Raw genomic sequence first — 144,179 nt, forward strand, 5'->3', positions numbered from 1 at the left:
TTTTGTAGGTAAGTAAATAAATAAATAAGAAGCCTGTAGAGAAATCAGCTTCTTAGTGCCATTTTTTTTTAGAAGAGGTAAATCCACTTCTTCCACACTGACACTACCCAGACTGATTTTAGGCAGACCACAAGAGACTGAAACTGTGGATATGTTTGTTATATCTGTGTTTTTTTTCTTTTATGTGAGAAACAGAATACTAAATCACTCATATAAAAAGTGCAAGTGTTGTCATATATGAACGTTGTGTGTTTTTACATGTGGTGTATAGACATGCTCTAATTATTAACAGCACAATAAATTAGTTGAATATATGCTTCAAAAATATTTTGATATCTTATTATGCATTAGATATGTATTAGTGTCAGACAGTGAGAATAATTTAAACTGCTTTTGATTTAATCAGATTTTAACATAACTCCATTTTAGGTGTTACAGGGTGTCATTGAGCAAGAAATAACCTCACTTAACCTCCTAAGTTATCAGCCCTTCTGTCAGAGAAAAAACTACAATAGAATCTGGCATGAGTCTACAATCCATCAACCATCAGAGAAGAGACTGCCAAGCTCTAGTGCCTCCTAGCAAGTTACTGACAGTTTTAGCTCCAGTACAGCCTGTACTCATAGGGGAAAAAATAAACATCCACAAAATCCCAGTTTCTTCATGGCTTCCTGAAAGCATGAGAGCTTCACATGTTATGTGACATAACCTTGCCTTAAACAAGTGCTTGATTTATAGTTCAGTACTTTATTGCCTCATTTTTTACTGGCATATTGAAATGCAGCTTTACGTTATATACACTATATTTCCATATTTATTTAAGTATTCACTCACCCGTCCGAATCGTTGAATTCAGGTATTCCAATCACTTTCATGGCCATATGTGTATAAAACCAAGGACCTAGGCCTGCAGACTGCTTCTACAAACGTTTTGAAAGAACGGGTTGCCAATTTTCTACAGAATCAATCACTACAGACCTCCAAACTTCATGTGGCCTTCAAATTAGCTCAAGAACAGCGTAGAGAGTTTCATGGAATGGGTTTCCATGGCCGAGCAGCTGCATCCAAGCCTTACATCACCAAGCGCAATGCAAAGCGTGGAATGCAGTGGTGTAAAGCGCTGCCACTGGACTCTAGAGCAGTGGAGACGTGTTTTCTGGAGTGACCGATCACGCTTCTCCGTCTAGAAATCCGATGGACGACTCTGGGTTTGGTGGTTGTCAGGAGAACGGTACTTGTCTGACTGCATTGTGGCCCCTTCCTGTTCCAACATGGCTGCACACCAGTGCACAAAGCAAGCTCCATAAAGACATGGATGAGCCAGTTTGGTGTGGAAGAACTTGACTGGCCTGCACAGAGTCCTGACCTCAACCCGATAGAATACCTTTGGGATGAAGTAGAGTGGAGACTGTGAGCCAGGCCTTCTCGTCCAACATCAGTATCTGTCTTCACAAATGTGCTTCTGAAAGAACGGTCAACAATTCCCATAAACACTCTTAACCCTTGTGGAAAGCCTTCCCAAAAGAGTTGAAGCTGTTATAGCTGCAAAGGGTGAGCCGACATCATATTAAACCCTATGGATGGGATGTCACTCAAGTTCTTATGTGTGTGAAGGCAGACGAGCGAATACTTTTGGCAATATAGTGTTTTTTCTCTTGAAATGATTTAATCTGTTTAATCATGCAAATATTTTGAAAAAGTATCCTGAAATACCTACCTTACATTTAAGTATGCATTCATTCACATGCCAAAGGTGCATCTTTTTGTAAGATTACTTAATTTCATGCTAATTGATAGTATAAAATGTCCATATTGAAAGATAAAGAAAATGCTGCTGTATGTATTTGACCATGTTATAGGAGGACACAAGGACATTTCAAATCAAATCAAATCATGTTTATTGTCACAGGACATTACACAGGCATGAAGGTGAGTGAAAATTTTAGGTGCATAGCCCCCCTTAAATACAATTTAATTTATAACGTATTGTAGACGGAACGCAAAAGGCGGAACTTGGAAATGTGGAAGTGCAGCACCCGGACAGTCTGTGACGTGCACATACTAAAAACACAATTGAATGAGTGAGAAATCCGACCAGCATCCTCTGCATTAATATTAGTAGCAAATTTGTTGCATTTAACACAATCTATTGTTAAAACAGTGTTAGAACGATCAGCAGAGCAGAGCTGCAAATGAGGATTATTATATTTTTATCAGGACAGTAAAAGAGCTGTATGTTGTCGACCCCTGAGGTCGAAACCAAAACCGAAGTTATGAAATCACTGAAGAAAACATGTAGGATAGCTGTAATGTGCTGCATGGACACCCAGTGCCACAGAGTCATATTTCACTGTAACTGTACATTTTATCGCAAATGAGTGGCAGCCTATGTGTGCTCCAAACAAGAGCAGTGAATGAGAGCCTTCCAGTTCACTTACCACATCCATTTGATTTATTAATAAAAGATATTGGAAGTAAATTCATTATGGATCTTTACAAATACTTTGCTTAAAAACTACCAAGTCCCCAAACAGTGAGAAAAAAGAAATCCTGTACAGAAAAAAAAGAAGCATCAAGATGCGTCGATAATCATTTTAAAGTCGCATCAAAGCCCTCGGAATTGTAATTGAATCGTATTGTGTCGTGAGGTGCCTAGAGATTGCCACCTCTAATATATGTACACATTAGACTGCTCGGAAAGGCCCCAGCTCCCCTCGCAACTCAGAAGGATAAGTGGCTTAGAAGAGTGAGTGAGTGTGTGTGTGTGTGTGTGTGTGTGTGTGTGTGTGTGTGTGTGTGTGTGTGTGTGTGTACACATTAGACTGTAAATATACACACATGAATATACACTAGTATTGCACTATTTCCAGTGTACAGTTTTGTACAGTGTTATTAAATAAAACTATGAGATGTACAGGTATACACATTTTCGTATGTGCAATTAGTGAGTTTGAAGTAGATGATTAAACGAGATGCAGGGTACAAAGGGGATAGAATATTGATATAGAAATCTTCTAGATTATACTAGATATGGATATGTAGAGGGACAAGGCCTCGAAAGCACCTAATTTCCCACTTACAGCAAGACACTGGTATTTTAATTAAGACAAGATATTTTAATTAAGTTTTTCACATGCACTCCGTGACAGAGATGACTTTAATAAAGGGTTATTTATTGATATAGGTATATAAACACAGAACAATGGATTACAATGGTATATATGCACTAAATGTTGAATTACTAGTTATGAAAAGAAACCAGAAATATTGAATATACCAAACAAAAGTGCTGAAATTAGCTGATTTTCCAAATGATGTGGCTTTTGAGTAGTGAGCAAAAGAACCCTATCAATGGCGTAGAGCTGGCCTAAATGCATGGCAGGTGATCACACTCACCCACTGCACAGCTTCTTCAGCCTGCTGCCATCAGGGAGAAGACTGTGGAGTCTCCGCGGCCAGGACCAGCAGACTGGGGGACAGCTTCATCTACCAGGCTGTCAGGATGCTCAACTCTCACCCTCTTCTGCCCCCCAACACAAAGGTTTGGACCAAAACACAGGTTCCTGACCCCCCACTCCCCAGTACTTAAGTCTGACATTCTCAGGGTCTGTTACTCACTCATCACTGTAACTGCTCTAAGCTCAGTCTAACTGCAGTACTGTACTTTAGTTTATATTTGTGCTATTTATACCCACAGACCTTAATCTGCATGTGCCTTATGTCACTTTAGCATTCATTTCAGGACCTCCTCTTATATTTCGATACTTTTTTATTATTCTATTTTTCGACAATGAATGTTTATTTTTGCAATTAGTGTTTAGTCTTTAGTGTCTATTTAAATTCACACTGTTTACAGTCTATTTAATGTTATTGTTACACCATGGGGTCTGAGAGTAACGCAATTTCAGTACACTGTATGTCTTGTACATATTGTAGTATTGACAATAAAGCTGATTTGACCTGAAATCCCAAGTGGAAACTGAAGGAATTATTCACTTTGGGCCAGGAAAATTACATATCCTACATATACAGATCCAGTCTGCCCCTGTAAAGAAAACCTGGTTTTAGCCTGGACCAAGCTGATTTAATACATGAAAATACCTGGCAACATAGCACATTATGCAGTAAAGCACATGTTGCCGGCCTCAGGACTAGGGGAACCTGGGCCGTGCACAATATGGTATCATAACAGCGAATGGCTGAATGATGGCAGGATGTGGTCTCTCTCTCTCTAAAATGACAAGGAAAACCAACACAGAAGTGAATGTGTCGTCAGCCCGTGGTGCAAGTTTTATTCTTGACCTTTTTTTTCAAGTTAGAAATGACTTGTGCATGTTCAGTGCTATTAAATACACAAAACCATTTGTAACTCCAGAAAATGCATTTCCACGTTACATTCACATCTGAAGTCTAGCCTGTCTTAAGTCTGAGAACCTCTGTATTGAAATTAAGACTGTAATACAATTATCTTCACTTCTTTGTCTCAAATAAACATCAACAGAAAACAGAGCGCTTTTAGTAATAAAGCTGATATTGCGTTTCTAAGGCTGAGCTGTTTTTCTAACTAAGAACAAATATTTGGAACACACATCACAACAGCTTAGTACAAAGAACCTCATTGTTTTTATGGGTGACGCCATTTCAGAACAAGCCATTAACAGATAGCTAAGTAAACATGACTAAAAAAAGGACTAAAAAACTACTTTCTAAGCAATATCTCTTATGTTGTGAGTATATGCTTTGGATTTTCAAAAGAGCACAGAATTACAGAAAATACAGATGAAAAACAGAGTTCGTTTCTGCTACTTAACAGGCTAGAACCACTCTTTTGCTGGCACTCGCATTTCTCCCGCTACCGCATTCGCTCAATAAAACTCCACAAAGGCGCCCCCTTATGTGAACTTACTTAATAGAAACCACCCATGCAATCTCCTCTTTGGCCAATAATAAAATACAAAGGCATAGCCTGTGAAACCAATCAAAATCCACAAGTGTGAGCAATGTAACCCAGTGCTCAACAAACAATTGATAACATCATTTAAGAGTGTGGGTGAAAATAATTGACATTATGACTGATGGTTTTCACTAGGGCTGGGTAATATTACAATATAAAGTTAGTCCAGATTAACTGTTATTAACCAGTTTCTGATAGTACACACACAAACACACACACACCTTCTAAGCCACTTATCCTTCTGGGTCACGGGGAGAGCTGGAGCCTATCCCAGCAGTCACTGGGTGGAAGGCAGGATACACCCTGGACAAGTCTAGTGTAATTACACGTAAATTAATTTTGTTTTCAAAAAAGAATAATTTTCCATTATGATCTTTCAAAGGCCAAACAGTTTTTGAGTGGATTGTTCATGATGACATCATTAACATTGTCTCTGTCTGCTCTATTGACACTGTTAGTCCAAAGTTAGACAAACCAAGATATCTAAATTGAGAATTGATAAACTGAGTTCTTTGACTATTTATTCCGTGTGTAATGTCTTTTAATTTTTCTGTGGTTTATTGTTAATGACACATAATCACAGAGCAGTACATACGTCACATCTTACTCATCATTCATCTACTGACCTTCTGTATATTTTTTATTCTATGCTACTTTTATTGTCTTTGTCCACATTAATTTAACTTTTGATCTGTATGCTAAACTGCATTAATGATAAGTCTCTTCACTTACCTGCATGTCCTGAACACAGATACACACCGCACATGCACATAAGCTATAACACAGCACACAACTCATTATTAACTTCTCTCAGATGAGAACAAAGGAGTGTGTTTCATAACTGCGCCAGTCTGGTTTGATTCATTGCAAATACTGTTTTTGTATCAGTGCAGATTCATTTAAGAGACTCATTTGTAGTTCTTTCCTTTGTCTTATTCACAAACAAAATGTACAGATATGAAATATAAGAACTCCATCACAGTCACCATACAAAAAGCAGAAACTATACTGTCAATAGCTTTGTGGAGTGTATGAAGCAATTTCTGCTGATATTTTATACTGTGTAGCAGAATGCATAGTTGTAGAAATAGAAATGAAACTGGCTCCATTTATCTTTAGTGGCTCCTATTTATTATCTAATTATCTAATACTCATCTCTGTAAGCTTAGTTCACTGTGGTCGTTTTGGTTTCTATTGATAGAAATTAGCCAAATAATTGATTTTGACATTGCATGGCACATTATTGGAATTATTAGTTAATGTTTCTCAGGTGCAGCACAGTTCCACTGTAATACACAAAACAGTACATGTAAATGGAATTTCATAAGTGACCCACTCTTGTTAAGAATAAATTCCAATTATGAAATATGTATTTAATCAGTAGGACTGCCTAACCACTAGTTAAAAGAATGCACTAAACAAAAAAAAAAGAGAGAAACACAGCAGCAGTTATAATTCCTTATGTCATAGTCTGAAAAGGTGAGTTTCACTTGCCACCCACATACAGGTTCATGACTGATGGAATGCAGAGAGAGGGTGGAGTTGGAGAGGAAACACCTTTCTCTTTGTTTCAGGAAGCAACAACTAGAGAGAGAACTGAGAGAAAGCCAGTGATCACGCTACTCTGCTGCCTTTACAGTGTTTTATATATTGATCAGACTCCGCATTAAGAGGTAAGTGTTTCATATACATTTGTTCAGTAATCATTTACAGATTATTTCACTCTGAGGAACTTTGGGCATTTCCAAACTTCCATTCTTCATTTTCATAACTTAATAACTATCATAGTAGCTTCACAGTAAGTCGCTTTGGATAAAAGCGTCTGCTCAATGTAATGTAATGTAATGGAATAGTAGTTACTGAGTAATTCTTACTAGTTGCTGGAAAATAAACTTTAATATTAATAAATAAATAATATGCTGACAGAGCTAGAGTTCCTGTAACCAGAGAGTTTGGACTTTCCCCATAACCTCTATATTTCCTTCTACATTTTATGGGACAGCAGTTCCTGTGGACAGTGTGTAAGGACTGATTCAGAAAATAACCTCAGTCTAGGCTTCTATTAGCATTGCTAAACATGGAGGCATGTTTGTGAGGCATTTAACTCAAAGTAACTCAAAATTTGGCAGTGTTTATTCACTGGGGGAGAAGTTACCAAACAGTTTCATATTCAAGTGGCTGATATAGATTCTGATAAGAGTAAGTTTCAGTCAGTCCATCACAATCTTCCCCTCTTTCTATGTCTGAAGTACAGACACTCTCTATGAATTCAAATTAAAATGCTGAATGAAACTGACAAATACCACAAGAATGAATTTAACCAAATCTCATTTGTCACAGTTATAAGCAATTTAGTTGTTCAATTTAGTATCCAGTGTAGCTTCCACTCATCTCATTTTCCTAAAGTTCCTGATAAACCAAATGGGATATTTTCCACTCTTAATAGTGAATTATGGTGCGCGTTAACTTCTGCACACTGTTTTTTCGACATCATCTCTATCTGTCACATCTATAGCATATGGTCTGCAACCACGGACAGTAATTTCCCTGTACTGAGTATCTCTCCTTTGGCTTCTATTATAAGTGTTTTGAGGTAAAATGTTTTGTATTCTTTTCTAAGTACAGGGAAATTATTATCTGTAGTAATCAACATATGCCACCACTGGGGTGCTTAGAGATTAGGTTGGTAAGGTCCTTTAATGATACAGAAACACATCAAAGGTCAGCTATTTCTTTCTCCTATACAGGTTTTTTTTTTTCTTTCAAAATCAGGAAGCTCAAATCTGAAAATGAAGTATGTAATGCTGTCCTCTTCCCTTACACATGCAGGTTGCTCCTGACTGTGACCTTTGACCATGGTGAAGCACCGTATTGACTGTCAAGTTTCCTTGGTTGTTCTGTTTGCTATAGTAGTCTGTCTAGACCATGCAGGTGAGTTTTTCTTTCATTGTCTGTCAAACATTCTGTGATCAACTTTCCAGACTGTTGGACATGTCATTAGATGAAGTTACTTTAAAAATTTAAGTGCATTATGCTTATATTAAATATGCATCCTAATGAGCAGCATTGGCCACCCACACAACAGTAGTCTGGACTACTTGAGTTTTTATTGTGTTGTGAGAGTCAGATTAATTTGCATTAAAATAACATTGTTCTAGGCTTGTATAATGATTCCTAGTTGGTTATGCATGAAATGCTAGTTCCCATTGTAATACGTTGTGTGCTTGGGTGTGTTAGATATTATATAATAGGAATGTAACATGACTCACTAACATGTTGTGCAGCGTGTCTTCACTGTAAACAGAATTTCTTTCAAGGACCTTATAATCAAACTGATATAGTATAAGCAAACTGATATGTAGCATGTTCTGTCTGTTTACCACACATTTAACTGTGGCCTTGTCAAAACTGATTCACATGATTTACACAGTTTTTACTCTCTATCTCAACTGAAATCTGCGAAACTAGATCATTTGGATTATAGATTATAGTTTTTGAATGCAATAGTAAATCTTAACTCTGTAGCTCCTTCTTCCTCTGAAATTTCAGTGGCCCTACAAGTGACATCCACAGGGCCACAGACTATCAAGAAAGCCCAGGGAGAGAACGTAATACTGGGGTGTACATACAGTGAGAGCCCTTCTGATGTTGGACAGTTGGATGTGGAGTGGTCCATTGTCAGTCCAGACATGACCCAAAAAGACAATCTGGTGAGAAGCAATATGCTGTTGCATGCAGCTATAAATTAAGAGATTGCACTGTTCTGATGACTAGAATGCAATTTGAAGAACATGATTCTGTAGGATGTACCTCTCATCCATTCCTCCGCAGAACCCAATTCAAAGTGCAGCCTTAATTTGTACTTTTTAATTAGCAGAGTGAGTACTTAGGTTAGATGGATTATAAGGTTATAAGATGGAGCATTTGTCACAACTGATGAGATGGTAGTACAGACACCAAAACAGTAGAACAGAACTGCAAAACACTGCATGCATTCTCAATTTTTTGAATGTATTTTATCTAATCAAGTGTTTCTGTGGAGTTTTTTGTTGTTAGTCATTCTTAAAACTGACAGATTTTGACATTTTTAAGCAGTACTACTGACTGACACTACTGAAAAGCACAATTTCATTTACATAAAAATATAACTATATTTAGCATGCTTTTCACTTCAGCTGAGGAATAGAAACTGGGTTGTAGACACTGAGACTGTATGTAGAAAAATGGTATTTGTAATTGTGCAGCTGTACACACAAATACATTTTAATGGTAGTTGTTTTTTAAAAAAGTAAAACTATGATAAATCAACATGCTATGCATTGGTATATGAGGTGTTCTTTGTTCAGTACTCTGAGTACTTTTCTACTGAAGTCCCAAAATGAAATTTCCTTGACTTCTGATTCATTTGCAGTGCTTATATGGTTAATTGTATTGACATCTGTGTGAACTTGGATTTCAAGACTTTTCTAATTCTTATTGACAGTAAAATTATTTACACAGTCCATTCTGCCAACAACACATTGTGTGTCTGTACAAACATTCAATATATTAGTGTTAGGAAAACATGTTGCATATTTCTGCATCCCAAAACAAACAAGGCATAATATAAAATAAAAATTGAATCTGATGTGAGAATTTTTTTTTTCCAATATCACACTGCCTCAATTGTAATACATATTTTTCTAAGTAACTGTAAAAAATTGTGATCAACTTCTGTCAGAAAACTGAAATATGACACCCTGGTGACTGAGTTAAGGCATTCCAAGAATTTATTCAAGAATGCGCAGCCCTGTCATCTATGCTGGGTGGATAAACCTGTTTTTCAAATAAGACTTGTTCTTGCTTTGTGTTATGGTCTCTGAACAGAATCTGTCATTGTCTACCTGTCAGATCTTAGCCTACTCCGGTGGACAAGAGTATCAGCTAGCGAGCCCAGATCTGAAGAGTCGGCTGAAGTTTGTTGGTGACCCCAGCCGAGGAGATGCCACCATCTCCATCACCTCACTGCGTGTGTCTGAAACAGCAACTTACCAGTGTAAAGTGAAGAAGCCGCCCGGCATCGACTCGAGAAAGATCACCTTAGTTGTGCTTGGTAAAGATTGAGACATGGATCTTTCTCATGTTTAGCTCGATGCACTTTAAACTGGTTTCTGTCTTACAGGTTTCCCCTCTCATAATTCAGCGTCCTCCCTCTTGTAACATGTTCATTCACATGTACCAATACATACAGCACATATAGAACACTGAACTCATACACCTGCATGTTTTGTTTTACGCCCACACAAATACACAACCACACCCATCTGTCCAGATCTGTCTTGCTGAGTTATTGCAACATGCATAAGTAAAAAATGTACTGAGCAAAAGTATGCAATTCTGGTGCAGAAAGGCCAACAGTTTGGTGGCTTTCCCTGCTCTAACTCACCCACAAAGCCGGGGTGTAATCAGGGACTTGAGCATTGACTGCTCCATAGGGATGGTGATGGGAAAAGAAACTTGCATTAACTTGCAAATGACCATGTAAATCAAAACCTCTTAGCAACAGCTTGAATACACTGGTGGAAAAGCCTTTGTTAGTCTTTGCTCACTAAAATAACATCTTCAAAAAAAATGTAATATCAGCAAAATTAACATATGAAACGTTTCTCTGAATTTATTGACAGAATACTGTTGTTATCTAGAGTAAACTAAATTCTAAGTCAACACCCCATAAAAAAAGTAAAGGGAGTCAACTTAATCCTCATGCTTTAGCAACTATAAACTAATCTTTTTTTGCAACAGCAGAACAACACGCTTTGGCAGCAGGAAGCAAATGAAATTCACACGTGCGCAGAACAGAAAAGCTTTTTTTCTGGTTGCCTTAGCCCTCCCTGCCTTATTAATGTGTAACTGGAACCATGTGTGTTAGAGCAGGGACATCACCAAACTGTGTTGAAAAAGATCAATAAGAGAAATATCTCAATTCTGTCAGAAGTTTTCCAAACTCTTGCTCTGTGTTTCAGTGCGTCCCTCTGTGCCTAAATGCTGGGTGGAGAATGGTGAGGAGATAGGAAGTACTGTATCACTGCACTGCAAATCTTCTGAGGGTTCCATTCCTCTAACCTACAAGTGGACAAGAGAGACTGGGAGTATGCCAGCCACAGCAACTCAGAGTAAGGCACCCCTATGCCAGAAATTGCAAAGAAAATCACACACTCTCAAATAAAGATGCCAATAACAAGTTCTATGGAGCAATGCCTTATAAGAACCACTTTTGATTCCCCAAAGAAACTGTCAAGACCTATTAAAGGTCTGTCCTAGAAACATACGTCCATGCCAAAAAGGACAGGCAAAGCTTTACTTTTAATAGTAATGTGAACAGTGTTGTATCACACAGGGCCTCCCTCCCTGTTTTATTTATTTTTTTATTTCTTAGCAGAAAACACCAATATGAGACCAGGTACTGGACCAGTATCAATAGAAAATACTGAATTATACATATTAGAGTGAAAAAAGAAGGAATCTGATAAAATCCTACCCTGAAATAGCAGAAATCACACTGTGTGATGTCATGTTGTATGTGGTGTATTTTTTCCTGTGAGGTAGTAGAGTGTTTTGAGAAGTTTGAGCATGAGAGCCTACATTCTCATGCATTGTAAGTGAAGTGCTTTTATTAAAAATAAAAAGTTAAAGGTCAAAAGATTTCAAATGTTAAAGCCCAGTAGTTTGAAAAAATAAAAATATTTGATTGGTATTGATATCTGCTGATATACGTTTCAAAATCAATGTCAGTATCAGAAAATAGAAAGTGATATCCTGCTATTTCTAATTAATATGTTAAATTCAGGTATTTTGTTTTATTTTTTATTTAAATATTTTAACATACTCTTCTTTTACTGAGCAAGAATTTGATGTTTTACTTCAACTTGACTTTTTTTTCTTCTTCAAACTGAATTCAACTGCACGTACAGTATTCAACATTATTGAGCACTAACAAGATAATAATATGTCTCCATATCTTTGCAAAGCTGTCAAGTTTAGCAGTTTGCAGGATTCTAACAGATGATAATGTGGAAAAAAATATAATGCTACTTTTTAAGTTGAACATTTTAAAATGAACCATTTTCCTACTTTTGCTTCTGTAGTAAAGAATATTTTAGCTTGATCATAATTTTACAGCACTTTTTCCACCACAGTCTGACTGGTTGATGTGTTTAAAGACCCACAGACAGGACAGCTGTTGATCAGTAACCACTCACAGAGCTACACGGGCAGCTACATCTGTGAGGTCAACAATGAAGTAGGCAAGGAGCAGTGTAAATACACTCTGAAAGCATACAACCGTAAGTCTGGGAGGGGCAAGAGGGTGTGACTATGTCTGATAACTTGGGTGTGCGTGTGTGTGTGTGTGTGTGTGTGTGTGTGTGTGTGTGTGTGTGTGTGTGTGTGTGTGTGTGTGTGTGTTGGAGGGGGGAGGGGAGTTGTAAACTATTCCCAAACATTAACGTTGTTATGGAAAACTATGAATTTCTGAAGTTTGTAAACTGTGAATATAAGGGTTACCATTTCTAGACACCTAAGAAAATGAATGACAAACATAACCCTCAATAACATTTTTAATATCATATTTATACTTTCCATCCTAGCAACCAATAAGGCAGGAATAATTGCAGGAGCTGTGATTGGTGCACTGTTCCTGTTGCTCCTTTTGCTGTTGCTGATCTGGCTCCTAATTTGCTGTTGCCAGAAGCGTCGCTATCAAAGGGAAACTGCCAATGAGATTAAGTAAGACTTATTTTACTTTCTCCACATGGCCATTAAGGAAAATGGTGCTGCTGTTTTAGATCATGATCTACTTTTTAGATCACGATCTAACACACACCACCAATCTTCTCAATTATGATCTATTTTCCTAGAGAGATCAGATCCTGCTTTCTTTCTACTGGTAGTCTCAGGCATCATAAGTTCTGCTGTGATGTCTAGATCATTTACATCATAACTGCAATACACAATGTTCCAAGTGGAAGGTGTATACTTTCAGTGTTGGGCAACAACATCTGCCAAACTGGCTTGTCCACTGTTGCACACCCTATGTTTTTCCAGTAATTGCGGCCCTGCCTCAAACCTACATATATCTTGTAAGCTGTGATGAAGAACCAAAGTTAACTTCCAATGTTCTTTGTTATTCTTGGTCAGGATGTCAGTGGCATTGCCAAAAATCTAACTCTGGAAGAGAAACCAAATGATAAAATCTTCTGTGGCATGGATAAAATGTATTCACTACAAAATGCTTTTGGCATTTTGACTGGATGTCTATGAAGAGAGAATTCAGTAAATCCCTCATCATCACAACTCTGTTCTTATTTTCCAGAATGGAGGATATTTCAGACATACTTTCTTTGGTCCAGTTGATAGAGCTTAGTGGATTCCTAAAATCGACGGGTTTCCCAAGCCTGCATAAATCCTTGACTAGATTTGTTCTATGAAGTGGACACCTGAGTGTCTGTCTTTCGGCAGATAAGCAAAAGCCTTTCACTTTATTTTTTATATGTGGCAATGCAAAACGTGGCCTCTTATTTTTGAAGATTTATGACATGCGGAATTAAGTAGCAATGACCTTTTTGTGCTTGAGTAGTTACAAAACTTCCCACCAGGCATAATTTCAGTCCGCCTGTTTAGGCTCATTCGAAGGCCACTGAAATGGACAACCTGGTCAAATACCACTGCCATTTATTTGTTTATTTATTTGTATTAATTATAAAAATCAGATAAAGCTCTCTGTCTGCTGATACTTCATGGAGAGCTACTGTCATTGGACTGGGGCAGAATGGATTGGGACATGCTTAGTCATTACATACTAGGTCAAATATAATAACTAATGATGTATGACAAATGTAATCATCACCTCTCAGTGGAACAAACACTTTGATTTGTTTACTTCTGACTGCATCCAAAAAAAACAAGAGTAAAACTTCTTAAATTAGCAATGAATCATTAGAAATTTCTTGTTCACAGAGAGGATGCTGCAGCTCCAGAGAGCCGTCCTGCTAGCAGACACTCAAGCTACCGCTCCATGACGAGCTACCACACACATCACGGGATAATCTACAACTCAGTGAGGAACAATCAGCCCAACAGGACTCAGTCAGGCCGCAGCAACACCTACACTCACCATAGCCAAGTGCCCCCGCAAGTCAGCTTACCTGCCAGTGACTACAAACCCCCACTCAGATATGACAGTAGATATGGATACCCTGTGTAAGCTTGGCATGGAGTTTTGATGCTGAATGTGGATGGGTTCTTGGACAGAATACCACTACAATATTATGGGCTGGTTTGGTCCTAGGCCAAAATAAGCCCCCTAAGGGCAGAATGACACTTGTTCTTGGCTCAATGGGTGATATTTATGATAAAGCTATTTCGTGTTTGAGTGTGTGAAATGTGCCAACACGGACAGTGAGACAGATTTATGAAATTTAGTAATCTTTGTTCAAATGTATAACTATTTATATATTTTTATAGGGGGTGTGATTATTTTATTTATGATGGATACATGCATCTGTTATTCACATTATCCTTTCCAAAAATTATATCTAAAATAATTATCCTCACTTTACCTTAAAGTAAATACTTTAACTTGAAGACAGCATATGATACAGCAGTTTAAATATATCCTTGCTATATCGTATTTGGGCTAGTATTTTTTTTTAATGATGTCCAGTTTTTGCTTTTTTTTGTTTGTTTAAACAAAACTCACAGAATGCATTAAATAAGTTGGAAATATCTAAGCTGGAAACTTCCCTACTCCAAATACACACCAAATAAATCTAATTTACAAGCGTGTTATAATCTAACTGTGCAATACTGACCCTCAGCTGCAGTGACAGTTGAATGTATAAAGAAAGTCAAAATGTGCAAAGCCCACTTGGCCACTGTATTTAGACCTAAGTGGTTGTTCTTCTGTCACCTCAGTATTATAGATGTCTAGCACTGGAATGCAAGTAGAAACATTTTAGCAAAACATCTTTCACCACTGTCTGAATGGCCTTGAGTTCTGAAACGTAGCCTTTCCCACCAAAGCAAACTAGCAGATACTGTGAATAGAGCTGTATTTATACAAGTGATATTCATGTTGCAATATGGATCATGCTTTCAGAACACTGACCTTGTGAAGATATACTGCAGTTAACATTAATGAACTGTACTTTATTAAGGAAATTGTGTGTGTGTGTGTGGGTGTGTGTGTGTGTGTGTGTGTGTGATCACAGACAAAAAAATTAAAACACACCTTTTTAGAAGAACCGATCTAAATGCATATGAATTCAGGTTTACTTGCTCAAAGCTCTTTTTTTTTCATTTTCAAGCTGTGTGTCAGGTGAAAATGTTGCACAATGTACAGAGATGAAAGTTGTGTGGTTGCATGCGTTACTGTAGCACTGAAGTTTGTTCATTAGTGAGAAGTCTAAAACTGTATCTGTGCTAGTTGCCCCTGGTTGTCCTGACTGTAGCCCTTCTTTCTTTGTGGAGATTCATTCCTTTGTAGGTAATTGTTTTATAGACTTCAACTATGTATGATACTAAAAGACAGTGTACTGTATGTTTACTTTGTAGTTTAATGAGCTGTATTGGAATTATGTGCCTACATAAAACTATTCATTTTTATTCACAGTCTCTTATTCTCTTGCACTCACTGCTAATATTTGATGAACTTGTGCAATTTGTCTGAAAGACTATTTCCTCTATGTGATCCGTGGTAAAGGTGCATGACACTACAATATAATCCATGACACTAATGGTATTCTTGTTTTCCACAGAAGAGTGAAACAGAGAGCAGTGATGATGGTTAATGGAAACTGATGATTCTGACGAACTATTTGAGTAGTCAAACTAGAATTTTATAAATGTTATGAAAGAGGAAATTAAAAGGAAAAGTGATATCTACTGTGGATACTATTTCAATAGCATTAATAACAAATTTAAATATAATGTAAGTTTTAAATTGTCTAACTTTTTCAGGTTATAGGAATATTTTCATGTTGGTCAGTGGCTTTTCAGTCAAATTAGCCTATTTAGTCTATTAAGATAGGAAGGATGCAGGATAAGCAAAACAGTGGCACCACCTCATATTTGACTTGCATTTATTTTGGGTGTATTCAAAGGGCACAATCAGGGCAGCATGTGTCTTAAATCTGTATGCTTACACAAGCCCCAGTTTTTTAATGCTAAATGATTACTAATGCTTTTAGAAACATAAACTATATATAATAATAAGAATAATAATTCTTTATTTTTATATAGCGCTTTATCAAGGACCCAAAGACGCTTACAATTCAAAGTACATAAATAAAATAAATAAAACACACTAACACAGACAACAAGAGCACAATACTACAAACAAAAAGACAAGGCAGTATATGGGAGGTCATATGAAAGAGCATAACAGATTGAGGGTAGGTTATGAGTGTGGTGGGGCAGAGCAGTTATATAAGAAATGCTGGATAATGACAGGGTCAGACATTGAAGGCATGAGGGAGGTTATAAGCAAGTGTGAAAAGATAAGATTTCAGGTTAGACTTTAATATGGAGAGTGAATTGGATTGTCTGACCAGTAGTGGAAGAGAGTTCCAGAGTCTAGGGGCAGATCTGGAGAAGGCTCGGTCACCAAAGCCTTGGAGGTTAGATGGAGGGACGGTAAGTAGTCCAGCTGAAGATGACCTGAGAGAGCGGGGGGTTTTTAGGGAAGAAGATCAGACAAGTAAGAAGGGGTAAGACTTAAGAGCTTTATAGGTGAGGAAAAGAATATTGAACTGTATGCAATATTTCACAGGAAGCCAATGGAGACGTTGGAGAACAGGTGTAATGTCATGATGTGCACGAGTGTGGGTGAGGAGACGGGTGGCAGAGTTCTGACCCATTTGAAGTTTGTGAGTGGAGGAAGAGCTGATTCCCGCTAGAAGAGAGTTACAATAGTCAAGACGGCTGGAAATGAACGCATGGATGAGGATTTCTGCAGCTGACAGAGAGGGATGATCTGATTTTGGCAATATTGCGCAGGTGGAAAAATGAAATTTTGACAATGGAGTTAATATGAGCAGTGAACGAGAGAGTTGAATCAAGGATGACACCCAGATTTCGGATCAGTGGGGAAGGAGAGATAACTACATCATCGATGCAAAGTGTGAGAGGTGGAGTTTTCGTGAGGGTGGATTTGGATCCAATGAGAATGAGTTCTGTTTGCTACTATTTAACATAAAGTTATGTTTCATCCAACTCTTGATTTCAGATAAGCAGGTTTCAAAGTGAGAGAGGGGTGGTTTATGAAATGATTTGGTGTTGAGGTAAATCTGGGTGTCGTCTGCATAACAGTGAAAATCAAGATTGTATCGACGTAGTATGTGACCAAGGGGAAGGATATATACAATGAAAAGGCGAGGTCCAAGGACAGATCTTTGTGGGACCCCTTACGAGACAGCAGAGGTAGAGGAAGTATGACCGGAGAGGTTGATAAACTGCTGCCTATTGGTCAGGTAGGATGTAAACCAGTCCAGGGCAGTACCGTCAATGCCTAGTTCATGCAGCCTTGACAGGAGATTGGAATGACTCACTGTGTCAAAGGCAGCACTTAAGTCAAGCAGTAACAAGATGTTTAAAGCACCAGCATTAGCAGACATAAGGAGATCATTAGTGACCTTAATTAGAGCTGTTTCAGTACTGTGGAATGGACGGAAACCAGACTGGAAAGGTTCAAAGAGATTATTAGATATTAGGTGTTCTTGCAGATGACTGGCAACAGTTTGTTCAAGAACTTTGGACAGAAAGGAAAGGTTAGAGATAGGACGGTAATTATTTAGGTCAGACGGGTCAAGGCCTGGTTTTTTAAGGATGGGTGTTACTGCGGCAATCTTATAGATTGAAGGAACCTTGCCTAGGAGCAATGATTGATTAATAATGATGGTAAGGTGAGGGACCAGGACAGATAGACTGGCTTTAGTTAAGGTTGTAAGAAGTGGATCAAGAGAGCAGGATGTGTTCTTGGACGTAGTTATGACGTTAGCAATGAAGGAAGAGTCGACAATGTTAAAGGCAGAATGAGAGGAAGAGAATGGTTTATAGCCAGAGTAGAGAAGAGTAGAAGGAGAAGATCGAAAAGGGATATCAGCAGTAGCGATTGCCAGGGAGCTATTAATGTTTGCAATTTTAGATTCAAAGAAATGTAAGAATGTGTTGCAAAGTTCAGAAGAAGCAGCTACAATGCCATTTGGGGGTTTAAAAAGCTTGGTGACTGTAGAGAAGAGATGACAGGTGTTTGTGCTGTGTTGATTGTTAATGAGGCTAGAAAGATAAGTTGACTTAGTAGTACATAAGTCATCTCTGTAAGTAGATGTGTTTATAAGCCTCACCATGAACAGTGAGCTTCGACTTCTTATAAAGTCGCTCCAGACGGCGACCAACCTGCTTCATAGTATGGAGCTCACCAGTATACCAAGGAGCAGGAGTGGAAAAAGACACAGTTTTGGTCTTCAGAGGAGCTAGTGCATTTAGAGACTCAGAGAGAGCCTCATTTAACAAGATCGCATGAGCTTCAGGAGAAGAAGGAGCAGAGTCAACAGGAAAGGCAGAAGAAATGGACTGGATAAGACGGAGAGGATCGACAGACTGAGTTTTACGGAAGGAAATACTCTTTTGAGTGGATTGACAGGGCACAGCCAGAGGAGCAGTAAACAGAATCAGCTTGTGATCAGAGAGCGGGAACAGCAGAGGATGTGGATTAATAACAGACAAGGAGGAAGAACAGACTAAGTCGAGGGTGTGACCTTTGTCATGGGTGGGAAAATTTACATGCTGCACAACATGGAAGCAGTCAAGAACTGCAGGAAATTCCTACAGTCATGAGAGTTTACATGGCTATTGAAATCACCAACTAGCAGCAGGCGGGGAGAAATTGAACAGGCCAGTGTGAGTAACTCAGATAATTCGGAAAGAAATGAAACATTCGGTTTTGTGGTACGGTAAAGTAACCGTGCAATAACAGAGCCAGGTAATTTAAGAGCAATATATTCAAAAGAAGTGGGAGATGTAAAGTAAACTTCTGTGATGTTGACTTTAGTATTGAAAATCACAACTAGACCACCTCCTCTTCCAGAAGAACGAGGTTTGCAGATATATTTGAAATTAGGTGGGGTCGCCTGATTAAGAGCATAGAAATCACTGCTTGTTTCCAGGTTTTAGTTAGGAAAAAGTGTGTCAATACAGTTGTCCAGTATAAGCTCCTGCAGCACTGATGATTTGTTGGACAGGGAGCGAACGTTCAGCAACCCGAAAGTGGTACCAGGAGAAGTGGGAGGGAGACAGCGCAAGTTATGCAGGTTAGCGCTTCGACGCACAGAGAGTACCACTGGGGGAGATGTGGACCAGAATGAGGGTATAGTGCCATCAGAGTGGTGGATAGTTCTGTTGTGGTGTTGTCCTGAGCCACGGTGGACATAACGGCGACGGCGTAGTATTCCAGCTCTACTGGCAGAAATAGCAGTGGCTTTAGGGAGGTGGTAGAAATTGTTCAATTTGCACAGTTCATTAGCCGTATAGGATAAGAGCTGAGGACAGTAAGGAGGCGCTGAGCAGTACGGACTGTGCACATGGCCAGGAAAAACTGGGGCACTTAATAGCAACGTCAAAGCAAGCAATGAAAGCATCATAGAATAGGAGAGTACATATAATCAGCAATAGTGGAAGCAGCCACACACTCACTCAGTTGTCGTATAGTGCAGGATCACAGCGGTTAAGTAGCCACATTCAATCGGTATTCCGAGCAGAACTTTCAGTTGGCGGGAAGGCAGAGCAGAGTACAGCCGCGGCGGTGCAGCCACAACAAAGAGCGGCTAGATAGTCACACAGGAGACACGGGGAGAAGTGGCAGTCACACGTAGAGTCTATATAAGTCTATATATGTCATTCATTATATATATATATATATATATATATATATATATATATATATATATATATATATATATATATATATATATATATATATATATATATATATGAGAATGAGAGAGAGAGAGAGAGAGAGAGAGAGAGAGAGAGAGAGAGAGAGAGAGAGAGAGATTTTCACTTAGCAAATAAAGTGAACATGTCCACAGAAAACACAGTTTTCAACAGTTTTTCTGCTAATTGTAGGGCGCAGTTTCAATTTATTTGCTGAATGTAACAAACTGAAGAGGAAAAAAAAACAAAATGTAAATGTGCTATAAAATATTACATTTGAATAGGCCAGACTTAATGCTTCATTTTCCCTTTCAATATGCTAATTAACAAATTTAACAAATAAACAGTACTTGTGCATTAAGTGCAAAAGTGTGCTATCTGTAGAGGATGTGTTGATGTATTTTTGTACCTTATATTTATTTATATATTTACACACAGATGAACATACAATTTGCAGGGTTTGTAAGAGGACAGACAAAGGGCTAGAGTTTTAACAGATTAAACTAATGGCTGATTATAAAACCCCAATTCCAATGAAGTTAGGACATTGTGTAAAACAAATAAAAACAGAATATGATGATTTGCAAATCCTTTTCAACCTATATTCAATCGAATACACTACAAAGACAAGATATTTAATGTTCAAACGGATAAACTTTATTATAACCCTAACCCTATTGTAACTTTATTTGTGATTGGAAGGTCACCGGTTCGATCCCCAGAGCTGACAGCACATGACTGAGGTGTCCTTGAGCAAGACACCTAACCCCCAACTGTTCCCTGGGTGCTGCGGATTGGGCTGCCCACCGCTCCGGACAAGTGCGCTCACTGCCCCCTAGTGTGTGTGTGTGTGTGTGTGCTCACTAGTGAGTATGTGGTGTTCCACTTCACAGATGGGTTAAATGCGGAGGTGAAATTTCCCCATTGTGGGACTAATAAGGGTCACTTAATCTTATTCACTCAATTTGAATTTGATGCCTGCAACACATTCCAAAGAAGTTGGGACAGTTGGCATGTTTACCACTGTGTTATCATCTTTTCTTTTAACAACACTCAATAAGCGTTTGGGAACTGAGGACACTAATTGTTGAAGCTTTGTAGGTGGAATTCTTTCCCATTCTTGCTTCATGTACAACTTGAGTTGCTCACCAGTCCGGGGTCTCCATTGTTGTATTTTGCGCTTCAAAATGCGCCACACATTTTCAATGGGAGACAGGTCTGGACTGCAGGCAGGCCAGTCTAGTACCCGCACTCTTTTACTACGAAGCCATGCTGTTGTAACACGTGTAGAATGTGGCTTGGCATTGTCTTGCTAAAATAAGCAGGGACATCCCTGAAAAAGACGTTGGTTGGATGGCAGCATATGTTGCTACAAAACCTGTATGTACTTTTCAGCATTAATGGTGCCTTCACAGATGTGCAAGTTACCCATGCCATGGGCACTAACACCCCCCCACACCATCAGAGATGCTGGCTTTTGAACTTTGCACTGATAAAAATCCAGACAGTCCTTTTCCTCTTTGGCCCGGAGGACACGACGTCCATGATTTCCAAAAACAATTTTAAATGTGGACTCGTCAGACCACAGGACAATTTTCCACTCTGCGTCAGTCCATCTCAGATGAGCACCGGCCCAGGGAAGCCGGCGGCGTTTCTGGGTGTTGTTGATATTTGGCTTTCGCTTTGCATGGCAGAGTTTTAAATTGCACTTGTAGATGGAGCGACGAACTGTGTTCACTGACAATGGTTTTCTGAAGTGTTCCTGAGCCCTTTTGGTAATATCCATTACAGAATGATGTGGGTTTTTAATGCAGTGCCGTCTGAGGGATCGAAGGTCATAGGCATTCAATGTTGATTTCCTTGCTGCTTACTTGCAGAGATTTCTCCAGATTCTCTGAATCTTTTGATGATATTATGGACTGTAGATGATGAAATCCATAAATTCCTTGCAATAGCACGTTGAGAACCGTTCTTAAACTGTTGGACTATTTGCTCACGCAGTTGTTCACAAAGTGGTGAACCTCGCCCCATCCTTGCTTGTGAACGACTGAGCCTTTCAGGGATGCTCCCTTTATACCCAGTCATGACACTCACCTGTTTCCAATTAATCTGTTCACCTTTGGAATGTTCTAAACAGGTGTTTTTTGGGCATTCCTCAACTTTCCCAGTCTTTTGTTGCCCCTGTCCCAACTTCTTTGGAACGTGTTGCAGGCATCAAATTCAAAAAGGTCAGATCGGGAGACCTTGGGGGCCATTCAACTGGCTCATGACGACCAATCCACTTTCCAGGAAACTGTTCATCTAGGAATGCTCGGACCAGACACCCATAATGTGGTGGTGCACCATCTTGCTGGAAAAACTCAGGGAACGTGCCAGCTTCCAAGGTGGATTGGTTGTTGTGGGCCAGTTGAATGGCCCCCAAGGTCTCCCAATCTGACCCCCTTAGACTTTCATCTTTGGGGTCATCTGAAGGCAATTGTCTATGCTGTGAAGATACGAGATGTGCAGCAACTGAAACTACGGATACTGGAAGCCTGTGCTAGCATTTCTTCTGCAGTGTTGCTATCAGTGTGTGAAGAGTGGGAGAAGAGGGTTGCATTGACAATCCAACACAATGGGCAGCACTTTGAACACATTTTATAAGTGGTCAGAAACTTGTAAATAACTCATGAAAGAATAAAGTTACGTTACAACCAACCATTGTTTTTCTTGTGATTTCCCAATAAGTTTGATGTGTCACATGACCCTCTTCCCAAATGGCCACCATGGTCACCACAAATCTTGAAACATTTCCCCCTGCCATATACTAATGTGCCACAAACAGGAAGTTCATATCACCAACCATTCCCATTTTATTTGGGTGTATCCATATAAATGGCCCACCCTGTAGATGTTTGTAACAGACCAATATGGTTGTAAGGTTTGTAATTTGTTAGGCCTACAGTTTGTATGGTTAGACTTAGAGCTGATGGTAGGTTTAACCCAGGGTTTATAATACACTGGATCTAGGCATTTGTACATTTTGCTATTAGTTAAACCAAGAGGTTCTAATAGGTTAGACCTACTATTTGTAGGTCTATTATTATTATTATTATTATTATTATTATTATTATTATTATTATTATTATTATTATTATTATTATTATTATTGTGTTTGCATTAGGCTGAACCAAAGCTTTGTAGAGTTTGCAATTGGTTACACTGAGGGTGTGAAACTAGTTAGACCCAAATATATAATAGGTTAGACACAGGGGTTATAAGGAATGTAATTGATTGGACCTAACGTTTGTAATAGTTTTGACCTAGTGATTTTCATACATTAGACCTAGTGTTTGTAGGATTTGGTTAGGTTAGACCTTTTCCTATGTTAAATTTAGGGTTTGAAGGGTTTTGAAACTGAGACCTAAGGTTTCTAATACATTAGATGTAAAGTTTGTTCTTAGTTTGAACCCTACTAATATAATCTTATTATCTTAGCTCAATCTTAGCATTAAACCAACCTGGTCACCCCTCCTTCACAAACTGCCTCACAGACCCGAAACCAGTGCTTGCAACAAAATTATTAACAGGTCCTATAGTTTGAAACTGATAAATGATGATATAATGATAAAATGAACAATCAGAAAATATTTGATTTCACAACCCAATCAAGATATTGTAGTTCTGACTGAATCCTGGTTAAAACAATGTGTCTGAGTAACCCTACCAAGTTATAATCTATACAGCGTTGATAGGAAAGCAATAGGGTGTTGGAGTGGCTTATTTACATTAAATCATGTTATTTAAGTAAAAACTCTTCATTCATTTTCCAAAGAAAAAATGTTTGTGTTATCATGCCCTAAACATGCGTGCATGATGCAATAACAGTTTTGTGATAGCTGGGATCTGTAGACCTCTCTTCGTGCTCTCTCATACTGTAGATGATTCAGCTGAACTTTTAAATCCATACATCAGCTCAGACATGCTGATCTTAGGTGATTTTAACCTGAAGTGGGTAACTAATGCATCTAATCACTTTAAGTGTGTGGAAGCGTAAAACTAATTACAGAACCAAAATAACCAAACTTACAGGTTTCGTTAGCACCAGAGTCGCTGTGAATTCACTGTTTTAAACCCTTTGGTTGCTATGTGAAGGCAAAAGCAGAGAGCTGATAGCAAGTTTTACAGTCATCTGCCTGTGTGTGCTGTATTTCTGGGTAGTCGAATGTTAGAGGTGGTTTCTCTCACTCTGGCTAGTGATGGCAGGATGTGTTGAGTGTTCTGGTGTGAGAATCAGGTCACTATTTTTAACCCATTGTTTATAGTATGAAGGCTAAAAGGAGATATAATATAATGCTGCTTTCTAGTCCTCCTTAGACGTTCCTACTTACAACTTCAGGGTTTGTAAGTATGATTTGATTTGTGTTCCAATGGTTTTGGTTGAAATTAAGTGGAAATAATATTTTTAGTTCACTTTTACTTTTATACTATTAAAGAGAGCCATTGTATACACACTATATTGCCAAAAGTATTCAGTCACCCATCCAAATCATTGAACTCGGGTGTTCCAATCACTTCCATGGCCCCAGGTGTACAAAACCAAGCCCCTAGTCCTGCAGACTGCTTCTGAAAACATTAGTGAAAGAATGGGTCACTCTCAGGAGCTCAGTGAATTCCAGCGTGGTACCATGATCAGATGCCACCTGTGCAACAAGTCCAGTCGTGAAATGTCCTCACTACTAAATATTCCATAGTCAACTGTCAGTGGGATTATAACAAAGTGGAAGGGATTGGGAACGAGAGCAGCTCAGCCATGAAGTGGTTGGCCACGTGAATGACAGAGCGGTCAGCGGATGCTGAGGTGCATTGTGCACAGAGGTTGCCAACTTTCTGCAGAGTCAATCACTACAGACCTCCAAACTTCATGTAGCCTTCAGATCAGCTGAAGAACAGCGTAGAGAGCTTCATGGAATTGGTTTCATGGCCGAGCACCTGCATCCAAGCCTTACATCACCAAGCGCAATGCAAAGCGTGGAATGCAGTGGTGTAAAGTGCTGCCACTGGACTCTAGAGCAGTGGAGATGTGTTCTCTGGAGTGACCAATCACGCTTCTCCATCTGGAAATCAGATGGATGAGTCTGGGTTTGGTGGTTGCCAGGAGAACGGTACTTGTCTGACTGGATTGTCTAAAGTTTGGTGGAGAGGGGATTATGGTGTGGGGTTGTGTTTCAGGACTTGGGCTCGACCCCTTAGTTCCAGTGAAAGGAACTCTTAATACTTTAGCACCAAGAGATTGTGGACAATTTCATGCTCACAACTTTGTGGGAACAGTTTCAAACTTCTGTGAAATCAAACTGTCCACTTAGGAAGCAACACTGATTGACAATCAATTTCACATGCTGTTATGCAAATGGAATAGACAACAGGTGGAAACAATTAGAACTAGGGCATGAAACTGGTTAGGCCCAAGAATTGTGTTAGGTGTAGAGTCTGCATTAGGCTAGACCTAGGGTTTGCAATAGGTTAGACCCAAGGTATGTTAGAGGTTCGACCTAGGTTTTGTGTGGTTTGTAATAGTTTAGACCTAGAGTTTGTATCAAGTGAGACCAAGGGCATGAAGGACCTTGTTTTAGGTTACACTTTGGCTTGCAGAAATTTCAGTTGCTTAGACTTGGGGTTTATGATAGATCAAACCTTGGGCTTTTTTATGAAAAGCCTAGGCTTTGTAATACATTAGACCTATGATTTTGTCAGAGTGGACTTGGTTCGTAGGTTTTTGTAGTAGGTTGCAATTAAGGTTTCTAATAGGTTAACCCCAGGATTTCTAATAGGTTATACTTATGTTTAACTATTGCTCCACAAAACTCCACAAGACCTATGGTTTAAAGTATGGTTGACCTTGGGTTTGTAGAGTTTGAAATAGGTTAGAACTAAGGTTTGTAGGATTGTAATGGTTTTTGTCATAGTTTAGACCTAGGATTTGTAGGGCTTGTGATAGATTAGATGCATAGGTTTTAAAAAGCTTAGATAGAGTAGGCTTAGTGCCTGTAGTACATATGTTGGGGTTTTACAAAACAGAGTTTAGAATTATAAACTCCACCTCTATCAGCAAACTCTCAGGAAAACAAATTACAAACCATAGGTTTAAGCTACAACAAACCCTATAAAGCCTTCTACTAGGTCTAACCTCTCACAAAGCATTAGTCCAACCAAGGCGTGTGCAAACGTAACCTACAACCACACTGGCCCTTTGTGGATTTCATTCCAACAGTGCAGGAGCACATGTGATCAGTTGCTGAAGATGAGGACCAAATGATTAAACAAGTGGAACCCATTTCAATTGGCATTAAAATCTGCAGCCACACCTGTCATTTGCAGATAAGATTGGACACCCTTGGTCTAACCTATCACAAGCTCTACAATCAAGATGTCCCCTGTTACAAACCCCAAGTCTATATATCAATCTGAAGTATTACACACCCTTCAAACCCAAAGTCTAACACTAATTCTGGCCTATTACAAACTCTGTCAAACCTATTGCTAACCCTAAATTTAACCTACTGCAATCCCTACAAGCCGTAGATCTAGCCTATTAGAAATCTTAGGTCTAAATTGTTACAAAGCTTACTACAAAACTATTACAAAGCCAGTTAAAAACTTAATTATAAACTAAGATATTACTGACCTATTACAAAGACTGCAAACCCTTGTTCTAACTAGTAAATACCCAATATCTGAACTGTTTCTAAAAGTAGGTCTATCTTACTGCAAACACTAGGTGTAACCTATTAGATATACTTTGACTAATGCTTTACAAATCTTACAAACCTTAGGTGTAACTTGTTACCAACCTGTGAGCCATTTACAAAACCCTAATTCCATTATCACAATCCATAGGTTGAACACTTAATATAATTAAGCAAGTTGTGGTAGTGTTCAAAACTAAGGCAATGTGCTATTATACTTACATGAGTTTTTAAAAAAATAATAATAATACAAAACCCCAATTCTCTCTCTGTATCACCTGTAAATGCCTTAGATCTGTTGAAAAAAAGCCCCTAGAAAAGGCATGAACTTTCTCTACCACAACATCTGAGGGTGGTTAAGTGGTGGTTATCATGCAAATATGCCACATGACCATAGTATATGAAAATTTACTTCCAGTGCTAGACAGCCTTGGTATAAATTTAAGGACCAGTTCTGATGCTAATTAAATATCTATGTCTACAGACTTCACAAGCAGATTAGCAGAATATCACTGGTAATCTTGGACTGCCGCATGTTCCTTTGCATTAGAACCAAGTAGTAATTTTCCATTGCTTATTTTTTTCTCAGACATTAAAGAGGAGCTGGATGTAGCAAAAATTAAACACAACAAACCAAGGTAATGTAAATTTTTTTCATCTTATTTCTTGTAGAGATAGATACTCAATAAATATACTCATGAAAATGTCTAATAAAAGCAAATTATTTATGTAATAGATACATACAACACAGTCATCAATCATGCTGAGTCCTGGGCAGGAGATGGGGATCTGGATTATGACTGGCTTTCTAGCCATCCTTACTGTCTTTTTCAATGTCTATATCTTACTGGTGAATCAGCGGAACTGGAGAAAGAACCATTTACATCTTTGTCCAGGTGACACCATAATGACTGGAATATCTCTGGCTAGCATTGGCCATCAAGTCCTCTCCTACTTCTGGATGACCATGGTTGAGATAGATATAAACTGTGTATATGACATGGTGGAATCCATTCTGCTAGTGTTAGTTTTTTCTCTGAAGTTCTCAGTTATGTGGACCACCGCTTTCCTAACTTTCTTCTACAGCACCAAACTTGTAATTGAGCCCATCCATTGCTACACACACATCCAGGAGGTTATCCTCAAGCATGTTCTCACTGTAGTGATTGTTATTTTTCTTTGTGGTTTCACTAACTGTCTGCCACTACTGAAGGTCCTGACATACCAGAACAGCAGTGCAGGAAGCATCAACTGTGGCTCAATCATACCAGAAGGGGTTACTGGTCTAAGCTACATTATCTATCTTGCGGTGATTGCAGATATTGTTCCAGGTATACTGATGATCAAATGCAGTATCTCCATTTCATACCATCTGGCCATCCATCTTCGTCACATGAAGGAAAGTACTAATGGTGCTCACGCTCCTAAGCTGGGCACTCAGATGCGGGTTATCAGGATGAACCTCACCCTAGTGGTAGTGTTTCTTTGCTTTCTGCTCATGGACCTTTACACCCAATCCAAAGTAGTGTTGCAAAGTGAGAACAGCATTGGTTTGACAATTCTTTTCTCCGCACTTTATACCACAGCCAGTGGATTTGTGCTTATCTATGGAAAGAAGAGCTTCTGGAAAGAATTTCTTCAGTGGTATAACTCCTTCTTAGATGAGTACTCTTGTTTAAACTGTATGAAAATACCAGAGTGTAAGAACAAAAAGCACAGTGTTCCCAAGCACTAAGTTTTGTTCTATATTAGCTGTCAAAGGACCTATTGTTAGTGTGAGGCTGTAGCGTGATACTGAATGCATAACAATGTATAAGATACAAGTCAAATCTGAATTCTTTAGCAAGATCAAGAACAGTATACAATCTTTCCTGATGCAACTTCATTGTATAACTTTCAGCTGTGACCAAAACAAACAGAACATTAAACTATTCCTAATTCCTAAGGATATTCTTAATAAGAAAGTCTGAGCCTTCAGTTCTTCAGTTCAGCCTACTTCAGTTCTCTACCAACTGAAGACCCAGGCTATTTTATATATTCGTTCATTCAGACCACATTCCATTTAGTGTTCTGTAATTTATTCAAAGCTATAACATCTGAAAGATTTCTTTCAGGAGAAAAAATATCACCAAGGTTTCAGACTGATAAGAAATTATCTATAAATCCTGTAGCAGCTAATGAAAAGTCTCCTGACTACTTCAGGTATGTTTATGTACACCGTTTAATATATTCAGTCTGCTCAGTTAATTTTCATACTGTCCATGTACACGATGTACAAAAGGGTTTTTTTTTTTTTTTAAATAGTCTACATTTATTCAACTCAAACTACACTGTAATACGCTACATGTACATTCTCTGTTATGCTTGTCTCCCTGCATTTTGAGGGAAAAATCTTTGCCTTAATAAACTAAAAATAAAAAACGGGTTGACTTGATTTTATGCACATCTAGGCAGAAATCGTATTTACATCTACAACCACTACATCTTTTTAATAAAAGATGTAGTGGTTGTTGATCAATAACATTGTTCTTGCCATATTACCCTCCTCTAGGTTGAAGATCTCCAGACTTCAATTTGCACTCTTAGCATGCACTTCCAATCTCCAAAAGAGCAAAAAGTAAAGAGCTTAACACAAAGATCTTTAAAAGTTACTATTATGGCAATAAATCAGTTGATAAAGAGTATATTAGATACATTCCCTGCATATGCGCATTAGAAACAACATATTCACGATCAGACATTCACACAAATCAAGATCTTTAATTTTGTTTGGTTTGTATTAGGGTACCATTTCAAGTAATATCACAACTCAGACTACATCATTTACAACCAGGTTTAAATTATCTCTCAGTGAAAAACTATTTACACAAACAACTGTTTAAAAGGCTTTCTTTGTTTCATGTAGAATTATACTGAATCTGTCCACATAATCATATATTCCATTAGAAAAATAAGTACAAAAATTTTTGTGCAGACAAATACATATGCAGAAGCACATGCACAAATCACTATATTTGGTATGTCACTGTAGATTTCATTTGCATTTCAAGATAACATATCTATGTCTATACATAATTAAGTTTTGTTGTTTTAGTATACCCCTACTGCTCAAAAGGTACACGTCCAAATGTACCAATGTTTTGAAAGTTTTATATAACAACTCTAGAAATCAGACCCATAAGAGGGAGCACAGGGTTGACATGAAAATGGTGCATTACATATATTTCTATCCAGTGCATTGCTCAATAACAGGATAAACAGACTGTTGTAAGAAGGGTCAGAATGTTTTAGTGTTTAATGGCCAATATCACTGTACACAACATTTGCTTCAGATTCAGAGTGAACTGTAAAACTGCTGACTAAATTATTTAAATTGGTAGAATAGAACACTTTCCCCTCACTGCATTTTATTACATTCTCTTTCATTACACTGCTTCTACAAGGATACCGCCCTCAAATTTTTGTCATGATATACTATGAATGACAGACTTCAGTTCAGTCAATATTTTCAGCATGCAGTACCCCAAAGATTAAAAATGGACCTGTCAGTAAGAACACTTAAATGCTACAATTTATGCCTAAAAGTATCCAGAGACTTCCTCTATTCTAGTTCTAGTCTATATTTGTTGAATTGTGCATACACAGCACTGTTTACAGTAAAGGACTACAGCACAGGGGTATCCAGTCTTATCTGCAAAGGGCCAGAGTGCCTGCAGGTTTTCACTTCAAACAAGCTAAAACACACCTGACTCTACTTGTTTAATCAGGGGAAAAGACTGGACACCACTGCTTAAGTGGTTTGGTTACCTAACTACTCATACCTGCTCATTTCTTAGATGTCCTAAATTGCTTTACAATTCCAAAAAGGGTTGTATTTGACAAAATTCTTATAATTAAGATTTAAGTCACTTCAAAACATGGTTTTCACATTTTCTTTTTTTTTTATCCTGTAGAGTTTAAATATTTATACATTATTGAATGACTAATTTGAAAGATTTTTCATGAGGTATTTATTTTTGGTACAAAAAAAAAAAAAAAAAAAAAGCCACAAACTAAGGATAATCTAAAAGTCTATTCACAAGTAATTCAGAATTGGTGGAGCACTTGGCAATTACTTTTGACATTAATGTCCTTTCATTGGCTGTACCATTAGTGCATCACTTCTATTTATTTGCTGATGATGGAAAGAAAATAGATAAAATGTGCCATAACCTATAACCACCCCCCCTTTGTACTGTTTAAACTGTCATAGAACAGGAGTATTGGTCTAACTTTGTGCCTCACATCCACATTTAGAATCAGCTAAACTGATTTGTACACTGACAAGACACAGGACAATGGAAAGAACAACCAGGAAAAAGAATTCTTAACTCAGTCACCATTCATCATCATTCTGACATCATTCTGACAAATTAAATTAAGATAAAATACCCACATAGCATTTGTAAGCAGGAGAGAAAATATCATTCAAAACCATTAACAGCAGGCTAGAGTCCCATTATTGTATATACACTCACATGCAAGCATACGCATGATCGCAGGGATGCAGGCACACGCAAAAGACAAATCTTCTCCTGAAACCTCATTCTTGAAGGAAGTCTTTTCACTGAGGATGGAAGTCTTGAGGAGGGAACATGGACTTGCGAGTTTTGGGAGGGGGAGGTGGCGGCTTGCCGTCCACTTTCATTGGCAACACAGGTGTGAACTACAGATTAAAAACGTAAAAGAGTAAAAAAAAAAAAAAAAAAAGTAAGAGTAACAATCTAAAATTGTGCTTTTATTTTGTTTTCAGTGTTAATATGAAACAAACAGGTCAAATTATTAACGTACATTTTTTTTGGTTTGTTTTTGTAGGCTTTATAGAAAAATCTGCTTGCAGTTCAGATGTAAGCAGCCATTAGTAGTAGTTTTTTTTATTTAGAATGAACGGGGCTTTTATAATTTTGTATTTTTCCATTTGCTTAAAGGAGAGGTTAGATTTCTGTTAACACATCAAAAACCAGCACCACATCCAATCAAAGGCAGTCTACTGTAATAATAATAATTTGTTTCTCACATGGTTGTGGTATCCAATAGCTTTACTGAACATCACCTTTTATGTCAATATTGTACAGCGCTAGCTAACAGCATTAAAAAAAAAAACACAAAACTAGTGCCGTTAATAATCTTTCCTGTTAACACATTGATTAAGACTTTGGCCACCTCCTTCACACGCTGTGCCAAACAGGCTTTAAAATGTCCTCTTACCTCATATGAACTGTAGTCACTTCCGTTCAGGTGCTTTTTAGGGGGCATGGGTGGAGGTGTATTTGGGGTCTCAGCAATGTTGATGCTAGTGTCACTTAGGAGCGATGAATAACCTAAAAAAAAAAAAAAAAAAAAAAGCAAGTTCTGAAGCTTTTATATAACATACCATGAATAGTGTGTATAGGAAAGGGTGGTTCCACTCACTAGAGCTTCGAGGTGTGTGTGGAGAGGCTGGCAGGGGGCTAAGAGGGTTGTTTAAGCTGAGACTGCTTGTATCTCCATGAAACAGTGACAGTGCAAGCTTCCGATCCCCAAGGGTGAGACTTTTAGGCCTTTGTTGCTTTTCTGGAGGGGTCTGTATACACACAGACACACACAGAAAAAAGCACTGGTACAACTTTTCTATAGTCCTTTCCCCCTTTAGGCATTTGACCACCTGCTGCAAACCCCTTCTTGCTTCTTTTACATACACAAATACACACAGCCATGACGCATATGCAAGACATTAATCAAGTCTCCTTCAAATGATCAAACATGTTTACGATGCAATGACAATTCACATCAAATATACTAAATAATATTGAGTAAATAACGGGCCTAATTGACCAACAGTTCTTAAGAAGAAATTCTCAAGAGTGAGAAAATGCAGGTCTGATCATTTTTGAACATTTATTTCTTGAGAAATCTCTGACACCGATAATTAATAACAAAAAAAAAAAAAAAGAAGCCATTTGTCATGCTCTGCATGTCATCTCACACTCTCATAACTCATGCATATACGCCAGAATATAATAAAACGGTTACAATCCAAGCAACTCAACGATTGCACTACAGTATTTGCAAATACAGAATACACCATAAATAACATTGCTCGTAATGGTTTTTGTATTCTTGATTAAAAATTGGCATTATTAATCCAAGCAACTCAATGATTGCACTACTCTATTTACAAATAATATATAACAATTTATATTTAATAATGCATATCTTTAATAATAATTTATATAAAATAATATGCAAAAATGATTCATAACAAAAATATTAAGGAATACATTATAAATCCTTTATGAAATAAATTGTGTTAGGTAAGCAGCAAATACCTCATTTGTGTCAGCCACCCTTTCCAAAAGGACTTGAGACTTGCTCACGCTCCATTCTTTCCTGTTCTTTTTGCTGATTCGGTTATCCTCCTCAGAGCGTGACAAATATGACATTCTCTTATCACTTAAAAGTGACAGCACAGAACTGTGGAATGAAACAGAAAGAAAGACAGGGTGGAGGACTAATGTATCATCAGGATTTATTATTATTATTTATCATGTTACTGCTCTTTTGGCTCTTACTGTCTGGCAGGTCCTTCAAACAGAAGTGAAGATAAGTTAATAGCCTGTGTTCTTAGTCAGGTATCTGCCTTCATCCAGCTCCTCCTATCCATAGCGCTAAGGGTAGGGTGAACCTTTTACTCAATTATCAGCTTCCACAAGTGGTAACAATTAGAGTGGTGCTATTTTTGTGAAAGCAACACTACAACACAAGTTAAATAGCTGCATTTCTAACTCCCATAAATATTTTTGCACCCTCTCTCTATTCAGCCCCTACCTCCTTTCCAATCTCTTCTCTTACTGTACAGGGCGTAATGTCTTACTTAAAAACATAAAAACTGACATCAAATCAATCTTGAAACAAACAGAAATGGAGAAAACCAACAATGAAGCAATGAAACTAATAACTACTAATTGTGCCACAAGCAACCCAGCTCCTACTATACTTCTCCAAACTACCTCCACTGACCTTGCTCTGCTTCTGACTTGAGTGATTTACTCATCATTAATCTCTGGTCAGGTTTACTCCATTTTCAAGTCTGACTGCTTCTCAGGAAGCCTTCACTAGATCACGCAAACATTATGAACTATGAACAAATTACACTCATTTCATTGTCCTTGACTCTGGAACAGCCTGTCCTGGCCCAACTAGGGGTGGGCAATAGGGCAAAAATCTTATCATATGCATGAAATGAGATTTAATGAGTTAAAACAGACAAAATAGAACCTTTAGTGTCACATATAAAAATACTACAATAATAATATTAAACAACTTTTTTTATTCAATTTTACTCAACTGCACTGCACTAAATCAAACAGGCCTAATTATGCCAAAGAGGCCTAATTCATTGTTCTTTTAGATACTGCTATCCACAATATGCTCAGGAATTTGTATTGTAATATAATTTTTCACAATAACAATAAAATACCTTTACATTGCTCACCTCTATGCACAGGAATTTTTCAATTTTGAGTAGAATAAACGTCTTAAACTGCATGTCTTCAGTCCTCCTTAAACTGTCCCCTGACCCTAAACTACAATTGCTGTGAATTCTCAACACTTTTGGACATGGGCATCTTCAGGATCTTCAGGATTAATCCTTCCAGGTAGCTAGAATGGCTCTATCTGCCCTGATAGCCTCACTACTAAAATTCTACAGGTGTCAGTTCTTGGTCCACTTCTGTTTACCTTGTATATTACATCACTGGGATCATGATCAGCTCAAACGGCTGCTCTCATCACACCTGCACTGCCGACTGTGCCTTTCTCTTCCCAGTCCTTGCAGTCCATATATGGAAACTAAGCTTCAAGGAAGTCCATCTTAAATTAATTCTGTGATCTCATGAAAAACACCACATTTACATATATCCTCCCATTTAGTCTACAGCATTGTAGTCCCACCCATTTGTGCTGAAGAATGCAGTGTTTTAGCTTGGACTGCTTTTTCAATGAAGCACAATTCAGGGCAGCCAGAACTGAAGCACAGCTGACAAAAACAAACTTTTTAATTTTAAGGGATAAAGAAAGGTTGGAAAATGGTCATGTGAAAATTAATGATGACATAAAACCCAAAATAGGGTATGGATAGAAGGATATGTAGAATATGGGCCCTATAACCTCACTTGTTGCTGAAATGTTCAAAATTGAAACTGCACTTTACACCAACTATTCCTGCCTTCCTCCCAGAGGAGGAATTATTACAGTGCATTATTGTAAAATTTTATCCTTGTGGAGGAAGGCAGGAAGAGTTGGTGAGAAGCACAGGGTTTCAGAAGCATACTTTTGGGAAGCAGGTCTGGAAGGGTTTCCATCAGAAGAGCCACTGGAGAGGCCTGAAGTTGCACTGGAATGTGTGGAGATGGTTGACATGCGTCTCAGTGTAGAGGACATTATGTAAGGCATCACTACTGATCCCACACGACTTTTCTTCTTTTTTGTCAGGGAGCATGGCTGGAGACAGAAACAAAAAGGCAAGCAAGTGTATGTGGGAGGTAAACAAAGGGATACGTCTGAATTCTACTTCTTTTCTTATGGATGCAACCTACATTCAAAATTATGCATTTATGTCTTTATATGTATCACATGGAAACGTGTTGTTTTACATAATTACCCATATCTGTCCACTTAAGTATTAGCTAAGACAAAGCAAGTCAAAGTAACATTGACATGTCATTCAGCACAACACTGAAAGTCAGATAAAACTATTTCTAACTTAATAAAATGACATAAAACCAATGAGGAGCTAATAAAGCGGATTTCCTTAAGGCTGTAAGAGAGACTGAAAGCTACACTGACCAGAGTGATAACTCCATACTGTCTTTCCACTTTCTCTCTCAGCTCCTGGAAGCACAGGACCAGACGATTGTGAAGAGGCTTCAGCTGTTCTGTTGATTTCTCCCCATGGATCCGTATGCCCTCATCCAACAGTGGGATCTGAGTATAAGAACTTCCATCTTAGTATTTTACATTTGACATGCCAACATACCTACAGCACTGATAATTGCAGTGCTGGAATGAAATGTGACCTATGCATTTATGTAAAATGTGAGGATGTTTATTTTGTAAGTCCAAAGTGCCACCTGTAGAGCAATGAGGTGCTTGAGGACTTCGATGCGTTCTAGATCATCTGGGTGCTGCTGCATGTAAGCCTCAGTGAAGAACGCCTGCGTGTCAACAAAAATTGCAATCAGTATATATTCAGTAAGGACTAATACAGAGGACTAAAGACTGGTGATCTATGAGCAAAACAATGATCACAAAGAAAGCTATTAATATGTAAAGAATGATTGACTGGGTTCAAGAAGTAAAACATGGGTTATATACACACTACATGGACAACTATATTTGCCAGTCTGTTGGATGAGTCTGGGTTTGGTAAATCCCAGGAGAATGTTACCTGCCTGAGTGCATTGAACCAACTGTAAAGTTTGGTGGAGGAGGCACACACACACACACACACACACACACACACACACACACACACATACATACATACATACATATATATATATATATATATATATATATATATATATATATATATAAATAATTTTTTTTTTTTTTTTTTTTTTTTTTTTTTTTTTTTTTTAAAAAAGGGGCCTTTTTGGCCTATGCCCCTTAGGTTTAGCAAAGGAAAATGTTTGACTGACCCAGAAAATAAGGTCTACAAAGGCATGGTTGGGTGAGTTTGGTGTGGAAGAACTTGACTGGCCCACAACTCAATCAAACACCTTTGGGATGAACTAGAACAGAGACTGCAAGCCAGGCTCTCTCGTCCAACATCAGTGTCTGACCTCACACACGCTCTTCTGAATGAATATTCAAAAATAATTCCACAAAACCTTGTAGAAAGTTTCCCAGAACAGTGAAAGCTGTAAGAGGTGCAAAGGAGGGGACAAATGTCATATAAAGACCTATGGATTTAGAGTGGGATGTCATAAAAGCTCCTGTAGGTGTACAGTTGCCCCAATATTATTGTCCTTACAGCGTAGCTCGATCACCACATTTCATTTTGACACAAAAAAGAAACATTTTTAATCTTTTCTAAGAAACAAAGTCAGGAATTTAAAATCAGAAGACCAAGACCGACCTTTTCGTAGTTTGCAAAGCCACCCATGACTGCAGGGTCCACTATGCCATTGAGCATCATGGACAGAGGATGGACAGCAAGAGAGCGGTCACATGCCTGATGCTGCACAAGATTACTCAGCTTCTCATTAGCCAGCTCCATGGTTTCTATTGCATTCGCTAATGGGCTGATCTCATCCTGATAACAGCAATGGAATAACAGTCTTTTTACATCAATTCCACCAAGGTAAGGTACCAACAATACATGTAAATGGTGTTACTTTTTTTCGTATTCTAATGACGTAACAATTACTTTACAGTTACAAGAAAAAGACTACAGTTGAATTACAGGTACATTATAGAAATAAGGTTATTACAAGCAGGATTAAAACTATATACACAGACATCAACTTCTCCTTTTGTAGAAATGTGCTGTTTTGCAGGATAACAGTCACATCAATTTTGCTGATTTGTAGAGATTATCATTTTGGGAAGTTTGGTGATTTAATTGGCAGAATTAAGACCTGCAGTGTTTATCTCACAATATTTAATTCAGACTTGGTATGCTCTTTTATTCTCATTTGTTGCTAAATGAAATTCTCCAGTTGGACTAACGGTAAATCAAACTTTTGCTAATGCGTAAAAGTGAGCTCATATTACCATTAACTAAGAAGAATAACATGGAACAGAACAACATGTATGTAATTTTTCTGGCCCAATGTGAATAAGATCCCTGGGAAAATTCAGTTTCCTATTTATTTTCCTGTGGGCATCACTGCTCTATGTGCCATGTTGCCAGTTGCCATTTATGTATTAAATCATTTTGGGAGACTAAAATCAGATTTTCCTTACAGTAAGAGACAATTTCCCTATCTGTGATATGTAATTCCTCTGGATCGAAGTGAATACAGCCTTTTATATCCACCTGGAATTTAAGCTTTCAGTTTACTTTGTTTTATGTACTAAATCAGCTTGGACCACACTAAAAACAGATTTTCCTTACAGTGGGAGACTGCTTCTCTTTCAGGGCTATGTAACTTCATTAGCCCACTGTGATTAAAGCCTTCAATACCCATCTGGATTTTCAGTTTGCTATTCATTTACAATGCAATTAAGTTTTAATCATTTACTCCCTTGTAAGCCTTGTTTGTCACAGGCCAAGCATATGAGAGAAAGAGAAAGGCAGCAGTCAGTAAAGTTTCCACTTATGAATCACATTCTTTGACTCACCGCAGATGTAGATTTCACTTCAAACCACTTGAGGATTCCTGGGAAGTGGTACTGTGTGATGAATGTGGTCCTTTCAATCCACATGGTCTGTGAGACAAGTAAAAAGAAAAAGTATACTCAAACAAAGCGATTACTAGTTGAGCCACTTCCAACTCTACTAGGGCTGGATCCGAGCATTTAACTATTCATGTATTTGCTCATTGGGCAGGTATTCAGTTTTTAATTTTGGGATTCAGATATGAATGTAGGCCATCAATAAAGACAATTGACAAATTACTGTAATGTTCAGGACTGCTAGGAGAACCTGAGGTTACAGTCCATAACACAGCTTTATGTTTCACTAACAGATAAAAAACACAGCCCCTCTGCTCTACTCTGTAAAACCAACAGCTCCACGTCTATTCAGACTCAAAAGGTCTTCGAATAAATAAACCTAAAACAGCCTAACAAACATTTCTTCTTGCAAAAAAGAACTGAACTACTTAAAATGCAGTGTGGCAGTGCTACGACACATTGTTAGAACATTCATGTACTTTATACTTTTTTTATTCATGTGCTATTACCCTGTAGAATGCTGCTAAGAGAAACTGTGCGTAAAGCAGCTAGCCTGGGGATACGGATTTTACAACCGATGAAGCCGCTGATGCGCTTTCAACATGTGTTAAATCTTAACACCTATCAATGCCGACTACAATAGCAGCAAATAACATTGAGCACTCCAAGTTATCTGATCAGTGCTACACAGATTAAAAAACATCTCTTGCTTGTAAACTCATGAAATCAGGAATGGTAACCACATGACATCCTAAAACCTTCTAAAGGATTTACATGGCTGACTGCCTTTAGTTGACACAGACAATGATTCTTGCAGTGTCTGTGGCAGTGTTTCCCAACCCTGGTCTTGGACGCACCCGCTCTGCAAGTTTTGCCTGCTGTAACACACCCACTTCAACTCGGTAAGGGGTTGTTAATGAGCTAATTATTTGAAACAGATGTGCTGAGAGCAGGTAAAATATTAAAGTTTAGGAAATAGTGAAACACAAACATAAGGTTTATTATCTCACAGCAAACTCGTTGCCTGGATCTTTCTCGCCTTTCCTGAATGGTCTTGAGTATTGGAATTGGTCCACCTCATTTGTTCTGTAGTAACTGGGAGGAACAACAAGGAAAGAGAGAGATGTAAACATAGTAGATCAAATTTTCAATTCATAATTTTATCATAAATATACTGTTATCATGACATTTGTTATGTAGCATCTCATACTTAAGAATTTGTTCTGGAACACCTTTATCCTTGAACTGCAGAGGCAAACCGAGAACAGGCTTGACAGTAAAGCACTGAATATCTAAGATGCTTATGTAAAGGGTTTAACATTTAATATGCACATTGAAGCATTTCATTAAATTTGACAGACAGCTTCCACACAATATGTATTGATGGTAAAACTGTGTAACAGTATAACAAGCAGCTCATAATATGAAAAGCATTCAGTGATGTTTGAGGATACACTGGCCAGGTGAGCTGCAGATGGTGTCAGCAGGGCGTGCTGTGCTGGTCATTCTGACTGCACTGGGGAACTGAGAAAGCAGCTTCAGACTAAAGTCCTCCAGCCATTCATACTCTTTACCACGGTAGATGAACACTTTGTTCTATAATGAACCAGAACAGGTTGTCAGTCGTACCAGGAAACTGTAAGTTAGACACAAGTTAGCAAACAATATGCCCATGTCCTCTCAGATCACAGAGCAAAAACGATTAAACTAATGTTCTTAATATGTTGTCAAGTTACATAAAAATCCACCTAACAAGATAATGCTTAATTAGCATCAACCGGCTCATAACTCTCATTAACTACTAGTTACCCTTTGGCACATTTATTTAACAGAAATAAATTAACAAGTAAAATACTAATAGTAAATAGTAATAAAGTAATTTAATATTATTTCCCCCCACAAATACATTAAACTGTATATATATATATATATATATATATATATATATATATATATATATATATATATATATATATATATATATATATATATATATATATATATATATATGTATATGTATATGTATATATAGTTTGTTTTCTTAAGGGATGCTGTTACTTCATAGTTTTGTACATACACTCACTGACCACTTTATTAGGTACACCTTGCTAATAACAGGTTGGACCCCCTTTTGCCTTCAGAACCTCCTTAATTCTTCGTGGCACACTTTCAACAAGGTGTTGGAAACGTTCCTCAGAGATTTTGGTTGGTTATTTGAGTTCCTGTTGTCTTTCTATCATCTGGAACCAGTCTGCCCATTTTCCTCTGACCTCTCACATCAACAAGGCATTTTCGTCCACACAACTGACCGCTCACTGGATATTTCCTCTTTTTCGGGCCGTTCTCTGTAAACCCTAGAGATGGTTGTGCGTGAAAATCCCAGTAGATCAGCAGTTTCTGAAATACTCAGACCAGCCCGTCTGGCACCAACAACCACGCCACGTTCAAAGTCACTTAAATCTCCTTTCTTCCTCATTCTGATGCTCGGTCTGCACTTCAGCAAGTTGTCTTGACCACCTCTACATGCCTAAATGCATGGAGTTGTGGCCGTGTGATTGGCTGATTAGCTATTGTGTTAACAAGCAACTGAACAGGTGTACCTAATAAAGTGACCAGTGAGTGTATATTCACATGCTTATTTATCAAACTCTCACTTTCATGGAGTTTTTCATGTTTTTTATGACTTTTTAGCCCAAATGCACAGGGGCTAAAAAAAGACTTAATTCCAAGCTCTGACCTTCCCTCTTTGAGATGGGGTAAATGCAGCATTAGTTTCCATAACCTGTTGTTTTTCTGTGTTCTGGCCCTTTTAGTGCACAGCCTTGTTCATGATAGTCGTTTAGCTATACTGAAGCTATTATCTGCCTGCATCCTACTGCCTCTGCCTCGCCTGATACAGAAAGGCACAGAGACAGAGAGAAAGTGAAAAGGAAACAGCAAGAGGAAGAGAGGACAGAATAACAAAGAGTGAGAGTCCTAACATTGTCTGAGTTCTTAGCTGACAGTCACTCAAAGTGAATGACTGACGTGATGTGTAAGACAGAAATAGAGCAGGACAGAGAAAAAGAGAACATGCAAGGTAACAAATACCTAATAAAGTGGCCGGTGAGTATATTCCACACTAACATTTTGTATTGTGAGTATACTATTCTCTTTGCATGCTTGTGATAGTACAATGAACGAATCATATGCATATACATCCAGGAACACACAAATACATTGTTTCATTATTTCAAAAAACACCACAAAAATTAGAGGAACGAACTTCTGTTCTGAAACATTCAAAACAGTGTTCAACAGGGTCCTTTCCAACAAGGTAGCCCACCTTTATATTTGTTCTCATTACAAGCATTAGAAGTGATGGTGTTATTTTCTGTTAAATAGAGTGTACACAAAGTGCTATCACCCAAAGTTCCCAGACTAGAGACCTTGGTCTTATGAACTCTCATGTTCAGCCATGCCCACAGGTTTTCAGTGGGATTTGGAACAGGGAAACCAAGCTGGAGAACACTGGAGTAGATCACCATCTATCGAATTGGATTCTGGAAAACCTCACCAACCACCCACAGTAGGTGAGGGCACAGGACTGTGTGTCTGACATGGTGGTCAGCAGCACAGGGGCCCCTACAGGGAACAATCCGAGTACCGTTCCTTTTGACTCTGCAGACTTCATGTGCAGCCCACCAAACTGCTATCTACAGTTTCTTACAGTAAAGTTCTCTGACGACTCCGCAATCATCAGACTCATTACAGATCAGGACCACAGAGAGTACAGAGAACTGACCCAGGACATTATGGTGTCTGAAACACCTCCTGATCAATGCGGGGATTAAAATGATATTTTTTTAGCCTGAACTTGTTCCACTTACCCTGAGAAAAGATGGGAAGCCCTGGCCATAGTAGCCCACTGCAAAGTATTCAGGCTGAGGTCTCATAGCATGCATGATGTTCTCATAAAACTGTGCTTGTTGTTTCTGTGAACAAATTTAGGCACATAAGAGTCACAATATTACAACACTGTCCTTTTGGTTTTGTGGAAACAAATTCCGTTGCTGCAAAAATATTACAATATAATGAGAACTATTGACTAATGGCAGGAAAAACTTGAACACTGAAAATTAGGTGACCGGCCACTTTTGTCAACTCAAAATTCAGACTGTCCCTCCCTAGTCTAACTGGGGTGTTTTTGGGAATTATGGAGTTCTTGGACATAGCTGCTACTGTGCTACTGCTGTTCTCACTTGGCATTTTCCATGCTTATTTCCTGAGTACTTCCTGAATAATTCCATCTTGTAGATGGAGTTAGAGCTTACTGCTACCAAAATTATGAGTGCATAACTTCCACTTTTCCTTAACGAGATATGCTGTTTTAATACTTCTCATGCCCGATGTTCATGTGTTCTCATGTCGAAGCTATTCTGGCACCCATGTAAGATGTTTAGGTAGAAAAATGTTAATGAACATAAAAATGACTATCATCACCTATTGAAAAACATAGACAGCATAATACACATTACCAGACAAAAAAAAAAAAAAAAAAAAAAAAACCATATCTGACCGTGTAACAGTCTTTTTGCTCACTTTCGATAAACCACAACACAAGCTGGCGAGAAAGATGATGTAAAATACTTTATTTACTAAAACAAAGTCCACTGGTTTATTTGAGATATTTGGCATGAGAGCATAATTTAGATGCACAATACATTTATAATGGGTGATGTCAAACGGCTGCACTGGAGGTAAATGCCGTTGTTTTAGCCAGAATAAGTGGCTCAAAATAGGAAAATGAAACATACAATGCCATACTGTACAGCTTTCAGGTGTGATTTTCAGTTGAGGGACAATGAAGATAATACTATTAAAAGTTCCTCATTTTCCTGTGATGTTCTTCTAACTATTACATTGTTTTTGTGATTTTTTTTTTTTTTTTTTTACAATAAACTGGCAGAGAAACAAAAAAGCTGCTCTCATCTGTTGAGTCTTTTCTGCCTTGGGTTTACCTGTTCTGTAGTCTTTTGGATCCCCTGGTAGTTAGCACCATGAGCTACAGATCAGGCAAAGTCAAGGAACGCAGACAGGAAAGGAAGTTTTATTCAGTCAAGTTGAATTCAAGTTTAAATTCATTTGTGGCACCAATGGCAAGCAGACAGCAGTTGCCAGTCCACGTTTAGGTGCTTTCTTGAAGTGAACAATTAAATGTAATGTGCAGATGTCTTGACTGACCATCAACTTCAAAAATCAGTCCTTTTTTTCCCCTAAAGTTCTGCCCAAATGTAGAAAGCGAATGTGAAACGGATTCATTAAAAAGTGACATTTGCCCCTCAAGTACGCAGCTAATCAGAAAAACAAAGGAGAATGTTTGTAATCAGAGTCAGGAATATTTGATTCATGCTAATCTTGTGTATTAAACCTAATATTCCACTATGGATGATATAGAAATGACCCTTTAGATGAGTCATCAGTGTTGCATGTCTGTGTAACTTAAAGGCTAGCGTTAACAAAAAAGTTAAGTGGCTTTTCCAATGTGTAGCATCTCTCACCAGGAGCTGACCGAGCTCCAAAAAGTCAAACATCTGGTTCTCATGCATCTTGGCAAGCTGTTTGCTCATCTCAATGGCCTTTTCCCACATCTGTACATAAATAAAGAAACAAATAAATGAGTTCATGTACATTAAGCGAGAATATTTATTGGCTTGTAGAGTCATCTGTTCCATCAATAACCCCAACTAGCCCAGTATGACTGTCAAAAATAATCAGAAATCAGAATTTTCCCCTTATTTGTCAAATATTCAAATATATTCTAAATATATTATTTAACAAAAAAAAAGGAAATAAGAGGCATGCAGAACTGCAGTAAACATCAGATTTCTAAGTCAATGTAATGTCTCCTAAATCCCATTCACGTTTAAGCCACTGCTGCTCAATCTGTGGGTCACAACTGGAACATACTTCAAGCTGCAGCAGAGATAGATTTAAACATTTTCTACATTCAAATGTACATTTTTGTTAATGGATTCAATGCGTATTCAAATGTCTTCACACTTTGACACCCCTACAGCTTAGCTCGCCTACGGAGTTTAAACAAGGAAAACGGCTGAAAGAGTTATCTGAGAAGCAACAACATTAGTGCTTTGTTAGGTACACAGTGAAGTATCGTGTGCTTTAATCTCACTTTGCCCTTGTCTAGGTAGCATATAATCTCCTGGAATAGCCATTCTTTCAGCTCTTGCTGGGTACATGCAGGAGCCCCCTCATGCGGGATCAGGTGGGGTGCACAGGGCTTATCTGACCACTGAAAAAGTTAAGACAGAGATATATTAAAATTAGTTTTGTGCTTCACAATTACTAGCTCATGAATTTACATATATTGTGCCTGACTATGCCAATGTTGGGCATATTTAAACAACCCCTACAGGCTGACCACAGAGCAGGGATTACTTGGATGATAGATTGTTCCCAGCACTGCAGTGACACTGATGTGGCGGTGTGCTAGTGTGTGTTGTGCTCATACATGTTCGCATCAGAAACAGCAGTAAGGCTGGAGTTTTTAAAAACACTGTGTCTGCTTACTGTGCATTCTATCAGAAACACCTCATATATGTGTCAGAGATGATAGCTCATCTTTTTCCTGCACAGTTTGTGTTGGTCATCCTCTAGTATTTCATCAGTGGACACAGGATGCTGCCCACAGAATGCTGGATATTTTGTTGATGGACTATTGTCAGTCTAGAAGCAAGGTTTTAAAAATTCCAGCAGCACTGCTCCGTCTGATCCACTCATGCCAGCAGAAAAAACACTAATATGTCGCCACCACGTCTGTGTCACTGCAGTGCTGAGATGTGTGCTGCAGCAAAAAGCCCACATTAAAAGCACATATATATAAAAAAAAGTTTTGAAAAGTATCATGTTGGAAACATGACGACACAGACCATTATCCCAATACAAGATACATAACACAAATAAGAGCTAGAGGTTTTATATGGGAGGCAAATCCTGCCAAAATGAAAACAATAAAATGTAAATGCAAACCTCTTTATGCCATTTCTTTTTCCAAACATCTGCGCAAATATCCTGCCAAAATTGAAAATGAAATGCCTTCGTTTACAATTTCATTTTTCACATGAGCACGAGCCGTTTGTGACAAAAATTTGTCATTTCATTTTAGTCATCATCATGGTTTTTCATGACCAAATCTAAAACGAAAACTAACAGACAAAAGAAAACTTCACTTTGGCTTTGGCTTTTCTCAATGAAACACAGAATACGTGTCAAAACAAAAATCAAAATGCAAAGTTTACTTATTTCCTTTTCATGGCGATCGGCTGCAAATCTGACAAAATTGTTTTCATTTTTACTTCCTTTTTGGCAGGATTTGCCTCCCATAGTTTTATGGGTTCAGTCTATTGAGCTTTAGATGATAATAGCCATCTTACTACATATTTTAATTCTTTTTTATTAACAATTCAGTTTACTCACAAAATAAGATGATAGCAACAGCACAATGAACGAAAGGAAAGGCAAACCTCTAGCAGCTCAGCATGTAGCAACAGCGTGTAAGCAGCTTCAGTGTAGTTCTCACGGTCTAAGTGCAGGTCACGTAGTTTATACAAGTACCTGAGGAGAGGAGGCAGAGCATAAAAATATCAAGCGTGGTACTACCACCTCCTTATTACTATTCTATTTCCATTTGCACATACCGAATATAGATGTCTTCTCTTTTTTTCTCCTTGTAGAAGTTCTGGAAGCAGAGTTAAAATATGTTGTTAACATCCTGATTACGTCACTACTGGGCCTCAAAGGCAGTGTGGATAAAGAAATTTAAGTGATGGTCTTACCAGCACATTGACTGTGCAGCTCATACGCAGTTCAGGGCTCTCATCATGGGTGATAGTGCGGTATGCCAGCAGATTCTCCAGCAAAGAGCTTAACAGCACAGCCAGCTCTTCACCAGAATGAGACAGGTATCGATGACGCCTGCAGTGCTCCAATAGCCTGCACATACAAAAACATTGAAAATGCTGATTACAGTCAATGAGAGACAAGTCTGCCTAATTCACAGCATGGAAGTTGTGTTCTTAGTACCATATTGCTGTAATAATAATAATAATAATAAGTGATGATGGTTGGTAATATTTGAGTGCTTATTTGAGAACTGCATAAAAGAAAGGCCAGAGAAAGCAGTGGGGTTTGTTTATTTATTAGAGTCCTTGAAAGCCCAAGCCGCTTAACATACAGACTCCGTTCAAACTGCGTTTTGAAGGTCTTGGCGCTGTGACTTGTGCTCTGTATTTTTGGAGTCGGTCGGATTGGCAGTTTTTAACAAATTTAAGCTTAAAAATTAAAAACCTCCCATAAGAATCAATGACGGAATGTTCAGAACTTCAGATTCAAAACTTCAGGCCACTCAGTCTCACAGACACAGCTGATCACACAGGGAATCTGCTTTAAAATCCTTAAACTTTCACCTAGCAACTCCATTTCAGTTTTAAATGGTAGAGAAACTTTCCCTTTCGGAAACCTCAAAATATCTAATTATTTTATCAATTAGCTTTAGAGTTATGAGCATTTGTTTGGCACTAGGCACAGAAAACTGCCCCATTCACTCCCATGTAAATTTCTCAAAATCTGCTTATTTCAAGATTTTCTCTGTGTTTAACTCGTCATAACTCACACATTTTCTTCTCAATACATACAACATTACACCTAAATAATCCTCAAGGGGTCTCATCTCACACCATCTATCCAGTTAAGCGATAGAGTAAACATGTCCGAGTTATGACCGTTTGTTCAGAGGGTGCAAATCAACTCAAACAAGGCTTCTCCACTAAGAGCTGCGTAAAAACAGTGACAGTTCATTTGAATGCCCCCCCCTTCGCCCCTCAAACGCTTACATCTCTCCCTCTCTCTCTCACACACACACACACACACACACACACACACACACACACACACACACACTTCAGGAAATGCACATCTAGTTTACTTATTTGACTACATTAAAAATATATTTTTTGTTTTGTCATCACAACCTTTTATCTTGTCAAATACAGAGAGGGGAAACAAGGGGAATTCAGATATTTTTATTTTTACTATTTAATATACATCCACTGCTTATGTGCTTTAATTAAATAATTCCAATTTACATGTTTTTTTACTTTGTATTTAAATAAACAACAAACAAAAAAATGTATGTTTAAAAAGACATGATTAAAATGAAATTGACAGGGAAAAAGCATTCCAACACTGCATTAAAATACACCTACACGCAAAAGGTGAAAAAAGCAAAAATAGTGTGTCAAATTACACACAGTGATAAAAAGGGATGGGTATTGTTGGGATTTTATTGATACAGATTATATATATATATATATATATATATATATATATAGCTTGACATGAAAAGAAGTGATAAGCTGATTTAGGCTATCAAAATATCCTATCCTTTAAATAGTGGAAACATATTCTGATCAGGACATTTAGATATCAAACTATCAGACCTGTATTTGTAACATAAGACTGAAAATTAGCTTTCTATCTGCCAGCTTGTTCAAATTTTCTGGTTCCACCTTAAATGGTGCAGCAGTTATTATGGTGGAACAGGAAAATTGTAATAAGAGGACAGGAAGCTGACTTCAGCTTCAGAACTTTAATACTGGTATAAATTTTGATAAGGTAATTTAAGCGATTAAAATATCCTACCTAGAATTTGTGCCAGGAGGCTGCACTTCAGGACGTAGGTGCAACAGCCACTTTGCTAAAGTAAACATGCTGCAATGATTCAGATTGTTGTATCTGTGCTTGTTCCTTGAGGTTTCTGGTGTTTCCCTGTTTACACACAGCTATCACTTTACATATTATGGTGTAACCACACTGTAGCATAAGTAGTTCAGCTGGAATAGTTTCGTTTTTGCCGTCTTTACCAGGACTTTAAGGTTGAAGAGCCTGGATACAGATGGGGTGTTGGAGTTTTGGGGGAAGGAAAAAAGCTAGTGAGTGCTTTGTTTTTAGCTTTTGTTACTATTCAATTTGAACTGGAAACCTGATTGAATTACGGATGTGCGAAAATGTTAGTTAACTAACCCAATCTGGACTATGCATGCACAGGAACATGGTAAAACAAGACCAGGAAAGGCATATTTTGCTGCATAATCAAATAAAAATCAAATGCTTTTGTCACACAGAGAAAAGTGCTCCTCCCAAGTACCCACCATTTGACAACGCATACTATGTAAAGAGTAAAATTAACTTTATGTAAATGGATAGCAGTAACGCTTGTGTAGGAGCTTCTGTATTTCAGTACTGACCAGTCAAAAAACTGGGACCAATTTAGTGCTGGTTCTTGATAATGATTCTGTTAACATGTTTCATTTAATAATGATTAAAAAAAATAAATAAATAAAACTTACGTTTTCTCTAATAAAATTTTGTACTGCTCGTCACCACGACCTCCTTCAACCTCCTGGTCCAGCTTAGTGATTAATTCATGCTCAAACTGCAACAAAAAACACCACACACAAACATTCAGGCACTTTTCATATTTTGCTATTTTGCACGACACACACTCACCAAGCACTATGAAGAACACCTGTACACCTGAATGAAATGAAACACTCATTCATCTAATTAGCTAATAATGTGGCACAGTTGGAAATATGCAGTCTGGCCTGATGAATCTCAGAGGCAGACAGGTGGTAGGCTCGGAATTTGGAGTCAACAGCATGAATTGATTAATGCAAACTGTGTAGCATCAACAGTTCAGGATGGTGGTGTAATGGTGTGGGGAAGGTTTCCTTGGCATGCTTTGGATCTGTAAATACCAAATCAATGCTTGAATGCCACAACCTGTTTGAGTATTGTTGCTGATCATCTGCAGCCTTTTATTTCCAGAATTCACCTCCAAATGGGTGTCATCATGAATGTTACAATGAGTTCAGTTTTCTTCAGTGGCCTTTGCAGTTACCAGACCTGAATCCAACAGAACATCTTTGATGTATCGTGTAAATGGGAGATTCATAGAATGAAAGTGCACCAGAAAAATCTGCAGGAATTACATGATGCCATCTAGTTACTATGAACCACAATCCCAATGAAAGTTTCCAACATTTTATGGAATCAGCCTACATTTCTTGTGGTATGGTTTTGAGAGCAAAGGGAGGCCCTATTCAGAATAGTATGGTGCTCCTAATAAAGTGCTTGGTGAGCAGGTGTTTCACTGCACAGATGGGTTTAAATGCAGAGGTCTAATTTCACAGTGTGACAAATGGTTGTGAATTCTTAATTCTAATATACTGTAATTATGCATTAGTCATTTTAAGTGGAATTAGTCTCATGTTAATTTTTTTCTTTTTATAAACAGTAAAATGCTGTTGTCTGTACATGCCTGAAGCTGGATGGATGGGACATTGGCATCTTTAATGAGCGCTTAATTTTACTTTGCAGTTGCTGTCAGGACATTTTTGCATGACAGTATTAAAAAGGTGGAGACTTGTTTTTTTTTCCCCCCAAGTTACTGAATAAAGCTTTTGTCCCTGAGCCCACTGCTCACGCCTAATTAAAACTGCTTACTAAAATGAAAGAAGCATTGTGCTTGCTCTCCGCTTCCTTTTCAAAAGGGATGCATCAATACCAGTTTTCAGTGAGAGTTCATCATTTTTAGAAACTCCGCCTCTACAGACAGCTGCCTACAGCCACTTTCAAATAAAGATAAATTATTCAAACCAACACGATGTGTGCTGAGGACTGAGCAAACTGGATGAAAAACTGAGCAGTGCCACAAACTCTGTGCACTGAAGCTAAAAGCCAGGTGGTGATGTACAAGGTAGGATAACATGGTCTCTTCCACAGCCTGTTTTACAACAAAATTATCACATTAACATTTGTACCTGGCTATTCTATTCAGCCAAACAGAGTAAAGTCGGCACAGAGGGACCTTGTCTTCACCTGTTTTTGATTAAGATTAATTAAGATTAAGATTAATTAAGATTAAGATTAAGTGACCCTTATTAGTCCCACAAGCGTGAAGTGAATCACCACATACACACTAGTGGGCAGTGTGCACACTTGCCCGGAGCGGTGGGCAGCCCAATCCACAGCACCCGGGGAGCAGTTGCAGGTTAGGTGTCTTGCTCAAGGACACCTCAGTCATGTGCTGTCGGCTCTGGGGATCGAACCGGCGACCTTCCGGTCACGAGGCTGGAACCCAAACCTCCAGGCCACGACTGCCCCCTTTGGGATGCATTTGGGACTGGTTGTGTTTGTGTTTAAAATGTGCTAAAATGACAGTGTATTCCAGGCAAGAAAACATTGGAATGTTTCAAATGACCGACAGGTTTGTGTACACTTATCACGGAGTCAGTAACACTTCTGTGTGAGGCTCCTTCACCGTGTTTGTTTATTAATACAGAAGGATACACTCAGCTTACTTAAAAAGCTGGTGACGGAATATTGGTACTGGTGCATTTTTATGAGTACAAGTACATGATCGTGGTATCGGTATCGATGCATCTCAAGTTTTTAATCATGAATTTTTCCTCAGTGCATGCAAAGAATACCCATCCCAGCTGCAGTGCTGCTGTGACTGCCACACTGTAATGAACAGAAAGTAGCTTTACCATTACCTAGACATTTAAAAATTGCTGGGCCTCAAAGTGGCTGTCCTTCTACTTTCTGACTGTTTGCTTAAGGACATGGAATAAGTGTCAAAATTAAGAATTCTCTTCTCGATTATTAAACCAACAGGCTCTCATAATTTCAAAATTTTTATATCAAAATTCTAGACATCACACATAAATTAAAAATATTACGGAAAAAAAAATGGACAGAAAAAATAAGCATTATGCAGCCACAAGTGCTCTTAATTTTATTATCTCTTTGTCAAATGGACCTGATACAAACCTAATACAGCAAGCATCAATAGTTTGTTTAAATTTAGACCAGTGATTACAGCCCTCAAAAGACTCACCTTTTGGAAGGTGTGGTTGGGACTGAAGTGGTGTTCACACTGCATCATGTCAAAGAAGATGGGAATGGCGGCTTTCCTTAGATCTGGTTCTGGAACTAGTGTGACCTTCAAAATCGGGCCCACCATGGCAGGGATGAACTTCATCTTGTGAGGACCTACAGTCACAGAACCGCAGGGTTCAAAATTTTCACAAATAATGCAAGTGGGATCATAATCCCACCTGATAAATTGACAGAATTACTGTAGGCTGATGGCACACTTCATTACTCATATTATTAAAACTATTGTAACACCTGCAGAGAAGGCAATGTGCAAATCTAAACCCTATATTTTATTAAGAACAGTGCAAAGGACAACATATCAAATTTTTGATATCAAATCACAATTTTTTTTTTTTGCAAAAACATATGCCCATTTTGAATTTGATTCATGCAACATTTTTACCAGCCTTTTGTGACGCCTGTCCCAATTTTCTTTTTAAGTTATGTATATAAACCCACACAACTACTCACAACTAAGGGTAACTGGCAACAGAACAGAAGATTATTATTATTATTTTTATTATATATATATATATATATATATATATATATATATATATATATATATATATATATATATATATATATATATATATATATATATAAATAAAATATTATATATATAAAATACATATATATGTATTTTAGTATAAATTAGAATGGTCTTACACACACACACACACACACACACACACACACACACACACGTGTGTATATATATATATATATATATATATATATATATATATATATATATATATATATATATATATATATATATATATATATATATATATATATATATACACACACACACACACACACACACACATATACACACACATATACATATATATATATATATATATATATATATATATAGTATATATGTGTGTGTGTGTGTGTGTGTGTGTGTGTGTGTGTGTGTGTGTGTGGTCAATTAAATATGCTGAGCTTTAAAAGCCAAGAATTTAAGTCTTACCATTTTGTCTCAGGAAACATTACATTCAGTATTGGCGCGTTTCCTACTGTTTCACAGCACCCACTGACATCTCCAATTGCCAACATCCTTGTACAGCAGGCTCATTGACAAGACTAATTGCTATCTGCATGCATTTTCCATTTATCAGTCTCATGAGCATTTTCTCAAAATGGCATTTAGTCAGCTTGATTAATCAGCTGACAAATTTATCAGTCGACCCCTCCCTCAGTAAACCTTGTTTAGTACTTTGTCATCTCTCTAATTAGAGCAAACATAAGAAATGCTCCTACCAAGATTGTACCACGTGTCTCGTAGCTTAAAGCCAATGGTCTTCCTCATGTCCCCATACCTGCAAATTAAAGTTTTAGAAATACATTTGTGAATTAGTACACAAGAGTATAGAGTATACAACCCAAACAGAACAAGGCAATGGATGATAAAAAAAAAGGAAAGATTATTTACTAACATTAACATTAAGATTATTTACTAACATTAAAGATTAGTTACTAACATTTATCTCCTTAGCATTCAACATTCAAATTTAAGCTTTATATAATAAAGTGGCAGTTGTGCTGTAGCTTTGAAAACTGTGGAATGAACTCACTTGTTGAGAATTTTATTGCGTTTCTCAGGAGAGAAGGTCTCCAGTTGCAGTGATTTGTGGGTAATGAATGCAACAGTGAGGTGAAAGTAATTGTTCCAAAGCTATGCAGCAATAAGAGAAGAGGAAGAAGTTCTCTTTACACGGCTGAAAGGTTACACGAGAGAATGTTTAGCAACGGCCAATAAAAACAAATACAAAATATACATTTACTACAGTAATCCTTCCAACTTTGTTAAGAGTATATACACACACAGGCACACACTGCCTGCAGTGGTGTAATATTTAGCAATGACAAATAAAATTACATACAAAAAGTACACACTGTAATCCTCCCAACTCTCAACTAACAGGTACAGTCATATGAAAAATTAGGACACCCTATAAAACCTCGGTCTTAACATATTTAAAAATTTATACATTTGATCTTCATTTTAACAATATTAAAATGCGTACTTTACGTATTTATTTTTGTTGGCAATGGCATTACACCACTCCACACCTCGCCAACGCTTGCCATTGTGCACTATGATCTTAGGCCTATGTGCAGCTGCTAGGCCATGGAAACACATTTCATTAAGCTCCTGACACAGTTCTGTGTTGAAGTTGCTTGTAGAGACAATTTGGAACTCTTTAGTGGTCTACTAATCTGTGACTGAGCTATGCTGTTAATAGAGCTGTGTGTCAGGAGCTTAATGAATGAATGCACAATGCCAAGCGTTGACTGGAGCGGTGTAAAGCACCAGTTTGGGGAAGGTCCTTTCCTGGTCCAGTGTGAGTGTGCCCTAGTACTCAAAACAAGGTCCAAAAAGACAGGGTTTGATGAGTTTGGTGTGAGGGAACTCCAGGGATCTGCAAAGAGCCCTGATTTTAACCTCGTTGAACACCTTTGGGATGAACCAGCGCGTCGATTATGAGCCAGCCCTTTTGTGCAACATCAACGGCTGACCTCATAAATACTCTTGCTAAAGTTGCTGGAATTTTTACACACTGAACAGTCAAATATCCAGTGCCAGTGATAAAAGTGGCCACTGACAAAATTATAGAGGCTGAAAGACAAGCTACGCAGCAATAGATGAACAATTTTCTCTGACTTTACACTTACAAGGTGGACCAACATGGTAGGTGTGTCTAATAAAGTGGACAGTAAGTGAAGTGCGTTTTAAAAACTCCAGCAGCACTGCTACGTCTGATTCACTCACACCACTGCAACTCGCACTAACCCGTCACTGCCATGTCAGTATCACTGCAGTGCTGAGAATGGTCCACAACCCAAATAATACCTGCTCTGTGCTGGTCCTGTGGGGGGTCCTGATCATTGAGGAGCAGGGGAAAAGGGGGCTAAGAAAATATACAAAGAAATCACAGACTATAGTCTGCAATTGTAGGACAAAGTGCACCTACGTGGTGAGTGGGCCTGGTAAAATGGACAAGAGTGTAGACATAAGTAGGTGCACTCAATAAAGTGACTAGTTAGTGTTTATATAATAAGCAAATACATAAATGAATAAATAAGCGCACACACAATGATTCTCTAAACTACTATAAATGCAAAAGCACTGAAGCAGGTGCAAAAGGTTAAGAGGGTTGTATTGTAGTCCAACAAAATGCTTGTGATTCAACAACACTGGCGTAGTACTGAGGAGTCAGCACTCTCCTGCTAGCATGTTTAATTGCTTTATGACACTACATAAGCAGCACTTCACACTTTCAGACACGCTGGGGTCATATGACATGAGAGAACAGACGTCCGGGCGAAACTATTAGCCAATTGGAAGATGAAAAGATTTTTTTTTAAAAATGTCCCGAGACTAACCTGCAAATGGAAATAAGCAGGGTCCAGGAAGTACTGGTTGAGAACATCAGAGTACAAGTTTATGGCCCGCAGAAACACTTGCATTTGTAGGAGGTTCATGGTCATCCAATCAGAGGGGAATACATTTCCCATCATGTCCTTAAACATGATGAATGTCTCCATAAGGAAGTCCTGGTAAGGAGAAACATGAGCTCTACTGTAAGACAACATGCAGATGTATATACAGACAAATCAGGTGGTTAAATGTTTTGGCTAAAAAGATCATTTTATTTTTCAACTATTAGCCATTTCAGCATTTTGGTAAACACATTTCCTGTCATTTCAAGGCACTTAACAACCATAAGCCAAGCACAAAATTTGTTACAATAACAAGATAAAACTAATTAAAACAAATAGAAAGTCAGAGCAAGCAAAAACTATAATTATAAAAGAAACACTACAAATGAAGCCTGTGATGATGCAACTGGATGTGTGTACATTTTTATTTTTAATATCTTTAGTTATACTGTACCTTTCACATAAACATGTTAAGAAGTCCAGTCATTAGGACATTAATCACAAGGTGCTGTAAATGCATGATTTTCTTTCTAACACAAAGTCTAAGTTTTGGCATGGTTCAGAAATGGCTAAATGAGAAATTACAGAGAAAAAAATGAAAATTAAACGAAGTGTGAAAAGTAATCCTAATCTTAGGGGTTACAGATAAATAATGGGATTGAGTTTTTAATTTTTAATATGGCTTCAAATTATTATGTCTTCCATTAATGTAGGTCATCAAGGCTCTGACTAACCTGTAGAAATACTGTAATATGACTGAAGGGTGAAGTGCACAATCATTCTGCCCAGATACAAAATTGCAGGGGGGGGGGGGTCTGCAACGTCACTACACTAACTACACAGTTACCGAAGCTGTTTTAATGACGTTTTATCAAACAACTGGAGCAACATAGTATGAAACACAAATTCATGCGTGATCAAGCAGGAACATGCAAGGCGCTTCCATGTGTTAGCAGGTTGTTTTGGTTATAAACGCAGATTTACAACTTGATAAATAAATAAACAAACATCTGTGGCTCAACTTTGAGTTTTCTGCAAAAATATATTTTGCATAAACATTTTCTAACAAAACTATAAGCAACTTCCCAACAGGTTCTATTAACTGTGTTTAAGTGTGTCTCAAGGGAAGTCACACTTTATGTGCATATAAATGAACAGATTCAAGGTATAAGAATTAATAAAGTCAAAATAAGCCTAAAAAAAAAAAATTATGCTTCCTAAAGCCATCCTGTACTTTTAGATACAGGGTGAAAATTCACTAATTTGAAGGGATGTCTGGGTGCTTTAGGACATAAATAGAAAGCAGCCTGCATGTGATGAATCTTAATTTTTGGACTATAAATAATCAAAATAAAAGTAAAGTAAAAGAAGCTATTAAGAACAGTAAAATACATTTTTGCAAAAGCCAGAAATAGGAACAGGAACAAGAATATATTTTTCAAGAACTAAATAGACTCACTATTCGACCCACGCTTTTGGCCTTTCAAGATTCATTTGAAAAGGATTCGAGTCATTTAAGAACATACATGACCAATAAAAAGCTAAGGACTTCTTGAAGTGCCTTTGACTTTAACAAAAGGAGACCTGGACTTACAATGATGTCCTGCCTGGTTTTAAAGGTGCTTATGTAGAGGGCATAGTGTGCATCTTCCATCTGATTCAAGACAGCAATCATGCAAGCCAGGTAATGTCCCTATGCCCAGAGCAAAACAGGGAGAATGCATCAAGTTTGTTATATATTACAACACCCTGTAAAAAGTCATTGCTACAGCATTAACACATTTTTAACAGTTTTTCTTAATAGTTTAAACAAAATCGCAATCAAAGTTTTACTTGACTGATTCCGAGAAACACACAATTAGAGGAGAGTCTCTGCTCATGCCGATGACTGTGCGGTTGACCCTCCGCAAGAGACGCTCCATAATTAATTGTACATGACCCCCCATGGGACCCTGGGGAAATTAGTGGAGACAACACAGGGAAAAAGGATGAACAAACAAACGAATGAATGAGATTGGACTGACACCAGAAACAGCTAAATTTGTGCAGACAGTACTTTACAGTTTCAGGTGAGGTAACCTGAATGACTTGAAATTGTCTCTTAATTGCACAAAACTGCTCATGGACTGCATGGCTGAACAAAACTGGCATGTATTTCTTGCTTGCACGTAACAATATTGGAGCCGTAGTGGTCAATGACAGTCCACGTCAACATGTAAAGGCCTATGACCATGAAAAGTGAATTTTTTTTCTGCTGAGAGACAAACCATGTCTTTGCGGTCTAGCATGTCCAGTACAGTACTCAGAAGTTGCACACAGGCCTCATGGTCAGGCTTATTGGAGCGATCATCCAGCTGGCCACTAAGCTGGTCTGCGAGCAGGGGCAACAGCACATTACGGCAGTCTGGAAAAAGAGAAACGCTATTCACCTGATGCGCTTTTTACATTTTTAAAAAATTCTTCCTATTAATTTTGCTAAATTCACCAATATCAGCATAGCTCAATGTGAACTAACTTAGCCGCCCCCCCCCCCCGCCACTCTCTCCTCCCAAGACATAACCAGGTGTCTTCAGTTTAGAAGTACATTATAAAGCACTGATAATAAGAATAGATATAACTTAAAATTAATATTTAAAAAAATGATAAAATACATAAATAAAAACAAAAAAAACTAACAAAAACATTCAACAAATATAATAATAATAATAATAATAATAATAATAATAATAAATTTATAGGAAAGAGATGTTATTTTCAGATATTTTCAAATTAAAAATACAAATGAACAAACAAACAAAACAAATAACCTACACCTAGAATGGAAGCCATTCATATAAAATCACTCATACAAGTCACCCCTGGGGACCCAAGCCAGTCCAGTCTTAACCCTCAGACCATAAACCTGGTTCCAGGTCAGTATCTAGTGTTATGAAGTACAGCATAAAATCATTTATCACATTGTAAAACAGGTTGTGTCTCCCTAATCAGAGGTCTGTAAACCCTGAATGTATGTTATAAAAGGTAACAGAGTATCAAAAACATTTTTTAATCCCTTATGGTGAACAATTTCAGACCAATCAAGCAAGAATCCCAAATCAGGATTAGATTGCTTGCTTACTATTAAAGTTTGAGGAAAAAAAAAAAATGCATCTGATTTGGATCACAGATATTCTGAGGTATAACAAAGCTGACAAAAACCATCCGTCTTCATGGCTAAATAAAACTAGTATCTGTGAGAGTGTAGAAGAGTGTAATAAATCCAGTGTAACAAATAATTTGGTTAGGCACCCCTGCTAAAGATGCTTCAACATTTCAATAACAATGTTATTTCTTCACAAACGTTTTCACTTTTATTTCACAAGTGAACACATGTTTATTAAGTAGTGACATGGGTGTCTATTTTGTCAGACAGTCCAGAACCACCTGCAGCGTTTGTTCCTACGCCTGTAAGTCGGCTTTTAGACTACAACCTTAATTTAGCAAAACTTGGCTCTGAGCACAGACACTTCACACTTGATGCTGCCAATTAGCTGCCTAATGTCATCCGTTTGCTCAGGTGCATTGCTGGCAACACAGTCCTTGCTACTTTTAGCCAGCTTGCTTTTTGTGTTCACCCTTGGCATGTTTATTCTCCCACTTTGCAATCATTGTTTCCAGAGTGTGGTACTATTTATCATGTGGGACCACAGCACCAAGAAATCAAAGAAAAAAAGCAAATGAAGCAAAACTTTTCCACAGAGCAGAGGCTTCCAGCGTTATCACACTGCCATCTTCCAAACTTTTTGCTATGCTTCTACCAGTAATATAAATGCCCAGTAAATTCCACATACAGTTTAAGGGAGTTTCTCACCTGGCAATTTGAAAAGGTCACTCTCCACAATCTTCACCATACAGCCCAGTTTTTGTCTCACCAGCTGAGAGTCTGGAATGCTCTCAATAAACTTAGCCAGCAGAACACTTCCACAGCAAGAGAGAAATTTGTAGATAAACAGTATTTTCAATACTTTTTTAGATGTACCATTAATGCATGCTAAAATGAATAAATATCAATTTTACTTATCAGTGTGTTCATTAATCATTTCCAAACCTCTCCTCATGAAAGACCAGTATTATGACAATTTATTAAGACTATACAATAGCTGGGAGCGTCCAAGATAAATGTGGTTTCAGATAGCTCAAAAGGTATCATCTGTTTGTGTGACAACAGAAAAACCTGATAACTGTTTACTGTATTATTTGCACACTTATTACCAAAATAAATTGAAATAAGGTGCTTAAGTGTCTAGGATGTTTTGCATACTACATACACAGACACACACAGGGCTGGGAGGTAATGGAATACAAATTCAGACCTTACTTACTTACTTGCGCACACATATATATATATATATATATATATATATATATATATATATATATATATATATATATATATATATATACACACACACACACATACATATTATATATATATATATATATATATATATATATATATATATATATATATATATATATATTTTCCCCCCACACACACATACGGGGATATTTACCCATTAAGAAAGACATTTTAGAATCAGCACACAACACGCAGCAAACATGCTTGTCAGACAAATTCTAAAAAGGACCTCAAATAATGGCCTCTTAACACTGTAGATCCTGCTAAAGCCTGGGGAGACCGATAAATCAATGAATCAGTTATTAATCTCAGTGTTACCGAGCACTTTTAAAGGAATGAGCAAACTAATAATCCTCAGTAGTCAACATGTTCGCAAGTGATAAGTTTAACAATGGTATTGTACTATACCACTCTTAAGGAGATAGTGGGACTGAAGCAAGCGGTGAGAGACGATTTTTTATAAGGAATTTTTATGAAACATTACCAAAACAGTTGCATGAAGAAAACTGGCAACCAATAACAGCAAGAAAACATTTAGGACAGTGTTTTGAGTTTTCAGCCATCACTAGTGTTTCAAAGTATTTTGCCCAACACACACACACACACACACACACACACACACACACACACACACACACACACACCCCCCAAAAGCACTCATATTTGGCAGACTGCTGTGACTGTTTACCTGAGCTCCACTGGATCAAAAACATATTGGATGTCATTGATGATGGTGGGAAGGTATTTTAAAATTGCTCCCTGGGGAAGAAAAAAAAAAAAAAAAAAAAAGAGACGAAGAGTGAAATATACCAGCTTTAGATCACTCTAGGTTGATGAAAAAGATACAGATGAAAGACATGTATAGTTTTTTTCTTTTGATTATGAAACTCTTGCACCTTTCAAAAATGCAAATTTTCATAGTTACAATAAGTGGTTTCTGTGACTTAGTTATCTACATAGTCCAAATAAATTCTGTTTTCAAAATAATATTATAATCCCTTATATTCAAAACATTTTATGGACTTGATACATTCAAAAATGAAAAAAAGCTCCCCACTCACCTTTATCTTCACAGCTTCATCCAGAGGCCTGTCCATCAGAGTGTTGATGGACAGGAAAAGTGCCCGAATGGAGTCGAAAAACTCATCCCCATCCTTACTGTTCCCATAAAATCTAAGAGACATGAGACGCAGCAAAAATTCATCATCTGTCAGTCTTATCAATATACTGGTAGTTCCTCTCCAGCAAGATGTCCTCTATACACAAACACATCAGCGTATATGAAAGACTTCATAACTGTGTTCCTGCAGTTCATTATATTTCATAGTAATGAATAATGTAGTGTCCTACAGCAAGGAATATTCAGGATGAAAGCAACCTTCCTTGAAGCACTGATACAGTCCCTTGCATTGGTTTATAACATACAATGTGTATACACACACACACACACACACACACACACACACACACACACACACACACACACACACACACACACACACACAACAATATTTCTCAAACCATCTTGACTAATTAGCAAAACAACAAATTAAAAGAACAAAAGCCTGTTGTGTATTCCTGGGCTGTGTAACCTACCTGAGATAAAGGATGCGAGACTGTACAATGAAGCGGAAAAGGTACTTGAAGGCTTTTAGGGCAGCATAGAGCCTCTCTATGTGAGCTGGATCCTCTGTGTGACCAACATAATAATTCAACACCTTCGTCAATTTCCTGCAAGTATAAAAAGATCAAGGTGAAATTGTGATGGTGTGTATACATGACAGATGCTTGCTTGTGAGACAGAAAAAATACTAAAAAAAGAATAAAAAAAAAAAATAAATTCTTACATGTAAGCTAGTGTGGCACTGAAGTGCTGGTTTATGTAAGTCTCGAGAACTGGGTTGAAGTGCTGAAATTTTATGTCCCCAATCAGTGAGATTATAAACACCTGGCCAAAGAAGATGAAACGAGAATTAATTTGTTGCAGTTATTGAGAGTGCATACAGTACAATACATACAGCAGTACAAGAAAAGGATACCAGCTGCTGTCAGTCATTCTGTGGATTTAGAATATATAATATACACTTATAAAATATGGATGTAGAATATAGAGGTTATACATGTAGTTAATCATGTAATGCTGATTATAGTTGCTGCACTAAGTTAAAAAAAAAAAAAAAAAAAAAAAAAAAAAAAAAAAAAAAAAAAAAAAAAAAAAACAAACCACCATCAAGTCAAAACCAAAAATGAACAACCTTAGTTGAAGTGACATAATAATGCCAATGCCCATGGTTCTGGAAAGAGATGCCCAACAAGCTCGTATAGATGTGATGGCCAGGTGTCCACATAAATTTGGGCAAACAGTATATTTAGTACAATATATTTGTAGTATGATCATTTAAATATTGGCATGGTTTATGAAACCTAGACAAATGCACTATTTTGCCAAAAGTATTCGCTCATCTGCCTTAACACGCATACGAACTTGAGTGACATCCCATTCTTAATCCATAGGGTTTTATATGATGTCGGCCCACCCTTTGCAGCTATAACAGCTTCAACTCTTCTGGAAAGGCTTTCCACAAGGATTAGGAGTATGTTTATGGCCTGGCTTGCAGTCTCCACTCCATTTCACCCTAAAAGTGTTCTATCGGGTTGAGGTCAGGGCTAGTCAAATTCTTCCACACCAAACTGGCTCATCCATATCTTTATGGACCTGCTTTGTGCACTGGTGCGCAGTCATGTTGGAACAGGAAGGGGCTGTCCCCAAACTGTTCCCACAAAGTTGGGAGCATGAAATTGTCCAAAATCTCTTGGTGCTGAAGCTTTAAGAGTTCCTTTCACTGGAACGAAGGGGCCGAGCCCAACTCCTGAAAAACAACCCCACACCATAATCCCCCCTCCACCGAACTTTACACCTCAGCACAATGCAGTCAGACAAGAACCGTTCTCCTGGCAACTGCCAAACCCAGACTCATTCATAGGATTGCCAGACGGAGAAGCGCGATTGGTCACTCCAGAGAACACGTCTCCACTGCTCTAGAGTCCAGTAGCGGCGCTTTACACCACTGCATTCCATGCTTTGCATTGCGCTTGGTGACATAAGGCTTGGATGCAGCTGCTCGGCCATGGAAACCCATTCCATGAAGCTCTCTACGCTGTTCTTGAGCTGATCTGAAAGCCACATGAAGTTTGGAGGTCTGTAGTGATTGACTCTGCAGAAAGTCTGTGACCTCTGCACACTATGCCCCTCAGCATCCGCTGACCCCACTCCGTCATTTGCGTGGCCGACCACTTTGTGGCTGAGCTGCTGTCGTTCCCAATCGCTTCCACTTTGTTTTAATCCCACTGACAATTGACTGTGGAATATTTAGTAGTGAGGAAATTTCATGACTGGACTTGTTGTACAGGTGGCGTCCGATCACGGTACCACGCTGGAACTCACTGAGCTCCTGAGAGCGACCAATTCTTTCACTAATGTCTGTAGAAGCAGTCTGCAGGCCTAGGGGCTCGGCTTTATACACCTGTGTCCATGGAAGTGATTGGAACACCTGAATTCAATGATTTGGATGGTGAGTGAATACTTTTGGCAATATAGTGCATTTGAAAGTAAAATAAATGTAAAACAGTGTACTACCAGTGTTTTACCTTTATATTTAATTTGTTTTAGATAAATATGAAAGAGGGGTTATCTGATAAAGGAATAACTCATTCCACTTTGGGTATATTCACAGATATCTTACAATTCTAAACAGAATGTAAGCAGTAAGAATTAAAATGTTACATTTTTGCTTGGTCCATCCTGGGGCCATTTCCACATATCCTAGGATTTTACCATTTAGCAGTCATTCAGTATCTCAAGACAATGTCTTTCATATCTTAAAAGTTAATTATTCTGAATAAGAGCTTTGCTATTTTGAAAGTGAAACATTTGAACCTCCATATCTCAAAACTGTATTGAACACAAATAAAACCTTGTCGGTCTAAGCCAATGGTGTGCTAGTTCCAATACTCATAAGTCTCTACTCTTACTGACACTAATCGCCCTTGCATGATGCCATATATGCAGAACACACTGCAATGTAGTCATCACAACATTCTGATGTATTCCATAAGAAGTTATATTTATTCTGCCATAGGCCAAGCCCAGAGAGCCAGGTGTTCTGGGCGAGGGTGAAAGATTTCCACTTGCACCTGCGAGAACAGGTGTCTGCACAATGGAAGGAGCCATGGCTGAGTGATGGGGAGAAGAGGGGCCATCCTACGGGCCCCTAGCATCCGGTCTGTAGAATTCATCCAAATTAACTTCTCTTAACTAGACTGAGCTCAGTAACTAAGGATTTTGCAACAAAAACTATGTGCTGCTACCATAGTATTAGTAAATTAACAGATGAGGAGAAAATAATTAAACAAACAAACAAACAAAAATCACAGACTCTCGCATGGCCAACCCATAGAAAACACTCTGGTTATGCACCTCAACATTTTATTTCTGTTTAAAATTAAATTAGTGCTTCAATCCACTTCTTATTCTCATTGCTTGTGGGGACATTAAACTGCAACTATATTGTAGTTTTCATTGTGTTTGAGCATCATGATATGCTACAATAACATGTTGATATCACTTCTGCAGTAGTTATTTGGTGTTGAAGAGGACCACAGGCAATGGATATGGGGTGCCATCAAGTCAAAGATCTCGTGCCATACTTCATCTTCATTATCTCATTTAAAAAACAAATCTGTGCTTACCAATGCATTGAACACTAAGGAATCATAAGTATCCTCCTCAGAAGTATCCATCATGATGTTAAAGAGAGCATCCAGTGTGTCCTGAAGAAACTACAGGTAAAAGGGAAAAAAAAAAAATGTTGAAATGGCTATTCAGAACATCAAGCTTTTGCACTTTTATGAACTTGCAAGGGTATGAAATCCAACCTTAACAATCTCTCCTCCATCAACTTCCATCAGTCTCTGAAGATTCTCCTCCAATTTGTCAGGATTTGATCTCCAGTTGAGAAGCCCCAGAAGATCCACTAAAACACAAAGAGAGGAGTCTGAATATTATATATAAGGTCCACTTAAAATTGTAGTCTTTCCTTAAGTTTTGGAAGCATGCTTGACCTGTACTCTTATATCTCTGGTAAATCCATGAGAACAGTTTTCATTCCGTACCGTTCTGTGTGAGCTTTGTTGAGCAGGTGAGTGTGCTGATCTGGAAGCTGTCCCTAGTGACTGGGATGAGACTTGAATTCTGGAAAGGTTTTCCACTCTGTCTCTCATACTCCTCAACCTCAGCCCAGCAGCCTGGCAGAGTCAGACAGGTCTTGGCATCTTCTGCTTTTTTTACATCCACCTATGTAAAGAGACAATAATTTACCCTGTACACAAACCTGTGCAAACAAACAAAACACTCTTATGATTACTCTTATAAAGTAACATAGTTTAGTCTGTGTGTGTGTCATTACTGCCAAGCCTTGCAGGCAAGCACACATCTGCCACTATACATTTCTTTGGCCTGGGCAATCAAGCTGCAGGAAAAAGAAAAGGTTTGAAAAGCAGGGGTCCTGGTCCACCTTGTAGACAATTAGGTCATGTTTTCCATCTCGCAGAGTGGTACCATCTGACTTCATCAGCCGAACAAAAGCCATTCCAAATGGTTTTTCAGACTTATCTCTAGCTGCAAGACAATACAGCATATAATACAGCATATAATTTAACTGATTAAAACACATCACACAGACAGTAAAAGTATGAAAAATAGATTAATTCAAATAAACATATATAGTAAATGAGTGTTAGTGTTAGTATACTGTTTTTCTTTTTCAATATTATCTGAAAGAAATGTTAAAATAGCCTACAATCTTGAGAGGATCTGTGTCTGAAAGTCATGCTGAGATGACAGCGGCACACATCCTCTATGGGGATGGCCACCTAATGGAAATAAAAGCATGGACGTAAACCAGGTTTCCCCACAAAGCGCATTCACCTTCCTTAAGTTAGTCATAACCAACAATCTTCCCCTGGCAAAATCCATTATGCACAGTGTGTTCATCAGATGACATCTTAAATTAAACTTACACTAACAAAAAATTAACATAACATTGCACTATAAAGTCGAACCAATTACATAGTTACTGAACTGACTCCAAGTCGAACCTTTAATGTATCTATTGTAGCAACTTTAAGAACTTTATTATTTTAAAGGCTGTGTAACCATAGCCTGTAATTTGCTTAAGACCAGGAAAATAAACAGTGAGACAACAAGCTGCAGAAAACATGTCTAAAAAATACAGAGGCCTCACACATTACATTAAAACATTACCAGATAACGGCAGCTGAAATACTGCCAACTGTACTACTAGTAAAGCTGCCTTTACCTTCACTGTCTCATTCCAGCATGGCTGCTTCACCTGGTAGTAAATGACCGACTTGTATTCAGTGATCCCCTCATAGCCTGCTCCTGGGAATATGGCTTTCTAATCAGAGAATGAAAAGAACATGAGTTTATCACTTTCTTTCCAATTGCCCATAATATAATCGATTAATATTAAAGTATGTAATTTTTTTATTGTATAGTAATGGTAATTTTTTTTTTAATGTGTGAGTGGAGGTGTATTTTAATCATTACATGACAGTAAAGCATTTTTCAATCCAGTATGGCTTCTTAATGTGCAATTCCAGCAATTTTTCAAAACTTCTGCATAATTCAATCATTAAGATGAACAAAAGTAGGCAAATTCATTTTGAGTGGTTTGATGCAAAATGCTCCATTCCAAAGAAACTGACCGGTACCAGAATTGTTCACAGTGGTGCTGATCGGAACCAAACATCTGAAGAGTTTCATGCCTCTAAAAGATACCTCACAGATATCTACTACATAAAATGATTACTAATTGCCTGATGCCTTACAATAGCTTTTGAAGTTTTGGCTTTACATCTTTTTCCCTAATTATGGAGAGGTACCTTCAGGGCAGTGTAAGGCAAAATAATACACAAAGGTTTTTGTTTTTTTTCTTTTCAGATTTACTACTATTATACCATTATCAACATTACATTTAGGCATACTGGTAGTTTGAGATAGCAAATAAAATGGCTTGTATTTGTGAATCCTGGTTCCCCATCACCACCACTGAAATTTGAGTCAGACAGATGAGACAGACCGGAGCATTTCACCTCAAACCAGACTGGATGACTTTGTTAAACTTGAAGCCACTGAATTATGCAGGAACTTTGAAAAATTGGGGGAATTCCCATTAAAAGTTTAACAGCCTACTCTCTACTTCTTCAATAATGTACTGTTTGTTTACCTCTATCGGATTCCCTTCATCATCAAGTACACTCATCACAACCTCTACGTTCTTAGGTGTCTTTTTCTTGCCACGGTCAAACTCTCCCTGTAGCAGCGTCACGTAGATGTCATTTCTCACGTTTCCTGTGTGGAGACAAACACTGGCTGCATGTGTGTAACACCAGGCCTGCGCAAAACAGTCATTTCACAAATCCATAGAAACTTAATTACATTCATCAGCTTTTGTGGGTACATAATATTCATGTACCAGCAGCTCAGAAGTGGACAGGAGAGTCCTTCAGGGAGTCATCAGCACAACCCAGAATATCATCGGCTGCTCGCTGCCCTCCCTGGAGGAGGTCTTCAGGTCCTGCTGCCTCGGCAGGGCAGCTAATATACTGAAAGACCCATCCTCATCCTACTCAGCCTGGTCATCATCTGTATGACCCGTTATCCTCAGGCAGACGCCGCAGGTCCATCACATCACATCATGGAAAAACACACTTAAGAACAGCTTCTACCCCAGTGCAATAAGAGAACTGGACCCTGCCCAATGCGAACATTACCACCCAGGCACTAACAACACAGGACTAGAGTGTCTACCTGCACCCATCCAAAACATATTCAAGGGGTATTAAAAGATATAAACAAAACATTCATTTTGCACCTTATATTTATTATTAAACTGCACCATTTGTAAACAGAAACACTGCCATTCACATTCATGCAATACCATAGCTGCCACATTCTTTTATATTCCACCCCTTTTTATTTTACTCTTTAATTTTAATTTATAGGCTTTTTATTTTTACTTTTTAGAATTTTAAATTGTAGTCTTTCCATTTAATATTGTGCATTTCATATTAGCTTATATTTTATTCCAAGTTCGGATTGCTGCCCAATTTCATTGCACTCTGTGCCATGACAAAGTATCTTGAAATCCTATGAATAATACAACTATTGTACACCGTTATATACAGATAAGGAGAAGTAATATATTGAATAATCGATGATTAATGTTATGTTATGAAGTTCCTAAATGGGTTTGGCACCACCCGCTGGTTGGTCAGCGTATTACAGCCTCTGTATATACAGGTGACTGGGCGCAGCCTCGGCAGCGGAGTGTTTGCACGCTGGCGCGGGGAAACCAGCTTCGTATGTTCAGTTCAGAAAAACTGTAAATAACTCTAAACTGTTGTAGTGCTCGACTTTTGTCCCTACTGTCTTGAAATGCATGTAACAGAGACCAGTATACCCAGTTGGGCTTTTCCAAGACGCTTTATTTAAAGAGCTATAAATTCGAAGCTAAACCTGAGCTGAACGGTGTAACGACAGCCCGTTTCTTCAGTCGTCCGCTGGCTGAAGCACCAACAGAGGCTCATACTCTGGTTGCCCTGCACATTACAGATGTGTCCTATTCGTGTTTTAATGTGTGTTAGAACAGCGTGAATGAGCACAGCGATGCTGGCTGGTTAACTCGCTTATTTTTAGGTGCACCATGTGCTCTGAATGCCATATTTCGTGTTCGCCACCAGATGGCACTATTTGACCTTTTTGTTGATGTTCCATTAACTGAAAAAGACGTAGCTGAAAAATAGAATTCATATTGATATTGTGACAATTGACCGTGATGTAAGTGTAAAATGTAGACTGGTATAAATCTAAAAAAAAAAAAAAAAAAAAACTGAATATGATATGAAAACACAAGCACTTCCACCACTATATGATCGTAGTCATTTGTAAAGGTAATTGTATTATTTTCCTGAATTATATCCGTCATGTCATCGGTTTATCTTGGAAATATATTTAGACTACCGTATTCTTTGGGCAGTAGAGTGTTTACGCGCTGCCGTGTTGTCCGCTGGCCGAAGCATGAACAGAGACTTATACTGTGGTTGCCATACTCAGTACAGGAGGCAAATAAAACTGCTTCATTCCAATTTGGTGTCCATCTTTGACCAGGGCGGTCGAACACCTGAGAAGAAGGGTCACATATGAACTGGAGTTTTGTAAAGAGGGATGTCATCAAGCAGGCTCATTAGAATATTAGGTCACAGACAGTTCTCAGATAACTCTAATTAGCCATTTTCCCCCATTTTATATTCAAATATGCTGAAATACATTTGTTTGCTGCTTCAAGTAACAAACAAGTTCAAAGTACAGCTCAGTGTTTGGGCTTGAAATCAGAGAGGTACATAAAATGCATGTATATTGTGTGTAAAGTGTTGTAACATTTTTAGCACTGAGAAAAACTACATAAAATAATCAATTATTAAATATTCATGCTGTGAAATGTACAGGATTCATCCTGAATACTTCAGATTCCCTGAAGGAGAATATATATATATATATATATATATATATATATATATATATATATATATATTATATATATATATATATATATATATACACATACATACACACACACACCCGCCTTTTTTTTTTTTTTTTTTTTTTTTACATAAAAGGTTCAACTAAAAGTACCCAGCGTGAGGGCTTTTTCGGGGCTGACCAGCCACCTCATAGGTAAGGCAGGCCTTCACAGATCTGACTGACATGAACCAAAACAAGTGTTTTTAGTTTAACAGCAAGTTTTCTGTCTTTATATCTCAACATCATAGCTTGCTAGCATAGCTGGGGTCTTAGCAAGTCAAGAAAAAAAAAAAAAACAGCGTGTTGCACTTTTTTCAGCCTTCAATAAACGTGGTATCCTCCCTTGGGCAGTGGGGAAATGTTGTTGGACATTATCCACGTCACATACTTAAATAAATGAATATGAATAATTGACTACAGCTTCCATGAGCGCTCTGCACACATGCAAACACACAATGGTCTAATCGCATGCATTCATTTCTCAACGCATAGATGACCTACAGATACCACTGCACTGGACAGCTCTGCAAATGCAAAACCAACATTCTACTGATGAACATGCGATGACAACAGAATTCACCTACATCCTCTAAAAGGCACATCGTTCACATCAGCTGAAAGATTTCTCTTTAAATAGTCTTTCAACGCGCTCACAATGATCTGACTTATGTTAAGGGCCAACATTATTAAATGCTTGTGTTGTACGTTGCACACTATTACACATTTTGACCAGAGAGTGCTCCAAATCCACAAAATGTACTACAGCTTTAACAGAACACTGAACTTTAGTGTCACAAATATTTTATATTTTGTTCCCTGGGACTCTTAAAAGCTACATGTGGTGGTGCAAATTCGTTGTGTTGTAAGTAGTTTGATGAAATAGCAGGTAACACCTCTGTCCCACACAAGAGATTCTTGTTCGAATTAGAAGTCTGCATGGGACCGTCTGCATGGGACCGTCTGCATGGGACCGTCTGCATGGGACCGTCTGCATGGGACCGTCTGCATGGGACCGTCTGCATGGGACCGTCTGCATGGGACCACTCCCTCAAGATTTCATCCTCCTCCCACAGAAAACCAAAACCATTTTCCCCACTCCCGCCGGCAACCAGAACATTTTGGCCTGCTCTCACCCACGCAGCTCCGTCAAGGCGAACTGACATATGTGACCGTCTATTCACAAATACATTATCCTCTGCTTAAACAACATGGCAGTTATGGTCATCGGGCTTACTGTGAAGGAACTTCACCATACGTCATTTAAACAGCAGACCCAAAACACAAAGCACAAATTAAACCACAGAATGGTCAGTTTTTGTTTAGTTGGGCTCAGCAGCTGTGGTTGTCAGACTGTTTAGAATGACTTCATTCATTTTCACTGTTTTACTATTATGTTATTTTTTTTACATATATTATTTATGATATATGATCTTTTCACTTTATTTAGGCTATTCATTAATTTGCGGGATTTCACATCATGCATGTTTGGGCCTGCTTCCACCTACAGTGAGCTGGTTTCCCACCCGATCGCGCATGCAACACTGAATTAGTCCAGCAGCCAAAGATATTGTGGAGGGTCCCACAGATGCAAAATCTGAAGGAGTGTAGACCTGTACTCTGGACTCCCAATTAATTAATTAATTAATTTATAAATTAATTATCTGTCTGTCTGTCTGTGTAGGGAGAGTCACTCGAAAAAGCCCCCGAATATTCTGTTGTAACTCCCGTTAGGATCTGACCCAAAAAATACGCTACGTATGTGTAATCAACTGCATTTCATGCAATGCTGGAAGTGATCTCCGTTTTCTGCCAGACACATGGAGCGCTGCGTCGACATGTTCCTGAATGTTCGTTGCCTGAACAACAGTGTGCCTCATTGCTCAGATGCAGGGGCGTCCCGGCTTTTTCGAAACTCCATATATAGAGGAACACATTCGCATTGTTTTGTTCAGATTGCTTCGTCCCAGCAAGAGTTATTACAGAACATTTGTGGCTTCTTTCAAGTGAATCTTGTATAGATTATTATAGAAAATAATAAATAAAAAAAAAATTAAATAAATAAATAAATAAATAAATAAAAATAATAATAATAATAATAATAATAATAATAATAATAATAATAAGATCCTCCATGGTCCTAGGTCCTATCTTTTGGACTGTCCTGTTCAGCTCAGTTTTCAACAGGATTTAGGTCAAGACTGGTATGGCCATGGTCAGATTCTGTTGTCACTGAACCATTTTTGTGCAGATTTGGATCCATGTTCTGGAGAACATGGATTAGATTTTTTTTTTTGGCAGAGACAGACTCTCCCTGATGCCATGTACACAACAAGGTTCCCAGGACTTTGGGAGGAAAAACAGCCACAAAATCTCCAAAAATTAGGTTCTTTTTTGCATAATGATCCTTCTTTTAAAGTCAAACCCATTTTGAGTGTTTTTTTTTTTTTTTTTTTTGGGTCAACAAACATAGAACCTGGTTCCAGTCATATGATTCACTTCACACTGTGTATCACCCACAAGAGCTATACTGGACACACGAGAAGAATGACATTACACTAATTCATCAAAAGTTTGATGTTTAGGTGTCTGAAAAATAGTGAGTTACTCACAGACAAATAAGCCTACCAACCTGGGAGTATGATTTCAGGGAAGCCCATTTTCCTCACGATGGCTGTTGTGCGATCCACAAAGTGAGGATAGTCCTTCTGAACCTGGGCCAGATCTCCTGGGAGCAGCTTTAGGGTCACGAACAGACCTGAAGGTAATGACAAAAGAGAGACCACAAAGGAAAATTATTATTATTACCATTTTATTTCTGTATAAAATGTATGATCTCATGAACAGATCTGAAGTGCTCCGTCTTTCTAATCAACACTACATATAGTACTACAGCCTTTAAAAACAGTAATCTCACTTTTACATTTTTCACTTGGTGACTATCCTCAGTCTCTTAGACACACTGTTTGTGCTTATGTTGTGAAGCATTAGCTCTCTTCAAGGTCACACACTTGTCCGGAGTCACAGAAAAAAAAAAACAGGGAAATTCACTCGACAAAGGCCCTGAACATTCTGTTGTAACTCCCGTTAGGATGAAGCAATCAGAGCCAAAACACACACACTACATACCCTGATGTAATCGACTGTATTGATCTGTTTTTTGGCAGACACTTGAAGGGGTACAGGGGTTTGCACCCAGGAGTTGCAAACAGAGGTTAAATATTGCGAAAACTGTCCGGTGCTACCTCATCACTCCGATGCAGGGGCATCCCGGGGCATCCCTGTTTGAATAGGGATGAGACCGAGGAGTACATTGCACATGGATTCGTTCAGATTGCTTCATCCTAGCGACAGTTATTACAAAATATAAAATATTCAGGGCCTCTTTTGAGTGAATCTCCTTAAACATCTGCCCACTTGTCTTTACCCTGTCCTTTGTGGTTGACCTCTCGGGTAGCAATGACTTTGTTAAAAACAGCTGCAAGAGGCTCATTTTCTCCAATAACACGATAGGGGATGAGAGGGGACATGATCAACTGCCTTTGGCGGATGTACGTTTCCATGGCAATCCTGAACAAAAGGACAGGCAAGAAAACAGCTCTCATAGAATTAGCAACACCAGGAAAATGAACTAATTTAAGCAAACAGAAAGTTCAGAAAGGTTTAGTCTCAATCGTAAATGACATGTTAACAAATGTGGTTGAAGGTAGTCCAGACACTCACTGCTGAAAAGGGATGAAATGCTGCTTCTCTTCATCATCTACTTTCCCATGAGCAATGTCTGTGATATCCATCACTGTGGGCATAATTCTCACATATGAGCCAATTAACCACATCTGAGGTATAAATAATATTTTATAACTATACTATACTATACTATACTATAACTATAAATATTTTATAAAGCCCTAAAAAGACCTATACTAATAATTATGGATGTTAGCAAAATGCTTAAGCCATCGAATACCACAAGCACAATGGCACATTACAAAGTCAACTGTTAAAAATGCTTAGTAGTCCATGAATAGTCCTGTGTATCAGGAAACTGATGCTGCTGACAGTGATGTATTGAAGTAGTCCTCTAAATTTTTTCATTAGATGAAAGCAAAAAAATGCTGCATCAATCCAGGCTCAAGCTGAACCTTCAGTTAAAATGATTCAAGGACAGAAGATACAAGGCACTTTAGGTAAAAGTGTGCAACCTGTTTACTACTAAAACCACAAACGCACACTAATTGTACGTTTCCACAAAAGCTTTGCTCAAAGCAGACAAAGTGACCTGGCCATGATGGAAGACCTGAAGCCTCAAAAAGGTTCATTAGCCTTTCAAGCATAGATGTCTATTTTTCTAAAAAAAGACACCGTACTTATCACCATAGAAAAAGAATAATTTCACCTCAACAAGCACTCCTGAATTCAAATGAACAAACATATGCTCACTACGTGCTTCAGAACCTTCCAATGGCTGGCCATTTAACATTGCATTAGTAATTACAATTCATGCTAATTTGGTCACCAAACAGACATGACTAATGTCCAATAAGCAGAAAACATGTATTAAAAGGTAAACTAGTATTTTCTAGTGTCTAGTTTGCTATGTAACATCCACATGACTAACACGTCCTTTGTGGTTGACCTCTCAAGTAGAAATGAAAACTTTGAACTTAGAGAGTTTTGTACATTTAGATCATGGCGCAGATAGAAAAGTGAATGTATGACCTGCTACTCCAAAAGGCCTCCGCAGACCACCTGTGTGCTTCTTTCCTTCTTTTAGCTCCATGCAGCCAACTCGGATGATTTGACACACCAGGAACAGATGGGGCCTGATCAGATCGCTGCTGCTAAGGTCCTTCACAAGAGGAGGTAACAGAGGAACAACTTGACTCATGACACAGGATAACAAAATAACCTAAAACTCTGCACAATATTCACAAGATGCTCTGTCTGACTCTATTCATATGCATAACATTTTTCTCTTATAGTTCCATGCAAATAAAACAAAACCATCTGAACCTATGACGCAAGGTATTCTGTCATGTACCACAATTTTTATATAAAGAGGGTACATGAGATTAGAAGAATACACGTTACCGTAAAAAGTGCTGGTAGGTTGTTGAGTTTCTCGATCTCTTTGGGCATGCCTTTACTGTCCCACCGTACCAGGAAATTTTCACTAAGAAGGTCAAGCAGAACAAAGACCATAACACCTACAACGTTCTTGTATTTTAAAATCAAGTCTGAGGCATGACCGCACATTGCATATGCTATTTAGACCACTCAGAATACTGCAGTTTGCCCCTTCTAGAAGCATTCTCTGAACAGAGTATCCTTTTATTTAACAAGGGCAAATATTACAAGAAACCGTGACATTACAAGGCTATTTCACAAGAAACAGCTGTGCAGACAACAACAGAAAGAACAGAAGAAGCAATGATCACAAAAGACGATGAACCAGTTCACAAAAAAAAAAAAAAAAAAAAAAACGTCCCAACCACACACCATAAAAGTTCAAAGCTCTTTAGTTAATTATCACTCAAGGCAATTCCTTTCAATATCTAGCATTATCATCAGCTCCATGCAAACATAGCAACAATATCTATGCATGTGTAGTGCAGAGATGGTACATAACATATATAGGCTGAAATAATTTACAATTATTGGTAATTAAATAAAAATTAAAGAAGTATTTAACTGCAGCAGTTAGTTGAGGTAGTACTCTAAGATTTTTCCATTCTAAAAGTTGATCCTGTAAAAGCATACAATTTCTGCTCAGAATGGCTCTGACCTGATGAACTCAGACTGGTCTGGGTCATAGAGGGACATAAGCAGCTCTGCATCTTCACCAATGTTGCAGACAAAGTTCTTGAGGTTCATAAGGAGGCTGTATGTGTGTGCTGTACTGAAGAGAGACTGGCGACGTATGGCAAGATTCTGGAGACGTGTCTGGAGAGGACCAGAGAAGGCACAATTGTGTTTAGCACTTTTGTTCAGAGATTGTTCGAGTAAAGTTTTCATTTAGGAACGCAAATCTGATTTTTATTCACATTTCTGAAATGTTTCTGATACCTTAAGATCTAATCAGCAAGCAAATTGTATTTAAGCAAGATTTAAGAGTTACAGAACAAAATCACCTTGTTTTTCTAAGCTTTATTACGTTTCAGTAGATATAACAGAAACTGTAATGCCACATGTAAAAATACTACAATAATAATAATAATAATAATAATAATAATAATAATAATAATAAAACCAATTAATGAAACCAATTAATGTCTTTGTTCTTTAAGGACTCAGGAAAGTGTACCGTCACAATAACAACAAAATATTGTCATATTGCCCACCCCAAAAGCTTTATTGATATGCTATGTTTGTGACTCTTGTAAACCTTTAAACATGTGATTCTGCATTTCCAATATCTTGTACATAATCATGTGCAACTGTAAACAAAGGTCTACTGAGTCATGGCTAGTATTATAGTCATATACAAAAATATCTTTATGTCTGCTGTGAAACTGTTTGTTTGTCTTCAAGTGGATATTGAGTATATTATGTATAGAAATTTCATATTCTAGAATAACTTTCACTTTTCTGTCACATCAGTCTAAAACAGAATGTTGATGGATGCTCTGCACTGCAAAAGAACTCAATAAGGTGGTCTGACATTTTCTTTCTGTAACGCTCAAAAAACAACAGAAAAAAGTCTAGAATAAAAATAAAAGATTGTCATTAAAAAAAAAAAAAAAAAAAAAGGGCGTCAACCTTCTCTTCCTGTATCCGCTCATCAATACTGCGGGAAGCAGACTCATGGGCTCTGAATAAACTGACTGTACTGGTGCATTCTGGGTCTAATGTGTTGCCAGCCTCATTACGAACCACCAAGTCCAGCCCCAGAACCCTGTAGAACAGCAGAACAGCAGAAACAGATTTAATACTAGTTAAGCATTAAAAAGCTACCATAGCAAAAATCAACAATATTGAACCAATGAATTTTAAGAAACTTTTGCCTTATTCTACCACGTACATACACTCTATTGCCAAAAGCATTCGCTCGTCTGCCTTCACGTCTATGAACTTGAGTGAGCTCCCATTCTTAATCCATAGGGATTACCATATGATGTTGGCCCACCCTTTGCAGCTATAACAGCTTCAACTCTTCTGGGAAGCCTTTCCACAAAGGTTAGGAGTGTTTAGGAGTGTCCAGGCGGAGTCAATAAATGCAAAAGATATACAACCAAATACTACAGGTATATAAAAAAAAAAAAAAAAAAAAAAAAAAAGGATATTCCGGCATGGTTCATCTAATTTGAGCACAAATTCTTTTGAATTAAAGCTACCATTCAGCAATTTGTGTACTGCATACTACACTGTTCATCTCTGATCAAGAACTTCTGAAACATAATGACTGTAAATCTGAAAGTCAAGACTGGCTGGAAGCACTACTGTGAATACTGTCAGAGACTTTTGGAGAAGTGACATTATACCTGTTTCCATAATCAATTTTTGCTGTGACTTTTTTCTTGAGCTCTACAAGGTCATCCTTGGGAAGTGTTCCTGACACAATCTGTGAGCGATATTCAATCAGACTGTAGGCCATCTGCTGAACACTCCGAAACAGTGTGGCCTTACTGTTCTGTTGTAAAAACAAGAAAGCGTCAAAATGATAGCATAGTTTACACAACACTTGCAATGGGGCTTGCCTTTGTTGATTGCTATACCACACATGGGTCAAGAATTCATGGGTATAAATCAGTGTTAAAACTGAGGAAAATCTTGGGCAAAACAAATTATAACAAGGTGAAGACATATCCACATTACCACATAAAGACTGTGCCATAATTGTGCCCATTCTCTCAGGGTAGCACCCAGTTCCTGTACCAGGGGCAAATCTGTAGGTATTACTGTCTCCTTTTTTCTACAAAGAGAAAGAAATGAATATGGTTCATATATGGTATAAAATGATAGATATAATGTTAAAGGTAAAGACAAATTGCATTCTTAAAACAGGTTAGCAATGACTAGCAGAAAGAATTTTTCTCAGTGGACCTTAAGTAGCTGAAGAACAAGTCAGTGTGACACAAGAAACAGTTAAAGCAGTGCCAAATGCACTGCTGTCCAAAAGGAAACATGCTGCATCATTATGTCTTACCCCGTCCCTTCAACTTTAGCTTCTTTCAAGTGGATATAGGTGGCTGGGAAAATGCCCTTTGAGATGAAACGGAACACACAAGCACTAAACACCTGCACTTCACCATTGGTATTAATCGTTTATCTGATATTTATTGATCTTGCGTTTATCACAGAAACCTTATTAAACACACCTTTTGTGATTTCTGCTGTAGAGTGTATCCTCGGTACCACCCTGACAAAATGTGACACAGAGAAAGACAAAGAGAGATGGTAAAAAGATGCCATTACTCTGTTGCACTAAAGGATGTTCACTTGCAGCCAAGAAAAAGCACTCAGTGTGTAAATCAGGTTGTGTTTCATACTCCAAGAGAGAGCAATGTCTGTAGGTATCAGTAAATTCAAGTTAATGCCTTTTAAGTCATGTTAATGCCACTGTCAATTTTATTTATTAATTTAATTTATGGACCTTGCTTTGTGCACTGGTGCACAGTCATGCTGGAACAGGAAGAGGCCGTCCCCAAACTGTTCCCACAAAGTTGGGAGCATGAAATTGTCCAGAATCTCTTGGTGCTGAAGCATTAAAGGAGTTCCTTTCACTGGAACTAAGGGACTGAGCCCAAATCCTGAAAAACAATCCCACACCATAATCCCCCCTCCACCGAACTTTACACTTGGCACAATGCAGTCAGAAGAGAACCGTTCTCCTGGCAACCACCAAACTCAAACTCGTCCATCAGATTTCCAGATGGAGAAGCGTGATTGGTCAATCCAGAGAACACGTCTCCACTGCTCTAGAGTCCAGTGGCGACACTTTACACCACTGCATTCCATGCTTTGCACTGCGCTTGGTGATGTAAGGCTTGGATGCAGCTGCTCGGGCATGGAAACCCATTCCATGAAGCTCTCTACGTTCTTGAGCTGATCTGAAGGCCACATGAAGTTTGGAGGTCTGTAGTGATTGACTCTGCAGAAAGTTGGTGACCTCTGCACACTATGCCCCTCAGCATCCGCTGAGCCCGCTCTGTCATTTTACGTGGCCGACCACTTCGAGGCTGTCATTCCCAATCGCTTCCACTTTGTTATAATCCCACTGACAGTTGACTGTGGAATATTTAGTAGTGAGGAAATTTCACGACTGGACTTGTTGCACGGGTGGTGTCCGATCACGGTACCACACTGGAATTCACTGAGCTCCTGAGAGCGACCCATTCTTTCACTAATGTCTGTAGAAGCAGTCTGCAGGCCTAGGGGCTTGGCTTTATACACCTGTGATCATGGAAGTGATTGGAACACCTGGATTCAATGATTTAAATGGGGGAGTAAACACTTTTGGAAAATTATCAAATTGTAAGTTGTTCTGAAGGCAGCCGAGCAAATACTTTTGTTAATATAGTGTGTGTATGTGTGATATAATAAATAAATAAACCCACACATATAATGGAAAAATGGATATACAGGATTTGGAGTTCATATTGCTGGCTTTACTGGAAACATTAGCTGTATTACCTGATCAAACTGAGGTCAGGTTTACTACTCCAGGGCCTTTGTGAAAGGGTTAAGAAATGTTTTATAGAAAAAAAAAAAAAAAAGAGAATTAAGCCCTGAAACTAAGGCGTCCAAGCTTGGCAACAAAAAGTAAGTACTGAAACTGTTACTAAGGAATGAATACAATGGAGAATGGAGGAAAACACTGCTTAGTATTGTGCATTCCAGTTCTTATTTCACACTGAGCAGAACACAAGCACAGAAAAACAAGGTATGGAAAACCACAAATATATGCATCCTTCATGGCATGGGTAAACTTCGTGAACAGGTAGCAGCAATGACTGCCACAGTCTCAACATCACGGTGTAACCTTTTCAACTCCTTATCTGTACCCGAAAAAAAGAAAAGTGCACATTATCATTTTTCTGTTAGAGAATATTAAAATTAAGAGAGCATGATGTCAGGTGCAGGAACACCCTTGCAATTTTCAGCGTTTGCCTGCTTTCCTGCTTCATCACACATGATTCAGCTCATCAGCCAGCTCAGAAATACAGGGTGAGCCAAAAGTCACAGGACACAGCTTTCTTTTACTTAGCTTTTTTATGCCGTCACAAGCCTCCACGATGCAGTGGTGAAGGTGTTTGTTGCGGATTTTCTCAGCATATTCAGATTGTTTTAGATGACCCCAGAGATAAAAGTAGATGAAAAAATAAAAAATAAAACAAAACTGTGTCCTGTGACTTTTGACTCACCCTGTACAGTGAATTACTGCATTAGTACCGAATTAAAAAAAAAAAAAATCCAACAACTACTACTTTTAAATAAGACATCTGACTTGAAGGATAACAGATCATCTTTCCGCTAAGAATATTATAAAAATATCAACTTAACCACATGCATTCAAATTTACACATGAGGATTAACGAACAACAAAAAAAAAAAAAAATCAATTAAGCACGTAAGCAATCTAATTATATGCTCAGCTGTGGCTTTAGCACAACCAGCAAAGAATAAAGACTTCAAAGAATGCTAGAAATCATTGCTAAAAGTCACCATTTCCAAGTGACATTAATGTTTATCAGTACATGAATCAGTATAAAATAACACTAGAATGTGAAATTATAGCAGTATTTTTTTCTTGTAGGCAAAAAAAAGACAGCACCATCTAACAACATGAACAATGCAAGATTCAGACTTTAAACTTTATGGTCACATTCAACTTATGTGAAAGCTGAAAGCTGCAAATCTACAGTTGAAATCCAAGATGCTACTCAGTATTTTAGGCTGTGGTATCACATTTAACATGGAGGCAAACAGATCCATCAGGACATGTTAAAGCTTGACACTCACCTTCAAACATCTCAAGTATGTGCACGGTGTCCCCCACCTGCAGGCACAGCTCTTGCTCCCCCTTTGCATCATAGTTATAGATAGCTGATAGATGGAAAAACCCAGAAAGACAAAGTGAGCACAATAAAAAAAAAAAAAAAAAAGAAAAAAAAAGTTTTTTTGCAAAATGTGTTAGATGTGGGAGTATGAGAGCGAAGCAAAGAGAACATGCCTACACCTACATTCCACATTCTTATCTGGGTGCAATACTTACAGCAAATGGAAAAGTGATGTGACAACATGATATCATAATAAATTACAATATGATAACTTTTCTAAGCATACAGTGACTGCTGGTAGGTAAAGAACAACTGCATGTTTCATGAAAAAGATATTTTTCGTCTTAGTGGAGCACAGTATGTGAAACGCTGAATGAAAATCATCGTAAATGTGATATATAATGTATTGTAAACATGTTCAAATGCGGTGATATTAAGTCATATCACTCACTCCTACTTTCAATTTGATGGATTCCAGTTTCTATCATCAGTTCATATCTCACTACTAGAGGGTATAGACAAGAGTTGTTATCTGTTTACTGTTTTGTTTACTGTTCCCTTCATTTTACTGGAGAATGTATTATTCTGGCACTCAGTGGTTAAAGAGAATCTTTCTTCTCATCCTCACTCTAAAAAATACCTGAAAGGGCAGGTAGAATAATGAATAAGAACGCTGATCTCTGCACACTGTAAAACAAAAAGTCCACGCAAGAATGAGCATAGAAACACACCACACACAAAAGCTAAAGCACAAAAGGTGCACAAAAATACACAAAAAACACACCCAAAAAAAACAACAGACCCTACATTAGAATATCTTTTATACTGCACCAAAGATATTTAATGTAAACATAAAACAAACATAACACAACATTACATTTGAGTGAACTAACTCCACATCTCCTTTTCCTAAACCAGAAATAATTGAGGCTTTGTCCAGGCATGCTCCACTCTGATCCCTACTCCTGGCAGGAAGCTTTCATTAAAGGCCTCCAACAGAATTGTGTATTACACTTCTTAAGTCTGACTCACAGAAGACTAACAAGCTGTTGCACTCCTCCTTAATACCAATGAACTTCATGCCTCTGGTCACATGCACACATACACTATATTGCCAAAAGTATTCGCTCATCTGCCTTCACACTCCTATGAAACTGAGCGAGATCCCGTTTTTAATCCATAGGGTTTAATATGATGTCGGCTCACTCATTGCAGATATTACAGTTTCAACTCTTCTGGGAAGGCTTTCCACAAGGGTTAGGAGAGCGTTTATGGGAATTTCTGACCATTCTTCCAGAAGCACATTTGTGAGGTGAGACACAGATGTTGGACGAGAAGGTCTGGCTTGCATTCTCCACTCTAATTCATCCCAAAGGTGTTCCATTAGGTCAAGACTCACTCATCCATGTCTTTATGGACCTTGCTTTGTGCACTGGTGGGCAGTCATGTTGGAACAGGAAGGGGCCATCCCCAAACTGTTCCCACAAAGTTGGAAGCATGAAATTGTAAAAGTTCCCTTCACTGGAACTAAGGGGCCGAGCCCAACCTCTGAACAACAACCCCACACCATAATCCCTCCTCCACTAAATTCTCCTGGCAACCGCCAAACCCAGACTCATCCATCGGATTGCCAAACAGAGAAGCGTGATTGGTCAATCCAGAGAACACAGAGTCTCCACTGCTCTAGAGTCCAGTGGCGGTGTTTTACACCACTGCATTCAACGCTTTGCATTGCGCTTGGTGATGTAAGGCTTGGATGCAGCTGCTCGGCCATGGAAACCCATTATATGATGCTCTCTACGCTGTTCTTGAGCTGATCTGAATGCCACATGAAGTTTAGAGGTCTGTAGTGATTGACTCTGCAGAAAGTTGGTGACCTCTGCGCACTATGCCCCTTCGCTTCCACTTTGTTATAATCCCACTGACAGTTGACTGTGGAATATTTAGTAGTGTGGAAATTTCACGACTGGACTAGTTGCACAGGTGGCGTCCGATCACGGTACCACGCTGGAATTCACTGAGCTCCTGAGAGCGACCCATTCTTTCACTAATGTCTATAGAAGCAGTCTGCAGGCATAGGGGCTTGGCTTTATAGACCTGTGGCCATAAGAGTGACTGGAGCACCTGAATTAAATGATTAAGTGACTGAACACTTTTGGCAATATAGTTATATAATATATATAATGTTACATGCAATAAAAAAAACTGAAAATACACAGATCAAATCACAACCATTTTTTCTTTTTCACTTTAATAGCCATCATTAGAAGGTTTGAGTTGCCTTATAAACCTGGCCATATTGACCAGGTTCAGCTTAATGATTTACACAGAAGGTGGACAAAATGACTACCTTTCCGGTATCCACACCCATGCAAATCTAGGTCTTCAAGAGGAGTGGCAAAAGAAGGAGAAACTGATTCAGACACCTTAGGCTATGCTGTGCAAAGCTCAAACACCCAACCATTAAAGAGAAAAAAAGCTGACTGACAGTTTGCTCATTCAGAGATGAAGCAGCCTATTCAAGCTGCAAAAAACGCTGTCAATCACTCACTCCAGAAACATCATCAGAAGCAAACTGTTGGAAGCAAATTGAGAGAGAAATGACTACAGTCTGTACCACCGAGACTTTGAAGTAAAGTGTCTATGTCTAGACTACAAGTTTCACAAGCTAGACAAAAGTGTGTGATTGCGTGTGGCAAATGGGCCACGGTGTCAGATGCATCCATCTCTCAACTACAACAGCACTGGCAGGCAAGGTACACACGCATAGCTCCCCTCCCGGAACCGTGACCGACCAGAATCCATAACGCCCTCATGCAGAGGTGATTCTCCGTCAGCCTTTTGGGTGTAAATTAGGTAGTGTGTAATATGAAACCTGGGGCCCATGATGAGACATTTGGCCTGCAGTCTTTATTACATGTAAGCATTACAAACCAAACACTCTTCTTCAATATTAACACATCTCCAGACAGCTTCCAAAAACATAACTGTACTTAAAAATCTGGAGCAAGTTTGACATCATTTGTCAAACACGGGTATGTTGCCTTTAACAACAGACAATTAGAAACTTTTGTAGGTATAACGAAGTTCTCTTCTGTGATTCTTGTGACATTTGACATATCTGAGGCACTAAATGACACACAAATGTTAATTTTTCCACATTACCTCTTCAGCAACAAGACTTTCAAACAGTGTTAACACTTGGCGTCAGCAAAAGCCAAGGCTGAATGTTTGATACTTAAATAAACAGATAACATCGCCTATAAGGACGTTCCAGCAAAGAACACACATTAAACTGGCCATTTGAACGACTACTGAATGCTGAAAGTGACCGTCTGAATGTTAATCTACATTTACACGACTTAGGCCGATTTCACACTTACAGAGACGACATGTGCATCTCAGACGACCACAGCTGACCTGGGTTCAGCCTCATGCCTCATACTGTTTAAGATACACAGCCTGGTAAATGTCGCGGGTAAGTTTAATTAGACCTGCAGACCCATGAGTATTTAATCTTAGTCTTTGAACTCTGTGAGCTAAAGATCTGACTAAGAACTCTTCGTGTTTAGAATTGGGCGACTAGGCTGGCCATTTTATCTGCATACCGTCACTCGTTACCGCGCCACTGCTTTCCATATGACGGAGATTTACACAAAAGCGGGACGAATCGAATGTAATAGCGCAGCGTGCGTGTCACACACTTTAATCCCAAGTAGCCCTGGATCCAGACTTCTCAGCTAAACCACACAGAATCTGAACACGTCTTCGGCCGCCGTTGGACCAAAAGCAGTAATGTTGTAAAATGATGACTTTGCGCTTTTGGAAAGCTTCTGTCAGCCGAGACTTGGTTCTGTGATCGTCTGTCCGGTCGCTGCTAAACACCCCGGCGTGTTTTGATTTAATTCAACAAGGTGTCACCACCGGACGAGAACCCGGGCGAAGTGGCGAGGAGTGTAAAACACGAACACCCCGCGCCAAACAGCGGACAAAATAGCTTTACGGACACTCACCAACTCCATACTTCTCCTTTTTGGTCGGAATCCAGCGGGACATCGCGGATGGCTTTGTGGAACAAAATAAATAAATATATAGACCGGGAGCAGACAGCACGGGCTTCCCTGTCTGGACATCACAGTTCCGGTGTTGTACCGAAGAACTGTTCGCTGGGAAGAGCGTGTGAGCGTGTGAGCGCAGGCCTAGCCCACGTCCTTCACCCACCAGGCTGCACCCGCAACCAAACTGCTTTTATAGTCTCACTTTTACTGGGATCAAATCATGGGCTGCTGGCTAAAGACAGGAAAACCAGAGTCTAAGGTTTTACAGAGAACGTAAAGCTTGAGACACGATCAAAAGGCGTCATTTAAGGTGTCATCTATTTATTTAGTTAGTTAGTTATTTAGCTACTTAGTTACTTAGTTCTTTTCCAAGCCCGGAAAGATGTACAAATGTAGTGAGGTTTAGTGAACTGTATCAGGGTGCCTGAGATATCTTTCCTCCACTTGTGATACAATATTCCAAAAAATGTGAAAATGCCTAAGATTCACTCAGCTGCCAAGATGTGCCTATTGTTATGGCTTGTCTTATCTAGGACAGAAGAGGAATGTCTGGAATCCACTGTTCTTGCAGCAGCTGCTTCAATTTCGTGCATGTGTATATGTGTGTACGCACATGTGCTGGAGAGGCTGAAACACTAGTGATCATTTCTTGTGACAGTGGTCCATCCAGCACTGCCGTTTACTGAATTTCCAACTTCGTGTTGGTGGCAGAGTTCTTTGTATTTAGTTATAGCTGGCACCCAACTCTTCCACCCACATACCACTGTCCTAAACCACAGCTGCTGAAGCAAGGAGTTCATGCAGTACTTATCTCACCTTATGGTGGCAGTACATTTACACAAAACAATTGTCCTGGTGCACAGCTGCAATTTGTTTGCCTTTCAAAAGCGTGGGCCACTACTACTGACCAAGAACCCAGAGAACTGGGCCCTAAAACCAGAAACGAGAAGACGCAGTGCCTGGCACTACACAGTTCTCTAAATTGTAGCTCAAAGGCTTGTTGAGTTTATTTCTTAAGCTACAGGCATGTGTCAACGATGTCTGGTATAGCCTATAAATTGCATTTCTTGACCAATGCAACAGGATAATGTGCCCTGAGCCAAATAAGATATGTCCTACACTGCATTGAAGTCCTAAGCAGGAATCACTAGAAATGTGTTGCGGTAAACGAATGTAGCTATTATATGCTTTAATGGCTGTGTTACTATTCTGGGGTAAAAGTCCAGGATATGTCAAGTCACATTATAAATGTATTATATAAGGGGTTAAATTTGCACTAGTATGTAAAAGGTGTCATTCAAGTTGGTAAATGTACTATCCTTGCCTGTTTTTATGGCTGATTCTATATGTACAGTGGTTACAGCACCCCTATAGTGCCATCATGTGTTCAAGTCCAGTCAGTATACTTCAAAGATTCAATAGACTACAAAGGTATGTAGCAATTGAAATCCTATATATGTCACATCATATGAAGTGATATATATAGTGATGCACAAATAGTTCGAGTTAATCATTTGCAAGATTATTGTCACCTTTATCTTTAAACACTGAAATAAATCTAGGCTTTTTTGGTTTTGGCATTTCTGTTTGTGAAATGTTTCTATTGTATTTTCACATTGAAATCCAATAAATATTCACAGTTGGTTTAAAAATCTATAGACTTTTAATTAAGCAAAACTGTTTGGATCTCATGCACTAAAATCATGTAGTTCATATTCCACTGCTGAAACCACATGCTCCTATAATGCTCTTCTCCTGCTCTTCGCTCTTTTGTCATTAGGCTCTTGGACTCGCCTTCTTGTCCTCTTCACACCTTTCCTTTTCTCCTCTTTGGTTTTTAAGGTGAAAGGACAAAAACAGGCTAAGTCAAAGTCTGCACATTGCCTGCAACAGTACCTTTGACTGTAGCAAATAAATGAAGGTATGTATGAAGTCTAGGCATTTCCATTACCAAACTTGTAGTTAATAATGCTTTAATTTAATAAACACCAGTAATTCACACATAAAAAACTTAAATCTCAGTCTGTAAACCTATTTTTTCAGAAATAGAGATGAATGGAGTGCAGGAAAATGTATTAAGAACTAGAAAACAGAACCATATAAAAGAATTGTGTTTAATGTTACTTTCACTGAAATACCAGTGATAAATAAAGGATTGAGGAATCCAAATTCAAATAAGCTTTTCAAACAAAAACAACAAACATCTGCTACTGCAACAGAAATACTGTACTGCTTAACTTTTAGAAAATGTTTGAGAGTTGTTTAAAACAACTATATATGATTCTCATCTATAGTATCCAAGTAAATCTGAGTAATAATGAATCCAGAGGTGGAAGCTGAAACACAATGCCCCATTTCTACCTCTAGACCCATCATTACTTATTCGTCATGCACGTTTCTCTCACTGCACTTTTTTCCGTCTTTTGTAACAACACAGGATTTTTTGGTACTTTCAAGAACAGCAAAGATGCTCCTGTTTTGTTTCTAAATGCCTTTATTTTTGTCATTTATGGCATTTTTACAATAGACTGTCACAAAAGAGCTTCGTTAGAGGTCTCCTGGAAACCTCAGCGGAGTAGCACAGAAAAACTGGTTGGTGTAGTGTAGTGGTTAACACCTTTGCCTTCTATGCTGTAGACTGGGGTTCAATCCCCACCTGGGCAAACACCCTACACTATACAAATAAGAGTCCTTGGGCAAGATTCCTAACACCACCTTGGCCTACCTGTGTAAAATGATCAAATTGTAAGTCGCTCTGGATAAGATCGTCAGCCAAATGCTGTAAATGTAACTCGAATGAGGAAGAAGCTATGAAAAGAGCCATGAGAGGCCAGAATATAGAGGTTATGGGAGAAAACACGGATGAAGTTACTTAGATAAGATGAACTTAGTTGAACCTATCTTAGATAAGAATAAACAAGTGCATTATACAGAGGAAATATCGATACATAATGTAGAAATATCAATGTCTGTGACCAGTATTAGCACATCAGCATGATATAAGAAACAAACAATATGAATATGAGGCAGTATAAAAGAAAAAAAAAAAAACTCACCTGCCACTTTATTATTTATTAGGTACACCTTGCTTGTCAACACAAATAGCTAATCAGCCAATCACATGGCCGCAGCTCAGTGCATTTAGGCATGTAGAGGTGGTCAAGACAACTGGCTGAAGTGCAGACTGAGCATCAAAATGGGGAAGAAAGGGGGTTTAAGTGACTTTGAACGTGGCGTGGTTGTTGGTGCCAGACGGGCTGGTCTGAGTATTTCAGAAACTGCTGATCTACTGGGATTTTCACACACAACCATCTCTAGGGTTTACAGAGAACGGTCCAAAAAAGAGGAAATATCCAGTGAGAGGTCAGTCGTGTGGACGAAAATGCCTTGTTGATGTGAGAGGTCAGAGGAGAATGGGCAGACTGGTTCCAGATGATAGAAAGGCAACAGGAACTCAAATAACCAATCAAAGTCTCTGAGGAACGTTTCCAACACCTTGTTGAAAGTGTGCCACGAAGAATTAAGGAGGTTCTGAAGCACCTAATAGTACTTAATAAAGTGGCCAGTGAGTGTATTTAGCTGTATAAGTGGATCTTTTTTACTAAGATTAACTTATGACACATCCAAGCTACCATGAAACTTTCTCTTTTTCACAAAAAAATGTTATTAAGCCAATCACTATTATATAAACACAACGTCTCTTCACACAAGTATTATATTTGGAACAACAGAGAATGTAAAATGAAAATACAGCTTTGAAAAAAAAAACAGATGGTTTGATAATTAATTTCTATTATTTAATCAACTGCTTAATAATGGGGTTAAATTATAAATAATTTCTTAATACCTATACATTTGCTTATTTCAAAGAAATTATGAATACAAAATGGTGTTAGATGCCAGATGCTTCCTATTATCTTGTCCTAAGTGGAAAAATTGTAATATACTCTCTACACAACCTCATAATAACCAGTTGTTATGTGTATGTTTATGTGAATGTTTATAATATTCAGCAGAATATGAATTTAAGTAAAATAATAAACTTGATCATCTTTTTAAAAAAATGTAAATATAAACAAATGTTCTAGAGTGACTTGAATGACTTTATACAAAGCAGACTTCTAACCTTTTACACTAAATGTCAAGCATATCATTCTTGGCATAACAGCCAATGACCTTACTGAAAAAAAATGCAATTTAGGTAATCAACCTTCTCTTATTTATATCAAAATACTATAGCCACTCTGATCCACACTAAATCTTATTGTAGTTAGGGAAATATTCGGACCCTAAGATCTAACTAGTATGTACAATTCCTTGTAGCCATTTCCCCATTTGTGCAGCTCAACAACCTTTATCACACATCATTGCTGTTTTCTCTTGTCTTTTTTGTAGTGAGAGATAAGGAAGGGAATTTGTGCTGTGTGTCACCTCATATTAATACGCCAGTGAAATAGGAAGTCCTGGCTGAAATAAAGTTGTTCCTTGTTGCTTTAAAACATTAAATATGAATGGGAATACACTTCAGTTAGATTTGGCTCATGAGAATTCCTACTGGGACAAGACCCCGGGGTCGTCCTAGGACCCGCTGGAGGGATTATATCTCCAAGTTGGCCTGGGAGCGGCTTGGGGTCCATGGGAATGAACTGGAGGAAGCTGTGGGGGAGAGGGTCATCTGGGATTCTTTGCTCTCCCAACTGCTACCGCGACCCTATCTGGATTAGCAGTCAACGACGATGATGAGTTTTTCTTTCAGTTACTGTACTTCAAATAAAGATGAGATTTTTTGTTAAGATTTTGAGTTAATAATCAAAAGGATAAGAATCAAACAATATTTTTTGTTTGTGCTAATGTTTGGCAAGGAAGCCAATATCTGTGGAGGACTGCGAAGCCTTACGTCTATACGGCTGTTATCCTATCTCCATTGTCCATGATGGTAGGTGATGATATCAAAAATAGCTGTAAATCATTTTATATGACCATTTTACAACCTCATTTTATCACTTAGAATAAAACACACTTCTTGTTACTGTGCCTTTAAGACGGATATATATGAAAATCACCACACTTCTGATTGACTGCCCTGTGTTGCATTTCAAAGCAGTCTGAAAAGTAAATGACTGGAGCTGAACTACTGGCCGTTAGGGGTTATTCACTTCATAATATGTGGGTTCATGTTCTCTTCCGCTTTTCGTGGTAGATAAGAGAGTCATAATTCGCCCGTTGCCGCCTCAAGTACAAGTCACAGTTAGAGTCATTTTGCTTTTAAAGGCATTGTTTTTGCCACGTGGTCAAGGCCCATAAGTATAACTTATACCTACGAGAATCAGCAACATGCTTTCTGTTAAAAACGGCTTGGCTTTGCTTCCGTAATGGCGGCTAAATTTAACGTGGTCCCAGGTACTGTCGAGCATGTCAGTGAGATTCATGTTCTGTAAGAATGTGCACTTCACTGAGGCATGTATGAGCTGAAAAGCATCTGTTTGTATTTTTACAGTTTTACAATAAAGGAATAAGACAAAGGGAACTGAACATCAAGCTCTGCATCATTGTTCTGTGTCCATCGTATAGCGCTGTGCTGAGCTTGCTGGAGAACTAAGTAGCAGAAACACTTAGTGAGCCCAGGACATTTCGAACGTCAGAAACGTCATCCTCTTTTGCATCATAACAGAGTGGCAGGATACTTTTAATGGTCAATACTGTAAGCCAGCCTCAACCAGTGGCTTTATGGGGTTGGGAACCCTTGGGCTGGATTGATCTATGAAGCTACGGAAGGCTGGTCCAGGTCAGTGACTGGATGGGAGACCATGTAGCCTTTCCAATAGTTCAAAGCATTTCCACCAAACCTTTATTTTGAAATGAAACTATGGATACAGTGAAAAGGAGTTCATAATGGGGGACTAAGCAGAAGGCCTAAGAGAGTTTATTGGAAGTCTACATGTACTTGATTATATATTCTAATGAATTACTTTACAAGACCTCTACAGGCCTCCAGCTTCAGCCAGGGTATACAAATCTATAAGAGCCCTTGGTTTTGTCTCAGGTAAGAAACTAACCAATATGAAAGGTTGCAATCAGGTTTTGAACCCAACGTTTACTTCTCACACTGTTCCGAGTGTTCCTGTAAAGCATGAAATGTTCCTTCAAAAATCAGAGCTGTCATTAGTGATGACACCATGTTGTGTAAAGCTGTGAAACTTTCCTTTGACTTGTTTCAAAAGGGGTTGTAAAACCAGTGACCATTAGTGACACCTGGTGGTTTAACACATGAATAGCAGTGATAAATGCACTGTTGTAAATCTATTTTACTAAATCTTTATCCTTTTGGTTTAAAAGTGTTAAGTGTCTTATTCACATACAACTTCTCTGTACTTTCTTTCACAGTCATGATGTGGCCTTTATCTGTTATAAAGCTGTGTTTAGCATTCACTTGAAACAATGACAACCTGCAGCATTTTATTTCTGTTGAGTTTCCAAAGCAGTCCAGAGAGAATCAATAATCATTTTAACTTATAAATATGTAAACTGGTCATTTTTTAAAATTTCAAGTTCAATGAACATAAAACAACAGTCACTATTTGTTACATTCTGCTAACTCATTATTTGAAGTACAGTACGTCACGCCAATCAATATTACTGAATGAATTAAAAAATTCTCGTGGAAGATATTGCTCCATGTTTGTCCATCCTTTCTGGGAATGTTTGCGGTGATGTCACTCTAAAGTCTGTTAAAGTCTTCGTGAGTAGCATACTGCAGCAACTGGTGTTTAAACCCTGCAGGTATTTTCATAGATATACACTGACGCTGCATTGGGTTCATCCAAGCACTTGCAGATCCACGCTGATGTCTGTGTGATGTTTATGTGTAGATTTAGTCATACCACTGACTAAAATCAACTTTCATGTCATGCTAATGATGCCTTTTCAGAGGTGGTCAGTAGATAGTTACATATACTCAAGCACATGTATTTTCAAATCATACTATCATCACTTCTAAATTGAGTAAATGATTTTTTTTGTGTGTTTCATTTCAGTATGTTTTGATGGGGACAGTCTCTGACTTTGGAGCTTTGAATGAAAAGAATCCCAAAAAAGAGCTGCACAATTTTCACCATCAACGCTGTGGATCGAGTCACTGTTGGATTTTGTAAGGTTGAAACATTTACGACATTTTGGCAGACGCGCTTATCCAGAGTGACTTACAATTTGATCATTTTTACACAGGTAGGCCAAAGTGATGTTAGGAGTCTTGCACAAAGATTCTTATTGGTATAGTGTAGGGTGCTTGCCCTGGTGGGGGATTGAACCCCAGTCTACAGTGAAGAAGGCACAGGTGTTAACCACTACACTACACTGACTACTGTATCATAGCCTTTTAACACTGAAATTCCCAGATAGCAAAAATCAGTTGGGTCACATCTACGCCGAATACTGCAGGCCGAGCTTAAACCACAACTTTGAATCTAAGCACATTTCTGGCCCAAATGCTCAGCTCACATCTGGGTACGCTGTAGTATTAACAGTCCCCTGCCCAACTAGCAAAATATACTCACTTCGTTCAAAAGCATAGTATTGGTTTGGATGTAGCCTAACATTCACTTTCATTCAGAAATAGCATAACAGAATGAAAACAAACATAAAAAGAAAAACAAACGGACCCAATCGCAAACAAAGACAGTACAGCATATGTGAACAAAGCTGGACAATCAACCGTCTGCTGCAGTTTCAGAATCATGCCTTGCAAAGTCTCCAGTTCTTAAAGCTCACCTGTTTTCTTCTGTATGCAGGCATAAATTTCACTTACAACACTAAAAATGATATGGAAACAATTGCTTTAATTGTCTTACAGAAACATACAACACTTGCCTACAACACAGACAAAATGGGTGGAACAGTCAGTACATAGTTAAACATAGTTAAACTAAAGTTAGGTGTACAAAAGGTGGTCAGTGAATGTATATGTAGCACATGATTGGAAGAGAGAGGCAGACAGAGAATGAACATCTGACCCCTGCCCAATAATGATCATATACTCAGCTCTTAACAGATGTGGAGGTCTCTGCTCAATTTCTTTGTCACCTGCAGCTTGTGGATTCTTCATGGCTGCAACTAAAATGAAGAAAAAAGATAGCAAAATGAGTAAAACCCTCACCAGATAAATAAGAGGTGGACAGTGAATTATCATAAGACAACAGCAGGCCTCCTTAACAGAAAGCATTCATTAAAATGACAGAACTGCAACAATTCTCAGTACTTATGATAATTTGATGAAATACATTTGAAGTGAACTTGAAATCAAATTGGAACTTTACCTTTGTTACTTCATGTTTACTTTGTTAATCACCATGCTCTTATTAATTAATCACATCACAATTCTTATTTTACCATTATCTTCCATAAAAGTGTTACATAATTACATTTGCAAACAATAAATGAACACGTCAATGACTATTATCATCTTTTCAGTGCATTATGATTTCAGATTCACGACTTTAAAAACAAGCAGTTTTGTACGTTAACTCAAAAACAAAAAAGTAAACAAAATACTTGTACTTTAAGAACTTATACTCAAGTTTAGAAGAGTTGTACTTTGTTCACTCACGGCAAGAAGGCCCCCATAGTCACAGCGCTACTGTGTCTGATCCACTCAGATCAGCACAGCACTCACTATCACACCACCACCACGTCAGTGTTACTCCAGTGCTGAGAATGATCCACCACCCAAATAGTACCTGCTCTGTGAGGGTCCATGGGGATCCTGACCACTGAAGAACAGGGTAACAAAGTATCAGAGAAACAAATGGACTACAGTCTGTAACTGTAGAACTACAAAGTGCAGCTATACAGTAAGTGGAGCTGATAAACTGGACAATGAGTGTAGAAACAAGGAGGTCAGAATGTTACGCCTGATCGGTGTGTAGCTCTATTCTATATCACAGAACTCTTCCAGCAGTCTATCAGTTGTAGCGTACTTGGCAATTTTTAATTTATAAACTGATCAGAACTTTTTTGGATAACGTGAAATCTGCATCTACAGGTGGCAAGATGTCTGCAAGGAGAACCAACAGCTAAATTTCTGACTCAGAGTGCTAAACACACCAGGTCAAACTCTTATCTGAACCTCCTATCTGGACCGCAAAGAACAATCCGACTTTGACGCCCTAAGCCTGGAGACCCTTCTCTCACATTTTAAATGCGACGTTAATGTAACTCATGCCATCCTTTTTTAAACATCCTGAACAGACCTTTGGACATCATGTAGAAGGGTATGTAACCATAGTATGGGATGCGCTATTTGTGTATTATGTTTGCTCCATAGTTATTTGTCAATCATTATGGAAACAGTACTGTTTTATATATGAAAGTGCATGCTTATAATATTCGTTTACTTAAGTGTTAACCAAAGTGTAATGTATAGAGTAATGAAACTTGAGCAGCCCAGCAGACAAAGAAATTGCATATTACCAACCAAAACCATTAACGCTGCCTTTCAAAGTTCTTTCCTTAAAGCCCACAATCAGCAAGTTCACTGGTTGGTCAAAGGGAGTGAGAGAGCCAACATGTAACCACAAAGAAACAACAGGGAAAGAAGCCCACTATTTATGTAGATACACTATATTGCCAAAAGTATTCAGTCATCTGCCATTACACACTTATGAACTTGAGTGAGATCCCATTCTTAAATCCATAGGGTTTAATATGACATTGGCCCACCCTTTGCAGCTATAACAGCTTCAACTCTTCTGGGTAGGCTTTCCACAAGGGTTAGGAGTGTTTATGGGAATTTTTGACCGTTCTTCCAGAAGCACATAAGTGAGGTCAGACACTGATGTTGGATGAGAAGGCCTGGCTCACAGTCTCCGCTCTAATTCATCCCAAAGGTGTTCTCTCGGGTTGAGGTCAGGACTCTGTGCAGGCCAGTCAAGTTCTTCCACACCAAACTCACTCATCCATGTCATTACGGACCTGCTTTGTGCACTGGTGCGCAGTCAGGTTGGAACAGGAAGGGGCCGTCCCCAAAGTTGGGAGCATGAAATTGTCCAAAATTTCTTGCTGCCGAAGCATTAAGAGTTCCTTTCACTGGAACGAAGGGGCCGAGCCCAACTCCTGAAAAACACCCCCACACCATAATCCCCCCTCCACCAAACTTTACACTCGGCACAATGCAGTCAGACAAGTACTGTCTCCTGACAACCACCAAACCCAGACTCATCCATTGGATTTCCAGATATGGAAGCCTGTGTCTCTTTAAATAGCAGTAAGTGCTACCATATTTTACTTTGTAGCAGTTAAAAAAATCTAAGACTCTTTGCACTTAAATGTGTATTTTTTTAACTGTTAATTCCTCTTGGATGGCTATATCCTGACTCATATTTGTATCAGATGTATTACTATATTTCCTTTGAAAGCACTGACTTTTTTAGTACGTCTGAAAAAGCATTTATGGCGCACTAAACAGCATCTTCATTTTGTGCATCACAAATGAGCTTGAACCCATCATGATCCAATTTCTCTACACATGCATGCTAGATATAAATAAAAGACAATCCTGAGTTATCATGTTTAGCACTTAAGGCTATTGAGTGTTTTTACTTCAATCACTTTTGTCCAAGCAATCTTTGACAATTCATAAACAAGTGAGGAGGAGAAGGACATGTGTGAGAATGTCCATGATGGCAGCTTTACTATTCCAGATGCAGAGAGAGAGAGAAGAAAACATTCTGCTGCCACTGAATAATTTATTAAACATTTGTTCAGTTCAGAATAACAGTTCATAACCATCGAAAAACAGTGCAGGATAGAAAAAGAGGCAGAAAACAAGCGAAACATGTAAACGAGTGTACAAATATTAAAATCACTTCACAATCAACTGGTCAACACATAGGCACATACCGTAAACAAGCAGTGACTGGTTAAAGAGGACCTTAGGCTTAGCTGTGATTGGTCCGTAGGTAAGGGAACAGACAATGTTTTATAGTCCAAAGGCTGAAATAGGCTGGAATCATTAAATACAACATACCTGTAGGACTGCACATTGAGCATTTCTAAAGCTTCAAAAGCCAATTCATCAGCAATAAATAAAGTCAGTTAATTACTGATTTGAAAGACGTCCCACATCATGCAAGGAGAGCAGCTACACAGCGTTACAGAATATTATGCAGTTAGCAGGCTGCAAAGCCATCACGGCCCAGTATGACATGTAACAGATATATCAAATATGTTTAATTTATTCCAAAATAAACATCAATTTCTCACTGATCATATTTAATGTTTGTAGAAAATGTATTTTAAATTCCTAACAAGGAGCACTGCAAGAAGTTTTCCAATAAAAACCTATCATCCAAAATCACATGTCCTACGAGTAAGTGCACAGCAAACATCATTCAATTATCAATCAACAGTCATAATGTGGCACTTTAAAGAAACATAACAGCTACGAACGCTGACTAGTGAGTAACACTGGCACAAAATGAACATTGCACAGTATCCTCACAGACACTGAAGTCATGCAGTAAACAGTAAATAAGGTCAGCATGAATTTGGTGCAAGGTGGATTTGCAGGTATCCATATTTACATAAATTTTTTTAAGCCATCGAAGTGCATTACAGGCTTTTAAAGTGCAGAGAGTGTTAAACAAAAAGGTAAATAAAATGATCCACAGTAAACGAGAGAAAGGATTCAAACCATTAACACACCCCCCCCCCCCCCACCCCACCCCCCCCGCAAAAAAAAACCAACAATGTGGAATCTCACGCACACACATGCGCCATCAACTTTAGGCAGGTGTCCGGGGTTCACGGCTCATTTGCTGGCTTGACGCAAGTCACTGCCACTAACACAGGTTAAATCTGGCCCTCAGTATGGGATTTGATTTTGATAGTACTGAATCATGTCATAGGTTTTGCTCCTGCAAAAGAACAAAAACAAAAAACATTACAATGTATTCGTATCAAAATTAACCAAATGCTCTGCAGTACTTTTACTTTGAGGATGAGAACAACAGCTCTGGGCATTAGGGCGATGTACTCTGATATGGCCAATTATTGGCTTTTAATTGTGGCAATTGAAATATACTGAGAAAGAGCTCTATAGATGAATGTTAAACAGTCTGCTGATAAGATCAAATTATATGTACAGGTAATGTTTTATTCCCATTCTCCTCTAAAAATGATAACTTATTAATGGGCAACAACAAGTTGTTAGCAAGTTCCCTGTTGTTTCTACTGGGTGTTTCTTAGAGTATAAACATGGCATCTGAGAAGCTTTAAGTGTCCTGATGGTTCAACTAAGTTGTAAAATCATGAAAATATTATTACTCATTGTTTCCTCCAGGCATCTATAGCTGAATTCCAGAGCAACTACCCTATAATGACATTTTTGTAACGCATGCAAATGGCTTTGGAACTCACACTTAGAGCATATGTGGCTTAATGACATTTGCATCAGCTTGCTATTAGTATGCAAGTTGTTTTTGTGTTTATTTTTTGAGAAGAAACAGCCATGAATGCAGATGTTTGTCATACGTTTCAAAAACAGAGGTAAAATTATCTTCAGAAAGCGCAGAGTGTATTCAATATTATTGGATACAATGTGTGATCTTTTATTAAATATAATCGATACAAGAAAATACTCTTAATTATTCTTAGTTATAGCCCAGGCCTAGAGGGTAAGAAAGAAAGACAAAGAGACCTGCTGCTGAGGAAGCAGTTCTGGATGACTTTTATCATGAAGGCAGCTGCCTCCTTCTCACTCATGTTGGGGTTAAAACGCTGCCTAGGACACACACACACACACAAAAATATCTTAAACAAAACTGCTTTTCCAGGTACAAAAATGGTAACATCAAGACCATTTGGTCAGGATGTCCAGTCCAGTTTTTACCTGTTCTTTAATACTGAGTGTGGTCGGATACAGAGACCAATCCTTTACTTTAGCTTTTGTAGATAATACAGCTGCACAGTGTTCACTTCAAGTTAGTGAAACCAATCCAATTTAGCCAATTAATTCCTCTGAATGTTCTTATTTATTAACAAAAAATACACAGATTAGCCAAAACATTATGCCCATCTGACTAATACGCTGTTGGTGCTGCCATAGCTGAGATCCACTGACTCTACAAGACCCCTGAAGGTATCTGGCATCAAGACCTTTGTAGCAGATCTTTTAAGTCCTATAAGTTGTGAGGTGGAGCCGCTGTGGATCAGACTGCTGTTCCAGCACATCCCACAGATGTGTGATGAGATTAAGATTTAAGGAATCTCGAGGTTAGGGCAACAGCCCAAACTCTTCGTCAGAACTCTTCGTTCTTACGACATTCCTGAACAATGTGTGCAGTGTGGCAGTGCCATGAAGTTGTGTACCTGCTCTGCAACAATGTTAAGGTAGGTGGCACCTGTCAAATGGACATCCACATGAATGCCCAGACCAGGGTTTCCTAGCATAACATTGCTCAGAGCTTCCTGAGAAATTCTGGTGCCATCACGTCCACAGGTAAATGGATATGTACCCGTCCACTTGATGTTTTTGGAAAAAAAGAAAAAAAAAAAAACCCAGATGACCTTCTTCCATTGCTCCTAGAACCTGTTCTGATGCTCATATGGCCACTGTAGGTCCTTTGACAGGCGTACAGTGATTAGCACAGGCATTCTGACTGGTGTGTGGCTCCAGTTCAAGGGTGTGATGCACTGCGTGTTGTGACATGTTTCTCTTGTAACCATCAATAAAAATTTGTTTTATGTGCCATAGTAGCCCTTCAGTCAGTTTGGACCAGACAGGATAGCCTTCACTTCCCTGGTGCACCTGTTGTGCTGCCTTTTAATTTAAAAATTTTATTGTTAACTTTATTGTTTTATATGTTAACTCCTGAAAACATACCTCAATGGTGCAAGTTAAATATAAAATATTTATGTTTTATAAATATTTATGAAAATATTTATTTGTGGCACAAGCATGACAATGGCGTAAACTATTTTAAACAATGGTGTAAAATAACAATAGCAAGGATCGGACATGGATCTTGAAATAGCCACACTAAACCAATTAAAATATGCACTAATCAGCATCAACAGCAATACTTAGGATCTGATTGGACATCCCTACCATTTGGTTTACTGCCTTTGCTTTAGCATAGTTTATAAAACTCACTTCAGCAGTTTGATGGTCTGACCACGGAAACATGGAAGGCCAGTGTCTAACATGAGTGTTACCAAAGAAACCACAGCATCCATATACGGCCTGCAGCACAGAGCAGAGAACAAAAACACACCTCGTTCAATTTCTCTCTCACACAGAGACACTAATAAAGAGCGTAGTATTAGAAATGCTTTAATGAGTGTGTACATATCCCACCTAACAGCCAGGTAGCCACGTACGCACATCTCCATGAACCATTTGAAGGGTGTGGCTTCCATCTTTCCTCCCATGATCATCACCATCTCATCAGTGAGCTTAATGTCAGGCTCCCATCCCAGGTTTCCACCAGGAGAACTCTCAAACATGAAGCCAAAGTCTGGAGAAGTCAAACACAGCAAATGTGTGAATTAGACTGGTGTGAAAGTACAGTAAATAATGCAGGGTGGCATGTACGTGTAGTTAAAGGACACTAGTCATTCTAATCTTTATCTGCTGTATCTATATTTTTCAGTTTGCTTATTTGGGTGAGCTTTGAGGCTAATTCAAAACTGACCGATGTGAATGATATGTCCCTGGCTGTCCAGCATGATGTTGCCATTGTGTCGATCCTTAATCTGGAGCAGGAAAAGTAATAGGCTGTATGCCGCCATGCTCCGGATGAAGTTATACCTGGCCTGTTGCGCCATATGCGCGCACACACACACACACACACACACACACACACACACACGTAAAGAAAAATAAATGCAAAGACAAATAAATCTGCAAACACTAATAATAAGGAATGGAGAATGGAACTGCTATAACCTTCTGGAAAGCCAGTGTAGACTCATCACCATACTTGTTCCTGAAGTAGTCATACATGCCAAAGTCTGTCTGTCGTCCCAGCTGATCCCTGGACTTACAGTCTGGGATACACTCAATGACACCACACTGCAGCACAATATACAAAGCAAAAATAAATAAATCAGTAGCAGCATTCTGCCACAGGATGGAGCACAACAGTAACAGCTGTTGTATGTTGTAAATGTAGATGAAGCTCTTAAGTGAAAAAAGATGCAGGTGAAATCACTAAATATGGTATGTCTAGAAAAACTCACTCCAGGAGCTGTAGCAACCACTCTGTAAGGAAAGACGAACAAATCCAGTCCGACCAGCTGAAAGATATTCTTAAAGAGACCAATGATCTGCAAAGCCAACATATCCTAGAAGGAGGGAGAGAGAGAGAGTGAGAGACGTTCAAAACACAGAAGGTTTGAGAAAAAGGAATAAAGGGAGCTATGAAAGGAATACCTGTCGGCAGTCGTCTCCTACTTTAAAGATGGCTGCCTGCCAGCAAATCTTCTGGGCCCCCTCCTCATTCCGAGCCTCGTCCAGCGAGTCTGACCGACACAGCAGACCTGTAATGCAGACATATAGGTCCAGCACTTACTTTTACAATTATATTAATGAATAGGTTTTATAATACAAGTTAAACAAAATACCTTCTTTCTCCAGCTCACTGACTCCACAGCGCTTCACCTTAAACTTGGCCAAGTATGGCGCTTTTGCAGCACTGCCAGGATCCACACAAACACACATTTCAGTTTGTATCTTCTCAGGTATGACAGATGGACAAACACCACATACACGAACCACTTTATTTGAAACACTTGGCATACGCTGTATAGGTGTGCAACAGATCATTGAAGTCACATTTATCATTTAGTGTCAATGTTTGTTTTCTCTATGGGAAAATATCGCTGCTATTGTGTCTTGTAGTAAACAAATATGTTTCACACCTAATATGTTCTGCGGTACTTACATTTTTCCTCCAATATCAATGGATCTCTTAATTACGAGGTTGTTAAAGAGTTAATGAATGATAGCATCACCAAAACACCCTACACAAACCACAAGATTTATCAAAAGTGTCAGCTGAGTTACTTTCACAGCCTACGCATGTTTTCAAGCGATGTCATTTCAAAGCGCAGTGTTGGCTTGTTAGCTTGGGAGTGTCAGCCTCTCAATACTCGATTCATAAATGGTCAGTTTCTGCACACAGGATTGCTGCAGCTGACCTCTCCATACAAAGGAGGAGGGTTTAGAGTTTTGCGTCATCCAAACACATCCAACAGATTATGCATCGCAACAGATGGGCTATGCTTTTCTAACAAAGTATACATTTTGATAACCATAATGAACCTATGATAATTTGCCAGTACTGCAATGTTACATACCTTTGCATTGGTGTTCCAGACATGTAGTCAATGTCCAGCACTATGGCCTCTGGGTTACTGGGCAGATAACATCCTGTGGAGAAATGATTATATAGGTTAAAGCTACACTATGTATGTTTTAGGGAACTAGAGACATCTCTGGTGGAAATGTGTAATTGCATGCAACATGCAGAAAAACCTTTTGTGACACTGTCAGTGCTTCAGACGCCCCCAAGCGAATGAGTGTGACGTGTCTTTCGAGGATGTACATCTATTATGAAATATCTATTTCATCTATTTCATGGTCATCATATCTTCATCATGCTGATTTTGAATTTTGAGACCTAAACACTGAGCCAGATCTTCTTTTTGAGCCTGTGCATGTGACATCAATATATAAAGATGTAGGACGTGGTTTAACTTGTGAAATCAGACCCAATTTTTACCTTTTCTTTCTTTCCTTTATTTATTTATTTATTTCCCCTTCTTTCATTAAAAGATTATTAATTTGGAAGGTATTGTCAAAATATACTTACCATAAGAAAAGCAAAGACTAGAAAAAGAGGTTTGTGTGTATGTATGTAATTATGTATTTCTGGGTATATAGGGATATAAAAGTATACGAACATTGAAAGTAAAGCACCTGAATAGGCCCATAATGAAACTGTCCTATGATAGCCATAACTGCGGTGCTAATGGATAATTGCAATTTGGTATTTTCTTCCATGTTCTTTTCAAAAGACTTTTCCCCAATAAATCAATCAATCAATCAATCAATCAATAAATAAATAAATAAATTAATTAATTAATTAATTCAGTGTTTACAGGGAGACTCACAGCAGCACACACATCATATTTTAGCATGTTTCCTTCTCCTAATGCAAAACAGCTGCTACTTTCAATTTGAGCTAAACAAAAGAAAATCTTACATTGTGCCACTTAAAATGTAAAAAGCACTGCAGTTTTCATTAATGTAACACTCATCTAACTGGAGTCTGCGGTGACAGAGGAAAAGTATCTTAACCTGGTTGGACTTTAATTTCAGACAGCGCTCGGAGACAGGCCCTGCTCCTCTCTTCGCCTTTAGGAATGGGTCTGAAAGGATGAAAGTTGGTGTTTAAGTGAAGAAAAACACACTTAAAACATGAACAAAGCAATAACTCTTTTTTTAAGTAATCTCAGAAATGCAGAAAACACATGAGCACAGAAGCTCCCGAGTTTGTGATTATAACAGAAAAGCAGAACACAAGGGCACAACTGGGGCATCCTACTAATACAGTCGTACAGTTTGTGTTTTAATTTTTTCCAACATGTTAAATACAGAAATAGAAATTGTGCCCAAAAAATAAAAAGGCTATACTTAAGTTCTGTGTACAGGATTTATTAACTTATTCTCACTTAGAAAAAAAAAGTAAATAAATAGGCTGGAGGTGTTCAAACAGTACTGTACAAGCACTGAAAAGCAGTGGACACCTAAAACATCAGACAAGAATATATATATATATATATATATATATATATATATATATATATATATATATATATATATTAGTATACCTATAGGCGTTATATTGAGGTGTAAAGTATGCAGCTACACTAAATACTTCTCTGTTCATAATGGCTGAAATTACTCTTTAGTTCTAGATCAAAAGAATCCCAAAACGAGAACAGTGGCGCCTAACAAATTTAACTTTGTATGCTGATAGATGCTGCATGTACTAAGAACTTCATGTGCAGCAATAACGATGTTATGTCAGTACTTAGGTGGTTATACCTGTACACAGGTATTTGTACTTAATTCATTTCACAGGAGTAACAATACTTTTACTTGAGTAAGTGTTTCAGGTACTCTAATCCTCTGTGCCACTGCAGAACTATAAATATCTAAAGGCTCTTGTCCCACACAAGGTGCAGGCCATTTTATTAGAATGGCAGAGCTTTTCCCAAAAAAGCCTCTCAACTATGGAACAATCTTTACACCAAAGATGAAACTAATCTGTTCAGTCAGACCTTACCTAAAAAGCTTTTCCCTCTGACTCACAAGAGTTATTGAACATACTAAGTCAACAGACTGATATAGATTTTAACTGATCACTGGCTTATCTTACATTTTCCCTCTGTAAGGTCCTAATGCCACCATTTAATTTCTCTTGTAAACTTATTCAACAGTGCGTTTCAAGCTCCAAGTTTCAAACTGTAGACAAATATAAAAATGGAAAACTATTCAAAAAGGCCTGAAGAGCGAGTTTTTTGGCGCAGAATGATGTGATTCTGGGTGAAAACGTAAATGGTTTGTATGAATTCCCTCAAGTTTACATGATTTGGCAGGGTGGGCCACAGTCTAGCTGGGTGATTCATGGCCATATCCTACAGATTCTGGTCGAGGCACAGCATAAACATTAATAGAGGTTTAAAGCTCGCACTTGATAATAGCTGAAACGTTGGTGATCTTGTTGAAGAATTCAAATTCACGCTGGTAGAAATCTTTGGCAGGACCAGACAAAGAGCCTGTGATCTCCTCAACCAGCTGCTCCAGTAGCTCTCCAATATCAGCTAGAGAGAAAGCACACACAAGAGTAAAACAGACATGCACTCACTCCACTTAAAAATCACTAAATATAAATCATCAAATAAATAAATAAATAAAAACAATAGGATTATTTACGGTCTTTCTGGTGTCCCTCTTCATCTGTATAGATATTGGTCTTCATGTTCCAAATGAACTGATGAGCCAGAAGCTGTGACTTCTGTGCTGCCCAAAGTATATACTCTCGGACATAACCCATCTATAGATGGAAGAAAAAAAAAACAAAACACAGACATACACACACACAGACAGACAGACAGACAGAGGCACAGAGATACAGACACACACACACACAGACACAAAGACACACACACGAGCAATTCTTAAGGTCTAGTTTGATTAAAATGTAAGAAAACAAATTTAAAATAAACGTTTAATCATTTGAGATTATTCAGGCATGCATGCCAACCTTGTCATAGCGGAGCGCCTGTACAATTTGCGGGATATAAAACAAAATAGCATCCTGTTGAAAGAGTGAGAAAAAAATACTCTGTTAGAACACCAACAAAAGTTGCTGAGATATTGCCATCATCTACAAAAGGTCTAGAACAGCAGAGAAACACCAGAAAAAATCCAAACATTCCAGACAGAATGAGAGTAAGGTATGAATGCATGAGTAAAGTGGAGTCTTATACCGGAGGGAAGGAACGCAGGACTCGGACAGCATACTGAGCTGTGAGAGGGTGAGGAGGGTACATGCTGGAGAAGTAGGACAGGCCAGTAGGCGGATCTGCCGGAGCCCAGCAAAGGATGTGGCTAAGCTCAGGAGAGTCTGCATCAATGGTGTGCCACGTCACCAGAAACTGCAAGAGAACAAGCACACCTTAAAGCATGTGATCTCTAGTCAAGCAGCTGGTTAAGTGTTTAGAGTTGAGATATGTGAAGAAGACCATGTAACAAAATGAAATTATGGAAATGAAACTCTGAATTCCATTTTGAATGAGTGCACATGCTTACTATCGGAGTCAACGCCAATTACATGTTGATGCATTTTACTACTGCCTGCGTGGACATGCCCTAAAGACAAGTCCTAAATAATTCTGGGAAAGATTTTAAACAGTTTGAACGCCATAGTCTCTAAAAGTATCTAGTATATTCAATAGGTAAATGTGGATTAAAATGATATTCTCTTGTTACTGTAATATACCACTAACCGACCACTTTATTAGGTCCACCTTCTAGTAAAAGGCTGGACCCCCTTTTGCCTTCAGAACTGCCTTAATTCTTCGTGGCACACTTTCAACAAGGTGTTGGAAACGTTCCTCAGAGATTTTGGTTGGTTATTGAGTTCCTGTTGCCTTTCTATCATCTGGAACCAGTCTGCCCATTCTCCTCTGACCTCTCACATCAACAAGGCATTTTCGTCCACACAACTGCACGCTCACTGGACATTTCCTCTTTTTTGAACAGTTCTCTGTAAACCCTAGAGATGGTTTTGCATGAAAATCCCAGTAGATAAGCATTTTTTAATATTCTGAAATACTCAGACCAGCCCGTCTGGCACCAACAACCACGCCACGTTCAAAGTCACTTGAATCCCCTTTCTTCCCCATTCTGATGCTCGGTCTGCACTTTGTCATGCAAGTTGTCATGACCACCTCTACATGCCTAAATTACGGCCGTGTGATTGGCTGATTAGCTATTTGTGTTAACAAGCAGCTGAACTAATAAATTGGCTGGTGAGTGTATTTTTTAACAATGCAGGAATCAGCTGTGCCCAGGAATCCAGAGAAACACAACTGGCTACAGACTCTGGATAGAAAGGTGACTTGGTTCCTCACCCATGTTGATTTATAGCTGGCCAATTAGCACATTTCAAACTGCATAGGCAAAATCTAAACCATTTTCTTAAACAGAATTATGGACTAACAATATTTATAGCAACTGCCAAAACCAGGCCAATTTTATGCACATACCAGGTACACGTCTTTCCCAGTCCTGATTTAGCAGAGTGAAAAAGAAACGCATTACATTGCCATGGGAACCATTTGGCTCCAAAGTGGAGGTTGGTTCCCTCCACCCCACTGAAATGTACATCACCAGAATGTGGATATTTCACTAGCTAGACGTGGAACAGACATTGGACATCATATTTTTGAAATATCATTTTAACAATTGTGATATACACTTTATAGCCAAAAGTATGTGGACACCCTTCCTAATTAGTTCAGGTGTCAACCACGAAGCGGTAGACCACACAACCGCTGAAATGCTGATATTAACTGGAATATCAACTGCGAGCCAGGCCTTCTCCTTCAACATCGGTGTTGGACCACACAAATGCTTGTTTGACTGAACGGCACAAATTCCCACAGGCACACTCCAAAAATGCTGCAGAAAGCCTTCCCAAAACACTGGAGGCTGTTATGGCCACAAAAGGGGGCAAATCCATATAAATGCTGGAATGGAAATTCAAAAAAAGCTGATATACTTGCAATGTATAGATGGCCATATAGTGACTTAATAATACTACTACTACTACTACTACTACTACTACTACTACTACTACTACTACTACTACTACTAATAATAATAATAATATACCATCAAGCACATACAATACAGAGAGGCAAAGTACATGCAGACATCTCTCAATATTAAAATAATAAAAAAAAGGAAAGTGCTCAAATATGTCTAATATGTTGTATTTTTCAAGGGTAGCTGCTCCATGATATGTGCTGAGTCTTTGTGATTTAACTCAGAATGAATGATCACTGTTTTATGCATACCGTGTCTCATGAAAGAGACAAGACTTAATACCGAATGCATTACCTTTACAGCTTCTGGAACGTCACTGACTGCCCCTGGGTTCATGCGCACCAGTCGTGTGACTTCTAAGACAATAGCCTCTGAGTTCTTGAACCTTGGACAAAACAGAAGTATCTGTATTTGCATTTCAGTTGACATGGATAACGGTTGTTTTCTGTTCATTATAACAAATATGAATAGCCCACGATGGACCTCCCTGGACCACATATGGTCCTAAGGAGGGCTTGATATCTACAGTAACTTCACAGTGCAATACAACACTGAACAGCACATCAGACATTCTGTATAATCATGCTGTACCGGTTACTGCTGAAGTTCTTACAGCAGTTCTGGCAACTTCCAAAAGATGAAGTAACAGATTCGAGATCTGTCAGTCACCTTTCAGTCAGGTCAAGCAATATGTGGATAAGAGCAAAACTGTTGCAGCATAAGTTTGCCACACGCTGTAGGTTTTAAATGCTGTGCAAGAAAAGAGACGTTTCTGACACTGAAAGACCAATATTGAGAAATGTGATATTATGGTGATCTTATCCTGCGAATTCCTGTTTCCCTGATTTTGCCTCCTTTAGGACCTGTTGGTATTTGTGTCTGGACCCACTGTTTGGTAGAGCTCACTTTCCCTTTGCCTTTACTACATAGTGATTATGAATAATTTTTTACAGTTTTTTTTGTAGAACACAAAATTGTAGAATTATTCCAAAATCTCTGACGCCACTGATGACAAATGATTTAAAGTAATTATATATTATTAAGATTGACTGTTTTTAGGCAATCATACTACTGAATCTGCAGAGGTAAGTCATGACATTTTTGTTCTGTCTTGGACTTGGAATTACTTAAATAACTGCATCAAGATGTTGGCTGAGAATGACTCATCATACTACAAAAAGATGATCAAAATCTAAATATTTTTAGAGATGAACTTATGACCAGTACAATTTATAGAACATCCATCCATTTTCTAAGCCGCTTCTGTGTCAGGGTCGCGGGGGGGTGCTGGAGCCTATCCCAGCAGTCATCGGGCGGAAGGCAGGACACATCCTGGACAGGTCACCAGTCCATCGCAGGGCAGACACTCACACACTCACACCTAGGGGCAATTTAGCATGTCCAATCGACCTGACTGCATGTCTTTGGACTGTGGGAGGGTTAGGGGAATCGAACCCAGGCCCTCCTCGCTGTGTATTTTAATATGAGGAGATATGAAGTGGGGAAGTTCTAGAACTTTCTGTCTCTGTCCTTCCCCACCATCCCTCTCAAAACTGTTTGCTGTTCACGTGCCTGTTTTCCTGTTCCTGCTTTCCTAGGTTACTGTTTATAGCTGTCTTTGCGGTGTGTCTTGTCTTGGTTTCGGATTATGGATTTGTACAGGATTACTCTGTTAGCCTGTGTCTTGATCTGCTACCTATCATTATTATAGGAAAGTCCATAATATATATTTTCTGTGGATGCCTGTGCTTCTGAGTCTATTTAAACAGGAACTGACACATTACCTGCCAGGCAGCTGAAGGGCAAGGTAAGGCGCTATGCTCCAGGCAAGATTGACGTTGTCTTTCCACTGTTTTTCAGTCAGGCTGATGTACTTAGACCTCCAGTTGATGATGCTGGTCTCCACTGACTGCTCAGCTGATATCTGCAGCTCCTGTGTGCCCAGTGGGTTATACCACGTGGTCAGTCGTTCCACCTCACTGGCCTACAGAAAAAGACAGACTGAATGAACCATTTAAATACACGGACAGTGAACATTTTCAGGGATTACACACACAATTCACATGTGCACTAATCTGCCCATGTTCATTATACCCATAGCTGAAAATAAAATGTACCAAGAGCACCCAGAGGACACCTTCACGGATAAAGGGAGAACAATGGAAACTCAATCCATGTGGAAACAAGGTTCAGGCCTTCAATCCTGCTGTCTAAGAAGTAGGCCTCAGGCCCATGCAGACAATTTAGAGTGCAGGGGCTCAAAAGAGAAAAAAGGTAGCGTGATCATGAATTCACCTTAATTTACAGCATATTGCAGACTCGTGCATCCAGAGCCAGTGTGATTATTTTTCGGTGGAGACAAAATGTGGAACTTTCCCAAGTTAGTCTAAAATATCAGCACTAATGTCCAAGCAGGGACTGATCCCTCATCTCCTGCATACAATACTGTAACATTATTCACTATGCTATCTAATTACTATAAACCAGATCGTTCTATTTAAGAGTGCCACTTTTACTGCTGACAATATCATCCTCAATGATGCATCATTATGCTGAATTCAGCTTAGTGAGATAAGTAACACACCTCCATGACTTATTGCTACTTGAAAATTAGCTTTCTGAAAGATGATTGACCATAATGTACTGCAAAAAAAGACGTTTTTTTTTTCTTACTCATGCATAATTAAGTGTTGTAAACAGAGACAGTAATTACTTTTTACTCAGTTACATTTTAGTCATTAACTTTTTGTTAGTAACAACTCCTTTGTATTTAATTACATTATGTCACAATGGTGACACAACATATCGCTGTTGTCAGAACAAAACCTTGCATCTCCATTTTTGCTGATTTTCCGTTTTTGCCATAATTTGAAAATGCATGTTGGCCTTTATATTGGATGTGGATCTCATGAAGGATGGACCAAAAGAAATGGGCAAAAATTACTTGTAAAAAAGTGTGGTTCCATTGACTTTGAAAGTAATGTATGTTCTTACCTTCTCCTGTAAAGTTACCATTTTGGAGATACAAGGTTTTGTTCCGACAGCAGCAATATAGCACTCACACTGATTTTTGAGGTTTATCATTTTATTTTAAGAGAAAGACTAATCACAGTAAACTGTGTGGCAAATGCTGAATGTGTAAAGAGGTTCCACGGCAGTTCTCTACAACCCCGTTTCCCCAAAAAACTGTGATGCTGTGCAAAGTGTATGTGCTAAAAATAGAATGCAATGACGTTCAACTCATTTAAACCCTATAAATTTAATCTAAAATAGTACAATAACAACATATCTAATGTTGAAACAGATATTTTATCACATACGTTTTTAAGAAGTTGGTATGGAACAAAAACAAAAAAACTGGTAAAGTTGTGTAATGTGATTGGATAAAAAATGAGCATCCCAAGTCAGTAAGTAAAGATGTAGAGAGGTTCACAACCTCCATGAAAAAATAACATCTCTTAATGTAAAACTGCAAACAACTTGGGGATTTTATTATCTACAGGACATAATATCATTAAAAGATTTAGAGAATCCAGAGAAAGCTCTATATGCAGAGGACAAGGCCAAAAATGAGTACTGGCTGGCTGTGATCTCAGGTAGCACTACAGTAAAAACAGACATGATTCTATAGTAGAAATTACACCAGAACACATGTGATAATCACTGTCTGTGGACACAGTTCATTGCTGCATCCACAAATGCAAAGTTAAAACTCTACCATGCAAAGAAGAAACCATATTTAAACAGGATCCGGAAACGCTACCACCTACTCTTGACCTGAACTCATTCAGACTGAGGTGAAGTGGAAAAGTGTCTTGTGGTCAGTTAAATCAAAATTTGACATTCTTTTTGAAAATCATGGACACTGCGTCCACCTGGCTAAAGACCCCCTGGCTTGTTATCACTGCACTGTTCAAAAGCCAGGATCCATGATGGTGTAGCTGTGCATTCGTCAACAGGGCATGGGTGTCTTGCACATTTATGTAGGCACCATTAATGCTGAACAATATATAGAGGTTTTGGCAAGATAAGCTGCCATCCAGACAAGATCTTTTTCAGGAAAGGCCTAGTGTATTTCAGCAAGACAATTCCAAACCACATTCTGCACATATTACAACAGCATTCATCTGCACTGAAAGAGTCGGGGGGATAAACTGGCCTGCCTGCAGTCACACCCATCCCACACTGAAATCATTTGGCCCATTATGAAATCAAAAATACAACAAAGGAGACCCGGAAATTTTGGGCATCTGAAATCCTGTATCAAGCAAGAACAGAAAAAAACATTTCACTTTCAAAACTACAGCAGTTGATTTCCTCATTTCCCACACATTTACAAAGCGCTGTAAAAAGAAGAGGTAATGCAACACAGCTGTAAATCCTGAATTTTCTTAAATGTATTGCTGGCATCAAGTTCAAAATGGCCATGTATTTAAAAAAAATCTTTTTCAACAGCTGATATATTGTTTCTGATTGCGATTGTGAACTGAGCTGCTGCTGTGATGCACTTAAGCTTGAGGTAAACTCAATTTAAGCTTGTTAATACATGAATCCCTTTTTTTGACAAATTGTGTGTGTACAAATAGTTCAGTTTAATTCAAAATTCATATAAAAAATGTATAATAAGCACAGCATAAAAACGAAGGTGAAAGAAAGGTAAATGAATCATTTATGTGATCTATAGAAACTTGACGCACCAATAAGGCCAGTAACAGTGTCCTGCGCTTCATGTAGTATTTGTGTAGCTGAGACCCTCTATTGCTCTTCTTGGATAGACCTTGAAGAAGAGGCACAAAGACAGTATTATTCACCTGAGAATATACACTCACCGGCCACTTTATTAGGTACACATGAGGAATTGATAACACAAGCAAGACAAGCCATATAGCGAATCCTTATCTTTGGCTAACAGAACTGTTTTGCCTCACAACAGGTAATATTTAGTTTCACCGCATATAATGTGTTTCCCTCGCACATGACACACACATATGCGCTTAGAGTTTTTGGGGGACTTTTCCTGCTAACTTACAAGCACATCATCGCCCTTACTTTGATCTCTGCTTTACCAAACCATTGGAGTGGCTTAGAAATGTCACACTTAGTTTATTCTCACCTGAGAAATTCTACTTTCCTACCCATATTTATCTCAATATTCTATCTACACTCACCAGCCACTTTATTAGGTAGTAAAAGGTTGGACCTCCTTTGGCCTTCAGAACTGCCTTAATTCTTCGTGGCAGACTTTCAGCAAGATGTTGGAAACGTTCCTCAGAGATTTTGGTTGGTTATTTGAGCTCCTGTTGCCTTTCTATCATCTGGAACCAGTCTGCCCATTCTCCTCTGACCTCTCACATCAACAAGGCATTTTCGTCCACACAACTGACCGCTCATATTTCGATATTTCCTCTTTTTTGGACCGTTCTCTGTAAACCCTAGAGATGGTTGTGCGTGAAAATCCCAGTAGATCAGCAGTTTCTGAAATACTCAGACCAGCCCGTCTGGCACCAACAACCACGCCACGTTCAAAGTCCCTTAAATCCCCTTTCTTCCCCATTCTGATGCTCGGCCTGCACTTCAGCAAGTTGTCTTGACCACCTCTACATGCCTAAATGCATTGAATTGCGGCCGTGTGATTGGCTGATTAGCTATTTGTGTTAACAAGCAACTGAACCTAATAAAGTGGCTGGTGAGTGTACAAAACATATTACAATAAAACATCTTAAATTTCTAATATAAGAAGGAAAAAAAAAAAACATTAACTGCAGGTTGGATCAAATCACAATCAGGTGCCTAAAGTTTAGCTTTAGCTTGTGACAAAAGCTGTTGGTTAAATTGTGTTACATTATTGTGTTTTTGTGTTATTTAGGAAAGTGTGATTTGTTCCATATCTACAAAATCAATTCTACAACCTCAGTCTCACTATTCACAGTTACCACTTGGCTTTTAGAGCAGTAAGGCTTGTGAGTGCTTTCATCAGTTGTTGGCGTATGTGTACCTGACTTCTTGGATAAAGTGGACATGCCGCTTGAGAGAGGGTAAGTGTTGATCCAGCCTTGCGTGGCTTGTTGTCTGGAGCCCACAGCAGCATCCAGGCTGCTTCTGGAATCTGCCACTGCCATCACTGACAGACTGTTTACAGACACATCCTGAGGATCTGCAACACCAAGAATAATTATCACCTCAAATATCAAGACGGTCATGACAGTCTTTGGAATTTGATAATGAAATCATTCATAACAGATCAAATGTATCAGACACAATATGTGAAAATTTTATATAACTGTATAAAACGTAGCAATATTATTCCAAATTTCTTGAGAAGCTGGTTATGTGTTGGAGTAAAACACAGGTTAATAAGATAGTGGAAAACAATGGAAAACAGGACAAGAGAGCTAATACAAGAAAGCAAATTTACAGGTTTTTAATAATAATTTAAAAAATACATTAAATATACATATGCTCTCTTGTCTTGTTTACCATTAGTTAATGTCTTATTTTCCGTGGATATTTGTAAATAGTCTGTATACTTGTCAGGTCCATGTCAGGTATGTATAACACACTTGGTAAAATAAAGTGACTTTGATTCTTATACCATTTTAATAGGCAGCAGCAGGACAATAAGTAGAACTGTAATAAGCATCAAAATGGACTTCAGCAGTCAGCTGTCAGTTACTTTAAGCTTTTAGTACACATTAAATGGCTTTGAATGAAGTAGGAAGCTTCACTGCATACCACACTGATTAAAGGCTGAAATACAGGGATTTGTGCTTGTAGAACTTTACATGTTTTCCCACCTATTTAACCTGTTCAAGTTATCTTTTAATTGAGCACCTGGTGGGACAAGCTGGTTGGCTGTGAGGTATTTCTTATCGGACAGAAGACAAGCATAGAACTTGATCATGATGCTGATGTCCTCGCGCAGACGCTTCTCTTGCTGAGTAGGGAACCTTGGAGCAACACTGACATAAACAAACACAGATACACCGGTTAAACCAGAGTGAACTTTATTTGTGACGATGTCTGTCGGTGCATAAATGTCTGTGGGGTGTATGTGTGTGTGTACCTGAAGTAATCAAAGGCTGTAGAGTAGATCTTTTCTCTGAGGACGTTGCGTATAGTAGCATTGGTCACAACATCAGCATGTAGAAGGGTCAGACCTAAGGTCAGGAGTCTAAAGCAAGCACAATTTATCTTAGAGTCATATCTCACAGTGTATGAGTCTGCTGCGTTTACAATAAACATTATACATAAATACAAACAAATAAACATTACATTGTGATTTTATGTGAGCGCCGCAACTTAACCATTCCAAAGCTCTCCATCAGTAGGCACAGTATTTAGACATTGATTACATGAGGCTGGTATTTGACGGTGAAACAATCATTAAATTAAGTCAGGTGTGCTGCTAATGGAATTTATATAAATATATGTAAAGTCAAGAAATGTATGTTCTTCTTAGTGTATTTTTCTAATCAGGGTATTAATAACCTTTTTAAAAGAGATTTTTTGTATGTTTTTTTTGTTAATTTGTATTTTTTATAATGTTAGTGCTTTATTGGCAAAAACACAAGCTGATAGTTTTAAATAATTCCTAATGAATTTTGCACAGCACTTTATATGGCCATTAAAACTGGTATGTAGAGTAAGTGCACCATAACAGACACACTGGTTGAAATAACTGTATCGTAGTGTGTTTGTTACCTGAAGCGTGGTCCTATAGCAGCAACATGGCGGTTTAAGCAGCTCTTAGCACCACCAACACTGAGTGAGAGCGCCCTCTGGAGGACGCCAGTGAAAATTTCCACCTGATCTGCACTGCAGTACTTAGCGATCTCAAACCTCTGCACAAGAAACTTAAAAAAAAAAAAATCAAAAATCTCAGACTTTTGCACCCCCTTACACATCATCACAGTACTCACAACATGATATGCTCCTAGTTTAATTTTTATTTACATTTTTTTTACTCAAAACATCACAACATGAAGTTTTCCCTCCTGTCCCTAATACTTAGGTCTTTATCTAAAGTAATGCACTCTCACCTCTATCCAGAGAGTATGTGGAATAACGTCAGGGGGGCGGGGCATAGGCTGGCTCTCCTCAGAAGCTGCTAGAGGATCTGCCTCTAACTCCGCCTCCGAAAACAAGCCCATCTTTAACTCTACTGTCATGTGCCACGCTCCCGCCATCTCGCGCATAAACTGGACACATATATAATAAAATCACATGCATAAAAAATGGCTTTAGTAACAATTTATCACAGCAAGAATTCCTTACACAGTGGTGAGTGTGCATGCATGTACGAGATACGCGTGTGTGTTACCGGGACTTCTACTCCATTACGAGCAGCAAGGAACCACTCCCAGCAGGCGATGGCTGTTTCCATGCCGTGCTCGGTGAACATCTTCAGAGGAGACCAGCACAAGTGGTGCAGCAGCTGAGGATCACAGTCTACAGAGACAGAGCAGCCGTAAGAGCTCAGCAGCACAGGATTTACGTTATTACAAAAACAGTTTGGCAAAAAAAATTAATAATAATAATAATAATAATAATTCTCCATGCCTTCTTCATTTTCTCCATACCTTAAATGTAATCACATTTGCTTCTTTAGATTTGTGATGGTAATTGTACACACCACTAATGTAGTGTATATTTGTACAGATCCATCAAAAATGTGAACAAAATACTACCTTTGTCCAAAAAAATTAAATCCAAATTTTTCTACATTATTTTTAATATAGCAGCTGTGCTTACCAGTGTTTGAAAACTGAATTATGAATTCAACAATAGAAACGCTTTATAGTTATTTCTCTTTACTAAATCTCTTTAGATTAACTCGCTTTAAAAGTTAAGAGGGTTTTTGCCTTCTCTGGCACAGTTACTATTTTGGAGATGCTTTTTATTTTTAAGACAACACTGATAATGCACATAATATGCATTTATTATTATATAATGGGCCATGTGGATGAAACACGAGCAGAAGCTCATGTTTAGTGTACACAGTACCTTTAGCGCTGATCAGCAGAGCGGTCATTTTGAACATGCTCTGTGTAAAAGCGTCTGAGTCTTTGGCTTCTAAAGCTTCACTCATCTGCGTGACCATCAGTCTGCCCAGGTCGGACTCACTGTGTGTGGCTGCAGCAAACTGTAACATACCCGCCACCTACACACATCGCACAGTCAGAACAATGTATTACTAATGTCATATTACACTGAAACCAGCCTCGCCTTAACTCTAAATCTGACAACAGCAGCAAACTTTTCCAAAGGTTTAATGGGCAAAGAAATGTTTTGACTTTGTATAAAGTAATAACTGGATGAGGTCCAGCAAAAAGGACCTAAAGGTGCTTTTTAAATATGTAACAACTCTTCTGAGGACAAAATTGTCTTGTAATGTAATCATGGTCTATAGCAACTACACACACAAACAACACAGAATATTGGATGTATTCTTCAAACCTATTCTTATGTAACCTCAAATTTAAAGACACTGCTGTGGAATCAGCTGTTCGTCAATTTTTCTACCAAATCACAGCCACAAAAATGCATAAAAAAGGCAGGAATTCAAAAGTAAAAAAGGCAAATATATCCCCTTTAGAACTCATAACTACCTTCTGGCTCCAGATGCTGAGAGTGACTCAGATCCTCTGGATTGGTGGAAGGTCTATCAAAATAACTTCTCCAGTGTAAGCAAACTGGTAAAACAGTACTTGTGTATTCAGGCCACAAGTTCCCCCTCCGAGAGGGTTTTTAGCAAAGGTGGCAACATCATCATAAAAGAGCAGCTTTGAAGCCAGATAATGTAGATCAGCTTGTGTTTCTTGCCAAAAACCTCTAGGGCCCATGATAGGGTGTCATCAACCCTCAAACATGCCCCTCACCCAGCAACGTGTTTTTACTGTTGTTCACTCATTTTTCTGTATTCTGCACAAACTCTGAACACTTTTCATATTCCTTATCCTGAACGAAGCAGTCTTGTTTCATTCTATGTACATAAGAATGAGATACTCAGCCTATGATGTAGTTTGAAGATATTAATATTGACAAAGCCAAGAAGTTTGTTTGTTTGATGGTGATGTCATGTTTCTTGTTCTTATTTTAGGGCTGAATACAAATAAAAGGTGAATATTGATTCATTTGTACCATTTTTATTTCTAAAAGATCACATAGTTTTATAGGATGAGGTTTCATAATCTTCAAAAGTTCATTTTTCAGAAGTTTGTAGGTACAGACATTCATTGTGGATGTTCTTGGTAGTTTTCTGTGGTTTTATGTAGTTCATATCGATATCGGAATTATATTGTATCGTCCGAAATTAAGAAATATATTGAAAAAAATTGAGTGAGCAAAAAATTTCCAACGTTTGACCGGAGAGTTCAGGCCTCTGACATTCCAGGAAAGAAAGCTTACACAAGCTCTGTTTTCCACATTATGGAGATTGAAATCTGCCATTTAGACTATATGTAATATAAAAAGCACAAAGAAGAAAAAAAGGAAGCAGTGCCGGCAGAAGGGGGGAAACGGGGGTAGGAAAAATAAGAACAAAAAAAGAAAGAGAGAGAAAAAAAAAAAATACACGCACATGCAAACCAACATACCCACCCAACCCAACATTGTACCCCAACAAAGTCCACTGAGCATCTGGACATGAGGACAACAGCAACGGCTCAACTTTGAGCCAGACCCCCATAGGCAACGCCCCGATGGCATAGCACGCGGAGCTCCGTCACCACAGCTCGAACAGTTTCAGACTTCAGCACAGAAGAAGTGTCTAAAGCTGTAAGCGGGGCTGAGCTCACCTCTGTTGAGGAACCGTGGAGGACCCGGCGTTTTGTTCACTTTTGGGGGCATTTCAACATAAAATGAGCAGATGGTGATAACCAGATTCAACTTGAGACTAAAACAAAAAAAATAGCATATCATGGAAAGAAAACCTTGGCTCTGTGGAGAGCTCCGAGCACACGTCTACTCCACACCATGACAAACACATTTTAATAGACTTTGACGTCACATGTTGAAAATCACCTGCCGAGGTCAAAAACCGCTTTTATTGAACTTACTTTCACTTTCCATGTTTGCGGTCTGCAAAGGCGACGGACGGGCAAAATAAGACCTGTGAAATTTTTCACAAATTGGCCCAGCCGGCCCGAGCCCGGTCCGGTCGGCCTAAGCCCGGTCGGCCTGAGCCCGGTTTCATTCATCCTAACCGCAAGCCAACTTTACTGCATTTCGAAAGTTTGTGGCAAACTTCTCTTTAAACTGCGAAATTGAACGATTCCGTGTAAATGCTTCATTTCAACGTTCATCCTTTATTCAACTACCTAAACTGTTAGTGAGTGTTTGCCGAAGAACACACCGATGGCCTTGACGTAAAGACGACGATGCAGTGTTTAAAACTGTAAACGTTACCTGGAAAGTGAACAACAGTTACTTCTCTGTTCCAGCTCCATTAACGATTACAGAGAACCTGCATTTCATGAAGCAGGACAGCTTACGGCTAGCACGACTACTTTGGGACGAGGCATATATTACCAAGCTGCATCTTCTTCACCCAGCAAGCTGACCAGTTTACCAGCTGAGCTCGGCTTTACAAACAGCACAACTAACAGCTTTTTTCTGAGTTTAACTCCACACTTTTGAGGATTTTGTTCTTGAGGCTTCCATCGCGCTGTTGTTAACTCTCCAGTAAGCGGTTATGTGAAAACGACCCTAATGAACGTGAGAAAAGACGTGCAATGATGCCACCAACTACTTGACTACTAAATTAGTTGGCAACTAACTTGGTCGTCTATTTTAGTCGACTAAGTCGAATAATCATTGCGCCTCTAATTCATGCTGAGCAATGAAAGCTATCAGACTTTGGGATTCTGGATGTTACTGTAACCTATCGATTTAGGTGACAAGAATTTTTTACATTTCTATTTGGTCTCATGTAGTACAAATTCGAATAAGCAAAATCTGAGCAGTATTTTACTAGTCTATTCGATGGTTATGTACTCTGAAGAGTGCCTGTACCTCTCCAGTGTAGCGGTTGCGCAGGTTGAGAGAGGCCATGAAGTTGGAGTAGTCTTTCTTCACACAGGTGGGCCGGTCGGTCAGCTGGGTGACCTGCAGGGAACAAAAGAATGGCATGTGTCAAAGCCCCCCCCCAAAAAAAACAACACAGCGCAGCCCATATGAGGACCATACGAGCTCATTTGAATACCAGCAGTACCAACCTGAGGGAAAGCAGCCTTAGGATGAGAACCAAACAGGCAACCAGTAAACCAACCACCAAGCACCCAGCCCAGCAGGCACACAGATATACGAGTAAACAGCTCAGCAGGTAAACAGAGGCGTGATGGAGTGAAACATCACAAAACAGAACCAATGACAAAACACTGCCACAAGAACCCAAACGGCTCGAAAGGAACACATGAAGCCATGCAATGATTACAGGTTATAATACATGTAATAGCACCAGGTCAAATGCAAAAACACTTAATAATGTGAACAGAAATACATAACATTTGCACAAAAACATGCAAGACAGACAAATTAATAAAGAAAACGTTACTGTTACTTAAGCAAAAAAAAAAGGAATTACTGCAATGTTGCAAGAGAAGTTTGAGAACAATATTAAGTAAAACCCAAGTTGCTATGGTCTAGTTGATCTTAGGTTACTGAATCTCAGACTGATTTATCAATCAGCTGATTTCCCTATGATCATGAAGCCATTTTTTAAATCATTGTCTTGATTCTGTACAACATGCGATTGGTCTTTAAAACTGAATTATGTTTGCACACCACTATGCTAAATTGATTATACTTTGATCTGGACAATACACATCAGATCGCCATTACACATGATGCGCTCTTACCTTTATCTGGCCAATAACCTCAGCAATCTAGCCATTAAGAGCACAGCAATCACATTACTCTGAGGAAATTAGAGAAAGACTCCAGCATTTTTCAATCTAATTTCTATGTGCTACATCTGTTCAGAAAACCCACTGATAATCACATTTATAATAGAAATCGAAGGGCAGGTGCTTTAGTGTTTGTGTGAAGGGGAGTAATTTGCCATGATAAATAAACAGTTATATGCTACAGATGTGTCAGACAGATTGAAAAATGCAGGAGTATTGCTTTAGCAGGTTTTAAACCCAGATGGAGCATGTGTTTGTTGTATGGTGTGTGGCCTCACCCCCAGAGTCATGCTTTGTCGGTTGTAACCAGCAAAGTTAAGGATGCTCTCGGTGGCCATGGCCAAGCCAGTGTGCTGGGAAAGCCCAGACACCCAGTTTTGATGCTTATTTAGGTACTCCTGAGAGAGAGAGAAAGAGAGAGAGAGGGAGAGAGAGACATAGAGAGAGACAGAGAGCGCGAGCGAGAGAGCGAGAGAGCAAGAGATTGAGAGAGAGCGAGAGAAAGAGAGAGAGAGAGAGAGAGAGAGAGAGAGCGCGAGAGAGCGAGAGAGCGAGAGAGCGAGAGAGAGAGAGAGAGAGAGAGAGAGAGAGAGAGAGAGAGAGAGAGAGAGAGAGAGAGAGAGAGAGACACCAAACAGAGAGACAGACAGAGAATAAAAAATTAATGGATTTTCACACTGATGGTAAATGGTTAAAACCATGAAGAAAAACGGAGGAAAGGCAAATAAGAAAGAAGCAAGTTTAATGTCAGTTAACCTGCTGCAAATGTTACAAATGGACTGAGAGCACCAGTAGTGCAAAAACCAGTGCATGCTCTGTACCTGTAGATGGGACTTGGTGACAGAAGAGGCCCACTTCATTGCTTCTTTCAGAATTTCACCACATCGTGCAGCAAAGTCCTTCACTATACTCTACGTAAAAAGCATTTAATTAAATTTTTTAATATTTAGCCGCTTGCACCTTTTTGATTCAGCATACATTCCCATGTAGAACAAAAAGGATTAAGCCAATAATACCAGCAGTTTTCACTAACAGGTTTGTCCTCATTCAGGTTTAAATTCCATAGAGAATTTCGGGTCTCACATTAAAAAGCAACTAGCCTGGTAATTTTATTCCACAGTTTGAAGCCATCAATGCAGAGTGCAGCAATACTGACTCTTCTATTTTTTCTCTTTGTAAAAGGCTTGTGGTAATTTACCCACAAGACTTCAGCATCTAAAGTAATCAAAGGGAAAGGATCTCCCATATTAACATATTAACAATTATCACTGAATATATTTGTTTTATTCTAATTTACAGAGAAATTATTTGTTGTTAACAGCATTACAAGCATAATGGTTTTCCATTTTGCGCTTTTCATATATATATGTGTGTGTGTGTGTGTGTGTGTGTGTGTGTGTGTGTGTGTGTGTGTGTATGTATGTATGTATGTATGTATGCATGCATGCTTTTCTTTTTTTTTTTTTTTTTTTTTTTTTTTTTTTTTTGTTCTTTTTTCCCCAGAGAGTGTACAAAGTTGATGGGTTACTTATTCCGCACCTCCCGGGCTTCATGCGTGTCTGGTACCGTTATTCTGTGAGGAGTATCAGGAATATCATAATAAGGCTGGTCCTTGTGGATGTCCTAGCAACCAAAAAAACAGAACCATTTCTTGATGACTAATCAAAAGAAATGTTTAAAATAAAAATACATTCTAGACTCAAGTTAACTCACAGCGCTCAAGGAAAGAGACAGTGTCTGCAAAATATCCAACATAGTCTTCAACACTCGCCCACTCCACAGCAAGTGAGGAAACCTGAATAAGCAAGAAATAAAACATGAAAAAGGCTGACGCCATCTAAAAGATCTGTAGATGCATCTGTCAGCACGGACATGAAGAGACGTACGTTTCAGCCAGCCCAGAAAGGTACTTGTCAGCTACTCGCCGGATTCTCTTGTGGGTGTGGTTAAAGTTGACCAGTAAAAACTGTGCATGGCGTTCTAGCTCCTCTTCATGCTCTTTAGTTTTTGCCTATGATAACAGAAAAATATGTAGACACATAACCATAATTCCAGACCATGCATACCCTTAATACGTATTTACTTTCTAAAGACCTGGGTCACAGCTTCTATTCATGGTTACTACTCATTTGTTTTAACAATCCTTACGCAATTACAGAAAAATAAAATCAAATGAGTCATGTAAAGGTTATTATAATATGTATGTAATATGTATGGACAATTATCACCTGCCAAGGGTCAACAACAGGCTGTCAGTCACATTACAATGAACATATCTCTGATAACCTCTTTGAGCTCACCTTTTCTGCCATCATTAGGAGGAATACCTCAAAGACTTTATCACCAACACATATCACACACTGCATCATTCCTAAAGAGGAGAGGAGGCACATGGAAAGAGTGGTAGATACAGGGACTGAGACAAAAACACACTGTTCTTAAACATGCCATCACATTTTACTAACCTGATTTGTCCTTTTGTATGGCTTTGTCTTCAAAGTATCTGAACATCACCTGAAACCGGTCAGCATCATTTGAATGCAGCATCCTGAGGGAGGCAGAAAGTTGAGACTGGTAAAAAATAATGTGCAGAAGACGGAGAATGGGATGAACACAGCAGAGACCCAGACATAAGTGCTGTACCTCATGTATTCCAGTCTGTAGACTGACAGAAGGTAAGTGCACATGGCAAAGTCTAGTTTGTTAATGAGGGCCGCTGCCTCTGGGGCGGGATCCAAAAGGTTAATGATAGTGCTTCGTAAATCATTTAGCTCCGCCTACAAAAGATAAGATACAATAAAATAAGATAAAATAAGATGCCTTTATTGAGCAGCAGTCCAACGGCACTTCCTACATACAAAACAATTAAACATTAGGCCAAAATATATAAAGTGCAGATTTAAGGGGAATTAAAAAAATTTTATAATAAAATAATATTAATAAAAATTTAATTTAATAAAAAAATAATTTTTTAATCTTAAATATGAAGAAAAAGGACTATAAAACTATATATACTAAACTGACAATAGACAATAGACAAGTGAGGTAGCAGTTAGTTATTGCACATTCCTTGGAAAGCTTAGAGTCATGATATTGCACATCTTAAGAATTATTGCACAGAAAGAATACAGATTATACATTAGAGGAACGCTGGAACAGTGTACAGTGTCCTATGAAATCAGTGCCAGTAAAGAGCTGTAGTGGTGTTCAGTCACTTCTACTGAGCACAGTGTTCTCATCAGTGTGTTTGGAAGTGTTCAGTTCCTGTACGGCTCTGGGGTAAAAACTGTTTAAGTCTGTTTGTCTGGTAGACCTAAAGTGTTTCCCAGAGGGCAGCAATTTCAAAAATTTTAAAAACTAGTCATTGAAGCTTTTTGAAAGTTTTAGATTCATTGACCCACATCTGTCTGAAAGTAAAGGATAGGGCTGGGCAAAACGGCAAAAACACTGTGATTTTCTAGCAAAAAGTAACTGTTTGCAAGCTTATAACCACGAGCACAGGCAAGACATCATAAGACTGAAAAATAACCTGAATAAATCAGCAAGCTTTGTCAAGTGTGGTGTGCTTTGGTGGTAGTAGGCTACAATTTGAGTAGTTGCTGCTGTTAATAACGTTGTTGAGTACAGCACACAGCACTTTCACACTCAGGTGAAACTATACATAGAATTAAATATGTGATTTGTTTTGATAAAAGGTTGAAGGAGGGTGGAAATCACATTAAATTTTTCTCAAGAGGTAAAACCAGCTCAGACCTGGAAGTCCTTATACGGGCATGTCTTTTGCCAAACTCGAGATCTACACTCACCAGCCACTTTATTAGGTTACCTTGCTAGTAAAAGGTTGGATCTTCAGAACTTTGCCTTCAGAACTGCCTCAATTCTTTGTGGCACACTTTCAACAAGGTGTTGGAAACGTTCCTCAGAGATTTTGGTTGGTTATTTGAGATCCTGTTGCCTTTCTATCATCTGGAACCAGTCTGCCCATTCACCTCTGACCTCTCACATCAACAAGGCATTTTCGTCCACACAACTGACCGCTCACTGGATATTTCCTCTTTTTTGGACCGTTCTCTGTAAACCCTAGAGATGGTTGTGCATGAAAATCCCAGTAGATCAGCAGTTTCTGAAATACTCAGACCAGCCCGTCTGGCACCAACAACCACACCACGTTCAAAGCCCCTTAAATCCCCTTTCTTCCCCATTCTGATGCTCGGTCTGCACTTCAGCAAGTTGTCTTGACCACCTCTACATGCCTAAATGCACTGATTTGCAGCCATGTGATTGGCTGATTAGCTATTTGTGTCAACAAGCAACTGAATGGGTGCACCTAATAAAGTGGCCAGTAAGTGTGTTTATAAAAAAAAAAAAAAAAAAAAAAAAAAAAAACACATTCAAAACAATACAATTTTTTTTAACAGAGATTGTTCAATCAGTGTTTTACTGTATGTCACTACATCCTATTTAAAAAGGACTAATTATGTTCTCGAGCACCTCCGATTGTTGTAATTCGAACTTACCAACTCGTCACAATTTTTTCAGTGATATTCAAGTTCTGATGTAACTATGCTGTCGTTTATTGTGATGTCATACAGTCATATCACCCACCCCTACTTGAGGGCAAGAAAATGTTCAGGGGACCTGTGTAACGGTGTCATTCTTCAGAGCCGAGTTGTACTGAAGCTCAGAGCGTAATGGCTCTCCACTGGGAAATGTGAGCAGAGGAGACTTGGTGGCAATCTCACACACTCCCTCATACCACTCCTCTGGCCAGAGCCCTGGATTACACAACAAATAAAGTTTTATTTCTTTACATTTACAGTTTACATTTAAAAATGTTTATAAACATATCTGTAGAGCATGAATGTATCTTGTATAATGAACAAAGAGTCATCAGTGTTCTCCTTACCAGAACCTTCAACAGCAAAGCCCATAACCACAGAATAAAGCCAAAAATCTCTGAAGAGCTTCTGCAAACGAGGCTTAGCTTCTTTAATGGGGGGCAAGCGACGGGTCAACTATGTAGCAGACACAAAAACAAACACAACAACTAAGACACAACATTACAAACATTTTGTCAAAATGTTTAGGCTAGATAGTGCAGTGCATTTATAAGCAGTTCCTCAACATTGAGTTAACTGAACATGTGTGCAGTGCAAGAGTTAAAGCATAAATCACTCGGGATCAAATCTGGGAGCAGGGCTACTCTTTGAACTGGCCACTGTTTGATCAGTGCAAGCCAACATCAAAGTCCAAAAACAGGACCTGATCACAAACAAACGGAGTACACACACAGATACTTCACAGAGACAGTGAGAGCTGGTAAGTAGGAAAGTGTTAAGAAAAAGTCTCAAAAATAACTAGAGACGATTTGTTATTTCTTTTTCAGGTATTACGAGTTCATTAATAGTAATACGCAGTTGCTTAACTTTAAAAAGTTTTAGAACATTAAATAAATTTTGTATCTCATGGATTTATTCTTTTGCAAATTGAGAACCCTGTTTTATTTTCAGCATTTGTCAAGGATGTGGGTTCTTTCACTCGTAGTGAGCGCCTTTCTCCTAGCCACTCCAGCTTTGGGTGGGGTAAAGGACCTCAGTTCGCACTTCAGCTTTCATGAGTCAGAAAAAGATGGTGCCAAAGCTGTGGACCCACGGGGGCTTCCGCAGGGAGGCGAGGACCTGGCCATAGAATCTTTCCCTCTGGACTTTCACCGGGAGAACACAGTCACCAATGACCTGGCCCTGGAGGGCTTGGAGGAGGAGGACTACATTGACTTTGACAAGATCCTAGCAGGAGGTGATGATGACTATACTGAAGGTGATGCCATTGATGAGATCTCCACACCGGCGCCAGGTCTTGATCTTGTCTCGGAGCCATCTGACCCCAAAGTGCGCAGGGTACGTCTCTTACGGCTCTTCCATGGGCGGACACGGCTACAGCGCATCAATGTGGTCAATTCTCACTTTGGGTTTCGCCTGTACCGAAGCATCCGCAACCACATGAACCAGACAGATAACATCCTGCTGGCACCGGCTGGAATCTCCATCGCCATGGGAATGATAGCCTTGGGTGCAGGTCCTTCAACACATGAGCAGCTCTACCATGCTCTGGGCTTTGCTGAATTTGTCAATGCAAGCAGCCACTATGATAACTCGACCGTGCACAAGCTTTTCCGCAAACTTACGCACCGGCTCTTCAGGCGAAACTTCGGCTATACTCTGCGCTCCGTTAACGACCTTTACGTGAAGAAAAATGTCAACATACAGGATGGCTTCCGCAGCGAGGCAAAGACATACTACTTTGCTGAGCCTCAATCGGTGGATTTTACAGACCCGAAATTCCTTGTGAAAGCAAACCAGCGGATTCAGAAGATCACCAAAGGGCTCATCAAGGAGCCTCTCAAGAGTGTTGACCCAAACATGGTGGTAATGCTCCTAAACTACCTCTACTTTAAAGGTAAGATTATATAAATAACTCATGCACAGCAGTGATACAGCTATTGTTGCCTGTCATTCGCTAATAAGACATAACTGAGAACTCTGGCTGTGGTCCTAATATTCCAATGGCCAGGCTAGACTGACATTCATCTTTGCAATACTCCTTGCCTGCTAGGCCAGGCAAGTAGAACTAATAAACAATAATGCAAGCAGAGAATCTGCATTTACAGTTATAAACCTACTGATACAGATATCCCATATTCACAGGGGGCCATGGAATTAGCATGTCAGACTTTGCTTACTAGGTTTAAGTAAGTGAGATTGTTAAAGTGCAGAGAAATGACAGTGAAGTGCATGTAGACAGTGGAAAGTTCTTCATACCACCCACAGTGCACATGTGAACTGAGTGACCACAAGACCAATATTAACCTAATAAGAAAATGGGGGTGGATTTAGTTTTAAGTACTAATTTAAAAATAATATTCACAGAAAAGTTCAGATTATATTAGATTATATGAGAGTCAGAAACCTAAGAATTGCTTTTGGAACACTTCTTTAAGAAATTAGGCCAGTACTCTGTACACTGTGGAAACATAGTCCGAAACTTAACAGCACCATTAAGCTTATTACAACACAACATCCACAATCTTCCTTTCTGTTATGTAGGGACATGGGAACAGAAGTTCCCTAAGGAGATGACCCACTATCGCAACTTCCGTGTGAATGAGAAGCACCAGGTCCGTGTGCCCATGATGCAGAATAAGGGCAGTTACCTGGCAGCAGCTGACCATGAGCTGCATTGTGACGTTCTACAACTGCCCTACAAAGGCAACATAAGCATGCTCATCGCTGTGCCACAGAAGCTCTCCGGCATGAGAACCCTTGAGCAGGAGATATCACCCACTGTTATTAACAAGTGGCTCAACAACATGACCAACAGGTATGGCAATAACATCGGCAAGTCAACATGTAGCTGCATAACTAAAAGACAACACAACCAGAACCAATGACTAATAAAACACGCAACAAATATGACCCAACTGCCAGCAGGGGGAGACATATTAAGACAAAAAGACAAAGTCCATTTAAAGAGGATTAGCTGGCATTGTTTTGAATGGGAAAAACTTTTAAAAGTTAGTCTTACAACAAAATCTAATAACAATTGAGAGAATTTCTGAAAGGAAGTAACAAGTTTGACATGGGTTTATTTTGGTAGAACCCGTGAAGTGGTGTTCCCAAAGTTTAAGCTGGAGCAGAGCTATGACTTGATCAGCCACATGAAGAAGTTGGGCCTAAGTGACCTCTTTACAGAAAAGGGTGACTTCTCCCCCATGACCTCGGAGGAGGTCGCCATCAACTGGGTAAGACAAGGCACTGAGCTAAAGCATCCCGATGTAGATTTTAATATACCTACATTTACAAATGGCCATTTGGCAGATTATATCCAGTAAACAGCAGAAAGCAGGAGGTACATAAGAAGCTCTTACTCAGAAGTGAATACATAAGCACTTTTTAGATGTGCCAAAAATACATAAACACATTTATTTGCTGTCTAACACTGTTAGATCAGGGATGATTAAGGAACACCTTTCTCTTCACCTCTGAAGAATTTGGCAAGCTGTGGTTTGGCTGAAAATCTGCACAAAACTGAGCTTAATTCAACACAATATCACTCTCAGTTTCAGCACCAAGGAACCATCACAGTGAACGAAGAGGGGACCGAGGCAGCAGCGATGACCCACATTGGCTTCATGCCTCTTTCTACTCAGACACGCTTTATAGTGGACCGGCCATTCCTCTTTCTCATCTATGAGCACCGCACCGACTGCCTGGTCTTCATGGGACGAGTTGCAGACCCATCAAAAAGTTAATTTTACTCTCGTATACACTGTTGGGCAGAAAGGTTATTATTGACTAGGCATTGTTAGTGTACAGCAGTAGAATAAGTCAATGTTATTCAGACTTCAGCAAAAAGTGTAGTTATTGATATGGTGCTAGCAGCATGATGATAAATCATATGAAAAGATGTGACTCAGCTGAAGCTTTAAGTATGTAACATTAAGTTTGCCACACAGTAAAATGTAAAACTTTTGAAACATTTAAATCACTCCAGATTTCTGAGAGTTCATTTCACATTTATGGGTCAAATCATGCAAGAACACATAAGATCCAGGAAGAGCATATCGAGTTAAAAGTGAACCGTATCCAAAGCTCCCAACAGCTGAATGTTTTGCCCGCCAGATCAATATTTGTCAACGATGTTAAAGTCTAACCAAAGCTGTGCTAAATTAGATGACAGAAGTTTCAGAACACGACAAGCAATAATGACGCATCATCAGGGGTGATCTGCCAGATCTTTACTGGAGGAACATGAGAGTGGGAAATGCTTTCAGTGTTCGAAACAAACAGGTGTTAATTTAGAAAAGTAATGCCAAGAATGGTACCGGGCAGTATTGATAAAATTCAATATGACAATATTTTTTTAATTACTCTGTCCGGAACCGGATGTGTAGAAAGAAAAATGACTATTTATTTTTGTGTCTATTTTATGTGCTTCGTTTTTTGTGTGTCTATTTTTTGTAACTATTAATTCCTTTCTTGAAATGCCAATCTTAAAAATGAATGCTTGAGTTGCAGCTAAACTGTTGGCCAGACAATCAGAACCACAAATATTGAATCAGACCTTTGAGAAAGCAGAGCAAGTTTCAAACACAAGTCAGTCATTTACTTGTAGAGAGTCAAATAACTGCATGTGTCACGTGTGAGCTACTGGACAGCAGCAAGCCTCTTACCACTGCAATCACTGGGATGAGAACACCAAGGTTTCCTGCACTACTAGATGCCTGAAAGACAACAACACAAAACAACATTATATGAATAATTAACACGGATTAAATTCAGAAAATCATAAGTCACGGGATTAAATAACTCCTTCAATGTTACTGTATCCACCAAACCACCAAAGACAACCAAATTTCCTTTGGATGCTACCAGCCTTAGTCAGCTAGAAATATTTGCTGATACATCTAAAATGTATTCTAAAATTACATATTATTACCATTATTATCATAATCCTAATGGTTAATATCAACATTTTGCATTACCAAGAGAGGTTAAACCACAGAAACTATGAAGGATGAAACAGGTCACTGGCTGAGAAATGCATTGGAAGGCTCATAACACTCAATATGGCATCTGTTTATGAAGAAAATCCAATCAATAAAGAGTCAATTGGCTTGCTAGTAAAACCACTAGCGGATAAAGAACCCCTCAGATTTGGCTGCACAAGCACAAGCACAATCCAAATGCTTTATGTGCATTATTTGAGCCAATTGCTACAAACTATTAGTGAAAATTTTGTCCAGTTTTACTAGGGATTTTAAATGTTTTTGGAACGATAATTTGGCCTTCAATTTCAAGGTTTTGGTCTCTCCCCATTCAAGGAGATAGGAGTCTAGTCTTCTATGACTGGGAATAACTGCCTGGCAGTGTTACTAAGACGGCTGCTGAGTAAACCAAGTCCCTATAAGGGTTTTGGGTAAAACACCCCTTTCTAGAAGTGATCTTCTTGAGATTAAGCAATTTTTTATATCCCATCAAAATTTGCTTGAATATTGGTAGAGGTTTAAGTGGAACATTTCCCCAGTGGTACTATAAAACACAAGCACAAATTCAATGCATATCCATGCACATACAAACCTTGAGGGCAGGTCCTTTGTCACTTGCACGCTCACTGGCTCTCTTGCCCTCCAGTCCAAGCTGGACAAAGAGCTCCAGCAGGTTAACCAGGAGCTCATCTATCAGCGGCTCCCCCTGTAGGTTAGCGGCGATGTTCGCTAGAGCATTGATGACTGCTAATGAGCAATGCCTGCAAGTAGATACATATTTGAGGTTTTGTTTTTAGTTGCCAGTTCAAAGGATTCAACTATGTATTGCTGAAGCACGCACATACACATACCTGTATCCATGGTCTCTGTAGTCTTTAGTGGCAGAGTACACCACATTGCTGGCTTTCACACTAATCTGCTGAAACAGGTTCCATACCTCCTGGTAGATATATTGCTTGAAGAAATGGTAATGGTGTTAAAACAGAAGTTACAGTATAGTTTCCAGAAAAACAAAAAAAAAAATTCTAGCATCCTCCATATTATTATGTGGGACAGCCCTGTCAAATATAAAACTTTCAGGGCCCTTATCTGCAAAAAACCTACTTTAATAATTAATTTATTTCTGATTTACTTTAATTTTAATCATGCAAAACATGCATTTGCCATGCAAATTTTCTAAATGATGATAAAATGTTTACTAATCCAAAACAAGAAGTTGGGCTATGTTTACATTACAGGCCTCAGTGTTCAATTCTGATATTATGCTTAGATATAACCTTTCTAATTTGACTAATCTAACCTTTGATTAATTGTCATTAATGCAAATGAACTTGTTCCCTGAAACGACCCACATGAGCACATCCTGATTAATAATGTCACATGTATGAACCACGTGCGTCATGTACAACAAACAAAGCAGAAGCAGCAGAACAAGCCTTCATTGCGCAGATAATTTGCTTTAACCTGCTCTCATCTGTTTATTATTAGAGCAAGACAAAGGTGGAAAAGGGTCAGGCCAAACACTCCTACACAGTTTACCACCACTAACTTCAAGTTAGGCATTGCATCAATACCATCTTAATGATGGTACATGCAGTGTGCATGAGAAAAATAAAACATATGAATACTGATTTGACCGTTCTAGGACCACACTTAAAAGTGGCCAAGGCCTGATTTGATAAGATCAGATGAGTGTCCATAAAGCTCTGAAAACATCAGAGTGTTGAAACTGGTAAAAACATATATAGGTCTTACATTGCCTGTGATGACCATGCAACCCAGTTGGTCTATAATAAGCACATCAAGTTGTGATGGTGGCTGACAGAATTTCTGCTGTAGGATCTGCAGGATGGGCTCCATCACCTTTGGACTGTCTCTCATTGCCACAGCAATGTGGCCTAGAGCTCGAATAGTGTGGTCCGGAATTAAGTGGGCTTCCCTGAGGAACAAGCACCAATCAATCAGACAGGACAGACTGAGAAATACAAAGAGACAGATGGGGAATGTTTCTGCATGGTTATTTACATACTTGTCATTTTCCTGAGAGATGTATAATCGATTAGACAGACTGGCAAGGAATGCCTCCACTATGACAGGGTCCATGCTAAGACCAGCCTTCAGACATCTGGAAAACAGACACTCTTTAAAAACACACTTACGGAACATAATAGTGGAGCATAAAGAAACAGGTGTAACAGAAAGCCTGATGGAGGGACCATAACCTGCAGATGTTGTCAATGGAAATGTCTCTCAGTTGCTCATACATAGAGGGCTGGTCTTTCCTGTTAGACAGAACATTGAAAGTGGACTGGGAGTGCTCATTGGTCACACTGATCTTGATCTCTCCTCCCCCTGTAGAGAGGTCATTTGAATAGAGTTTAGCTCGTAACACACATTGTCATAGTATATATAATTGAAATATATTGATACTTTTTACACACAGTTAATGAAGTTCAATAGGTAGCAAACAAATTTCTAATATACTATCAAAAATATTATTGTTAATGTTATTATAAAAATGTTGCAATAGCGCGATAATATGGTCATACTGCCCACCCTTAAGTGAAGGTACAGTAGGTGTAAGAAGGGCAGACCTGTGCTGTATTGACTGTGGTACTTGTATAGTTTGATCAGTACAGGCGAGGGCACCACCAGGAAGTCCTTCAGAGACACTGTGGCAGAGTGGGCTATGACTGGGAATCGCTCACACAGTCGACCAAGTCCCTGCAAATATACAAAACTCGTTACGTTCCTCCTTTATCTTCACCACTCATAGCTTACTGTTTATTCCATCATCGCCTTAAATCCTGAAATCTACCTCAGTGGTGCCCAATCCCAGTCCTGAAGATCTTGTGCACTTTACAGTTTGACGGTTTGACCCTGTGTCTCAAATCAAGTAGGTCAACACCCTGACAATGTACTAGAACCACTGAAGAATGAGTGTGGAATCCTGTACAGTGTATGCATAAGCAGTGCAAGGGGAGAAGATATCAACTGTGTGTGATATGAAGCTAATGATAACAAAATGTTATAATTATAGTTGGGCATATTATGTTAAGCAAACCTGCTTATCATTAGCTAACTGCCTTTATAGATTTCAAAGACATGATGTACTGCGCATCAAATTTATCATGTCCGTTTATTGTAAAACATCACAGTAAGATTCCTACAGTCCAGGCACTCAGGAATTTCCAATTCCACTCCTAGAGACTCCCCACTATACGGATTTCTTTTTCAATTCAATTCAATCTAAATTCTAATTCAACTTATTAACTCAATGGCTCTTATTTTTTCTTCCCCAACAAATGTAGTTCAACTAAGTATGAGCTTGTTAACTGGTTCATTAGTTCCATTAAGTGTGCTGGAAGCAGGGGAGAAACTCTAAAATGTGCAGGGCATTGGAACTCCAGGACCAGGATTGTAAATCACGGCATTAAAACAAAAGGCCTGTCACAATCATTATAAAATTACCTGATCGTAATTATTTAAAGTGCCTGTAATTATTTTCCACAGGTAGCTTTCACAATCATGTTTACAGTGCAACAAACAGAATGTGAATTTGATGCATTTTCATCAGGGGGTCAACAATACGAGAATAACAAATGTTCCAACTTCTCTCTGCTGCTAGAAAAGCTTTACAGGGCAGTGAGGAGTAACGTTTGTTTACAAGCTTGTGCTGTGCCAGTCATCAGTTGTGAGTCTTCAGTATAAAGAGCTCATTATAGCTAAACAGACATTTACGGCTTGTATTTTAATAGCCCGTCAGACCCGTTAATTATCACGTTCTTCCTGTGCTGGGTTAGGGGTCTTAGGGTGGGGAAAACACAAAAATATCAATGGGGTCCCAGGACTGCCTTTGGGAACCACTGCACAACCTAGTGAAGTACACAGTGTATACTCAAAGATACAAAATGCCCAAATTGAGACATAACCTTTTTGACATCATCAGGAAACGATCTTGCCTTTAATTAGCTGCTTAAATTGTAACAGAAAATTTTCACTGTGACCCCAAAACTGGGACTGGAAATCAAAGGTAATGATTTTTTTCACATTAACACATCAGCTGGATCCTCAATACCTGGAGGCAGCAGATGAGGAGAGGCATGTGTGCGATTATCACTTTGCTGGAGGTTTTGGATTGCAGTTTCTCAGACAGCTTTGTGCACAGATTCTCAGCTCCTAGGAAGAGAGAAGGAAGAGTGAAGAAATTCAAATGATTCATCGCTGTTGCTGTCTCCAAAAAACATATGCAGCTACCAGCTACTCTCACTAACGCACTAATTACACACAGTGAAAATGCGCCAAGGTTCTGGCCCTAAAAATGGATTCTGACTGTCAGGACTGCGACCCTCCCCTTCCCGCCCACCTTGCTCATCTTTGACGGCCCACACCATGAGGTCCACACAGGCAGCGTTGGCGTGGCAACGTAGCTTCAAGGGACTAGGTTCCCCTGGCAACCTCTCTGCTTCATGAAGCACCCTCTGTAGCTCCGATTGGCTGCTGCTGAACTGCTCCAGTACAAAGTCGTGGACCTCCTTCACAAACCCTGACTGTACATCTGATTAGTAACAGAAAAAGGTTGAAATAACTTAACAAAATTAATAAATTGTATTAATAATAAGTAACTAACATAACGTGAATGTTAAAATAATGTATTATTAATTGTATAATTATGAGATTTCATAATTTCAAACCTTTCACATAATAGAGTGTATCCCTGAGCATCTTAAACATACTGACGTACAGTGGGTCACTGAAGCTTTTGTAGAAGAGATCTATGCCTGGATTAGCCTAGGCAGCCGAGAGCAAGAGAGAATGCAAGTCAAAGGATTAATTATTCAGGATAACACATGATCTCAAGCGTTTCACTGCTTTTTATTACTACTGTTATATTACAGCTGTTTTGCGAGTAAAAGAAATTAAAAGATGACCCAAGCATCGATTCAAATGTTTGTTTTTAAAACCAGCAGTTTCCCCTGTAATGACTTCAGAATTTGTCACATTAGTCACAAAAGCTAACTTTTTAATTCAAACATTTATCTATGAAATAAAACATGTGGCAGTCAGCAGAATAGCACAGGTAAAAGTACTAAAGGATTACCTCAGTTACTTCCACTACAGTGGCATCCAGAGTCTTCAGAAATGAATCTGAGACAAAGAGTTTAACCTGACCAAAGAGAAGAGAGGCATGTTGTGCTATGAGGCTAGAATCACCAAAAAGTCTGAACTTTCACTCAGTTATGCAGCTTGTGCAACATGCATCTACCATGTTTAAGAGGCGTTTGAGTAGCTCCAAAGGCACGGTCATCTCTTGTCCACCGCCACCAATGAAGAGAGGAGAGAGAGAGAAGCTGGAGCTGACCGTCGTGAAGTAGTAATCAGGGTCCACTGCACTGCCATCAGGGAGATACGAACCTGAACGAAACAAATTCAATGGCAAAACTAAGATCTTATGGACCCAAAATATTGGTCCTCCCACACGTTATGAATTATGAATTAAACAAGACAATAAAATCTGCTTCTTTACCCACTAAAATGTCTCAAACAAACTGATGCTCTCAGGAGCATCACAGCATCTCATTTTAACCTAAATGTTCCTGTTAGACTACCTATTTAAATTTTTAAAACTATGAAATCATGAATATATCATGTTGCAGGTCATAACTAGCTGTGTAATGTTGACGGTAAATGGTGAAGTATGTCTACAAGAGACTGGATCTTTCTTTAGTCTTTTTTTCATTGTGTCAGAATCTACACGAGGAACCCATAAAGATTGCAGTTTTTAACTGATAATCATCATTAGTGACAGGACGCGGATGCGGTTGACATTATTATTCATGATCATCATTAGTGATGACAAAGCTTGACAGTTGGAAAAGCTCTAAGGCAAGACATTGACTCCTAATCCAAAAGACATTTACATCAAAAGCTGAGCGAAGCCAGCCAGGCATACAAGCATATCACTGCAGCCCAAAGAAATAAATAAATAAACAAACAAATTCTACACAGCTGTCCTATACATACATAAGACATTTACATCAAAAGCTGAGCGAAGCCAGCCGGGCATACAAGCATATCAAAGCAGCCCAAATAAATAAATAAATACATACATACATACATAAATAAATACATTGTGTGAAAATTTCATGATGAGTGGACAAATAGAAATGTTATAAATCACTTAATAATAAAATAAGAATAAAATTTCTTTACATTAAAAGGTAAAAGTATTTTTGCCTTCTGTAAAGTTACTATTTTGGAGATTTTTTTGGACAGCGGCAATATTCAGCTTACAAAACATCCAAGGCTATGACAAACAATAAAAAAAATTTACTTGCAAACCTAAAACAACCTCACAGTAATCTGTATCCAAACCATAACCATTTAGAAATGTCTGCATTTGCAATGAGTTGGATTAGGACCTGGTTTTTAACGGACCTCAGAATGCTCTTAAACCCGATTTACCTTCAAAGTACTGAGGGCCTGGTGCAGTGGGAGAGCAAGGTGAAGGCCCACCTTTCTCTGGGCTTACCTATGAACACATGAATAACAGAAGAACAGTGTGTGTGTGTGTACGTACAGAGTGAGACACACAGTGAGTGAAACCAGATTCCAACACTGATCACTTCATAATCATTTAAATTGCAATTACTAATCCACATTCTTTTGCAAACAGAAGCTCTTCGGTACCATTTGATGCATATTTGTTGTAAGATTCTGAGAGAGAGAGAAAGAGATTATAATGTACCTCAATGTCACTGCAATGCATCTTAGTAACAAATTCAGCAGGGGAGAGAAGAGCACAATATAGCACATTTAGCTTTTTGCTTAAAATGTGGCATGAGCTCAAACATAAATGGGGTTAACTAACGGATGGAGGGGCACGGCTGCACTGGGGCATTAGGTTTTAACAGTCCCTAACAGTTCCATCTATAGGGGGATACTGATTCACTTTCGTTGAGTGCGCTTACATGCACTTAGTAATCCTGTAACTGCAGAAAATTACATTTTGTGAGTAATCTGATCAACATATTTGCATGCACATTATCAGATAATGGGAAAACTCCAGGTCTACATGTGCCAGGCAATAACCAGGTTTCTGCCGTCAACCTGTCAATAAACTCACAGAAGACGATGTGATGTAAACGTAATGTAAAACTCCAACATCATGATGGCTTTTTTTTAAAGCACTGTGCCACTTTACCTGAAAATATAAACATACTTCATGTAGAAGATAAAGAATATTTAAATCTTTCATTTCATCAAGTGTGTACAATGTCCAACAGTGTTCAGCTGCCGTCTCACAGGTGTGGTTATAAACAGCTTATTTACGGTTCTGCAGTTTTCGGACATGCGCAGAGGAAAGAAATCAGAGTAAGAGTATACACGTGCTGGAAATTATTAAACTAAAATCCACCTCTCTTTATTGGATTTCTTAATCAGATTTCTAAAACCTTAGTCCAACCTAAGTAATCGGGGTATGCTGTTTACATGATCATTTGAATAATTGGATAACTGGAGAAATCTGACTATGAATGGACAATTAATGGCATGTAAATGCGCCCATTGTTTACTTTTGGTAAATGTATCAAAACAGTCAAATCAATGCTTCAAAACAGTGCTATACTACAGCCACTAAGAATAAAATATTATAGGTATGAATTATGTCAATTATACACACTCAAACTCAATAACCAAAAAGACTTAGGAAGGAAAAGTAATTTAAGGAGGAATTTTGAGAAATATCTGTCCAATTGCTGTCCAAACTCACAGCTGCTGTTACAATGGGAATAGGACAACATGACTAAAAGCATGTCCCACTTGAACCCATTAAATACACATAATATCTATACTACATTCGACCCAGAGTTAGTTTGTGTCCTGCTCTTCCTTACACTGTAAACTTTGTGTCTATACCTGTACACCTGACATTTACCTGTACAAATATATAACATAACAAAAAACACTAGATAATAAATCTAGCAGTGAGCTCGACAGAGTTCTATATATACCTGTGTGTCAGCAGTGGCAGTGCCAGCCTTGCGTCTTAGTGTATCTCCTTGGCACACTGTAAGCAGGGAGCTTGGCATTATAGAACGAAAGTCATTAAAGGAGCGCCTGCGGATGCCCTCCGTTTCCACGGTAACGCGCTGAGCAGGCTGGCACGACACACGGGGGAAGAGCTGGGACAGTAATGGCTCGTTCATGTTACCATAGCGTCCAAATGCCCTCGTCACACCCAGTAGACAGGGCACCAAGTATTTACACAGGTAAACTACATACGATGGAGAAAGACAAATAACAATGCGTCAAACAGGCTTCTGTGTATCATCAATGTCACGGTCATGTCAAAATGACATAACTCCTGAATTTCTGGTTTGCCTTTCACACTGTGTGTACATTTCATGACAAATGGACTAACAGAGATCTTGTCTCATTGACTTAGTTGGAGGCAAGAATGTTTATTTCTTTCTTCAATAAGGTTTCCATTTTGGAGATTATATGGTTTGTTATGGCAGCAGTGAGTGACATGTATAACGTGCTCTGTGTGCAAACCTTTATCATGGTTTTCAGGTGCCTGACAGATCTCTAACAGAGACTGCATCACTTCCATTATGGCCTCCAGAATCTGAAGAAAAAAAAAAAAAGGAGATCCAGAATTTGTGGGGCACGTTTTGAGTTGAACATACATAATCACACACACACACACACACACACACACGGTAGCTCACCTGAGTGCGTGACTCTGGGTCTCTCTGTGCCACATCAGAAAGCAGCGTCACCAGGCAGAAACTGAAGTTCTCGGCCACTGGAAGACTTTCTGTACGAACACGCATCAGTTACAATTATGGCATGGAAATCAAACAACTTTACAAGGAATCCATGCTACACATGTTACCTTGCATAGCCAAAAGTATGTGGATACTCCTTCTAACTTTTGGGTTTGGCTATTTCATCCACACCCTTTGCTAATGTGCCCTTAAAATCAAGTGTACAGCTAAGTAATCTCCACAAACAGTGGCAGCAGAATGTCATACTGAAGAGCTCAGTGACTTTCAACATGACATTGTCACAGATACTGCCTTTCCAACAAGCTAGTTTGTCTGAAACACTCCAGCCCAGGTCAGCTGCAAGTGCTGTTATGAAGTAGAAATGTCTAGGAGCAATAATAGCTTTAGATCACACAAGATTACAGGAGCACTTATTGTTGAAGTGCACAGCAAATAAAAACTGCATGTCCTCAGTTGCAACACTTACTACCAAGACCCAAGTTGGCAGTTAGTTACTCCATACACTCTCAGAAAAAAATGTTACGAAACGGTCACCATGGCAGTATCCCTCATATCACTGGGACGGTACGCTCAAGGGTACAAATATGTACTTTTCACCCAAGAAAAATGTATTTAACGTACACAATTGGACCTTAAAACTACTGTTGTACTTTTGAGGGAAGGTTCACGTTGTTTGTACTTTGATGAACGGAAAAAGTTACTATGCAGCTACTTTTTTTTTTAAGTGTCAAACTGTATAATTCCAATCATTTACTTGTAAAATGTCAATAATGTTGAAATGTTTAAGACTACATCAGGAAGCAACAATGGCACAAGAACCATTTGTCAGGAGCTTCATGGATTAGGGTTCTGTGGCTGAGCAGTGGAGTGGTGTAAAAAAGATCACCATTGAGTTGAATCATGCTTTACCATCTGGCAGTCAGATGGACCAAAGGAGAACACCAGATCGCTGCTTGCTCAAGCGCATGGTGCCAACTGCAAAGCTTTGTCAATGAGGAAAGTCAGATGGTCTGGGGCTGTTTTTCATGATATAGTGAAGGTACATCTTAATGCTCAGGTGACAGAGTGACATTCTATAGAAATGCGTATCTCCAACTAGGGCTGGGCAAATTGATGATATTTTATTGCAATAAATTACGTCAACATGCACTTTTCAGAGCATACTGGGGCTATTGTCAACACTTAAAGAATACTTTCATTACAAAGAAAGCACAATTAGTCCTATTTAATTGTATAATTAAAGATCCCTGTATTCCTAGGTGCTGACAGTATTTTGTAACTATGGCAGGGCAGTTTTTTTGTCAGTTCCAACTTAACAAACTTGTGAAAAACTAAATATTGTGATACTGTGCATCATGAAAATGTAAAATAAAAAAGCTTGGCTACGTTTGGTGTGGAAGAACATGACTGGCCTGCACAGAGCCCTGACCTCAACCTCACTCAACACTATTCAAATGAACAGAAACACCGACCGTGTGTAAAGCCTTAACACCAACGTCAGACTACTGCTCTTTTGTCTGAATGGAAATGAATCTCTGCAGCAGTGGTCTAAAATCTAGTGGAAAACTATCTCAGGAGACCAGCAAATGTTATAGCAGCAAAGGGCAATTAACTATAAGCTTTTGGAATGGGATACTATACAATTAGGGATGGGGAAAATCGATTCTTAGATGCATCCTTATGCAGATGTCAGCGATTCTGAATCGATTCACAAATGTCTAAAATCGATTTTCTAAATTTTAACTGATGACGTAATGTTGTCGGAACACAAAAGGCAGAACTTTGCAAAATGCGGAAGTGCAAAGCCCAGACAGTCTGATTTTCAACAAAAATCAAACCACCTTGGAAGCCAAAACATTTTGAGCTCTTGGCTGTACATGTGTCTCAGTACGTGCTGATGTCCTGGTGTAGGGTAAAAATATAATACAAACAAACTTACTTTGCTCTGCTTTAAGCTGTAGCCGCTTTTATTGCATCAACAGCCGGAAACGTTTCCACAAATGTAGAACAGTTTCTTGTAAAATGCCAATAAAATGTTCTACTTTTTATGAGGTTGAAGCTTCTTATTCTCCAGCTTCTCGATTCAATTTTCCTATTTCACCCTAAATGATGCCCGAGATGCCAGAATGTAGCTTCTGCACCAGGACGGGAAACGGGGAATGGGAAAATTCAAACCAGAAGCTGGAGAACGTGAAATTGACTTCGACTTCAGGTTTTTTGCAGTGTTTAGCAGTTTTTCGTTGCAGATAAAACATCAGGAAACCAGCTGGAGTGATTATGAACGTCTATTCGTTTCCAAATTTTCGATGTTCGTCTTAAATCTTTCTCTTTGCCTTTTCTTTAGCTACTAGCTAGGTGAACTAGCAGTTATAGGCTACACTGATTCCAGCGTTTAAGATTATTTATTGTTAAAACTGTTAGAATGATCAGAAAAGCCCTATTTTATTGCAAAGCAGGATTATTTTATTTTTACCTAGAAATCTAATTCTGATGTGGAGCCGCAGGTTGCAGACCATTAAGCTAGCTTTGCTTTCTATGCAGTTGAGGGGAAAACCATGTTACATGTTTCCACCTGTTTTCTGCCCAGTTGTAGTTGCTGCCAATCAGATGACCATTGATCAAGCAATGTCAAAGCTTCCAACCAACTTGGAAAGGACGAAGCGAATTACAAACTCTATGGCAACTTTTACTGCCAAGGGTCTTCATTCGTACTCAGTTTTTGAGAACCGGGGCTTTGTCAATATGTTGCACACTTTAGAGCTGAGATACAGATACAGCATCATGTCCCAAAGATATTTTATTGAAACAGCGATCCCCCCACTCTCTACAGCCAGACCAAAACCGAAGCTGTGTGATCACTAAAGAAAACAGGCGGTACGGCTGTAATATGTGCTGCGTGGACACTCACTGCCACAGAATCTTATTTCACCATAACTGCGCATCTTAGCACGAATTACTGGCAGCCTGCATCTCATGAGATCCAAACAAGAGCAGTGAATGACAGCCTTCCAGTTCACTTGCCATATCACTTCCATTTGTTTTATTAATAAAAGATAATCAAGGTAAATTCACTATAGATTACTACAAATACTTTGTTTTAAAAGCTCCAAGTCGTCACACAGAGAGAAAAGAGAAAAAAAAAGAAATCCTATATAGAAAAAAAAGATCAATAATCGTTTCATAATCACATCGCACCCCCCTAGAGAGTCCCAGCCCTACTATACACGGATGTGACTTTTCACTTCTGGTCATGTAGTGTTTCACAAAACAGACTCAAACACAACAAAAGCACACAGAAAAAAATCCTACATAAATCTGCAATTGATCTGATGTTGAAGAATGGTACCCTATTTAATAACACAACAAGCGTATTATACAAAACAGAACTTTTTTTGTCATTTACTCCTAGCCAGTTGCCCTATGTGGATGTTACCTTTGCTCTTCCTGCAAGTCGCCTCCTCTACCCACTGCACCCTGGGCAGCCCCTTCAGCAGACTCAACAGGTAACTCACCACCATGTCTTTGTGCTGGTGGACAGAGACAGGGAAAGAAAGAGCAAATGAGACACAGTGGCACAGAGAGAACGAGCATCTTGGAGCAAACACTGATCTTTCTGTCCATGATACATTCATTTCAAAGTAAACAAGTGATTTTTACTTTCCTACAAACTGAAGCCATCTAACTTTGGTGTTAAGCTAAAACAGTCATACTTTCAAGGCATTCTTAATCACAGTGCATTATTTATTAGTGATGCACTGATACTGTGTATCAGCCTCAATACTGGCACCTAAATAAGTATTATATCGGCAATAAAAACGCTAATTACCATGAAACAATGCTTGATGCACAGCGAGTAGACAGAGCTTAACCAAAGCAACGACCATGACAGTGGTGTTGAATTATTTCACAGATAAGGCATTTTTCGCTTATTTCAAAATCTGGAATGCCAGTATTTCGAGGGCTGGCATGACCAGAAAGGATTTCAATACATTTAATTTATTTCAACGATGCCTAGCCAAAGAGCACAACAACTTTTGCAGTGATGACACCAAGTTGTCTGACCATTAAAGGGCATTCACTCAAGGTTAGTTCATTTTATATGTGACAGACCACTGCTTTTCCCCAAAATAAAATATTTAAATCTGAAATGGTATAAATATCAAGATTTACACTGAGTTTGGACTGGTGTCAGTACTACTGCACAGGAGCACTATCCTATTTTAAATGTTCCACATTTCTTCATTTTTTCAATTTTGATTTGGTAAGAAAAACTGAAATTGTGGTGTTGTGCAACCCAAATCTCATTACTGTTTATCACAGTTGTTTGCGCAGGTCATAAGACTGGGCTCCATCAGCGCTGCCATTGCACTGTTGTTCCACAGTTCATGGTTTAATCCATGTACCCCCTTTAATCCTATGAGCACATCAGCTGGTTTTAACACAATTCCGTTCAGAATTACTCAGCAGCAAACAGGCTTTGCCTAATCGTGCAGTGACTGCATATTACATGCACAAATTAGGCATTTCTAAACTGATACACCCCACAACCCTGAAGGAGACACAGCTTAGAAAATGTGTGTGTGTGTGTGTGTGTGTGTGTGTGTGTGTGTGTGTGTGTAAACTGATACACACTGTACTACTTAGCTACCACAACTTATTTAAAATTTTCAAACACAATAAACAGAGTACAGTGTTCTAATGGAGGCACCTCACCTGTAAATCTGATTCCACCAGGAACACAGCCAGCGCGATAACAGCATCCCTGCGCCTGATGTCCAGAGAGAACACCCCCCGAGTGTCCAATGGGCACATACATAGCAGCTTCTGTACCTGCAGTGGTATTGATATGGGAGATCAAGATTATAGAAATATAAGAGGTACAGATACAGGAAGGGGCGGCATTTTCATTACACAAAGCCGCCTAGGACCGCCCTGAGAATGAAAACCAAAACCCCCGTGAAAATGCAAATTAGATGTGTGTGTTAGAGAAGTGTAAATTTACTGTTATTTGTCAATGGTAGCGTTTACTTCAGTAATAATTATCAGCCCTTCCCCGAAGCCATGGCTGTAATGGCCTATTCATTCCGTGTTGTCACATGATGACACCCCACCTGCTTCTATATCCATCTTTTTTTTTTTTTGCTTTAGCTCAGGCTGCCTGGCATCAGCAGCACTTCTGCCAACAGGCTAAAAACTGAAATAGTCAAAACAAGAATTTGGAAGCACATAGAGGACTTCTGCAAACAATTTAGTATTTAAAAGCCAACTGGCTTTGCAAGATGATTAGTTCAAACCTACATGACTGACAACATGGGAACACAGGCCTAATTAAATTAAACATTTGACATTATCAAACCAGTCGGTTTGACTTGGCGATGCGAGAACATCTGTGGAGGATTCCCGGCAGACCTCGTAAATGACACCTCCATCAGCAAGCATACTCAACACCCACTGTACAACAGCTGTGTGGATGAACAGGTAAGGAACCCAGAAGAAGACTAAGAGAAAACCAATGCTTTTTGTTTAAAAGGGGCCCCACTCCCGTTTATTAACCATGACCTCAAAATGACCAAGTCTGTCTCTGGATATGAGAGACCATCTGCTGAGAACGTGTCTGGCATCACCAGAGACTGTTTCAGCAGAGAGATGAATAACTGTACAGGAAGGGACGTCAAGGTCTCTCCAACACTAACAGTGAGCTGTACTTGAATATTTTCCATGATGCAGTCAGACAAGAGTTCATGTGAGGCATCACTGGAATTCAACAGGAACAACCTGTTGTAGACCACGAGTCAGTCGCTGTATTAAACTGTTAAGACACGCTGAGCACACAGAGACGTCGACGCGCCTGAAACGTCAGGTTCATTCAATTTCGCCGGACCCCCTGACAAAATGACAAATGAGGACGTGCAGCGCGGCGACTCGCCTGCAGCAGCGAGAACCTGCAGCAGCAGCGACGCCACACAGACAACCACAGACGGTGGAAATGAAAGGGAAGATAAACGGACGTCTGTTTGTTTTGCGCAGTTTAAGGAAAGGACGCACTCCTTCAGAAAAGCTGCGAGTGATCTGACCATCAGGCCAACACTGACCGCTCCGAGCAAAGACAAAAGGCTCCATTGTTCAGAGTTTCAAGCACGAGCCGGTACCGGGGCTCACTTTCTCTCCTGCTCCCTGCAGCCTCTCCTGCTTTCTGCCCTCCCGCGCAGTGTCCGTCTGATGTCCGCGCGGCACGGTGGCTGCGCAACATCCCAACTTCGCCAACTTACACAAACCAGCCGGCTGGCGTTAATGAAACAGCTGGCAGGGACTCCCATCCCTACCTTATCGACGGGCGCAGGTCTGTGCGCTGCCAGAGACCGAGCCAGAGAGAGAACCGTGTTGAAGTAGAAGCCCCTCGTTCCGCCTCCCTTTGCGGACATACTCGCGCTTCTCGCGGATGCGGGGAAAGTTGCGCTTCACCGCAACAAACGCAGCACCGTGGGCGAGAGAGAGCCGCAGTACGGCAAGTCTGAAGGCACAAAACACGCACAGTAGCGGAGGAGGAGTGATTACTCCGTGCGTGATGCGCCGACGGAGGGCGTGGCGCTGGAAACCAGCTGCGTTTGCGGTGTTTTGATGGTGCTGGGTTTATTTAAGATCGGTTGTTTTATCTCTGTTAACGCTTAAATATCTAATGTACGGACAACATGTGGTAATAATCACACGTTGTTACACATGTCAGTCTGCAGAGCTTCTAAACCCCATGTGTCAAACAGGCCCGCAGCACAAGCCTGAGCACTGGACTACAATCCCCAGCATACGCTGCGGCATAATGTCCCCACCCCTCTCCCTGAACATCAGTCTATGGGGTGGCTGCTACACCTCAGTTCTACACAATTCTACACCAGTCACATCACCAAACACGCTGTTTCAGCAGCAGTTCAACCAAGATAAGCACTCCACTCACCAGCCACTTTATTATGTTCAGTTGCTTGTTAACACAAATAGCTAATCAGCCAAACACATGGCCACAACTCAATGCATTTAGGCATGTAGAGGTGGTCAAGACATTTGAACGTGGTGTGGTTGTTGGTGCCAGATGGGCTGGCCTGAGTATTTCAGAAACTGCTGATCTACTGGGATTTTCACACACAACCATCTCTAGGGTTTACAGAGAACGGTCCGAAAAAGAGGAAATATCCAGTGAGCGGTCAGTTGTGTGGACGAAAATGCCTTGTTGATGTGAGAGGTCAGAGGAGAATGGGCAGACTGGTTCCAGATGATAGAAAGGCAACAGGAACTCAAATAACCAACCAGAATCTCTGAGGAACGTTTCCAACACCTTGTTGAAAGTCTGCCATGAATAATTAAGGCAGTTCTGAAGCCAAAAGGGGGTCCAACCTTTTACAAGCAAGTATTAGGTGTACCTAATAAAGTGGCCAGCGAGTGTATAAACACTGTAAACGGATCAGAAGGACTGTGCGCTGGTTAAGTGTCAGAGTTAGTGGTTAAAGTTCAGTTACTATATCAGATATTATTATCTATATTATTATTATTATTATTATTATTACACTGCATTAGACTATATTAGATTATTAGGTTAGTGTTTAGTAGGCTACTTGACTTTAGTGTTACTTAGTATTTTATTTTATATATATATATATATATATATATATATATATATATATATATATATATATGTGTGTGTGTGTGTGTGTGTGTGTGTGTGTGTGTGTGTGTGTGTGTGTGTGATCACTATAATAGAGTGTAGGCTAGTGAAAGGGTGTTCTCTAAGGCTGGGGAGATTCTATCAAACCCCACTACAGTTAAAACGCTTCTTCTTCAATAAGAATCTATGAGCTCTGTTTGTCTCTGCTCTGTGCAGTTTACTGTCCTTCACTCCCAGTTCCACAAGA

General features: G+C 38.9%; 6 protein-coding genes across 10 annotated transcripts in view; 4 read left to right on the top strand and 2 right to left on the bottom strand.

The window, feature by feature from the left end:
* Window positions 1-314, top strand: part of lrrtm4l2 (leucine rich repeat transmembrane neuronal 4 like 2) — a 22,976-nt gene extending 22,662 nt beyond the window's left edge. For all 3 annotated transcript variants that reach the window (XM_037535907.1, XM_037535906.1, XM_017719085.2), the window contains exon 3: window positions 1-314. This exon is cut by the window's left edge and continues 583 nt beyond it. The gene's annotated coding sequence lies outside the window, so the exon portion shown is untranslated.
* Window positions 315-6,524: 6,210 nt separating this feature from the next.
* Window positions 6,525-15,595, top strand: vsig8b (V-set and immunoglobulin domain containing 8b). Its single transcript, XM_017719086.2, has 8 exons — window positions 6,525-6,627; window positions 7,784-7,885; window positions 8,504-8,664; window positions 9,845-10,046; window positions 10,957-11,106; window positions 12,154-12,276; window positions 12,580-12,718; window positions 13,949-15,595. Exons 2-8 carry the CDS (start codon window positions 7,810-7,812, stop codon window positions 14,193-14,195), a joined length of 1,098 nt encoding a protein of 365 aa, XP_017574575.1. The 5' UTR covers window positions 6,525-6,627; window positions 7,784-7,809; the 3' UTR covers window positions 14,196-15,595.
* Window positions 15,596-27,406: 11,811 nt separating this feature from the next.
* On the top strand, window positions 27,407-28,381 carry LOC108440311. Its single transcript, XM_017719114.1, has one exon. The coding sequence runs from the start codon at window positions 27,407-27,409 to the stop codon at window positions 28,379-28,381; it is 975 nt and encodes a 324-aa protein (XP_017574603.1).
* Window positions 28,382-29,390: 1,009 nt separating this feature from the next.
* On the bottom strand, window positions 29,391-83,792 carry dock5 (dedicator of cytokinesis 5). Its single transcript, XM_017719087.2, has 51 exons — window positions 83,599-83,792; window positions 79,548-79,631; window positions 76,904-76,944; window positions 76,732-76,787; window positions 76,401-76,497; window positions 76,067-76,215; window positions 75,345-75,480; window positions 74,371-74,528; window positions 73,677-73,758; window positions 73,305-73,434; window positions 72,309-72,381; window positions 72,013-72,155; window positions 71,218-71,343; window positions 66,232-66,356; window positions 65,302-65,400; window positions 64,783-64,855; window positions 64,498-64,601; window positions 64,097-64,277; window positions 63,860-63,957; window positions 63,674-63,763; window positions 60,772-60,872; window positions 60,521-60,655; window positions 59,986-60,097; window positions 59,613-59,683; window positions 58,376-58,482; window positions 56,793-56,929; window positions 56,382-56,477; window positions 56,120-56,218; window positions 54,469-54,639; window positions 52,656-52,756; window positions 52,342-52,400; window positions 51,029-51,183; window positions 48,474-48,559; window positions 45,903-46,059; window positions 45,765-45,805; window positions 45,591-45,681; window positions 44,240-44,359; window positions 43,608-43,697; window positions 41,937-42,041; window positions 39,522-39,663; window positions 39,278-39,359; window positions 39,078-39,162; window positions 38,014-38,100; window positions 36,806-36,982; window positions 35,796-35,879; window positions 35,512-35,649; window positions 34,997-35,166; window positions 32,994-33,138; window positions 32,098-32,248; window positions 31,894-32,006; window positions 29,391-31,351 (listed from the first exon to the last, which is right to left on the bottom strand). The coding sequence occupies exons 1-51, from the start codon at window positions 83,639-83,641 to the stop codon at window positions 31,250-31,252; spliced, it is 5,598 nt and encodes a 1,865-aa protein (XP_017574576.1). The 5' UTR covers window positions 83,642-83,792; the 3' UTR covers window positions 29,391-31,249.
* An 11,575-nt stretch (window positions 83,793-95,367) lies between these two features.
* On the bottom strand, window positions 95,368-142,831 carry pi4kab (phosphatidylinositol 4-kinase, catalytic, alpha b). 3 transcript variants are annotated; one of them, XM_017719089.2, is made up of 57 exons: window positions 142,605-142,831; window positions 140,995-141,111; window positions 139,715-139,808; window positions 136,222-136,310; window positions 136,046-136,118; window positions 135,502-135,764; window positions 133,955-134,021; window positions 132,756-132,904; window positions 132,591-132,656; window positions 132,184-132,280; window positions 131,856-132,047; window positions 131,568-131,668; window positions 130,084-130,213; window positions 129,712-129,841; window positions 129,519-129,614; window positions 129,245-129,428; window positions 128,341-128,444; window positions 128,082-128,250; window positions 127,175-127,225; window positions 122,852-122,960; window positions 122,584-122,720; window positions 120,589-120,722; window positions 120,411-120,493; window positions 120,246-120,316; window positions 119,832-119,956; window positions 119,659-119,740; window positions 119,485-119,568; window positions 118,767-118,856; window positions 118,224-118,343; window positions 117,898-117,924; window positions 117,256-117,270; window positions 117,053-117,145; window positions 114,044-114,200; window positions 113,361-113,488; window positions 113,080-113,238; window positions 112,742-112,893; window positions 112,104-112,211; window positions 111,872-111,999; window positions 111,036-111,194; window positions 109,738-109,817; window positions 106,825-107,024; window positions 105,335-105,425; window positions 103,198-103,365; window positions 102,972-103,025; window positions 102,641-102,761; window positions 102,399-102,528; window positions 101,000-101,070; window positions 99,997-100,069; window positions 99,262-99,332; window positions 99,071-99,177; window positions 98,878-98,982; window positions 98,585-98,710; window positions 98,331-98,451; window positions 97,994-98,153; window positions 97,790-97,879; window positions 96,335-96,418; window positions 95,368-95,552 (listed from the first exon to the last, which is right to left on the bottom strand). In XM_017719089.2, the coding sequence occupies exons 1-57, from the start codon at window positions 142,701-142,703 to the stop codon at window positions 95,501-95,503; spliced, it is 6,336 nt and encodes a 2,111-aa protein (XP_017574578.2). In that variant the 5' UTR covers window positions 142,704-142,831; the 3' UTR covers window positions 95,368-95,500. The 3 variants fall into 3 exon arrangements, with proteins under 3 accessions (XP_017574578.2, XP_017574577.2, XP_017574579.2); XM_017719088.2 differs by having other exon boundaries at window positions 117,256-117,354; XM_017719090.2 differs by lacking the exons at window positions 117,256-117,270; window positions 117,898-117,924 and having other exon boundaries at window positions 142,605-142,830.
* On the top strand, window positions 123,170-126,489 carry serpind1 (serpin peptidase inhibitor, clade D (heparin cofactor), member 1). Its single transcript, XM_017719091.2, has 5 exons — window positions 123,170-123,264; window positions 123,456-124,401; window positions 125,049-125,322; window positions 125,599-125,743; window positions 126,062-126,489. Exons 2-5 carry the CDS (start codon window positions 123,468-123,470, stop codon window positions 126,251-126,253), a joined length of 1,545 nt encoding a protein of 514 aa, XP_017574580.1. The 5' UTR covers window positions 123,170-123,264; window positions 123,456-123,467; the 3' UTR covers window positions 126,254-126,489.
* Window positions 142,832-144,179: the final 1,348 nt, after the last annotated feature.

Source organism: Pygocentrus nattereri, chromosome 28 (assembly GCF_015220715.1).
Source record: "Pygocentrus nattereri isolate fPygNat1 chromosome 28, fPygNat1.pri, whole genome shotgun sequence".
Classification (NCBI taxonomy): Eukaryota; Metazoa; Chordata; class Actinopteri; order Characiformes; family Serrasalmidae; genus Pygocentrus; species Pygocentrus nattereri.

Excerpts from the sequence above, each read along its gene's own strand:
- serpind1 (XM_017719091.2), top strand. The coding sequence starts at position 123,468 with ATGTGGGTTCTTTCACTCGTAGTGAGCGCCTTTCTCCTAGCCACTCCA. Across the intron at positions 124,402-125,048 it reads AAACTACCTCTACTTTAAAG|GGACATGGGAACAGAAGTTC; the intron begins GTAAGATTATAT and ends TCTGTTATGTAG. Across the intron at positions 125,323-125,598 it reads CTCAACAACATGACCAACAG|AACCCGTGAAGTGGTGTTCC; the intron begins GTATGGCAATAA and ends TTATTTTGGTAG.
- pi4kab (XM_017719088.2), bottom strand. The coding sequence starts at position 142,703 with ATGTCCGCAAAGGGAGGCGGAACGAGGGGCTTCTACTTCAACACGGTT. Across the intron at positions 112,894-113,079 it reads CACATACTCTCTGGATAGAG|TTTCTTGTGCAGAGGTTTGA; the intron begins GTGAGAGTGCAT and ends TTTTTTTTTAAG. Across the intron at positions 95,553-96,334 it reads AACTGCTTCCTCAGCAGCAG|GAGCAAAACCTATGACATGA; the intron begins GTCTCTTTGTCT and ends GTTCTTTTGCAG.
- vsig8b (XM_017719086.2), top strand. The coding sequence starts at position 7,810 with ATGGTGAAGCACCGTATTGACTGTCAAGTTTCCTTGGTTGTTCTGTTT. Across the intron at positions 10,047-10,956 it reads GATCACCTTAGTTGTGCTTG|TGCGTCCCTCTGTGCCTAAA; the intron begins GTAAAGATTGAG and ends TCTGTGTTTCAG. Across the intron at positions 12,277-12,579 it reads CACTCTGAAAGCATACAACC|CAACCAATAAGGCAGGAATA; the intron begins GTAAGTCTGGGA and ends TTTCCATCCTAG.
- dock5 (XM_017719087.2), bottom strand. The coding sequence starts at position 83,641 with ATGTCCCGCTGGATTCCGACCAAAAAGGAGAAGTATGGAGTTG. Across the intron at positions 73,759-74,370 it reads GACCAGTCTGAGTTCATCAG|TGAAAATTTCCTGGTACGGT; the intron begins GTCAGAGCCATT and ends TGACCTTCTTAG. Across the intron at positions 44,360-45,590 it reads TACATGCTGAGCTGCTAGAG|TGGTCAGATAAGCCCTGTGC; the intron begins GTTTGCCTTTCC and ends TAACTTTTTCAG.
- LOC108440311 (XM_017719114.1), top strand. The coding sequence starts at position 27,407 with ATGCTGAGTCCTGGGCAGGAGATGGGGATCTGGATTATGACTGGCTTT.